Consider the following 109,136-nt stretch of genomic DNA (forward strand, 5'->3'; position numbering starts at 1 on the left):
ATGGTTATAAGCCACATTGTGAGTACTGAGAACTGAACCTATGTCCTCTGCAAGAATGCAAATGCCCTTAACCACTGAGCCATCTTTCCAGCACCTGAACTTCTCTTTCTAATATTTATTAATTTGTTTTATGTGTATAAGTGTTTTGCCTACATGTATGTATGTGCACCACATGCATGAGTAGTGCCTGTGGAAGTGAGAAGATATTGAATCCCCTGGAACTGGAGTTATGGATTGTTGTGAACTACCTACCATGGGGGTACTGGAAATGGAACCCAGAGATTCTCTGCAAAAGCAACAAGTGCTCTTAACCGCTGAGCCATCTCTGCAGCTGGACCTTGAGCAACTCCTTCTCCTCCTCTTCCTCTTCCTCTTCTTCTTCTTGGTCTCTTTGAGACAGGGTCTCTGTATGTAGCTCTGGCTGTCCATCCTGTAACTCACTATGTAAACCAGGCTGACCTTGAACCTACAGAGATCTGGTGTGCCTCTGCAGTACTGGGAATGAAGGGATATACCACACGCCTTTCTGAGATTTATTTATTTATTTTTTATGTCTGTGAGTGTTTTGCCTGTCTGTATATATTTGTACCAGGGTTGTGAGCTGCCATGTAGTGCTCTTAACTGCTCCCTCTTTTAAAGCTTTTTCTTTGTGAAAAAAAATTATGACTACAGAATTGGTGCCTGTTCAAGTCCAGTCAACAGAGAGAAAGAAAATCCAGCCTTTTTACTTAGAATCGATCATGTTACTATCTGCTGAGAGATCTTCATAGGTATCTCTTCAACTTATAAGTGGAAAACATCAAATCTAGAGAAGAGTCGAAAACAGAGCGACCATCACCTCTGCACCTTTCACCCAGAATCAAGATTGAGTCTGTTTGTTTTTGCAGCTGCCCCAGAACACTGGGCCTCAGTGATTCCAGGCAAATGCTTCCCACAGAACTCAACAGTCCACAGAAGAATTGTTAATGCTTGGTGGTTTGCTTTTAATAATTAATTAATTCTGCAAATATGTCCACAGGCATCTCCTGAGCCCTGTCCCTAGAGAACCCATTCAAAAATTTTTGGACAGAGGGTTGAAGAGATATCTCAACAGTTAAGAACACTGCTTGCTCTTACAGAAGACTGGGGTTTGATTCCTAGCATCCACATGGCTGCTCACAACTTTCTGTAATTCCAGTCCTAGGGATTCCAGTGTCCTCTTCTGGCCTCTGCTGACACTAGGCACGTACATGGTGCACAGACATAACTGAGGCAAAACACCCATACATATAAAATACGAAATAGATACATCTATTAAAAGCAAGCAACAAACATGGTTCAGCGGTGCTCAAGTTCCCCACTTAGTCTCAAGATACACCGTGTAGCCTTTTAAGCATGTCTGTCCAGATCTGATCAGGAATCAGGCATTGAGCATGACTACAATGACTCACTGTGCTTCACCCTAGAGTGGGACAAGCCCTTATTTTGTACCTTGTGACTAGTGTGCGGTATTCACCAGAGGAGACTGCTCAGACATGGGTTTAAGCCAGTAGAGAGTCTTTATTGGTTGGACAGCAACTATATAAGTATATGAGTGTTCAGGATCCCAGTGTAGCCCTGAGCCTTTCTCAGGGTGAGCTTTTTTTTTTTTTAAACATTTCATCTATTTTTATTTATTTATTTTAATTTATTTACTATGTATACAGTGTTCTGCCTGCATGTATGGCTGCAGGCCAGAAGAGGGCACCAGATCTCATTACAGATGGTTGTGAGCCACCATGTGGGTGCTGGGAACTGAACTCAGGACCTCTGGAAGAGCAGTTAGTACTATTAATCGCTGAGCCATCTCTCCAGCCCCTCTCAGGGTGAGCTTTTAAGCACAAAAACCATGCTCTGGGTTGACATACTTCAGTTAACAAGAAAAGTCAGCCAGAATCAGAGCTACGGAAGCTAAAAAGCAAGGTTAGTATATTTAGAGACTTTCCCAGAACTGTGGGCTTTGATGGATCAGGCCTTTGTTTTCATTTTCGGCAGGTGGTGCTGTCTGCGTGCCAGTCTTACAGGGAGAATGGCACTTCCTTTGTGAAGTCAGTTAGGCAAAGGTCTGGGGACAACTAAGGTCTGGGGCCGTTACAGGGACACTGATGTTTTCAAGAGTGCAGGCCAAGGGTTTGATGGACTGTCCTTCAGTGAGTGTGTGCCATAGGACTATTTCCCCATGATTCAATTCCAAACTAAAAGCGTCTAGCAGGAGCTGGGCGGTGGTGGCCCACACCTTTAATCCCAGTACTTGGAAGGCAGAAGCAGGTGGAATTCTGTGAGTTTGAGGCCAACCTAGCCTACAGAGCTAGTTCCAGGACAGTTAGGGCTGTTACACAGAGAAACCCTAAGGAGGGAAGATCATATGTGACTGAATATCTGAATCACAGAGAGGTCGACTGTAAATGGAGTTTCTCCATCCTGCCCCATTCTGCAGCCACCTCCTAATAATCACTCAAAATAAAAAGCCTAATAATTTATTATAAATGCTTGGCTGATGGCTCAGGCTTATTACTAGCTAGCTCTTACATTTAAATTAGCCTGTATTTCCTATCTATGCTTTGCCACATGGTTTGTAGCTTGTTACGTCATTTTCTACACATCCTGCTTCCTTGGTGGCTGGCTGGCTTGCATCTTCCCCAACTCTGCCCTTCCTCTTCCCAGAATTCTCCTAGTCTAGCTCTCACTACTCAATCTCTTACCGCTCAGCTATTGGCCAATCAGCTTTATTATTAACAGTGAGCAAAATCCACAGCAGTCAACCATAGGATGGATGGGGTATCCTATTTATGTATCCACCTATTGCTCAAACTCCCAGGATTCTTAGCATCATGGACACTTTCCATAGACAGTGTTCTCTGAGAATGGAGACACACTGATCACCAGATATAAGATACTTGTTCATGATATTTCTAAACACACCATGTGTTACTGAGAGTCAGTGTCACCTAAGTCTTCAGGCCTTTTAAAAAAATTATATATACGTATATGTATATATATATATATACACACACACATATGCATATATATGTATATGAAATTTATTAGAGAGGCTGACAGACTAGGGTCCAGCTAGCCCAACAATCACTGTCTACCAATGGAAAGTCTAAGAATCCAGGCTGGATGTCTCAGCTGGTCTTCAGTATATACCAGAATCCTGAAGAAATAATCTCTAAGCCAACTTGCCAGTGAAGAGGGAGGTAAACAGGCAAGGAGAGTGAGCTTCCTTCCTCTATGTCCTTCATATAGGCTGCCACCAGAAGATATATCCCAGATTAAAGGTGGCTCTTCCCACCTCAAAAGACCTGGATTAAAAGTGGATTTTCCCACTTACAATGATTTAATTAAGAAAAAATTCCCTCACAGGTGTACCTAGCCACTTGAATTTTAGTTAACTCCAGTTGTAGTCAATTTGGAAGCCAAATAGCCCTCATCATCATCATCATCATGTGTACGATATACGTGCAGGCACCTTGGAAGTGAGAGGGGGCATCAGATTTGGAACTGGAGTGACAGACAATTACGAGTAGCCAGCCGTGTGGGTGCAGGGAACCCAACACTGGTCCTCCTGAAAAGCAGCCAGTGTTAACTGCTGAGCCATCTCTCCAGCCTCTTGTGTGAGGTCTCACCAGGCATTTTCCAACTTCGTTTTTGTTTTGACACAGGATTTCTCTGTGTATCCCTGGTTGTCCTGGAACTTTCTCTGTAAACTAGACTAGCCTCAAACTCATGGAGATCTGCCTGCTTCTGTCTCCAAAGTGCTGGGATTAAAGGCATGTGCCACCACCACCTGGCTATGTATGTGTTTCTTTTTTTTTTAATTAATTTATTTTTATTTTATGTGCATTGGTGTTCTGCCTGTATGTGTGTCTGTGTGAGGGTGTCAGATCTTGTAGTTACAGACAGTTGTTAGCTGCCATGTGGGTGCTGGGAATTGAACTCTTGACCTCTGGAAGAGCAGTCAGTGCTCTTAACTGCTGAGCCATCTCTCTAGTCCCGTATGTGTTTCTTTATGTGAGTGTGTACATGTGGGTAAGGGTGCCTACAGAATTCAGAGGAAAGCATTGGATCCCCTGAACCTGAAGCTACAGGCATTTGCCAGCCATCTTAATGCAGGTCTTCTGAAAGAGCAGGGTACACTTCTAAGCACTGAGCCATCTCTCCAGCCCCCACCTTGGTTTCTGTGGGTTTTTTTTGTCTGTTGTTTGTTTGTTTTTGGTTTTTTGTCTGTTTGTTTTGGCTTTTTGTTTGTTTGTTTGTTTGAGATAGGGTCTCAATACATATCCTTGGCTGGTATGGAGCTCACTATGTAGACCAGGATAGCCATAAACTTATAGAGATCTGCCTGCCTCTGTCTCCTTAGTGCTGTGATTAAAGGGGTGCGCCACCGCTTGTTGTGGGGTTTGTTTGTTTTTTGAGATAGGAAATCTCTCTCACTGGGGCCTGGGGCTTTTGATTAGGTCAAGCTGGCTGGCCAACAAGCTAGAGGGTCCACTTGTCTTCACCTCCCCCAAGCTCAGATCACATATGTGTATCACCACATCCAGCTTCTCGTATGGGTGCCAGGGATCAAACTCTGGTCTTCGTGTTTGTATGGCAAGCGTTTTTACCAACTGAGCCATCCGCCCAGCACCCACCAGTTCCAGGGTGCCTAATGCCCTCTCTTCTGGCCTCGGTGAGCACCAAGCATGCGCGTGGTGAACATACATACATACAGGCAAAACACTCATACACATAAAATATTTAAAAAAGATAAACTTGGGAGCTGGAGAGATGACTCAGCGGTTAAGAGCACCGACTGCTCTTCCAGAGGACCTGAGTTCAATTCCCAGCAACCACATGGTGGCTCACAACCATTTGTAATGAGATCTGGCGCCCTCTTCTGTATACATAATAAATAAATCTTTAAAAAAAAAAAAAAAAAAAGGAAAAAAGAAAAACTTGTTTGGTGTGGTGGCACATGTTTTTAATCCCAACACTTGGAAGGCAGAGGCAGGATGGTCTCTGTGAATTCCAGGACAGCCAGAGCTACATAATAGAGAGCGAGGGGGAAAAAAAGAAAGAAAGAAAAGGAAAATCAAGATGAGTTGTAATCACCAACAATAGGAACTGAATGAATTCATTCTGCTGAGTGAATGAATGAATGAATGAATGGGGCCACCTTAGGAAGGGGGTTAAACAAGTAAAGTGGGGTCTACCGAACATCCAAGAAGGTGTCAGAGATTGGGGCTCCTCCAGTCCCTCTTCTGGTCTTATGCTGCCCTAGAAACACATTCAAATTGAGTAGAATGGCTCTTCAAATAAACATGTCTCAGGGTGACTTCTGTTATTTTTTTATTTAATTATTAAGAAAAATATGTTACAAAACAATATCATCCATCATATATTTCTTAATTTCCATTTTTTAAAAAATTAAAGCAATAAAAAAGTCACTTTATAAAATAATACAAAAGAGCATGATCATTTGTGGGGTAGGAGGGACTATCTGAGCTGATGGGCTCAGGAATCCAGTGCTTGCTTCGCCCTGGCTCCCTCCCCAAAGTGGGCTGGGGGCTAGGGAAATAGACGTGGGGTGGGAAGGGGCCCCACTCCTCTGGCCAGGCCTCCCGAAGGCAGTGGGAGAATACAGGCAGTCAGGCATCCACACCCAGGTGGGTCCTGGGCGTGGCAGAGGGCCTGGAAGTAGAGGTGAGTTACCCTGGGACAGCCCCTGTGCTCCTCCTCCTCCAGACAGTCTAGTTTCCACTACTCAGCATCCCCAGCAGCTTGCTGGGCTCCATGCCCTGCTGCTGGGCCACCGTCTGCACATCGAAGCCCATGTGCATAAGGAACTGGGCCACGCTCATCTCCTGCCCTGTAAACTGGTCCCTGAGGGTAGGGCATGAGGGGTTGCAGTGGGGCCAGGGGCAACTGTCCACCAGGTGGAAAGGGCAGCCCTTCACGGGGGCTCTGCTGGCCTTATGGCTGTCATGGAAGCTTCTGTCCCAGCAGTGCAGTGCCCGGGGCAATGACGTCCCCTTCACCTGGACATCCGTCCAATAGCTGTAGAAAGAACCAAGGTGGGGTCGTCCAGGCCATCACTGTCATTGTCTGGGGATGCATTTCAATCCAGCCACACAACTAGTGTAGTGGTTTGGAAGGCCCAGAAGGGGCTCATGGGAAGACACCTACTGGTTTGGGAGGGGTCTATGGGTGTATGGAATTAGTGCTACACATGCAAGCTACCTAGAACCCAGGCGGGACACTGACCTCCGAACGATGATCTCATGTGAGAGGCAGGCGGGGGCAAAGCTGGCCCTGGTAGGGAGATAATCAGCCTGAGTCCCACAGCCTATCCTTTGCCAGATGGCCAACTCTTCCTTTTGCTGTGTCTGGCCAGCCACTTATCTGTCTTGGCCTTGGCTCCAGTACCCACATGGTCCATGCCGACCCTTGCGCTTTGGGCCTCCAAAACCTGCTTCATGTACAGCTCACATAGCCAGAGTCTGCTAGGCAGTGGCAGGAGGCTATCTTGAACACATGAATCTTGGGCCTCTTTTTTTTTTTTTTTTTTTTTTTGAGGCTGGGTCTCATGCAGTCCAGGCTAGCCTCAAACTGGCTATGTAGTCAAGGATGACCTTGATTTCTTATCTTCTTCCTTCTATCTCTCAAGTGTTGGAGAGATGTCTGGTGACTGTGGTGCTGGGGTTGAACCCAGGGCTTTGTACATGCTCAGCAAGCACTGTGCCACGATGATCTGTGAGCCCTCTATTTTATCTATCTATCTATCTATCTATCTATCTATCTATCTATCTATCTATCTAGTCAAGGTCTCACTATGACTAAATGACTAGTGACTAGGCTGGACTTGAACTCACAGAAATTCACCTGCCTCTGCCTCCTAAGTGACACCACACCCATCCTCAAGACCTGTATTTTTAAGGCAAATAGCTTGGAGGACGGCATGAGACACCCAGCCCACACCCCTTGCACACACTCACTGTACATCCTTGAGTGTGCCACGCAGTTCTCGGCCCAGATTCTGGATGTATAGCCACTGGCCCTCCTGAACCGGCTGCCCAGTGAGATGCACATTATCCACGGTCAGCTGGGCCTCATCAAAAAGCCACTGCACCACGAACACTGGACCTGGGAGGAGGATATGGCTCAGCTTGGCCTGCCTGCCTCTGCTGTGGCCTCTGCTGTGGCCCTGCTGTGGCCCTGCTGTGGCCTCTGCTGTGGCCTGCTGTGGCCTCTGCTGTGGCCTCTGCTGTGGCCCTGCTGTGGCCTCTGCTGGCCTGCTGTGCCTCTGCTGTGGCCCTGCTGTGGCCTCTGCTGTGGCCTCTGCTGTGGCCCTGCTGTGGCCTCTGCTGTGGCCCTGCTGTGGCCCTGCTGTGGCCTCTGCTGTGGCCCTGCTGTGGCCTCTGCTGTGGCCCTGCTGTGGCCTCTGCTGTGGCCCTGCTGTGGCCCTGCTGTGGCCTCTGCTGTGGCCCTGCTGTGGCCCTGCTGTGGCCCTGCTGTGGCCTCTGCTGTGGCCTCTGCTGTGGCCCTGCTGTGGCCCTGCTGTGACCTCTGCTGTGGCCCTGCTGTGGCCCTGCTCCTAGCAGGCTCACAGATCAGCTGTGCTCCACACAGCCCAAGTTCCTGTGTCTTTCTTTGTTATGGAGAAGAACTCCAAGCACTGAGCATGCTGGGTAAGCATGCTACACCGAACTACACGGCAGTTCGGTTTCTCCGTTAAAGTCCACTCTCCCTCAAAGGACTCTTGAAAACCCACTGTTACTGTGGCCTGGCTCTCAGGGTCTCTCTGACTTAGATTTGGTGATGCTGTCCCCCCGCATGGGATCTCACTATTCCTGGGAAAGCAGGGCTGGGGGAACTGTTTGGTGGTCTCTAAATACAGAAAGAAAGCCTATGAATTTGGCTCTGATGCCATTGCTTGGGGCCAATAGTTTTGGTGATAAAACTGTGGCAGTCCCAGGTAAGTAGGAATGACTGTTCACCCCAGTATAGGCATGGCCACTTTTGTGGAACAGCGTAAGGTCTGTCTGTGGTCTAACCTCTTTAATTTCAGGACTGGTGTACAACTCAGGATATCCCACCACTTCCCAAATGCCTCAATGAGCCGCCACTCACAGCGCAGAGTCGGGTATACTTTGTAGCCGAAGAAGCAATTCCATTCCTCGCCTTCCTTGAACTGGCGCTGACAGCGCTCTGGTACCATCCCATTCCAGTACCTGCAGCCACAATCACAAGTTAGGCTGTGATATTAAGACACTACCTCGCCCCAGGCCCTTTGCACTAGACGGGGTGATGGCATGGGAGCTACCTGATGCCACGGCGGATGGCCTCTGTGGGCGCACAGTTGATAGTATCAATGCAATCCGATCGGCGATATTGTTTGTTGTCCAGGAACCAGCCTGAGTCAGCCAGGCCCCGCACCTGGATGGATGGGTAGCCCAACTCCTCCAGCAGCTCAGCCACGCGGTCTACATTCAACAGCACCCCGGTGCCCCCAGCGCTGAGGGAAGGCCAGACATGAGGCCAAGTGGCTGGAGAGAAGTGCTTACTGTCCACCCAAAGCCGGCTTCGCCCCAGCCCTCGTCCTGAGGAAGGACTGCCTCTGAACAGTGCATTCTGACTGTAGGCATGCTGCTTGTCCATGGGCAAGACACAAGGGCCTCTCTCCCTCAAGGTCTGGAGACAGAGGACTGGTAAGTTCTAAGCACTGGCCCACAGCTAAGATTGGCAGGACACAGAGCTGACTCTCCTTCCCCTCCTTTTTTCCTGTATCAGTTTCCTTATCTGAAGAAAAAGATAAACTCCGGTGTATCAGGCCCCATCATCCAGTCCAGGCGTGCATTCTCTGTTCCTATTGGAATACAGTCACTGACCAGTCGTCCCAGGCCACCCTGACACTGGGTCCTCAAGAAGAGACATGAGAACACAACTGACCACTAACCTACTATACAGGTGGCTGCAGCCCAACACCCTTGGGGTCCAGAAGCATTCTCTAAACAGTTTCCAGCTCAAACACTCTGAAGCCTGCCCTCTAAGGTGCTCCGAATGAGGCTGATCTCCCCGCTCCTGCCTGCGAAGGCTGGAGCCAGCAAGGCTCTGTGAGGATAGATTCCGGGTCTGCAGGCAGTTCCCTTCCAGCTTCTCCACACATACTCCACACTACCCATGCTCCAGAGCTGCCACAGCAGCCCCTGTCCCCTCCACAGAGGCCTCTTCCCTCGGGTGCACTCTGCTTACCTGCTCCCGGCCAACAGCAGCACTTTAGCCCCGCTCAGCCCTTTGCCTAGGAGCTCCCGCACCACCTCCTGGATGATGAGGGAACCCATGAAGGCATACTCATCTGCAAGGAAAAGGGGGAGCTTTAGGTGAAGTCGGACACGGGACAAGGTCTCCTACTCCGGGAGGCAAGAAAAGGGGTCTGGGCTCTTTTCAGGGATGGGGCAGACTGAGGAGGGAGGATTGAGGTCCTGCTAGGGGGTCCCTCAGGGGCCAGGTGAGCCACAGACAAGCAGGGACCCTAAGGCATGCTACAAAGAGGTTGAGAAAGTCTGTGTTTCCCCAGAAGTTTCACCACCCTGCCCTGTCTCAAGGGGCTGGGAAGCCAGGGACTCACTCTTCTCAGACTTGGGTGAAGCCCCACTCCAAACGTCACTGGAGCAGTAGGGGATGAAGCTGTAACAGGGATCAGGTGAGCCCGCCATGGCCCTCTGTTGCCCAAAGCTACCGTGAAAGACCCCCAAGAAAAATGCTGCCCAGGACAAGACCCTCCGGAAGGACCCCCTCCCCAGGAAGGTCCTCCTTAGAATGGAATTCCCAAAGAAAGGGACTCCCTAGAAGAACCATCATCCCAGGAAGGAACACTAGAAAGGACCCTTAGGAGAGACCTCCCCAAGAAGGACCCTCAAAAAAGGACCATCACCCCCAGGAAGAACCCAGATTTCCACCAAAAACTACCCCAAATATGACTCCCTGCAAAGACCGCCCCAAGAATGAACCCCCATGCTCTAAGAAGGATCCTACAGGACAGGACTCCATGGGAAGGACCACTCCAGGAAAGACTCCCAGGAAGGAACCCCCGCCAAGGGAAATTCATGCTCTCTTACACCATATTGGCATTCCACCAGTGAGGGTTCTCCTCTGGCTGGGAGGATAGAATCCCAGTACCTGGGAAAACAGAGGAAGGGGAAAGGCAGGGATGGGGACTTCCTTCCTGATGACCTCAACGAGGGAAGTGGGTGGGCCCTGGTCTGGTCTGAGGTGCTAGGATGGATAGGGAACGGTGAGCAGATGGACGGACTTAGTTACCCAAGAAGTCACCATACCAAAAAGCGAGGGTGAGCTCACCATAATTTTGGAAACTCGGGCCTGGGATGGGGTTCCCAGGGTGAATGGGTCCTTCCTAGAGTCTGACTATTCCGCCACTTCCCCAGACTGGCCAGCCTGTCGTGTGCTGCTGACCTGTGCGCGTGTGTGGCCAATCTCTGGAGCTCATGAGACGCCGCATGGTGCTGTATCTGGAGTCGCAGTTCTCTCGGTTGAAGCAATACCAGCCGCCTGCAGGCACAGGCACTGGGCTCGGTTCCGCGTCCTGAGGACCCCTCCTGCACCACACCGCAACCCCTAGAACCTACCTTCCAGAAAGAGTAACCACCGCCGACTGCCCTTGGACTCCTTCAAGTAGTAGCTGCAGGGAAGGCGCACAGAGTAGGCAGTCAGTTGGGGATACCTGAGTGCCCGCCCTTTGCTACCCTCCACCCCAAACCCCGAATCCTTAGCCTTTTCCAATTCCGGTACCGAAAGGGTCATTCCACCTGTTGCCTGGAGCTCACCGCAGCCGCACGGGGGCGCCCGCGGCCAATCGCAAGCTGAACTCAGGCTAGTGGAACCCAGCTGATTCCCCGGAGGTGGCGATAGTGAGGAGGGGGAAGGAGGGCCGTGAGGTCCGTGGAAAATTCCCACAGCCCGCCTCGCACGGGACCCGTGTTAACCCTGGCGCGGATGACAGTCGAGGAGAGGCGCTCCCGGGAACGCCGAGGCATTTGAATAATGAGAAATGCCAGGGCTAGTGGCCTGAAAACCGGTAGGGGTCGGGGAGCGCGGCAAGATGCGGGGAGCCACTGTGGCGGTGTCACAGCCTTCCTATCAAGGCCCAGACTAACATCGATCAGCCGAGCCCGTGGGCACCCACAGTCCCTTCCGAACTCTCAACTCCACCTGTGTCCTCTATCTACTTCAGAGTTGAGTGCGTGTGTGAATGCTGCACCTGGGGCCTTCGGTCCCTCTTGGCCCCCTCCTTGCTCAGATTCCTGACTGTCCCGAACCAATCTGGTATGCACAGGGGGAGCCCTGAGACAGGAACCTCCTGTCCCTCAGTGTTGCCTCTTTCTACTGGAGTCGGGGTCACACTGGGACTGCAGTCTCTTTCTGTCCGAGGACCTGAGCACAAAGGCGGGGTGCACGGTGGCCATGGGGTCAGCACATGAGCTGGCCTCGGACCAGGGCTTCAAGAGCTGCCCCCTCCCCCACTTGGGAGGCACCGAGCCAGGCCCTCCCCAGGGCCAGCAGCGCTGGACTCCCTGCTGGAACCCTTTCCTCTGGGGACCAGATCTGCCATTGAAAATGGAGGGTCCAGCGCAGTCTCCGGTTTGTGCGCGCGCAGGGAGGCAGAGGATGCGGGCACCAGGAGCGATGGGACGGCGGCGAGCTAGGCACAGAGCACCGGCGGGGCCAGCCAAGAAGGGCCAACGGCCTCCCGGGGTCCTGCCCAGCGCCGGCCTTACCCGGCGGGGCTGCCGTCATTGCAGGTCACCGACGTGTTCAGTAGGAGGTGAAGGCGCAGGTCCTCGTTGAGCTGCTGCGCAGAGCAGGGGTACAGGGACTGTGCCAGGCTCTTGACTTGCGCCATAAAGCTGTCCATGTTGCCCTCCACGGCCGTGAAGTCCAGCGGGAAGCTCTCCACCGGCTGCCCGGCGCCCGGCGCCACCTCAGCCCGCTGCGGGGGCGGCGGCGGGGGCGGCGGCTGGGGAGGCTGCTGGCCACGGCGCCGCCAGGTCTTTCTGCCCTCGCTGCCCCCAACCCAGTGCAGCAGGCCCAGCAGGAGCAGCACGCGCACCTCTCCGCCCATGGCAATGTCACTCCGTCCCGTGGCCACCTGCGGAGAGCGGGCGGCTGTGAGGCGTCGGTGGCTTGGGGCGCCGGGCCAGGGGGCGCGCGGGCCACTGCTGCTCCTCGGCCCCGGCTCCCGCGCGTTGTTCCTGCCCTGGGCGGCGGGGCAGGCTCTCGGCGTCGAAGCTCTGGAGTCAGGCGCCACCGGTCTCCGCAGCTCGGGCTACGCGCGTAGCCGGCCGAGGGCAACGCAGAGTCTGGGTGCGCTGGCTCGGGCCCGCGCCAATGAGCAGCGGGGGACGAGCTGGGCGTAGTTTGCGGGGGCCGCGGCGGCCCGGGTGCCCGCGCGTTAGAAGTGCCGCCGCCGCCCGGGCGCGGCAGGGGGGAGGGGGCTGCGCTCACTCTTTTCTTGGCGGAGGCTTAGCCTTTTCTTCCCAAACCACAAGCCTGACGGAGGGGCCTGGACTAACTCGTTGCGGCCGCCGGAGGCGCTCCCGGCCCGGCTCCGTGGGGGGCAGCGCGGCCGGGCTGGCCCCGGGCAGTTCCATTCTCCACGGCCAGCCGGCGCCGCTACCCCCGCCCCTCGGAGCGGCCCGGGAGCCGGGAGGAAGAGGCCTTTCCGCATCGGGGGCGCCCTGCCCGCTGCGCAGCTCCCGGGCCCGACGGGCCAATGCGCAGGGTGCGAGCGTTCACCTGGAGCCGCCGGGGCCTTCCCTCCCGCACCCAAACCCAGTGCATTCGTGGGAGACTCGCACTCGGGCTCCCTCCGCACACCTCGCACTGCCCGGAGTCCTGCGCTCACCGTAGGTCCTCGTAGTTGCTCGAGCTGCGCTATCCCGCTGGTGCGCCCAACTGCGCTGCGCTCCCTCTCTGGCGCTGGCGTAGAGCCGCCCGAGACTTTTATCCAGCGGGGCCCCCGGGATCAAAGCGGCGGCGGACACAGGGCTCCGCGCCGAGGGGCCGGTAGTAGCGGCTTAGGGGGGCCTCTGCGAGGAGCGGACAGGTGGGGCCCAAGGCCGGGCTTTCGGGGTCGACCTGCTGGAAAGATCGGGCATGTGAACTCAGCCAGCAGGAGAGACTCCCTCTCCGGTGCGGGTGCCGGAGCACGCAGATGTTAGGAGGCATGTAGGTCAGAGGCGGTGCTGCGACTTAACAGTGTTGGTAGGCCTTGGTAAAGTCCCTTGCTGCTGCACCCCATGAAGAAGACCCCTAAGAACCTCTCCCTGCCGCCACTGGAGGAGAAGAGGGCTGAGGGTCGGAGAAGTTGCCAGCTTGGAGACCTCCTCGCATCTGCCAAGTCATCTCACCTAATGTGACCACCTCCTCTACACATCCCAAGGCTGAGGTGACCAGCGGGAATGAAATTCCTGTCAGAAATCAAAACTGAGAGCCAGCTGTGGCGTGCACAGAAGGCACGGAGATTGCTGCACGTTTTAGGCCAGCCATGGCTACACAATGAACCTCTAAAGTTAAATGAATAAGTAGTCAAAGTTGGGGGAGCAGGGCGCATGATGCTGATGGCAGTAGTGGTCGAACTAGATGCACAAAACACACCCACCCTAGGTGCACCAGCGCCAGCCACTGGTTTTTCTTCACCTTTGCCTGCTGTCTGGTAGCTAGCCTTTTTCTAGAGACAGGAAACACACCTGCCTTTCAGGACACGGGTCCAAACCTTGGGCAGGGCTTCTGCCGCCCACATTTTTATTCATGACAGGAGGAGCCTGCTTCATCTGGTGGGTACCTGCTGCACCTCTTAGGCTTCAGTCCTAGGGAGGAGCCAGGAAGGATGCCGCTGGGGCTGCAGGGCTGTCCTGCCGCTGTTCTGGCTGAGTGATGAGCTGCAGAGAGCAAGTTCCCAGTACACCTTCATACACAGCAGGCCAGCTATCCCAAGAGAAGGGTAAACTGCAGAACCCAAAATGAGGCTGCCTGAAGGTCGTGTATGCTGGGTCCACTCACAGGCACCTGGCGTAGATGTGTGTTCTGTTTCCAGATGGGAACTGAGTTCAGAGGAACTGAGAGGCTCACCAAGCTCTGCTCATTCAGAAATTCACATTTGGGGTGGAAAGATGGCCCAGTGCATAAGAGCACTGGCTGCTCTTGCAAGAACCCAAGTTCAATTTCCAAAACCTACATGGTGGCTCACAACTGTCTGTAATTCTATTTCCAGGGAATACAAAGCCCCCCTCTGGTCTCCTTGGGCACCAGGCACACACATGGTACACAGACACATGTGCAGGCAAAGCACTCATACACATACAAATAATAAAATAAGTTTGTTTTTTTTTTTTTTTTTTTTTTAAAGAGGGCCAGGTGGTGGTGACACACACCATTAATCCCAGCACTTGGGAGTGGATCTCGGGAGTGGATCTCTGTGAGTTCAAGGCCAGCCTGATCTACAGAGCGAGATCCAGGACAGTCAAGGCTACACAAAGAAACTCCGCCAAAAACAAACCAAAAAAAGAAATCCACATTTGCTATCTCTCTGTTGTTGGATCACCTAGTCTGTGCTTGAGCCTGGCCTCAGACAGCAGCTCCACCGTGCTGAGATGCTTGTCTCAGCCCCATGCTGAGTGGCATGGCTGACAGCGTAGAGGTAAGCATTGAGCAAGACCTGCACTAGAAGACGTCGACTCTAGGAGCCCGTTATTCCATGTCTCGGCAGAGAAACGCTAACTTCCAGCTGAGTGCCACTGCTGCATACAGAGCTGCACACAGAGCTGCACACAGAGCAGGGCTGCACCGGGCATGGCCACACACAGGGCCGCACACAGAGCTGCACACAGAGCAGGGCTGCACACAGGGCTGCACACAGAGCTGCACACAGAGCAGGGCTGCACACTGTCCTGGCCTGGAGCCATTTCCTGGTGGGAAGATTTTGGGCAAGGCCCGTGACCTCTCTCTGTGCCTCCGTTTCCTATTCTTTAAAGCGAAGCAGTGACCGTACCTCCGTTGGAGGGTTGTTGTGGGATTGCAGGAGCCCATGCATGAAAGTGCTCAGCAGGGTGGTTATGATTGCCAAAGGAATTCCAGAACAAGCCAGGGACACGCACATTCTATTCTCTGGCCTTTGCTGTAGCGTGATTTAGCCTGCACATCGAACCATAGTGAGTTTGTGTTTGGTTTATTTAAGACTAGTAGCAGCAAAGTTCCAACCAAAACTCCCCTTCACAACTCTGCCCTCACTGTCTTCCCTCTTTCTCCTTCTAAAGTGTCCACTGTGGCCCCTGTTTACACCTCTGTCCTTTAGCTTACATAGGCCGATTTTGTCTTCACCCAAAGCCGTGAGTGTGAGGAAGTCTCCCCAGAATTCAGGCCCTTTCAGTCCACCTACACCAACACTAGAGGCCATTATCACCCTCACAATTGTATGGTAGACTCATCAGCATCGGATCAGACACTGCTTCATGCTAACTTAAGTGGATTTGAGCAATAATATGCAAAATAACAAGTGTTGGTGAGGACATGAAGAAACCGAAGCCCTGTGCCCTGCTGAGGGTGGTATAGAGTGGTTCAGCTGCTACAGAAGACAATCGAGTCCTCCAGAAGTCAAACACAGATCCACCATTGGAGCCAGCAATTCCACTCCTGGGTATAGTCTCCAAAGAATTAGAAACAGGTGTTCAAACAAAAGCTAGTACACAAGTGTTCAGAGCAGCGCAGTTCTCAGTGGCTAAAGGAGGAAGCCGCTCAAAAGGCCACCGGTGTGGTTTATCTCTACAACGGGATGTATTTCAGCTATAAAAAGAAAATTCTGACCTGTGCTACAGTCTTAAAAATGCTACGCTGTGTGAAATAACCCAGACACAAAGGACACATGCTGTATGGCTCCATCGACATGAAATACCCAGGATGGGTGAATCCACAAGGGCAAAAGCCCCACTGGAAGCTACCAGGAGACTGGGAAGACAAGGGAATTAAGGAGTGACTGTTCGCAGGCATGTGGTTTATCTTTGGGGTGATAAAAATGTTCTGAAACTGTGGTGATGTCTGCACACACCATCACCACATGCTTTGTAGGTAGATCTACAAAGGTCTACCAAATGTTGTGGAGTTGTGATACTTCAAAGGATTAGGTCTACATTACTTGAATTTTACCTTTAAAAAAATCCCAAGTTTGGAATGGTGGTATACACCGTTACTTGGACAGTAGATGAGAGAAGGGATCAGGGGTTCAAGACCAGCCCCAGTTACATAGAGAGTTTGATATCAGCCTAAGCTGTAGGAAACCTGTCTCAAAACAAACACAATCTACCACTTTTGATGACAGCAGCTAGACACAAGATAAGCTGGACCAAGCCTGAAGCCAGAGAGCAGGTTGGATAGCACAGGCTGGTGTTCTCCATAATTCCCTTCCTAGCTGGGAATGGAACAGGGTGATGGGAGTGGGAGCTTCTTTCTGTATCTGGAACCCGGCTCTACCATTGCTGGCCTATGGGTCTCTGAGCCCCAGTTCCTGATCTATAAAGTACTTGCTGCACTGTGAGGACCAAGCCAGGCAAGATGCTGGGGATTCTGACTGTCAGGCTCAGGAAACATGTGTTAAAGAACCGCCATCATGGTGGGTGTTGGTGGTACCTCAGGGGCCAGAGTGGTCTGAGATCCTAGGTATAGGAGGCTTGTGAACTGGGAGAGTGAGTCAGACTTGGGAACAATGTTACAAGTCACCTTGTTGTGGTGGCCCCTCAGAGTTAGCCCTGTGGATGTTCAACACATCAGATGCCAGGCAAGGACTGTGCCCCTCCGAGGCAAGGACTGTGCCCTCCCCAGCCTTGGCCACTCCACTGCCCTGTTGGGATGGCTACTGCGAGGCTCTTCCTGTTGTCCTTGCTTGGCTCCCATTAGAGCTGGTTGGTTGGGTGTGTCTGCCTAGCTCAGATCGAGAGTATGCCCAGTAGCAAGGGGGCCAGGGAAAATCACAGTCCCTGGAGCAGGGGCCTATGCATTTTCAGAGCAATAACTCAAGAACAGGACTGGAGTTCGTGGTTTGGTTCTGAGGTTCTGGAGAGAAGGATGGAGTGGGGCAAGGATGCACAGATGGACATAAAGTTAACTTGGGAGCTGCAGGCCTTACCTAGGAAAGTAGGAGCAGTTTCTGGGAAGAAGGAGTCAAGATGGAACTTGTCAGGAAAGAAGAGCTAGCTAGGGTCTGGGTTGAGCTGGTCTCTGGCACTGGGAACGAGGAGGGTACGGCAGAAGTCAGATAGACGCACATGGGTCCCATCTGAGACCCTCTGTGATATCCAGCCAATGAATGGCCTGGTCGGAGGGCTGGGCCAGCAGGCTTAGCAAGTCCAGCAACTCTGGACCCAATTCCCTTGCCCAGATGTGGGACTGGCCTCCCCCTGTATCGATCCGCAGTCCCCAGCCTGCACTCTTACCCAGCTCCATGGTCCAGCTGCTACCTCCCGCTGTCTGGGGTCCAGCTGTTATATGCTGGCCTCAGCCACCAGGCCATACGTGGACATCTGGGTAGCTCTGCACGCCAGCTGCTGGCCTTGGAGGCCTAAGTGAGCAAGAAAACCGGGCAGGCTAGCCCCTCTTCCTGTGGCCTGCACTGAGGGGAAGCTCTGTCGGATTAGCTAAGGTCCCACTTCTAGCTCTCAGTCTGGGCCAGGGCTCAAAGCCACAAGGCTCCTGAAACTAACCCTCTTTTAGTTCCCCCCAAAGCCTTCCCCTCTGTACCCCTATACGTTAGCGTACTCCTTCTTGCGCTGAGGAAAGCAACTCACCAGCAGCAGTGGGGTTGGGGGGTGGCTGAGAGTCAATGGCCATCTTAGCCTGAACTTGAGAGTGCGGAAGGGAACGGGGACATTGAGTCAGTCCCAGCCTCCTCAAGGATGGTAAGCTCTTCTGCTTGACACCGGGAACTTTTCTCTGAGACTTTCAGCTCTGGCTCTTAGAAAACAGGTGGCCATCTGTAGGCAGTGTGTGAGCAGTCTTGAAGTCACTAGGAGTCAGTTCCTTCACTGGGAGCATGAGAGTTCTTAAAGCCAAGAACTGAGGCCCTGTTGCCCCTCAGTGAACCTGTATAGGGATGCCCCAGTGTGAGCAGCTCAGACCACTGAGGTACCTTGGACCCTACTGATGTTTTTGGCAGTACCTGTTTCAACCAGGACCTCTGCAGCCAAGGGCTGCCCTGCCCCACTTCTCTGCTTGGCAGACAGTCCAGTGGGAGGACACTGTTGGATGCTGGCTTGCAGTGACATGGCTAACTGGAGAGGGTCATTAGGGTGTGGCCACATTTCCAAGCTGGGGAGGAAGGGTGTAGATCTGGGAGGGGCTCCTTGTTTATCTGCGGAACTTCTTGGGGTGCTTCTGGAGCACCCTGAGATGCCTAGTATAAGTCCTTGATCCTGATGCTAAGGGCAAAGTTGCTATCGGATGTCCTAAGAGGCGCAAGCTGGTACCAAAGCCTTAACTGTCCAGTTGCTGGCCCCCAGGTGCCTGAAGCAGTAGGCTCTACAGGCCAGAGAGGCTGGTTGCCATGTGACCTCCAGCTCCCTCCTTCCAATCCTGTGATCCTCCGGCAGGCTTGCACGTGGCCTCTGAGGAGGCAGAAACAAACCCTCAGATCTTGCCACTGGGAACCTTTCAGCGCTGGAGGCTGCGGATGCTTCTCTTAAAGGGCTATACCACTTTTAATTCAAAGCAGATCCTTAGAACAGCTGTCTAGCTGCTGGCAGGGGAAGGAGGAGGGCCGTGGCCTGGCAATAGAAGGAAGGTATCCTCAAAAAGGATGCTGAATTTGTTCTCAGAAGTAGTTAAAGCACAGAAGCAGAGGTAGATAGGGGCCGAGGAGCCGAATCTGCTCCCCTCAGCCACTTTCTTCTTTTAGTAAAGGACCCTAGAGCAGCTGGGCGGAGGCCTCTCCTTCTCTCGGAAGAGACAACTGAGTCTGAACAGGTCCCCAGGCAGTGCACTGATTATTCTGGCAGCCTGACCCATGGCAACTTAAAATATTAGGCATATTTAATGATCTCTTTTGCATATCAAACAGGACCTGAGATTATTACTTGACCAGGTGTCTGCCCTGACTGTAAGGCGCTCCCTGAGACCAGACACGGGCATCTCTGAGCACCAGATGGTTCAGATGGGCATTCTTTCACCTGATCCTGAGTTGGGTACAGGGACCTAGACAGGAGCGCTTCTCAGCTAGGTGTCAAATCTTGAGTTGGTGTCTTGGTTCAGTCATTCCACTGACTGAGGGACCCTGAGCCACGACTGTCCACCCTGCTGCAGAGAAAAGAACAAAGGAGGCTAAAGAGCTAATAGGAAGCTACTGGTGGGTCCTCCAAGCATCCCGACACACATATTTGCTTGTTTTGGCAAAGAGAAACAAAGGCTACAGAATAAAATTGGCTTTTTGTGAGGTGATCATGAGTGGGCGAAAAAATGGGTCAGTGTAAGTCTTGTTTTATACTTAAATCTCTACATCAAAAAAAAAAAAAACCACCTTTTTTTGGTTTTTCTTTTTCTTTTTTCTTTTTTTTTTTTTGAGACAGGGCTTCTCTGTGTAGCTTTGCGCCTTTCCTGGAACTCACTTTGTAGACCAGGCTGGCCTTGAACTCACAGAGATCTGCCTGGCTCTGCCTCCCAAGTGCTGAGATTAAAGACTTGCGCCACCACTGCCTGGCTCTTGGTTTTTCTAGGCAGGATTTCTCTGTGTAGCTTTGGAGCCTGTCCTGGAACTCACAGAGTTCCGCCTGCCTCTGCCTTCCAAGTGCTGGGATTAAAAGCATGTGCCACCTCCGCCCAGAAAAAAAAAAACTTTTTGAGATAAGGTCTCACTCTATAGCCCTGGCAGGCCTGAAACTATGTGTCTACCTCTGCCTCTGGAGTGCAGGGTCTTCCTATATAGATCTGACTGTCTAGAACTTGCTATGTAGCCCAGGCTGTCCTCAAATTTAATACTCCTGGTTTCGCCTTTCATGTGCTGGGATTATAGACAGGTGTGTGAGGGAGCCACAGTGTATATGCGAAGGTAGAAGATAATTTTGGAGTTTGGTTTTCTCCTTCCACAGTGGGTTTTGGAGATTGAATTCAGGGTGTTGGGCTTGTATGTATCATCGTACCAGCTCAGCTTTCCTTCCTTCCTTCCTTTTTTTTTTTTTTTTTTTTTTTTTTTTTTTTTTTTTTTTTTTTTTTTAGAAGGGTTTCTCTGTGTAGTCCTGGCTGTTCTGGATCTCACTCTGTAGACCAGAACGGCCTTGAACTCATAGAGATCTGCCTGCCTCTGCCACTCTGCCTGGCTGTGCTTTCCTTACTGTTGTTAGTGGTGGGGTTGTTACATCTTTGACATTATTATTATTATTATTTTTTTTTGGTTTTTCGAGACAGGGTTTCTCTGTGTAGCTTTGCACCTTTCCTGGAACTCACTTGGTAGCCCAGGCTGGCCTCGAACTCACAGAGATCCTCCTGGCTCTGCCTCCTGAGTGCTGGGATTAAAGGTGGTGTGCCACCACCGCCCAGCTATTTTTTTAAATTTTATTTATTTATATTTTTGGATTTCTAAGGCTCAAACTCCAGATCTTGCAAATGCTGGGCAAGTACTTTACCACCGAGCTACACCTCTATCTCTGCAGCATATCTTAAAACAGAAGATGAAGCCGGGTGGTGGTGGCGCACACCTTTAATCCCAGCACTCAAGAGGCAGAGGCAGGCGGATCTGTGTGAGTTCAAGGCCAGCCTGGTCTGAAGAGTGAGATCCAGGACAGGGCACCAAAGCTACACAGAGAAACCCTGTCTTGAAAAAACTAAAAAAAACAAAAACAAAAACAAACAAAACAAAACAGAGAAGATGAAAAAAGTACTATAACTGAACACAAGCATTCCTACTGCAGGGGAGAACTTGTGTTGAAAGACACAGAATTATTATTATTTTTTTTTTTGAGACAGTCTCACCACACAGACCAGGTTGAGAGACCTTGAACTCACAGAGTCCCTCCCGCCTCTACCTCCCAAGCGAACCACCAAGTCCAGCCCTATTTCATGTTTTGTCTATTAGAAAATGTCCTTGTCCCTAGGAAACAGGCATTCAAGAAGTATTCACAGTGACAGAGAGGTACAAGCCAACTTACTCTTTTTCACTTTTGTTTATGTGTATGTGTGTTTGTGTGTCTGTGTGAGTATATGCCATGTGCATGCAGCTGCCTTTAGAGGCAGGAGGAGGGTGTTGAATCACTTGGAACTTGAGTTACAGGGAGTTGTGAGCTGCCTGACATGGGTGCTAGGAATTAAACTCAGATCCTCTGGAAGAGCAGTATACAATCATAATTAGTTTATTAATCTGGCTAAAAGATTTTTTTGTACTATTTTACATTGTTCTTATAAATTTTTTGTTTTGTTTTGTTTTTCAGAGTTTTCTGTAGCCTTGGCTGTCCTGGATCTCGCTCTGTAGACCAGGCTGGCTTCAAACTCACAGAGATCCATCTGGCTCTGCCTCCCAGGTGCTGGGATTAAAGTTGTGCGCCACTGCTGCTGGCAGGCACATTGTTTCTTTCCTTTTTTTTTTTTTTTTTTAGATTTATTTATTTATTTATTATGTATACAGTGTTCTGCTTACATATATGCTTGCAGGTCAGAAGAGGGCACCAAATCTCATTATGGATGGTTGTGAGCCACTATGTGGTTGCTGGGAATTGAACTCAGGACCTCTGGAAGACCAGCCAGTGCTCTTAACCACTGAGCCATCTCTCCAGCCCCCAGGTACAGTGTTTCTTAATGGAAAAATGTTTAATGAAGGTAGAATGATAATTCAAAAAGTCATAATTTTGCAGCCATAAATGTTAAAATGAGCCTGTAATTCCAGTTACTTGGTAGGCTGAGGAGGAGGATCAAAAGTTTGAGGCCAGATTGGGCAACTTGGCAAAACTCTATCATAAAACAAAATGAATGGATTGGGGCTGTTGGTGAGTGGCAGAGCATTTGTGTAGCATGTGTGAAGTTCTGCAATGAAGCTCCAATACTGTTGTCTCAGTCAGGGTTTCTACTGCTGCGAGGAAACACCATGACCAAAAGCAAGTTGGGGAGGAAAGGGTTTATTTGGTTTACACTTCTACATCATAGTCCATCACTGAAGTCAGGATAGTGACTCAAACACAGCAGGAACTTGGAGGCAAGAGATGATGCAGAGGCCATGGAAGGGTGCTTCTTATTGGCTTGCTCCTTATGGCTTGCTCAGACTGCTTTCTTGCAGAACCCAGGACCACCGGCCCAGGAATAACACCACCACAATGGGCTGGGCCCTCCCACATCAATCACTAATTAAGAAAATGCCCTGCAGCCTGATCTTATGGAGATATTTTCTCAATTGGGATTCCCTCCTTTCAGATAACTCTAGCTTGTGTCAAGTGGACATAAAACTAGCCAGGATAACTGTCAAGGAAATAAAAAGAATTCATTCATCAATCGATGCTAAAACTGCTTCATAAATAGATTTTGGAAAAACATGACATTTGTAGTCTTAAAGAATTAGCCTAGAGCTGATTTACTCACTCTATCAGGAACAGACGACCTTGACCGTGGAGGACTCTGACCTTAACTTGACCAATTTCACATATTCACTTTGAGGACAAACTGATGCCCTGTATCTGCTGAGGGTCTGACATGCTTGTCACGTCAGCGCTCTAAATGTGCTGCCAGAGGAGTCTAACTGTGGAACAGTTGAACAAAAACAGGTTTGAGTTCCTTAAAAAAATTCTAGCCGGGCAGTGGTGGCGCATGCCTTTAATCCGAACACTCAGGAGGCAGAGCCAGGTGGATCTCTGTGAGTTCGAGGCCAGCCTGGGCTACCAAGTGAGTTCCAGGAAAGGTGCAAAGCTACACAGAGAAACCCTGTCTCGAAAAACCAAAAAAAAAAAAAAAAAAAAAAAAAAAAAAAAAAAAAAAAAAAAAAAAATCCAATTTGTCAAAAAATCAAAAGAAACTTGCCAAACAGACCAGGCAAAGGACAAAGCTCAGTGAATATCTGAGGTTGCATAGAACATAGACTTTTACATTCTTTTCCTCATGCATAAGGTGGTGTCCATATTTGTCAATATACAGTGTGATACAGATGTATCATTTATATGAAGGCATGACAGCGCCCATACATGGTGTCACAAGCTTAAGCAAGGACTAATGTTTGCACATGGTCCTCCAGACTTCTACTGTGCACCTGAACTCTCCCAGGACACTGTGGAGCAGGTGTAGATAATCAAGCTGATGAACATGTGGCATGGCCAGAGCTAGGCAGGTGAGCTGTGGTTCAGAATGGCACTTAAGAGTTAGCTAAGTCTAGTTTATCAGAGGTGGGGGGGAGACATGTACAAATGATGTCCATATGTTGGGGGCTGAGGCTGGTTCATGGCTGGAGAATCATGGAGATCTGCTTTTTCCACATCTGGTGTTTGCAGTCTGTAGCATGTGAGGCCAGCTACCATCCTGATCTGGCACCTCAGGGCTGCAGTGGGTTCCTTGGTAGCCCTTGCTCAGCATGGGACTGGGCCAGGAGAAGTCCACCAGGCACCTGAGCCCAAGTAAAATATGTGGCCCACTCAGTGTTTCTGGGTTGTGTGCCAATTTCTCCACTCTATCTTAGAGATCTTTACAATTCCAAGAACCACAAGCATTTCACTCCCCTTCCAAGCATGGTGGCAAGTCAAGAGAGGGCCTGAAATCATCAAGATGGCTCAGCAGGTAAAGGTGCCTGCCTCCAAGCCTGATTACCTGAATTCTATCCCTTAGCTCCACAAGGTGGATGGAGAAAACAGATTCTGGCAAGTTCTCTGACATGCACATAAGCACCATGGCATGCCTGTACCCCCTCTTTCACATAAACACAGTAAAAAACCAAATACATAAATATAACTAATTATTACTTTTTTTAATGTTTCAAGACAGGGTTTTTCCGTGTAGCCCTGACTGTGCTGGAACTTGCTCTGTAGACCAGGCTGACCTTGAACTCAGCCTGTCTCTGCCTCCCAAGTGCGTGTGTTACTACGCCCAGTCCAACAAAATAATTTTCAAAAAGGTCTAGAGCGTAAGTAGTTGGGAAGACCAGCACAGGGATGCTTGTCACCATGTGAAGATAATGATCCCTGGGACATTTGAGGAGGTGGGGCAGGTAGATCAGTGTTCATCGGAGTAGGTACAAAGAAGGCCAAATATGGTGTCAGGCAGGTGGCTGCAGGACCCGAGGCGGGCCGCAGGCAGCATCGCTTTCTTGCATGCACTCTCCAGAGCGTGAAGGATCCTGGGACCATGTGGCGCGGGGTGAAGGGACAGTGCCACTGAGCGAAGTGCGTTCCTTCCATGGAAGAGCCCCACAGGCCACGCGGCAGGACTAGCCCACCCGCCTGTTCCGCACCCAGGCGGAGCCAGGGACGTAACCAGGGTGCTGGGGGCGGAGCCGGGGGCGGGGCCCGGAAGCGAGCCGGCCCCGCCCCCGAGGCCGCGTGGCCGTGCGTCCCGGCTGTTGCGGATAAAGTTGTTTGAGGCGAGCCGGCCGCGGTCACGTGAGCGGAAGATGGCGGCCCCGGCGGGCGGCGGGGGCTCCGCGGTGTCGGTGCTGGCCCCAAACGGGCGGCGCCACACGGTGAAGGTGACACCGAGCACCGTACTGCTGCAGGTGCGGCCACCCGCTCGGGTGGGGGACGGGCGGAGGGGTGGACGGGGATGGCCCGAGGTCGCCGCGCCCGGGCCCAGCCCCTGCGGTTGCTCCCAGGGTTGCGGGGCGGGGCCGGTTCTTGGTAGGCGGCGCTTGAGGCAGCCAATGAGTGCCTTTCGCGCGGCCGCCCGCCCCATTCTGTGTCCCGGGGGCGGGGCGGGGCCCTGGGAGCTACCTTTACTGAGCACCGTGGTCTAGGGACCTCATTAACGGGGTCGTGCCACTGGAGACCCAGAATATGGCGCTTGTCCGAATCCAGTCTTCTCGATCACCAGGAAGAGTGGCGTCCTGCTTGCTCTGCTCAGGGGCGTCCTTCCGGACCCTAGCTAGGCCTTGTCTGTGTGCCCGGAAGTGAATTTTGCTAAGTCATTTCACAGCTTTGGACTGTTGCCGCTTGTGACCTCGTATGAATTACACCTGTTTATTGAACCTCTGTTGTTGGGTTGCAAAAGCGCACACTATTCGTATCTGTGTCAGAAGCCCACAGAGAGGGGAACACAGTTCAAAAATAAGGTTCTGCCATACTTAATACAGCCCCATAACCCTCTGGCAGGACCCATTTGGAGTTGGGCTCATGCAGAGGAAGGTTCGGGTCGTGCAGCAGTTGAATAGAGGCTGTCAGGCCACGGGATTGCTAGAGACACAAAGTAGTCCTTGTAAGGCAGGTTATATCTGTGGGTAGAGGCCGCCTAGAACCCAGAACATGGGACCAGGGATGGACAGGTTGTGCCACAGTTTGGAGAGTTAAGTCAGGAAGGAGTCCTCTGTAGGAAGAGGAAACCTGGACAGAATTTGCAGGAACGGTTTCCTTGGACCTGTTGAGTGGGATGTTTGGTGGGCTGGCTTGCGTGCCTGCCATATGAATTCTCTGGTCCACATAGGTTTTACTGTCCATTCATCCTCCCCTAGGTACTGGAGGACACATGCCGGCGGCAAGACTTCAACCCCAGTGAATACGATCTGAAGTGAGTTTTCTCAGGCTCGGCTGTGGGCTTCTCAATCCGTCTGGTCCTTTTCTCTACACACACACTGTCTCTGCTTTGGTAAAGCCCCTTGGGTAGTTTAAAAGAAGTTTATTCTTACCCAGTTTTGGACACAAAGTCCAAAATCTAGGTGTCAGTATGGCTGTACTCCGAATGTTTTAAGCGGGAGGTCTTCTTAATTGTTTTCAGCTTCTGGTTGCCAGGTGTTCTTTGGTTTGTGGTCGCATCACTACAGTTTCTGCCTTGGTCTTCAAATGGCCTTCTCTTGGTCTGCTATGAGGACACAAGTCACTGGATTTAGGGTCTTCTGGATAATCCAGGGTGACCTCATTTAATATTCTCTCTCTCTCTCTCTCTCTCTCTCTCTCTCTCTCTCTCTCTCTCTCTCTCTCTCTCTCTCTCGTTTCTCTGTGTAGCTCTGGCTGTCCTGGATCTCACTCTGTAGACCGGGCTGGCCTCAAACTCACAGAGATCTGCCTGCCTCTGCCTCCCGAGTGCTGGGATTAAAGGCGTGCGACGCCACTGCTTGCCTAATTTACTCTCTTAATACTCATAAATACCTGTACCAAATAGGTACAGTTCATGTTCACAGGTTTTAGGGGCAAGAACAGTGATGTATCTTTTGGGGAGCATTGTCTAACCCTACAGGATAGGATTTTAGCTTATTGGAGTATGTAAGTTCCTGGTGTTTGTTTATATATATATATGCATATATATATATATGGTTTATATAATTATTATGTATACAGTGTTCTGTTTGTATGTATGTCTGCACACCAGAAGAGGGCACCAGATCTCATTGTGAGCCACCACGTGGTTGCTGGGAATTGAACTCGGGACCTCTGGAAGAGCAGTCAGTGCTCTTAACCTCTGAGCCATCTCTCCAACCCCAAAGACCTGGTTGTGGAGAAATGGGTAGAAACCTGTAAACGGATTGTCACTCTCCTAGCCACTGTCGTTCTTCCATGTCTGTTCTCTGTGTGGGTGCATTGGTACAAAGAAAGGGGCAGAGCTTTCACCAGGTCCTCCGGTCTAAGGCCAGTTGAGGGATGCATCTTTTTTTTTTTTTTTAAATTTGGTGTTGGGTCCCCTGGAACTGTAGTTACAGACAATTATGAGTTGCCATGTGGGTGCTGGGAATTGAGCCTGGGTCCTCCTGAAGAGCAGTCAGTGCTCTTAACCACTGTGCCATCTCTCCAGCCTGGGATGCATCTCATATATAGCTTTTCACCGTAGAGACGTGTTCTCAGCATCATTGTCCTAATGCAAGAGCCCACTCTCCTGGCCTTTCCCACCTGTATCAGGCCATTCCAGGCTCCCATTCTGGTTATCTAAGAATCACAGAACATGTGCTCCGAGTGGCTAAGCTGTCCTTCAGTATCCTGCCACAAAGCTTTGTACTAGCTCTGTTTCGTTAACTTGCCCATGATCCGCATAATGGTTTCTGGTTGGAGCAATGACTATAATTTGAGTCGGTTTCTCTACAACACTGTATTAGCTTTGCCCTAGTCTCTCCTTTCCATCCACTGACTGTAATTTGTTTAAGAAGTGCTGCCACTGCCCTGGCTGGTGCCTGGCTGTGAACTGAGTAGCCTTTCCTCTCCACCCATTGCTGTCGGTTCTCGGGCCTGCTGTCCTGATTTGCACTAGCATGTCTATGGCAGCTTGCAATTTTTGAGCCTCTGTTGAGGATTGGGATTAACAATGTCTCATTCTTGGTTCTACTTTTATCTCTCTGTTTTCTTTTTCTTTTGCGATAGAGGTCTCACTATGTAGCCCAGGCTGGCTTTGAGCTCACAGAGATCCTCCTGCCTTTACCTCCTGAGTATTGGGATTAAAGGTGCATGCTACCACACCTGGCTCATTCTCAGGTTTTCCAAACACCCTTGGGCTTTATAAATAGGTCACAGTCCCGAAAACTGTTATTTCCAACAGTGTCTTGCATTTATAATGTTGGGCTAGTCACTTTCTATATTCAAAAGTTGTTGTCTTCCACCCACACAAATTTATCTATCTAGTTCTGTAGTTTCCTCCTAAATGTTTATTAAAATAGAGCTCAGGGCCCTGTTGTTCTCCAGCAGTCCTCAAGTGGCCTATGCATGTCCCCTAGGCAAGGTCGTAGCTTTGTGTTTTCAGAGTTGTGGGTTGGAACTTTTCTCAGACATGTGAGCTGTAGGGTGGATAGTTGTTCTTATTCCCAGAGAGTCTTGGGTGAAAGATAAATGGCGCTGGTTGGTGGCGCTGGTTAACAGCGGAAAAAGCCATGGTCACGACAGAACCCACTGTTAGTTTTAAGAGCTTTGTTAGGATGGAAAGGGGGGTGGGAATAGAGGAGAGCCAGGCCTGGTAGGGGAGGGAAGCAGGGAGCAGAGCAGAGAGAGCAGAGGACAGAGAGGGAGGGTGAGGGTCCGCATCCGGCCTTTTTTTTTTTTTTGGTTTTTCGAGACAGGGTTTCTCTGTGTAGCTTTGCGCCTTTCCTGGGACTCACTTGGTAGCCCAGGCTGGCCTGGAACTCACAGAGATGCGCCTGGCTCTGCCTCCCGAGTGCTGGGATTAAAGGCGTGCGCCACCACCGCCCGGCCGCATCCGGCCTTTTAAGGCGCAGATTGCGTGATGATGTAGTCGCCAGCACCCCCTGATGATGTAAGACGCAAGACCCCGAGCTGCGCATGTACAGGATCCTAACACTGGGACCTAACAGAGTCAGAATGAGAAGGGACAAGGTGAGGAAGGCTCCTGAGTGGAGGCTGTGGCCCTTCCCCCAGAGATGGCATTAAGCAAGCTTCTTTCCCCTCTTGCCTGCTCTTCTCTTCCAAGGGGCAGGTGTTAACTTCTTGTTGACCCATAATGGGATGCCAGGAGCCATGCATCAAGATCCAAATGTCACCTTTGTGTGGCCTGAACTGTATTGAACTCTCCAGTTTTGAGCTGAGCTGTCTTGGGAGGGCAAACATCTTGGAGGCTATTTCCAAGATAATGCCTGAGTCTTCACTGATACTTCCAGATCTCTTGGTCCTTTGGTGATTCTGAGAAACCATATGTTTGAAGCCCCTCCAAGGCCTTGGAGCCTCCCTGCTGAGGACCCCAAGGTTTTCGGTTTGCCTTGTCCTCCAAGGGGGTCCACATTGGCCGTTCTTTACTGATTGGGAGGCCCTGAGCTCTCTTCAGGCCTTCCCGCACATGGACCCTTCAGGATGTAGACAGAGAGGTCGTGGCTAATGTGACTTTGTATCTTGTCTGGTCTCACTCTGAATTCCTTTAAGGACCTTGGACTGGGCTGTTCCATCCGGAGGCGGTTCTTGTACGGTTCATGCTCCTTTGGGTAGCAGCAAGCCGGGGTGATGGGAATAGGGTTCTTGGGCTGGTCTATGTTGCCCAAGCCAGAGCAGCTTTGGCAGCTGGAATGACAGAGGGTAGTCTGGTGAGCTTTCCTTGGTCTTGCTTGAGACGACTTTCTTTTTTCTTTGTATTTTATACAGAATTGTGTATGGTGCTCGTGGAGGTCGAGGACAACTTGCTGGAGTCTGTCCTCTTCTTTCACCAACTTGTTGTCACCGTCATGTAGGGCTTTTTATGTGTCAAGGTTTTAAAAAATCCAAGCTGGCCTCCAATTCTCTACACAGTCAAGATGATCTTGAACTCCCAGTCCCTCTGTGTCTGCCTTCTACGTACTGGGATTACAGGCATGGGCTACCATAACCAGGGTTGTACAATGCTGGTGATTGAACCCAGGGTTTCATGCACGTTAGGCAAGCACTCCATCACCTGAGCCACATTCCCGCGAGACAGCTTTCTGAGAGTCGCTCTCAGGCCAGTCTCTGCTACAGTATCTCTTGGTGCCACCCTCACCTTTGCATAGGCTCGTCCTGTTGTGTTCTAGTTCATATCCCTGCCAGGCTTGTGCCTCTCTAAAGGGCCATGTAGTCTGGGACTTTGCCTTTTGTTTCTTCAGGTCCTAACTGTCTACTCTGGTGGCTGAGGGAATAGTAGGCCTGGGGCTGTGTTTTCAGGACTTGTGTGGCTGTGTCTGTTGTACAGGTTTCAGAGGACCGTGCTTGACCTCTCTCTCCAGTGGAGATTCGCCAACCTGCCTAACAATGCCAAACTGGAGATGGTGCCTGCGTCCCGGAGCCGTGAGGGGCCTGAGAACGTGGTAGGTGCCCAGTTGTGAAACACAGTGGTGCTGCGTCTCTCTCTCTGCTGGGACTGTGGAGCACGGGATGGTACTGCAGTGGACTGAATGGAAAATATGCTGAAGCTTTGCCCAGGGGCCTGAGAAAGGGTTGGAGAGGTTGAGACAAGTCCTGTGAGCAATTCTGCCTTCCTTAGTTAAGCCAAAGCTACATTTCCTACTTGAATAACTCAAGACTGGGAGTCAAAAATGTCCTCCATTATGCAGTTTTTTGTTTTTGTTTTTTTAATTGTGGTGTTTTGTGTTTTGGTTTTGTTGGTAGCATTTCCCTACCAGCTGGATGTTTCTGGTCAGGGTTCCTGCATTGCTGTATGGACATGGCTGACAGACACTTGCTTTTCTGTCAGCCTCCCTAGAGCTCTTGCTGTGGCTCAGCTGCAGTTTTGCCCACTTGCTGACATGATCTAGGGCAGTAATTCTCGACCTGTAAGTTGCAACCCCTTGGGGGTTCAGATGACTTTTTCACAGGGGTCGCATATCAGATATTTACATTATGATTCAATAACAGTAGCAAAATTACAGTTATGAAGTAGCAACGGAATAATTTTTTTTTTTTTTTTAAACTTTTTGAGACAGGGTTTCTCTGTGTAGCTTTGGAGCCTAAGCCTGTCCTGGAACTCACTCTGTAGCCCAGGCTGGCCTTGAACTCACAGAGATCCGATTGCCTCTGCCTCCCAACTTCTGGGATTAAAGGCATGCAACACCACCGCCCGGCCTAGCAATGGAATAATGTTATGGTTGGGGGTCAGCACAACACGAGGAACTGTATTAAAGGGTTGCAGCATTAGGAAGGTTGAGGACACTGCTGTGGGGACCAGGGGGACTTTCTTCACTTTGGGTTGTAGCTCATGTGTTCCTCGTTGAAGATGCGGTTGCTATGAGACATATAAAGTGGTATGCTCAGTAATAAACAGATTGAGAAAGCACCAGGTATTAGTCCTCTGTGCTATGTAACAAACTACCCTGAAGTTGGTGACATTAACTAAATGTTCACACCTCACAGGATGCTGGGAGCTGGGTCGGGAAGCAGCTCGTCTTTGGTCTTCCAGAGAGGCTGCACTGCTGCTGTCTGCAGCTGAGGTGGTGGTAGGGGCATTTCCACGATGGCTCACTCATGTGCAGCTTGCATAAAGGTGCTCGTGAACTGATACAGCCCTCCTGGGAAGTCCCCTCAGGTGTCACACCCCTCCTCAGTATGGGTGTCCAGGAGGGTCTGCTGGGATAGTGTATTTCTTCCTAATTAGGAGTTAACCTCTCACCTCTACAGATTCGAATTGCATTACAGCTGGATGATGGCTCCAGGTTGCAGGACACCTTTTGTTCTCGCCAGACCCTCTGGGAGCTTCTCAGCCATTTTGTACAGACCAGGTGAGCACTGGCAGGCAGATCCCAGACTCTTCCCCGCCCCCTCCGGGCAGAGGCCTGAAACCCACACTGTGCTTCTGCAGAGCCCTGGTTCTTTGGCTTTTGCAGTCCTGATTGACTGGAGATGTGCATTTGAAGGTATTGGCAGCTCAGCTTCCAGACCTGCTGGCCTTTTGTCCTCCAAAAAGAGCAAAGGCATTCCTGCATCTTTGTGGGGAACCCAAAAGACCCCAAGAACTGATGAACTGCAAAGGAAATGAGATGTGGGAATCTATCTTCCCATGCCTGTGTAAGATCTGTGTTTTAGGGATCCTTGATTAAAATGAGCAAAAGGCCACTAACTACTTGTTGCTGTGACATTGCTTTATTTATACAAAAGGGTCTTCCTGATATGGGTTTGTCAGTTCTTGTTGGCTAATAGATTAAATATTATTCTGAAGTATGTAAAATAGTATTTAAGTTTTCTTTGTGGGGTGGAAGTCTGTCTACTCTTTGGGGGTTTTGTTGTTTTTCTGTTTCGAGACAGGGTCTCTCTGTGTAGCCTGGACTGTACTGGAACTTGCTCTGTAGATCAGGTGGGCCTTGAACTCAGAGATCAGCCTGCCTCTGCCTCCTGAGTGGTGGGATTAAAGGCATCAACCCCCCCCCCCACTGCAAGTCTGTCTACTTTAAAGATCTCAACAAGCAGAATAGAAGGAATAGTATTTGCTGTACAGCTTTAGGTGAGTTGCTTGCCCTTTTTGGGTTTCTGTGGCCTCATCTGTACCATGGCAGTGTGTGGACAAAGTAAGCTAATGTGTCTGGTACAGTGAGATGTGACCTGGCACAGTGCTTTGTGTGTGTAGGAGAGTGACCGAATCTGGTTCTTAAGGTGGCCCCAAAGGTGAAGTATGCCTTGCTGTAGCAAAACCTGATTGCAGTGGACAGGAAATGCTGAGCCGTCCCTGTGGATGATGGTGCAAGGTCTGCAGGTTCTGTTCTCTAACACACTGGTGTCAACAGCCCTAGTGGCAGCGGGAATTGAAGCCAGGTCTGAAGTAGATTTAACACTGAGTTGAGGGAGTTGGGGAGATGGCTCAGTGGTTAAGAGCACTGGATGCTCTTCCAGAGGACCTGGGTTCAGTTCCCAATACCTACATGGTAGCTCATGACTGTCTATAACTCCAGTTCCAGGGGATCCAACACCCTCATACAGACAAATTTCACACATATGCATATTTGGGCAAACACCAATGTGCATAAGATAAAACTAAATAATTTTTTTGTTTGTTTGTTTTTCGAGATAGGGTTTCTCTGTGAAACAATCCTGCTATCCTGGAACTCATTCTGTAGGCCAGGCTGGCCTCGAACTCACAAGAGATCCTTGTCTCTGCCTCCCAAGTGCTGGGATTATTATTTAAATAAATTATTTTTTTAAATTTTTTTAAAATACAAATCAATTTTAAATATAAATAAATTTTTTTGATGCCTGGTAACATGTATGTGCATGAGGGCACACACACAAAAAGTGCATTCTTCTGCTAGGCATGGCCTATGCCCATAATTCAGGACACTGAGGCAGGAGGCTTGTGAGTTTGAGGCCAGCCTGGGTTACACAGGGAGTTACAGACCAGCTTGGGCTATATAGCATGACCTTGTCTCCAAAAACAAGGGAGGAAGAAGGCAGGCAGGCAGGCAGGCAGGTGTGAAGGAATTGTTGGAATGTAGGAACACAGCAGCAGTTGGGGCCACCGCAGCTTGTCCTTCAGCCACAATTGCAGGTCACTTGCCGGAGCATTGCTGCAGCTACATGGGCTCCTCCCCATGGTGGTTGTGGGTATTGACTGACAGAGCAGACCTGGGCCAATGCTTGGACCTGGCCTGGCATCTTACTGCTGGCTACTGTCGGGCTCTGCTTGAAGCTCTGTATTCATGGAGGGCAGAGAGCAGATCACTCAGGGTCGGTGCTCAGCCTTCTGTGTCAGGTCACTCAGTGCAGAGCAGGTCCAGAGAATGGAGGCTCCAGACAGCCTGGCTGCAACAGAGAACTTTCCAGAGCTGAAGACACAGTGGCCCTGACTGAGTGGCTTGTACAGACATAGCCAGCAGGCAGAAGACCCTTATCAAGGGATGTTGTGGAATGTAGGATCTGGGGACAGAAATGATTCTGTTGACTTGACAAGGGAGGACAGGCCTGGGACCCCTGTGGAGGACAGAGTAGTGCCTTGAAGATACTCTCGTGCTAGAATTCTTTCTCTTGCCAGGGTGTCGCAGAGGAGTGAGGCTAGAGCAGGCAACTCGAGCTGTGGAAGGTCCCAGGTTACTGTGCATATCTCTGTAAGAAGCTGCTGGTCTCCAAGGAAGGAGACTACAGACTTTGTGCTGGGGTGCTGGGGTGCTGGGGCAAGTTTCCTCAAGGAGCATTAGGGGTGGGGACAGACAAAACAAAATAGCTGTGTAAAGAAGTCAGGAAATATGCAAGGCCCAGAGAAAATGCCTGAGAGCCAAGGTGCTATTCTTGGGTGTCCCAAGGATCAAGTGGGCTGCTTCTCCTTTACTGTTGTGTCTTTTATCACAGGAGAATGAAGATGAAATGGCCTTGAATATCTTAGGGTGTCTCCTGGTAAGAAGCTGAGGGAACCGAAAGAAGTAGGAGAAAACACTGGTGTCCATGTCTTTCAGGGTGTGTTGACTCCTACTATGAGTGCAGTTGAAGACACAGATAATAGCATGATCCGGGAGACTATGCAGCACTGAGTGAGGTCAATGCCCCTGGGCCCATGACAGTTGGCATGTATGCCCATGGATGATATAGATACTTTTTAAACATGGGAGTATTCGGTACAGAGTGATTTATGCCTAGCTTTCTTTCATGATACTGGGGATTGAACCTAGGACTTTGTGCATGCTAGGCATGTGTTCTACCACTAATATATCTTTAGCTCACTCTTTTTTACTCTGTGTGTGTGTGTGTGTACCCCTTGAACTTGCCAGTTTAGGTAGATTGGCTGGCCAGTAAGGCCCAGGGACCCTCCTGTCTCTGTCTCCTGGCACTGGTATTACAGGTTTTGCCATGAGGCTCAGCTTTTTAATGTAATGTCTGGGGGATTGGACTCAGATCTTCATGTTTATGTGGCAAACATTTCCCTGCCTAAGCCATCTCACTGCCACTTCTTTAACTTTTTGAGACAGGGTCTCTCTCTCTCTCTCTCTCTCTCTCTCTCTCTCTCTCTCTCTCTCTCTCTCTTTCAAGACAGTGTTTCTCTGTGTAGTTTTGGTGCCTGTCTTAGATCTCGCTCTGTAGACCAGGCTGGCCGCGAACTCACAGAGATCCACCTGCCTCTGCCTCCCTAGTGCTGGGATAAAAGTGCCCCCCCCCCAGATTCTTTCTGCCTCAGTCTCCTGAATGCTGGCATGTTGTCATTCTGTGCTATCAAGTCTTTCTTTTTTGTTTGTGATTGTCATAAATGTTTTCCTGAAGATGCTTATAGTGTCCCTTCCTGCATGTTGCTTTTTACTGAGTGGATATAGCCTCCATTTGTACCTGATTTGTATACTGTGCTGACAGGCCTTGCTCCTCCTTGTGTGGCCTGCATAGGCAAGAGCTAGAGTGGAACACTCAGCTTCCTGCCATCCTGCTTCCTCCCTCAGGATAAATCAGAGATAGAATCACTGGACCAAGAGGTAAGACGTCCATGAATTCCAGCTCTGAGCTTTCAGACCTGAGCTGCTGCCCGCTCATGCTCCATGGTAGGTGCGTTTTCAGTCTCACGGTGAGGGGTAGGGATTGTGTAGCAGGAGCAACAGTCTCATCAGTGGAGAGTTGATGCGTAAGCAAGTTCCAAGCGGTGAGTCCAAGGCTTTAGGTATTCACCTCCTTGATGCTTCCTGGAAGGTGGAAGAGTCCAGGATCACTGGGAGTGCCGTGCCTGTGGGAGTGCAGAGACTGGGCACTGAGGTCCACAGCCCACGAGAGGCCCTGTTGAGGTTGTCATATTGTATATAAAGCATGCTTTGTGTATATGTGTCTGGGTGGCTTTCTGGACTAGAAGTAGTATAGCTTTTGAAAGTGGGTCTTTCTGGCCTGACCTACCCCCACCCAGACCCTGGGAATGCCTTGTGGTCTTTATAGAAACCATGTTAATGAAAAGTAAAAAGAATTATAATTAACTATTGCTAAGTTTAACTAAGTACACCTAAAATGTTATCCTTTGAAGCTGGGGGTAGGGGTAAGGGAGTGTGGCATATGCCTTTAATCCCAGCACTCAGAAGGCAGAGGCAGGCAGATCTCTGAATTCAAGGTCAGCCTGATCTACAGAGTGAGATCCAGGACAGCCAGGGCTACACAACACAGTGAAACCCTGTCTTGAAAAACAAAAACAAACAAAAAATATTGTCCTTTGAACATGTAATCAGTTGAAACTTAGGTTATTTATGGTATAAGACTTGTGAAGATTTGTTTATTTATTGGTTTTTTGAGACAAGATTTCTCCGTCCTTGACCAGGCTAGCCTTAAACTCAAGAATCTGCCTGTCTTCTCCTGCCTCTGCTTCCTAAGTGCTGGGTGGTACATGGGTACATATGTACCACCATGCCTGGCTTGAAGATTTATTTCTGTTTTTCATGTTTGTCTGCATATATGTATGTATACCAAGTATATACACCTAACTGGATGTTATAATGGTATACATCTGTACCTCCTCTGGAACTGGAGTTAACAGATGCTTGTGAGCCAGCATGTGGGTTATAGAGACCCAAGCCAGGTCCTCTGTTAAGAGCAGCAAGTGCTCTTAACTGCAGAGCCATCTTTCCAGACCTGGGAGTCTCACTAGGAGCGCTGGCCATCCCTAGTTGCTTGCCTCAGGGACTGGCCAGGCCTGCTATCTACTTCTCGGGCACCAGGAAAGTAGCTGGGGTCACTGACTCTGAGCTGCCCCATGCTCCCAAACTCTGATGTCTGGTGAACAGCTGCACTGATCACTGGCCCTGCAGATGGGCCTGTGCTTGTTTTATGGTCATATGATGGAGCACCCCTTCTGTGGTTAGACAAGACACAAATGGAAAAAACAGTGTCCAAAGGCTATAGAAGTGGAGATTAAGAATGTGTGGAGAGAGACAGGGACCCTGGGGCTTTGTAGTATTACCCAGGCATCCTGCTATGAGTCAGAATTCACCACATGTCCGGAGGTCCTGTGGCTGTCCACACAGCCCACATGGGAGTGTAGTCAGTAGGGCCAGTCCCAGGCAAGTGGCCACCAGGAAGTGTTGAGTAAGACAGAGGAGATGGAGTGTAAGGGGCTGGGAGGACATGAACTGAAGGGTGTGCTCTGGAACACCCCAGGATTCGGGCAGGTTCAGATTCTGCCTGTCTCTGCCCCCAGGCTACTCTCTGAAGTCTGTTTGGGAACAGTGGTGATTTTTGTATTTTTTGGTTCTTTTTGTTTGTTTGTTTTCTAAATGTCAAGTTCAAGAACTCATTGCAGAGGGGACTTGCCCTCAGAGATGCCAGCTGCATATTCTGGACACTCCCAGGGCCCCTGCTGACTCCATTTGCCCTGTCCTCAGATGTTCCCCTTTCTCAGCGGGGTCCTCTCCTCTGCACCTGTCCCTCTGTCCTGCCCTGGCCTTCCTGTGTGGCCCAAGCCCTTTCTTTGCCACTCTTAACTCTGAGTGGTCAGCTACAACTCTCAGAAGAGCGGGGTGATTTCTTGGGGTGCACAGGGTATGACAGGTTGTAGAGAAGACTGTGGGTGAGCATAGCACTCCTCTGGGGCTCTGAGGTCAAGCCTGTGGCCATATTCAGGGTAGGTTTGTATACCCAGTGGGTACCATCTCAGCTTCTGGCTGAAACTGTCTGGGTAGGACAAAAGGCTTCCTTCCTTAGACTTGTGTAGCTCAGTTGTCTGGGTCTCCTTGGTCCCTCTAGACAGAACATGAGCACATGGGACTCCACTGTCATATGGCAGTGGGCACTGTCATCTAGTGCTCTTAGGACATGGCTTCACCCTCAGAGGGCACCTACTACCTGTAGTCACAGATTGTGTTTTTCTGCTAGTCTTACCTGTATGTGCCATTCTCGTATTTGGAGACATGGTAGTGCCACGCTTCTCTTGATGGCATTGATGTTAACACCAGTCCTGTGTTAGTGAAGTCTGAACAGATGACATATACAAAGGGTGTGGACAATGCTTCTCCCCAGCATCCAGTGCCCTCACAAGGAGCTGAGCCCCAAATACCTAGACTCTTCACTCCTAAGGGGATGATGAGCTTTGTGGTGGGTGAAACATGCATCTGAAGCTAACAGCAATGGCATCTATGTCCTGCCAGCCACACTGACTCCTGCCAGGGGAGGCTTGCTGATCTTGGAGACCTTGCTAGATACCACTAGCACTTACCTTATGCCTGGGGCATCTCTCATGTGGGTGAGCGTGTTCCATAGAAGCCATTAGCCACCACCTGGTGGTGCATTTCTCATTCTGGAGCTTGATGTCCTGTGGCCCAGTCTAGCCTGGGGGGAAGGAGTAGGCCCTGTGAAGTCTGTGTGGGTGTGATGGTGTCCCTACTAGTGCATGAGGGGATGTCTTCCAGTCCCATTACCAGGACTGGCAGTTCTGCTTGCTAGGCAGGGGTGGCAGGTCTGGAAGCTATTTTGGCTGCCCCTTCCTGGGCCTGTGGCCACATGGCATGTTTACACACTGCTCCTCTCAGACTCTGCATGAGGAATTTGATCCGCTTGATGCTTCCTCTGGAGAAGCTACATATCCAAGCTGCCCACTGTCTGATAACTTGATGTTGAGCTCTGTCCCTATCTGTGGTTTGTTATCCTATAATGCCCCAGGTAAGGACTCCTAGAAGGGGTACTGCATTGGCCATGCCCTTGCTGCCAGTTTGGGTACCCATGGGTTAGGTGGCCAGGCAGTATGGCCTTCTTGCAGGAATATGGTATGTGTCTGGTATCTGGGAGGCAAAGCCTCTTAGTGTTCTTGTCTTCTTTCTCAGTTTATATCCTTGTTCGCTGGCCTGTCTTCTTGGCTAGTAAGGATAGTTCCAGTACACTTACACAGTGACGTGTATGAAAGGCCATCTACAGTTCTGCTTGGCACTGAATGGAGGGGATACCAGCTTGGACCGTCCATATCTCACTGAGCCAGAAGCCTGTCTTGCGGGATGGGCTTTGTGGTCTCCTTAAGCTGTTTCCTTGCTGTCCTGACAAGGCCTCTGGAGACAGGTGAAGCGCCAATGCTGGGCCTTGTCAGGAAGGGCAGTACTCCAGGAGTGGGGAACGTATAAGGGCAAAACGGGAGAAGAGTGCCAAAGGAAAACGTGTCCTGCACACAGGCTGCAGAGGGCCGCTGGTGGACTTGGGTTCAAGTGCTCATCTGCTTTTCTGCTGTCCTTGCTGTGGGACTTTGGTTCTGACACTCAGTCTTCATTTTCTTCCACCAGTGCCAGGTTCACTCTGGTGACCCTGACCCATTGGAGCTGTGTTGGACACACCACGTGTACCCCAAAGGTGCTTTTAGCACCGTGGGGGTTTTCAAGTACTCTTGAGGAGTCAGTTCTGTGCATGTGTTTTACATCTAGATGGTCCTCACATACTGACTTCTGCCTCTCCTTGCCCTGCCCTGTCCAAGCCCAACACTTTCCTAATCCTTTCGTCCTGACTCTGCCCGTCTGTCTGGGCCATAGTGACCATGAGGCATGGCTGGGTTGTGGTCTTGTCCTTTGCCTAGTCCTTGCCCACGGGCCCAACTCTTCTCTTTTTCTTTGGAGAACAACTGACCTGAGCATGTTTTCACTAAGGTCTGAGATGGGATCTCTAGATGCAGGAACTAACTCCCATTCAGTTGTCATGGGTATTGGCAGAGGAAATGCTCAGGGCCAGCCAGTCATCTGGCCCGACTAGTCACCTTGTGTCAGCAAAAGGTGGGCTACAGTGTGTGTGTGTGTTGGGGGGGGTGTTACTGTGTGACTTGCTGTGCTTGGGTCCAACCAGTGCCCCCTGGGTGCTTCTTGGGGCTTCCATGTGCAGAGTGGCAATATGTGGAGAAAAGAGAAAGGGCCCAAGTGCTTAGCCCCCAGGGACATTGAGGAGTAGTGAGAATGATGGAGAATGGGAGAGTGGGCACAGGTGTCTACTGTGTCTGTCATCCATCTGTGGCACTTTCCAGCCCTTTCCTGCTCTCTGCCTTTGCTCTCAGCTGATCATTGAAGCTGAGTGCTGTGTGTGTGACTGCCGTACAGGATGGGGCAGACCAGATCTCTCATTCTGTTTTGGGTAACTGTCACCTTGGGAGCTAACCCTGTGGACATCTGGTTGTTCTTCATGAGAGGGCACTGCTCCCACTCTATGTGTCCAGCACGAAAGGGACACCTGTGCTCTCCAGCACAAAAGAAGGGACATGGCTAGGGTGTGGTGTAATCCAGTACAACTTCGTGCAGTCCAGTCTTTGGGGCTCTGGGCCATTGTTGCAGCCATTGCTTCAAGCTGCCTGCAGGTCAAGAACTGATATTCTCTAGCCCTTCTGGGAGATTGCTAACCCCCTCAGTCCTATTGTTCCCTTTTGGGGTCTGGGCAAATGGAATAATAGCTCATGGCAGTGCTTATAGCCTTGAGAACCTAGACTGCTTAGAGTCTGCTGAATGGATCTGTGTCTTGAGCTGGTCTTGGGTGTCAGCTCTTAGAGGCAGTTCCAGATAAAGAAGCCTAGACCCAGAACTCTGCAGACTGCTTGGAGGTTTCGTGAGATGATGTTGGCAATGTGCAGCATGGGGGTAGGGCTGCTTATCCCCTTCAGGTCTCGTGCCATATGGTGGCCTTTTGGCTGGAGAGTTTAGGAGGAATCCTTGGCCATGTGATGATGGCTGAGGCCCTATTCGGGGCTCCATGCAGCCCTTGGTTGCCTCCTTCTGAAAGTTATGGGATAGAGGAGAGAATTAGGAAGGCTGGAAATGGCTAGCAGAGGGCTGAACCCCTGAGCCTGGATCCTGGGAATTCCCAGTGCTGGCCTAGGGCTCCTGAAGTCTCTGCTGTCCCTGTAGTGGGCTCCTGATGTTTTCTTTCTTCTCTTCATAGGGAGCGTCTGCAGCAGCTGGGTGAGAGGACCCCTGTCTGTGTGTACATGAGAGACGAGGTAGGTGTTGGCCGCCCGAATGCTCTCCTACACTGCAGCAGCCCAGCCCACTTTCCAACCTGGAAATTTCACTGACTTGAGTCTTCAAAGCAGTGGCAGGAGCAACAGCTCCTGAAAGCATGATGTGTTCTGTGGAAAAAAGCAGAACAGCCGGCTCCCCTGGAAGCCGACCACGGCCGCCTGGGCTGCTCCTGAAGCCTCCCTCAGTGCCCTGTTTGTTTTTTCAGCTTCTCTCAAAGCCGAGAGCCACAAAAGTGGTTTCATTTTAGTAAATATTTGCTTTGCTCCATGTTTTGATCTTTTTCAAAACTGAGTGCAGCGTGGCGCTGGCAAAGCTGGCAGAGAGTCTATGCTGCCCCGCCAGCCCCGCCAGCCCCGCCCGCCCGCCACCATGAGGACCCTCCTAGCTCTGGGTCCCCTGACCTCACAGGGGCTTTTTGTTTCTTCCCTGGCCTGGTGCCTTGTCCTGGCTTAGGCAGAGGTGTGCTGTTTCTGCGGGTCCTCAGGAAGGCCCTAGGGTGGGACAGGACTTTCTCTGTTACTCCCATTTGAGATTCCTCAACCCAAGGCTGTGTAGGGCATGAGGAACTCTGAGGATCCCCTGGAGGTTGAGGAGGCTGCTCTGACCACATTCTTCCTGTGAAGAGATGGACCACAGGACCCCAGGGACCCCAGCCTGATCATCCTGCTTGGCCACATACTCTGGGTCTCGTGCTATAAGTGACTGCCCTGTGGATAGCTCCTCAGAGGGCCAGCATTGGTTCAGTGGATGTGGCCAGTCTTGCCTCAGCTCTCCCTGCCCTGAGCTGAGTTGTCAGAAGTGACCTGGGAGAGGGGAGGACCTAGACAGACTGGGCAGTGTTTCTGGAGTAGCTGAGGCTGGCGCTAGGAGAGTAGTTGCCACAGTCAGATGGTATGCTGAAAGGGGTCTGTCACCCGGGCCAGGCCAGAAGAGCACGTGAGACCATGCATTCTGATCTGGGACTCCTACAGCTCAAAGAGCTTTGAAGAGTGGGCACCACCACCTTGCCTTCTGTCTACCAGACAGGGTGGACTCTCTCTGTGACCTGGTAGACACCTGTGTGGTACCGAGAAGAACTGATACAGGGACCTATCTGTCTGGAGCCCCCAGGCTCAAGTTGCCTGCTGCCTCTTGCCCATTGTTGTAGAGGGCCATGAAGCTGACTGTAGTGTGGTGGCCTGGAACTATGACAGGTCAAGAAAGATACTGGGGAGGCCCAGTGGAGATGTTGGCCAATGGTGGCTGTGGAGCCTGGAGCTCAGGGAGTTATTGGGAATATGGGGCCTGCAATCTGCCCTCATCCCAAGATGCTGGCCAAGGAGCCATCTGTGAGTCCCTAAGCATAACTGAAGGCACAGGGTTCTGGGTTGCTGGGCATCCTAACTCAGCTCAGTCTGCCCCTCTGGACATAGTAGGCTCTGCACAGCTGAGGAGGCCAGGCCAGGTCAGCAGACATGATTAGCGGGTCCTCACCAGCTGCAGACCAGTTGCATACTTGCTCTCACAGAACGTGGGGACTTTGAGGGGGACAGCTGAGGGGTGTGGAGAGAGGGCACCTGATCAACACTGGGCCTTGGCCTGGGGGGACTTTATCACCCAGAGCTCAGTGGGTAGAGGGGTTGTTCCAGGCTTGAGGATCCAGGCAGGGGCCTATGTGTCTTCTGTTTTTTTTGCAGGTGACTGGTAGAGCTGCCTTACAGAGCACGACGCTTCAGTCCCTGGGCCTAACAGGCGGAAGTGCCACCATCAGGTAGGGCATCAGAGTCTCTGGGCTTTGGGGTCTGTTTAGTTAAAAGAAAGGGAGCTAGGTGTGGCACATGCCTATAATCCCAGCACTTCGGAGTCTGAGGTGGAGAGCCTGGAGGGGGTTGGAGAATATGGAAAAACTGGGGAGAAAAATGTGCCTGGGATTAGGAATGTAGGTAGTGCAGCACTCTTGGTGATTAGTGAGCATGGCTGCCTTCAGGGACCACTCCTTCCAGCCGTTTTCTCTTTTCTCCTCTGGAGAGAGGAGAAGTGGGTTTCCGAAGAGACCTGAAGGAAGGAATGACCACTCGACGGTGTTACACTCACTTCTCTGCTTCCCCCAGGTTTGTCATAAAGCAATATGACACCACTGGCAGACAGGAGCCCATTGCAGTCAGGAGCAAGGCCCCAGGAAGTCCAACCTCCTCCATGTCAGCTGACCAGGCATCCAGCAGCCCCTTGCTTCCTTTGAACTCTGGGGAGTTCAGCAGAGGAGACCTGAACCATCAGGGTGATGCAAGCACCTCAGGGACCAGCCTTGGGAGTGTCCCAAAGCCAGCAGATGCTCAGGCAAAGCAAAGCACAAAGGAGTCTGCATCTGCCCCATTTGTTCCCTTCTCTGGTGGGGGGCAACGGCTGGGGGGCCCTTCTGGGTCCGTTAGACCTCTGACATCACCTTCAGCCAAGTCACCCAAGTCTTTCTCTGGCCCTGGGGGCCCTTCTAAGCCCAAGAAGTCAAAGCCTGGTGAGGAGACTCAGCAGGAGCCTGAACGGTAAGGGCTTTCTCCTGACTAAGACTGAATGCTGTCCATGCCGGCTATGGTGGCCACTGGTTTGCAGGCATCTCCTGGGAACAGGACTGTTCTGTCTGAGCTTCCCATTTAAGTATGTGGAAATATGAACTGCACATATCACCACCAGCATGCTTGTGCCACCCAGAATGATCTACATGGGGTTTTAAACCTGGTGTACCCCTATGGGGTGACTGAGAATAGCAGCTACCCACCTTCTGCCTGGTTGGGAGGTTTTGTTAAGGTGAATGTGGCTTTGAGCATTCCCATGCCAGGCATCTTGCCTGTCATCTTCTTATTGCTGGGCAGCAGGTTTGAGGCATAGATGGAGATTGTGTTAGGTAGGAGTTAATTGTGTAAGAAAGGCAGTGAAATTGTCTGTAGGTCAGGAATGTCTATAACTTCATTGAAAGTTTAAAAGGGCATCTGAGCCTGCTGGTAGGGATGACTTTGGCATGGAAAGTGCTGTTGGCTGCCACTCATCTTAGTTAGGAGGAGAGAGCAGCTCATTCTCCTGAGCCCTCGGGAAGTGGCCCACTCAGTGGTCCCTGGTCTAGAATGACCTGTGCTGTAGGGCGGGCTTTCTCGAGGTAGAGGTTATCACTGTGCAGTGCACCTGCTGCTGTGTGTTCCCATTGCAGCGCACAACCCTTTTAACTAGTTTTGCAAAACAGTTTTTTATCTTTTTTTCCAGGTTTTGTTTTTTTGAGACAGGGTCTTACTGTGTAGTCCAGGCTGGCCTTGAACAGAGGTCTGCGTGCTTCCTCCTCCTGAGCACTGGGATTAACGGGAGCATCACCACAGCTCTCCATCTTAATTCTGGGTCCGTCTTGGAGCTGCAGCTGTTATTGTTGCCTTCACCCCGTTTGTCTCTGACTCTCCTTATCACGCCACTCAAGAGATGGAGGAATACTTTGATTTTGAATCACTCTTTATGGGCAGTTGATGGGCCAGGATGTGGCCTTGTGAGCACCTTTTCCCAGCTGTGGAGGCACTCCTACCAGAGACCACCTTTGCACCAGGGGTGAGGGTGAAGGTCCATGCCATGTCAGCATCCAGTTCTGTCTTCCCTGCGTTGGCTGATGGCCCTGTCCAGCAGGAGGACATCGTGTGGGCCACTGTTGGTCTGTTACTGCCCTCAAAGCTGGTGTGGTTTTCTATTTGGCTCATCTTTGGAACTCTGTAGCTTAGATAGAAGTTTCCACTGGCTTCTTGGGAGGTGGTATGCTGTGGGTGTTTCCATTTTTTTGGTTCCAGGTGTGGCATTTGCTTGTCCTTAGGTCCTCTGGGCAACCCAAGAGTACCCTATATGAGTAAAACTTCCTTGAAGATTTCCTTAGAAAATACTTGGGAGTTCCAGGACTGTCAGCTCTGCTCCTTCACCAGCTTGGTCCTGGGAAGAGCCCCAGTCTTCCAGAGTCCAGCCAAGCAGGACTTCATTCAGCAAAACCTGTGGTTTCTTGCCCAAGGGCTGGAGAGGGTCTTTGGCCAGCACATTGCCTGAAGTTAGCTCTGGGCCAGGCTATGAGGTGGCCATGGCCTGGAGCCTTGTGGCTGGCATCTTAAAGGAAAGCAGCTGTTTGGAAAGATGATTATTTATCTATTTTCCTAAAAAATATTTGAATTACTATTATTATTATTTTGATTTTGATTTTTCATGACAGGGTTTCTCTGTGTAGTCCTGACTGTCCTGGAACTCACTCTATAGACCAGGTTGGCCTTGAACTCATAGAGATCCGCCTGCCTCTGATTCCCAAGTGCTAAGATTAAAGGCATGTGCCACCACACCCAGCTGGAATTATTATTATTATTATTTTGTTTTTTCGAGACAGGGTTTCTCTGTGTAGCTTTGCGCCTTTCCTGGAACTCACTTGGTAGCCCAGGCTGGCCTCGAACTCACAGAAATCCGCCTGGCTCTGCCTCCCGAGTGCTGGGATTAAAGGCATGCGCCACCACCGCCTGGCGGAATTACTATTTTTTAAAGACAAGGTCTCACTATGCAGCCCTGGCTAGTATGGCATTCGCTATGTAGATCAAGCTGGCTATTTCACTCATACAGAGATCTCCCTCTATATAGGGATTAATGGGATGTGCCACCACACCCAGCTATTTTAATGTTTTCATGTGTGTACATGTATGTATCTATGTTTTGTAAAAGTGTGCATGGTGTGGGGATGGGTATGAATATGTATGCACATGTGTACATAGGCATGTGGAAGCCTGAGGTTGATGTCTGGAATCATCCTTGATCAATTTTCCACCTTATTTATTGAGTCAGGGTTCCTCAGTCATACCCAGAGCTCACCCATGTGGCTTAATCTTGCTACCTAGACTGTTCTGGGGGTCCCTTGTCTCTGCCTTTGGAGACTGGAATTATAGGTGGACTGTCATGCACACCTGATGTCCCCATCCCCCCCCCCCCAGGGTTTCTCTGTGTAGCTCTGGATGTCCTTATCTCATTGGCATCCAGAGGATCCAATTCACTCTGTGGACCAGGCTGACCTTGAACTCAGAGATCTGCCTGCCTCTGCCTCCTGAGTGCTGGACTAAAGGTGTGCGCCACCACCGCCTGGCTCACACCTGGCATTTGTGTGGGTTCTGGGGACCCGATGGTGATGTGGCACTGGAAGGTTGCTGGTGCTGCTGTGATTAGTGTTTGGAGACAGGATGTCCCATGAAGTGGACAGGCTGACAGGGCACATCCCCACCATCCAGGCCCATGTCTTACATTCAGATTTGCTGTAGGTTTGGACACAGAGATAATGAAGAGCCCACATTAGAGAGTCTCTGGGTCATTCACTGCCTAGTGTACCTTTTGCCCTTTGCCTCTTTATCCTTTTCTCCCCTGTTGTTTGGCCTCCTCCAGCATCCTCTGTGTTTTTTTTTTTGGGGGGGTGTCCATCCTGTGTAGGGAGACCCCCCCTACACTCTGTGGTTTGACCCTCCTCATTGCCTATCTCCCTTCCGCCCAGCACACTTTTGGATCTCAGTACTGCTGTGTGCATGCTGACAATATCTTGACATGGTTCCTACCAGCCTGCAGCCTTATAGCTCCTCAGTGCCTTGGGCTGTTGGCTACATTTAACAGTTGCCAATGAGATGGGTGGATGGAGAGAGAGAGAGAGAGAGAGAGAGAGAGAGAGAGAGAGAGAGAGAGAGAGAGAGAGAGAGATGTGCATTTGAGTGTAAGTACCCACGAGGCCAGAAGAGGGCATTGGATCCTCTGGAGCTGTAGGCAATTGTAAGCTGCTAGATATAGGTGCTGAGATTCAAACTTAGGTCCTCTGCAAGAGCAGAAAGCACTCTTGAGTGCTGAGTACTTAGAGTTGTGTTTCCTGACACTGTGTCTTTGGTCAGTGTGGTTGAACACATTCCTCCCCGAGTTTCTTAGCTTGAGCTTTGCCTTCATGCTGCCGATGTCCTTCAGCCACTTTGGTTTTCCTTACTCCTGGCCTGTGGGGCTGTGTTAGTTGAGCCATTGTGACTGTGATGGTGGTGTCCCTTATTGCAGAGAAAGCCTAGAATCTAGCTGCTTGGACCTGTGGAACCTTTGTTCTTGATCTTTGTGCTTTCAGAGTTATCAGGTGATGTCTGATTTCCTTTGACTCCATGGATTAGTTTTTGTCCTATGTGCAGAGTATGAGATGGACTGGCTGGTTTCCACCGAGTGTTGTGTTCTAACCAGTTGCCTAGCACTGTCTTCAGCTACACAGCTTCCTGCTTGCTCTGTCCCGGTGACATCCAGGCTGTAGGGCTGCTCTCCCTCCAGGCTCCCTGCTGGTTCTAGCCTAGGCTCATCTTGGAATGGTTGCCAGAGCGAGTCTCCTCCTTGCCTCTCTTTGCCAAAAGTGACATGTCTCTTCAAGGACTTTATCCTTTCAAATAGTTTTCAGGATGTTAGCCAAGTTCCTGAGAAATTGCTGTTGGATACTGCATGGAGTTATATTGAGTTTCTGTTTACTTTGGGGAGAATTAGTCTTCACATTGTTGTGCCACCTCGGCTGTGGACTTCACATTTTCTTCTGTGCAGTTAGTTGTCTTGTTCTGGCCTTTAACATAGAACTTGGACATTTAAGATTACTTTTTGTGGTATGCCGAATAATATCAGAGTTCCTGCTACACTGTCACAGATGACCCCTTTATTAGTTCCAGGAAGTCTGTCTTCATTTCTTTTGGGGTCTCTGACCATCTTGGGCTTGTTTTTTTATGCCAGACCCGTCTTGTCTCTGTTCTTTGTCTTGTCTCTAGTGTTCTTTGAGTCGTGGTAATCCTAGTGGAAACCTTGCATGGCCTTAGGGGACCATTCTATGATGTCTCTGTTAACAACCTTTATCAAGCTAAGGGTGTTACTCCTGAGATTTCTAAGGTTTTTCTCTTCAGATATAGGTGCTGAGGTTTGTAGGCAGCTTTTTTCTTTTTCGGTTTTTTGAGACAGGGTTTCTCTGTGTAGCCTTGGCTGTCCTGGATCTCACTATATAGACCAGGCTGGCCTCGAACTCACAGAGACCCGCCTGCCTCTGCCTCCTGAGTGCTGGGATTAAAGGCGTGCGCCACTGTGCCTGGTTTGCAGGCAGCTTTTTCTGGTGGGTCTGTGAGCACTGTCTTCTTCAGCCCTCATTTTTGAGATTTGGAGTAAATTTGGGTCAAGCCATTCTTTCTTTCAGGGTCAGTTACCAGTGATGTGTTTCATTTTCAGCCACATGTAAGTTTTATTTCTAACCTTGGCATTTGTAATCACAGGGGAGACAGGCTGACAAGCTGTGCTTTTCCCCCACCTCATTCTTTGTCCAGCCTGGGAATCAAAAAAGTTTAATATTAACTGGGGCTGGTCCCTGTCTATGCCCTGATGTTGTGTGACTTTTCCTGGGGCAGTGTGTAGAGCAGTTTATTCACCCCTTATGTAACCGTGAACAGAGGAGTGAGTCCATCAGTGAAGGGTCACAAATGGAAGAGCAGCTGTGTCACGGAAAGGTTTTGCCCCAGCATGGCTGAGGACCTTACAGAAGCTGCCTCAGTGGAGTCCCACCTCCCTTATCATCCTACCTTCTATATACTCTAGCACCTCTCAAGACTTGAAGGCCATGTGCAGTTGGAGGGCAGGACGATTCCTAGGCGAGGGTCTCGAGACTCCTCTTCACTCAGACAACAGCCCCTACTGCTGTTGCCACAGACCTAGGCATCACTGCTCATTTTATGCCATGACTCCTGGGCTAAGTCTGCTCCAGGATGGCCTGTGGTTGTGATATACCAAGAGCAAATAGTTGTTCCCTAACTCTTGGAGGTAGTAGTAGTTACCAAAGAGGACATCAGTCTTGGAAGGTCAGTGCTGCCTGCTGCGGGCCCAGTCCACCTGCAGCCTGTGCTTCTCAAGGCTTGTACATTACCTGTGATGTGGGTAATCCTGAATGTACTTGCATGGCATCATGGCGTGGCTTCTTCAGGTCCTACCTCTGGAGGGCTCTCTGACCCTTCAGCTGACTTGTCCTGGCTGTCCCGGCCTGGGCTCTGTCTGCTTGCACCCTCCCACCATAGGTAGAGCCCCATTGCCTCAGCATCCTGTCCAGAATGAGATGGTCAAGGCACCTTTGGACTTTGGAGGAGGTAGATGAGGCCATGGGCAGCCCTAGGACAGGCTGGAGACCAAAAGAGTCCCGTGTCAGACATGGGGAGGAGGTGAAAACAGCCCAGCTGGGCCAGGGCCTAGCCAGCATGCACGCCCGCTCAGGAGGCCTAGCAGGCCTCCTCTCCTTCCCCAGATCTTCTGCTGGTGTTAGGATACTGACAGTCCCTTTGTAAACTGGGTGAGGGTGACCTTTTCAGTTGATGATTTTCCTGTCCATGGAGTTTTATTTTTATAACAAAACAAAACCAAATTTCCCACTTCTTGGAAGGCACTTCATCTGGATGGTGTGCCTTTTTCAGAGTTTTATCTTTATGGCTAATCCTTGCATCCCACCTTGTTTCCCAAGGTGGCCAGTGTGTGTTGAGGAAAGACCTCCCTGTGTGGTGCTTGGTCCAGACCTCACCTACTTAGCTCCTGTGCCCATTACTGTGGGAGCTGTGCTACCTTGGTTCTGGTCGCCATCGTGCAGAGGGAATCTCAGACCCTGTTGTGGCCCTTCACCCAGTGGCTCTGAGGACAGTTCGTGACTTTGGAACTGAGGGCATGATCGTGTGTATTAGAACAAAGGGCAAGGTGCTCTGAGTCCACTACTGTGGGGCTGTCACTGTTGCTCAGGGACATTACTTGGGTGGCCTGTGGCCAGGTCATAGTGTTGGTGCCAGTAGCCTGACTACCTCCTATCTAGACACTTCTGCTTGGGGCTTTCACTCTTGTCCTGTCTCCACATCTGAGAGGGTGGGGGCTGGTTACCTGTATCCATAGGGGTGCGGGGTCACTTTTGTCTACCTCTCTAGTGCCTTGCTTACCTGTTTGCTCATGGTGGCCCTGAACCCCAAAACTGTCCTTGTGGAGTAATTCATCCTGGAATGGAGAGGATGGTGGCACCACCTGACTTCTCCTTTAGGAACTGTGGTGACCATTAGGAACTTGTTGATCATTAGGAACCTTGCTGATCATTAGGAACCCTGTGAAGTTTGACTAGTATGAAGTTCCTGCGTCCAGAGGCAGATTGAAAGCAGACTCATGTGGTTAGGGATAGCTGGTTCCAGGGCTGTGGCCATCTCCGTTTAAGGGGCGGGCGGGGTAGTGTGTCTTTCTCCTACCCTAAAGGTGCCAGCCTTCAGCTTCTTGCTCCTTCCATGCCAACTGAACCCCATTTCCTGTACTGTGTAGTGGGTGCAGCAGTTCAAAGCAGCTGTCCTGGTCAGCGTGACAGACAGGCAGTCACTGTCCCTGTGTCAGGATCTCAGCACAGCCCCAAGCACTGAACCCAGGGCCTCCAGCCAGCAGGGCTTGTTCCATGGAGGGTGCCTGTGCTCTGCCTGTGCTCCTCCAGCCTTTGATCTGGGAGCCTGGGCAGCTGATTGATTGTGGAGCGTCCCCCCGCCCTCTGCCTTGCGCTTCTTGTCACCAACAGCCCCACACCCAGAGGGCTGGCTGGCCACATGCATCTGCTTTGTGTCCCTACTCAGTCTTGGGGGGAGGGGGACGGGAACAAAACAGAACTTTTTTGGGGAACTTCAAAGGTACACTTTAGTAATCAAAAAGAGTTTCCAAGTTTCCCATTAATGTTTTGCCTGTGTGTGGTTTTTGGATTTAAATAAAGACTCAGAAGAAAGAGACAGGATAAAATACAGGCAGGTCCTCGCTGAGGCCCAGGATGGTTCACAGAGCCTGGCGGTTCCTGCCTTTGATGTCAGACATTAATTATTAGAAGGTAGTTTTACTGGCGATCAGAACCGGGCTCTGGGAGAGGCTGGGGCTGCCCGGCGCCCCCTGGCCATGTCCTTTGAAGTCCCTCCGCAGCCCAGGAGGCCGCCCTGTAGCTCTAGCTCACTTGCAGGCCGATCACAGCACACACCCCCATGCTTGCAGCCTCCCCAGCAGCTGGCACAGGGGCCGACCCTGATCAAAGGCCCTGGGTCCTCCTGGGCAGGACTGGCTGCCCCTGGTGCCTGCCCCTCCCCTTCTGGGGATTTCCTTCGAGTCTGCCCCACATACCCTGCTCACACAGTCTGGCCTTCACCCTCTGCACCCTGGGCTGCTGGCTAGTTGGTACTAATGGGGATGGAAGGAGTCTGTAGGGGTGTCTGGGAAGTATGAAGTGGGTTGTTGTGCCAAACTTGGTGAGAATACCTACTTGGACCCGTGAATGTTGAACAGGGCCGGGCAGGGTGGCAGGTGTCTGTGGATGGCTAGAGTCTGGTGCCCATGGATAGGGACTCTGTGTTGCTATTATCTGCCCTAGGGGCTCCTGTTTCTGTCATCTTCATAGGCTGGCCCTGGGCCCTGCTGTGCTTGGGTATTTATGGATAACCTTCAGGCTATGAGGACTAAGCTCAGTTTTTTTGAGAGCTGCAGGCCAGGCCTTAATTGGAAAGTCCACTGAGGTTTGCCGGCAGATGGTTCAGAGACTTTGCAGTGGCCACCTGAGTGTCTGGGCTTTTGTTTGTTTGTTTTGTTTTAAAGATTTTTATTTGTATTTATTTATTTATTTTGGTTTTTCGAGACAGGGTTTCTCTGTGTAGCTTTGCGCCTTTCCTGGGACTCACTCGGTAGCCCAGGCTGGCCTCGAACTCACAGAGATCCGCCTGCCTCTGCCTCCCGAGTGCTGGGATTAAAGGCGTGTGCCACCACCGCCCGGCCTGTATTTATTTATTTAGGAACCAAGGTCTTACTATGTAGCCTTGGATGACCTGGAACTTACTATGTAGACCAAGCTGGTCTCAAATTCACAGATATCTGCTTGCCTCTACCTCCTTCCTAAGTGCTGGAATTAAGGGCATGAGCCACCACACTCAGCTTATTTTTATTTTCAATAATGTATACATGTGCATGTCTGTGTGTGAGTATGTGTAAATGTGTGTAGTGCTCACATATGGCAGAAGAGGATGTTGGATCCCTGGAGCTGGAATTCCAGGTGGTTATGAGCCATCCAGTGTGAGTTCTGGGGACTAAACGTTGGTTCTTTGTAAGAGCCGTACATGATCTCAACTGCTGAGCTGTCCCTCCGAGTTCCCCGTCTGGTTGCTTTTGCAGGTGCTTATGCTTTCCTGAGTGACTCCAGGGCTTACTGCTCACTGGGCAAGTGTGGTAGGGATGGTCCAGTACAGCATGGACCCCCACTTGTCTCACCTGGACTCCCAGTCTGTCGTGTGTGCACGTTCCAGCGTTCAATCCTATCTTGGATGTTTATCTTTTAGACAGGGTTTACTGTGGAGCCTTGGCTGGCCTAGGACTCACTATGTAGATCAGACTTGCCTTGAACTCATAGAAGTCCTTCTGCCTCTGCCTCCTGAGTACTGAGATTAAAGATGTGTGCCACCAGATCCAGCATGGAGTTTCATTTTTCCTGAACCCCCAGGAGCAGCTGCCAGCCTGGGCCAGGCTGAGCTCCAGCCTCACTGATCTAGCTAATTACTTTTGGGAGGTGATAGATGTCCGTGAGGCCTTGGCAGAATGCTCCAAATGCTCAGGTTCCACTGCTGTGGCTCAGGGTTTGCATCTGTGCTATCATTATTATTATCATTATTATTTTGTTTTTTTAGTACAGGGTGTCTCTGTGTATCTCTGGCTGTCCTGGGCTCTGTAGACCAGGCCGGCCTTGAACTGAAGAGATCTGCCTGCCTGTGTTTCCTGAGTGCTGGGATCAAAGGTGTGCGCCACCCTGCCCGGCTGTGCTCTCTTTTTTTAAAGAGGCTTGGTCATTTCTTTGAGGTGGAAGTAATTCAGATCCACAGTAGAGAAGCTGGACCCTTAAGAGAAGACTGTGGAAGTGGAGACCTGCCCTGGGATCCCTGTCAGTGTGTCGGGCTGAGCTTCTCTGTAGGTGTCTTGGCATCTTGGAGAAGAGCAGCATCGCTCTGTGTTATTCCCAAGCCTGAATCGGCCTGGCCTCGTACTCTGGCACAGCTGCCTCCTGCTGTGCCGTCCAGGGCCTTTGATGGTGTCCATGTGCTCAGGCGCCTCCCTCCCAAGGGTGGCTGAGCCCTGTGAGTAACTCAGAGGTTTGGCCTGCATCCCTCTTGTAGTGATTCATTTAAGCTCAAAGCCTCAAGGGGAAACGCTTCACATTCCCTCTCACCAAAGCCATTGTCAGCGCCGGCTGGGCTGAGGAAGAGCAGCAAAGCGGGCAGGCGGCCGCTGTTCATGGAGAAGCTGGAAAATCTGAGATTGAGGTCATTTCTAAATAGTGTTCATATTTTTTTTTTTTCATCTGTCATCATGTCCTGGAAAATCACTGTCCAAAAAGGAAACTTCAGCAGGGCCATTTCTGATATGAGTAAGGTGTCCATGACTGGCCAGGCCAGCTTATGTTGGCCCTTTCCCCAAAGGCTCTCTCCCACGCATGGTCCTTCACTCCCTGCTTCCCACTGGCCCTGGGGTGGCTCCAGCCTGGACACTGCTCACAGTAGTACTCAGCCTGCTTCTTAGGGGCTCTCTTCTATGTGCCTCCTGTATCCTAGCTCCTAGCTGCTTGGGGTCAGGTGTGGTGGAGTCTAGGGCTATGGGCAATGGGAGGCTGTTGCTTTCTGCCCTGCTCAGCTCTTTGGGCTATCTCCTGCTCACCTTGTCTCTTTTCTGGTCAGTGTACAAGACCCTCACTGCTAGCTAAGCCTCAGAATCCGTTGTGTTGCTGGGTTCCCAGGAATCAAAGCCTCCTCTGTCCAGGCTTTAGTAAGGGGTCTTTCATCCTGATGGCCATCCATCACAGCCTCACAGACAACAGGGAGGCCCTCCGCCCTTGCCCTCGGTGTCTGTACTCCAAAGCCAGCTAGCTGTTCCTCAGGCACTCTGTGCCTCAATTTCTTTACCAGTCACATAGCAACCATAATATGCCCTGACCCTGTAGGCTTATTCTGAGGACTTGGGCCCAACATGCACAGGCCCCCTGGGGAAAGGCTCTTTGGGAGGCCCTTCACATTGAGCTCCCTGTTCCTGCAGTAGGCTATGGGAGTGGCTTGTCTTTGGGAGCCTCCTGCCCAAGCTTCTCATTGTGACTACCAGGAGGCCTTGAGCTTCCCTCCAGCCCTCTCCCAGCCCCAGCCCAATGGAGCACAGCCTGTGTGTCCTCCTCACAACATACTGTGGTTCTAAGACATTATTTTGGATTTTAGCACCCTTTTAGCTGGAAGAATGGCAGGAGAGTCCCTTTCTCTCCTTCAGGCTCAGTGATGCTCTGTCTCACTTGTCACGCGTGACTGTCCTCGATGGCTGTCACTGTGAGCTTTCTTTTCCTCTATGTCTCATCTCCAGATTCGAGTTCTCTACCTACAAACATCTCTACAAGTGCACCTAGGGTGGGACTCGAATGTAATGTCAGTGTTGGCAGGACGGCAGCTGGGAACCAGGCACTGGGAGAGTATCCCAAGTAAATAGGGTCCGGCATGGCTGGGGGGGCGGGGTAACCGTGTGGCCTCCATGATGGTGACTGCCTTGCTGCAACCTCCCTGCCTAGCAGCTCTGGGATGAGCTTGTCTTGAGAGGACTGTAGGACTGATGGAGTTTCTCCATTCTATTCTGTGTTCCCTGGCTACCACTGGTGACAATGTGATGCTTCCTACCAGCCCAGCTACAGACCCTGTGAGGTATCATGGAAAATTCTAGAGGCTTGGACCCTTCTGTAGCTGCTCACTTAGCTTGATCCTTGCCAGCAGGTGCAGTGGGCCCTTTGCCCTAGTGCCCGTAAGATGGTACAGAGCTGTCCTGAGTGGGCTCTCTGTTCTGTCCTTCCGGTCACTGGACTCCTAGTGCTTTGTGGTGGACAGTTCTCCTGAGTAGATAGGAATCAGAAGGAGGGTCCAAAGCAATGAAAGAGGCCAGTTTTATTTTTCTGATGAAAAGTCAACAGCCCCTGAGCAATGTGGTGCTGATGTCCCTTGTGTCCCCTGTCCTGGATGCAGCTAGCAATCCATTGTCCTCCCTGCTGCCCCCAGGCTGTACCGAGGGAGGGTCCAGAACTGGCAGGAAGAAAGCCTGTCTCTAAGCTCCCTCCAGTCTTTGAGCCTGAGTGCCTGAGGCTACATTTGTCTTTGGATCCCAGGTTGCCACCACCCAGCCTAGACTGGCTGTCCATGGACACTGTTGCTTGTAGCTCAGGATGTGTCTACATTCTGCCCTGGAGCCTGGGCAAGCTTGTGGCCCTGTTGGAATGCAGGCACTGTAGCCATGGGGGCAGCCTGGCGCCTAGAATCATGTTAGAAAGACCTCTGGAGCAGACTGCCCTCAGTGGCTACTTCGTGGCTGTGGCTTTGAAGGAGCAGCCCCTAGGACCCTGGCTAGGACCTGTGGACCCCTGTGCAGGCCTCAGCCAACCTTTCTTAGCTCTGTAGCCCAAGGTCAGATGGGCTCTATGGCTAGAGCAATATGGTAAAACTTCGTAGATTATAGAGATCTGGTGTCCATGGACAGTAGTTATTGGGAGGACTTCCCAGGAGACATTTGGGACAGATATACATCAAAATACACTCATTGTGGATGTATTGAGGGTGAGTTCCTTGGTCCTGGGCAGGGTCAACCTCCCTGGGCCTGAAGCCATCTTTAGAATGATGCCTTGTGGCTTGGCCCTGCCTTGTGAAAGGCTGCTGGAGGGCAAGAGGGTGGTGGGGAGCTTGTTCTTAGAGTCAGACAACCTGTCCCCAGGTTGTCAGCATTTCAGGGTCTAGCTTGTGGCATTACAGCTGTTTTGTCTGCAGGACAGGACCCAACATGGGCTCTGCCAGCCTGACTGGGCACCTTGGTCAGGCCTGGCTCCATGGGGTGGCCCTAGCACAGAGGAGGTATCCCACCCTCCTGGGCACCACAGATGGACTGGGCCTGCCTTGTAATTTTCATTGCCATTGATGCCAATTAGGAGTGACGCTGTCCCTTCCTCTGTCCCTGGGTGGGCAGAGGGAGGGCCAGCTTGCTCCCCAGGGGAAAGGTGGAGTCAGCCTGGCTTTGGGGTTGCGGCCGAGAGAGGGCATTAGGGGCAGCTGGCTGGAGTTTTTGCCAACACTCTAATTTGGTGGCTTCTACTGTTCCTCCTTTCTGGAACCCCTGACGTGGCCTCCAACTGGGGTGCACCTCCCCAAGTTGGCATCCTGATCTTGAGGTTCTTCCATTGAGGCAGGAAGTCTGTTAGGACATTTCCTGGGCTGCCCTGTAGTTCAGTTCCCATGGGCAGCACCGATGCCCACCGAGGGCTGACATCAGGGCTTCTAAATACTACTTCTCCCAAGCCCTACTCTGGCCCTATGTTACATATAGGCTGTGAAACGGTGAGCTGGGATGGAGAGTCTGCATGCTATTCCAACTGTGGGGGCTGACACACACACACACACACACACACACACACACACACACACACACACACACACAGCTGAAACCTTATCAACTGAGTTTCTCTGTTCATAGCCCGTTGACCGAGATCCTGTAGTGTGCCACCCTGATCTGGAGGACTTGCTACAGCCCTGGCCAGCAGAGGTACCTGACGAGTTCTTTGAAGTGACTGTGGATGATGTGAGGAGACGCCTAGCCCAGCTCAAGAGTGAGCGGTGGGTGCCCCTGGCCTTGTAGTCATCTCTCATGGCTTTCATCCATGCTGACCTTCACTCTGGTCTCTTCCTACCCTCTTGGGGGAGAATAGCCCTTAAAACCTTGGAGAGCAAGGGGGAGCCAGTTGTTTTTGAGGCTCAGGGTGAGGAGCTTTTCTGTTGAGAGACTGGGACCTGGCCTTCTTCACCACAGGAAGCGCCTAGAAGAAGCCCCCTTAGTGACCAAGGCCTTCAGGGAGGCTCAGATGAAAGAAAAGCTGGAACGCTACCCAAAGGTAAGCAAGGAGGTCCTTAAGTTCCCTGGGAGGACACGCCCCAGCAAGTGACTGTAACATGCCCACAGGTGGTCCACAGCTTAGGCAGCCCCAGACTTGCATAGCCCACACCACCATATGGGACATGTGTTCCCTGGTTGAGTAGGTGTCATGACAGGTTTGTGTACTTGAGGCTCAGGATGGCCAGCTAATTCCTCAGCATTTTAGGATGAAAAGCTTTTTTTTTTCTTTGTAGTGCTGAAAATTGAACTTGGCCTTGTACATGCTGGGCAAGTGCTCCACCACTGCCTGTCCCCTAACCCTGTGATGAAAAATCTTCATTTTTTTGTTATTGGTGTTTGGTGGGCTCAGAACTTAGTGTTCTGCCTCTACCTCCTGAGCATTGAGATTCCAAGTATACATCACCGCACCCAGCCAACAGAGCAGATTTGAAAGTATACACAGGTTGTACTATATGAATTTGTTCATTTGTCCATCCATCCATCCATCCAGACAGGGGCTCATGTAGTCCAGGCTGGCTTCATATTTACTTTATAGGCAGCAATGACCTTGAATTCATGAGTGTGCCACCATGCTGAGCTTGGTGAGCTTTTGGAGTGCATATGTCCTCGGGCACTTGGCTCCTTTTCCTTGTAGAACAGATGTGTTGAGGATGGTGGGGAAATCCTGGCTGGGGTACCTGACAGTTGCTGTGGTGGGAACGGAGGAGTGAGCCCCTCCCTGTGCGGGGTGTACCTCTGACTGTCCCTTCCTCCTGCTGCACAGGTAGCACTGAGGGTACTGTTCCCTGACCGGTACATCCTGCAGGGCTTCTTCCGCCCCAGTGAGACTGGTGAGTGCCTGGAGTAGCCTGGGGAGGGCGGGCCACTGTGCCCCTGTTGGGTGGTTCTAAGTCACAAGACTACAGTTTCTACCTTTGGAACTCTAGGGAGGTTGGGTAGTTGCAGGCCGCCATTCTCTCTCTCCATGACACTCAAATGGCTCTGAAGTGGCAGCATTTGTGGATCCAGACCCAGTTGAGGACTTGGGCTGGTTCTTCTCACAATCCTCTGTCCTATCCCCAGAACTCATGATCCTGAGTGTTTTGGACATGAGCAGGTAGGCAGCCTCTCAGAAGAAGGCATCAAAGCCATCAGAGCTGATGTCTGTGTTACGACAGGGAGGATGAAGTAGGCCTGAGCCCTGGAAGAGCTCAAGTTGAGGAGTTGGGTCCTCAAGAGGTGCTGGGAATGCTTTAGGCTTAGCTTGGCATGGCTCTCGGTAGGCAGGATGACACTCTTGCCTCAGGATACAGATCCTGGAAGCAGTGTGTACTGTGGTCCATCCAGGATGGCTGACTATCTAGGAAGGTGGGGAATACACTGTTGAATCCCCACATCTAGGGCTTAGCATCTACCAACAAGGTGGATGCTGAGTCTGCATTGCCAGGAGAGCCCTGGGGCTGATGTCTCTAGGTTCCCAGCAGGACTTTGAGCTATGAGTGTTAGAAGAGTCAACTCTGCTGATGCTCCCCTTTCTCCACAGTGGGGGACCTGCGAGACTTCGTTAGGAGCCACCTGGGGAATCCTGAGCTCTCCTTTTACCTGTGTGAGTCTCTGCCCCTCATCCTGCCTCCGCTTCATCTGGCACCGACCCTCTTCCCTCTTTTTTAGTCTGGAAGGTGTGACCTCCTCTCTGGGCTGGGATTTGTCTGGCTACCCAACCCTGTGGTCCCTTGGAGGGAGTGTCAGTGCCCAGCTCCCCAGCTCGGCCTCTTTCCCAGTCCCACCCTGTGGCTCAGGCTGTAAGGGAGGCCGCGGATCCAGGAGGTAGCTGTCCCCAGGGTGGTGAGGACCCCTTTGAGCAGCAGAGGTGGGAGGACAGCCTGTGACCTGAGAAACTTCTCACAAGTGCCTACTGAGTCCTGCCTGCCCTGAGGTATGGGGACTACCAGTGTCCTGAAAGACAGCCCCCTCTCTCCACAGTCATCGCTCCTCCCAAAATGGTCCTGGATGACCACACGCTGACTCTCTTTCAGGTACCAATTGGCTCACAGGGGTGCTGCTGGGGCTGGCTGTGTTGGGAGGGCAGGGCGCCATGCTGCGGTTGGGTTGGGAAGGAGCGCCCTGGCAGGCCCTGCGGGTGGGTAATAAAGCCTTTTAGAGCCGGTAAATTCAGAGGGAGCAGTGTGCCTCTGAAGTTGTTTCTGACAGGGCTTTCCAACCTCCTCCGCTTCCTGCCTGGCCCCGGGGTGGGGATGGGCCTGCCCAACTAGCTGGCCTGCTGTCCTCATCTGGGGCCGCCTGGAGGTCCTGGACCCTGGGCTGCTGAGTGACACCAGCCTCCTAGTATCTGGGTAAGGAAGGGGCTTGGCAGCTTGGTCCAGGAGTAGTACAGAGCCCCGAGAGGGCTGGGGTCCTTGGCTGCTGTCGGCCCTTATCTCTGCCCCCTTCTCCTGGGCTCATCCTTCCCCTGGACCCCTGCTGGTCTCTGGTAGGAATACCCTGGCTGGCCCCAGGCTTTCCCGTGGGGCCTCTAGAGGTCCAGAGAGCTCCAAGGCAGAGGCTACTTGACCCTGTGCCCTGCAGAGCCAGGAGGAATGAGTGCCTTGTCCTTCGCCCCTGGGAGAGCAGCTGGGGCCTCCCCAGCCCCTCTGGCCTAATGGTTTCCTTTTCAAAGTCTTCAGATATTTTAATTAACAACAGAGGCGCCTGAAGGCCTCTACAAAGGTCTGGGTTGGGGGTGACAGGCTCCACTGGCTGCCGAGAGCTGCCACCATTGGGAGCTGGGACGGGGCTGGGAGCAAGCAGGCAGGCCCTGCAAGCTGGAAGCTCACCAGGGGCTGTTGAGGGAAGAAGTGGAGCCACATGGCTTTGGAGTAACGGAAAGTAGGGAGGTACCCAGAGTGGGCCTGTGACCCTGCGATTCCCTTCTTGGCTTATGAACCTCCAGGCGCCGGCCCTCTTCCTTCATCTCTGCCCCTCCCTACCTCTCTGGCCCAGCCTGTTGATAAACATTGAATCTGGAAGACGCTTTTGGAATTGAGGGCCAGTGCCCAGTCCCCTCCCCCAGTCGGGATTCACATGCACACACACACCCCCCCCAAAGCCCCAGGGTGCCTCTCATCCGCCTTTGCCTGATTCCTGGTGACACTCTGCCCCTGCTACCAGCAGCCGTCTCCTTTCATCCGTCAGCTCTGTCTGGAGCCACAGGGCCTCCCAAGGGGTGGCATCCCTGCCTGCTGCTGAGGGAAAGAAGCCTGCCCCCCTCCGGTAGGTGAGCAGGCAGCATCCCTGGAAGCTGCAGCTTTCTGTCTCTGCAGGGCTGGGCTCTCCTGCCCAGGGGTGTCCACAGTAGACCATAAGGGGTGCATGTAGGGGATGCCACTGGCCCAGGAAAACAAGGGCTTTCTAAGGGCAGTGGGGGCAAGGAGGACTAAAACCACAAAAAGGTGGCCACAGAGCCCTGTTTGCACTGTAAGCTTCCTGGGCCTCTGAGCCCGAGTCTCCCTTTTTTGCCCAGCCCACCTCCTTGCTCCAGGCTTTAGAGATCAGCAGTTGTTTTGTTGGTACCAAGGGAGGGAAGTCAGTCAAAGTGGGGGAATCCTAGAGACCCTGTACCCAGTCCCACCTGGCCTTCTGTACTGTCTGAAGCTTGGAGAGGTCTGGTCTTTCTTGCCTTCTGGTGTATGCTGGGAACTGCTGGTCATTTGCTACCCTCATCCCTTTCCCGAAGCTCTCTGTAGTCCTGGGAGTCTATGGGGAGGGTTGTAGCTTGAAACTTGTGGTCAGGTGATCAAGTCTGTCCCACTGCTTCTCACTGTGTGTGTGTGTTTGTGCTGGGGATAGAGAGAATGGATTAGAGCTTGGTTGGAGTCCTGGTCAGTGTTAAGTTCCAGTGTGGGGCAGAGTGGCCCATGGGGGACTGTGGAGTGAGCAGAGGGTGGAATCCCATTTGTTGGTTGGGATGGTCTTCTGTCCACTTGCCCCTTGTTCCATTGAGACCCCAGAAACCCAAGCAAATGGGCAAGGGTTTCAGTTTTGGGCAGGCACTGATGGGTAACAAAGAGGATGAGTTCACCTAGGAGCTGGTCCTAGGGTCCTAGAGAGCCCCCTTGTGGGAGAGGACTCCCTCCCCATGCTCTCCTGAATTCCTGCCCCAGGCTGGAGGGTATCCCATCTGCAAGTTCAGAAAGAGAAAGACGAAGAGGCGAGCAGTGAGGCAGGCCCTAGACTCGGCTGCTGACAGAACTGAGCAAGGCCCAGAGGACTCCTTGTACCTCCAGCTGAGTCAGCTGAGACCCAGCCTGTGAGGGAACCAGTGAGTCCCCCAACCAGGGATTTCCCTGTCCCTATCATTGGAGTTCAGGCCACTCTCCTGCTGCTTCCTCCCTTGAACAGGCTTGATCCTGGCAATGGCTGGTGTGTGGTCGGGCAAAATCCCCAAGGGTTTTTGGTCCTGGAGAGAAAGAGGAAGGTGGCAGGCAGCCTTGCTTTTGGTTATGAACCAAAGTGGTGGCTGTTCCTGTCTGTGGTCCTGGAGAGGACAGAAGCTCACACTGTCACAGGGGACCAAGCTGCAGGGAGAGGTCCACTAGGGTTTATGTGAAGGCCCAGCCTCCTCTGAAAACTGATTAGCCTTGATGTCAACAAGTCCACTGCCCTCACCTTTCCCTCGTCTAGGGCTGGGTGTGGGCAGTGTGGGGACAGAGCCCACAGCTAGCCTTTCCTCTCTTGGTGTTCTGGGTTCTCCCTGGCCCTCGTTGAGCTTCCCAAGCACTGTCGGGTCAGGGTCCAGCCTTGGCGCTGCCACGTGGCAGCTGCCTCCTCAGTCATGTCCAAGGGAGCCCCCTTGACTGTGGTGGCAGAAAACAGATAAGGTCCTGTGGGTGTGCTGGCCATAGTGTGCCTGGGAACTCCACTCAGTTGCAGCAGTGAGTCTAGAAGGTGGCCCTGGCCACTGCAGAGCTACCTTGGTGGGAGATAGAGCCAGCCATTCTGGGCTGAGGAAGGTTCTAACACTGTCCTCCCCATGCCCCCTGCTTGGATCCCTGGCTTCCTTCTGGCCCCTTCCCAGGGGCACTAGGGCAGCCCCCCGCCCACCCCACAGGCCTCCTCTCATGGTGCTTTGATCGCAGACCTCACAGTTGCGTTTCAAAGCGTTCACCGCCCTTGTTTGTGTCCCTCTGCGGCCGGCTGCAGGCTGAGGTTTCAGCGTTCCTAGGCCTGGCCTTTGAAGCTTGCTCTTATTAATCTTTTAACATCCCCCCAACCCCACCCACCCCGCCCACCCCTCCAGCCTGTGGCACTCACAGGAGCCTGGAGCCGCATGGAAAGAATGCCCTCAGCCTGCAGCTGCAGCCCCTTCTCAGCTCCTGCCAGGCTCCTGGCTGCCCTGAGTCTTTGGCCACGTCAGCCAGCCCCAGCCCTACAGCGCGGGGGCCCCCCCCCCCCCCCCCGTTGGGCACAGAGACTGAAAAAGAGGAAAACATTCTCATGTGTGATACTAGGGCCTCTCAGGGCTAGTATTGTCACATACCCTGTTAAGGAGGCCTCAGAGCCTTGCGTCCAAGGATGTCAATGGAAGCAACCCTGTCTACTTCTTGCTCCCACCCCACACCTGTGCCTGAGAAAGTAGGGCCAGTCTCCTGGATAGAAACCTCATACCTTCCACCCCCTTAGGATAGATGTGGTTAAGGAGGCTTTGATCCCAGGCACTCAATTGGGTTTTCAAAGCACTAGCTCTCCTTGTTTGGGTGGGATAGGAGGAGCTTAGGCTGGTCCTGGCTCCAGTTTCCTACTTAGTGCAGTGGTGACAATCCTGCCTGGGCCAGTGTGTCTTACAAGGAAGCATCTTTCAGCTTCTCACTTCTCTAAAGCAGCTTGATTTTGGGAGCCAGCCCTTGCCTCGTGCCTGGGCCTGTTCTGCTAGGGCACTCCTGTCTCCCAGTGGCTCTGGGTACATTCCTAACTGTGGAGATGCCCCAGCCCATACATAGTTCATAATCGGGGAAGGGGGTGGCATGATTTGTATGTCAATGGGCCAGCGACACAGGTCTCCCCTCCTACTTGTGTTCCTAGACAGTGTCAGGCTGGCAGACCCCGAGTCCCACTCAACAGCCTGTGTCTCCTCTGACCCCTCAGCAAGGTGTACCTGAGTCATAAACTCAGTGCACTGTGAGGTTCCAGACTGACGGAAAATTCACTGGTACTGCAGCTGGGCAGTGGATCATGAAGGAGGACACCATAGTTCACACAAATGAAAAGTGGGGCTCCTAACTGGTGCTTTGCTATCCTGTGGTCCATGAGGGTAGAGCACCAGAGGGAGGGATGGAATCATCTTTGGGAGCCTGCTGAGCACTGCCTGTCTGGCCCTCTGAAAACACCCCCCCCTTCCTTTCAGGCAAACCTCTTCCCTGCGGCCCTTGTGCACTTTGGAGCTGAAGAACCAACAGGTGAGTGAGGCCTCACTTCTGACCCCTGCCAATAGGGCTCTCCCTGAATCCCAGTTCCCTGATGCCCAAAGCAAGATTCCTTAGAAGGTGTTTACTCAGAGGTCCTGTGGGCTTGGAGGATCTGCAGCCCAGTGCCCACCTCCCTGGGCACTGGGCTCGCTGTCCCCACTTGCAGTGTGTGGGTGGAGTGCCGGTCTCTTCTGTGGCTGAGGGTGGGCTCTGGCTTCTGAAGGTCTCTACCTGGAACCTGGACTTCTAGAACACACCGTCTCCCCATCGACGGCTGACGTGCTGGTGGCCAGGTAAGTTCCTGAGGGGTTGGGAGCTCCTCCAAGACTGTGCCCACCACCTGGCCTTGGCCTCTCACCCCTAGGTGTATGTCCCGGGCCACCGGGTCCCCACCTCTGCTGCCAGCCCCTGACCCTGTGTCCCTGGAGTCTGAGCCAATCACTGAGGAGGGGGCACTGGGGCCCCCAGAGCCCGTTCAAGGGACAATCCAGCCTGTGAGGAGAAGCCTGGGCAAAGTGCCCAAGTGGCTGAAGCTGCCAGGTGCCTGCCTGTCATGAACTAACTGGGTAGGGCAGGGTGGCTGGGCAGCAACCCAGGAGCATGTGGTCATTCTGGTGTTTGTGTCACAGCCAGCAAGAGGTGAGAGCTACCAGCCTGGAGATGCCCGTCATCAGCCACAGGATCCCACCCCCACCCACCCCGAGCAGGAATAAAGACTCGCGCTTCTCTCAAGGCCTCCGCTTCTCTTTTCTGCAGAAAGGGCCCTTAGGCCTCCATCCAGCTTAGTCTTATCCACTGCTACCCAGTGGACCCCTGGGAGTTTGGCTGTACCACAGGGTGTTCCTATTAAAAAAAAAAAAAAAAAAAAGCTGAGGTATCTGTGAAGGTCTTGAGAAGGCCAGGACCCTGGGTAGGCCAGCTTCCTCTTCATTTATATCTGACCTCATTAGCCTCTTTACTGAATGAACAGAAGTGTAGGAGGAAGCCTCCTTGGCAAATTACCTACAACCTGGGGCCATTCCAAGCTTCTGGCATACAACCAGGGAGGAGGAAGCAGGCACTTAACCACAAAGCTACCTTTGGCTGTGCCTGGCCTAGGGTATTCTGATAGCCTTTTCTATATGCCTTCAGTGGGAATGTGGTCCAGTTCCAGCACTAGAGCTGGTTGGGGCTCTGTGTCCCACCAACCAGCTCCTTCCTGAATGTCTCCCATCTCCCACTGACTCCCCAGTGCTTGGGACCTAGAAACCTACTATGTGTGTATTTGGGGGTTGCAGGCACTTAGAGCAACTCTGTCCATCCAGCTACATCCAGTCTAACCATTGCCTTCAGAGGTTGCCCTCAAGTCTATTCTGGGCCCTGTGAGAATAGCTGTTGTCCCTCCATATTCCATGCTTTTCCTACTTGACCTCCCGCTCCCACCTCTACCACTGATGTGGCTCTCAATTCTGGGCTGTGGTCCTGGGTAACTGTGTCTCCTAACTCTTGGGTGCTCCATGGTGTCCCCCACATTGGACTGACATCAGAAGACCTTTTTAAGTACCTCCCCAAGACCTAAGGGGGCACTGTGTATAGGGGTTAGCAAGATACCCTGCATGTCTCCTGAGAACTGGCCTGCCAGTTCCTGATCATCAGAGGGCTCAAGCCTGGACTGGGCTTCCAGGGTGGCCTCTCAGCTCCACCTCTCTGAGGGTACAGCCTGTCCCTTACCTATACCCGGACTGCAGTTGGGCAGGTCAGGGCTAAAGGAGAGCCTTTCTGCAGTTCGGCATGGTCACATGGTCACAGCCTATGGGCCCTTTCTGCTGAAAAGAGATCTCCAGTCTTCTCACCTTGTGTATCCTGGTTCTGCCTCCACCAGTGAACCGTTACTGGTTCACAGAAACATTCCTGGACCCCACTGCCTACTGGTGGCAGTTGCTGTGGCCTGTGGCAGGAGTAACACTTTCCAAGTGAGCCAGCCACGTGTGTGAAGGCTCCAGTTTTACTGCAGCATGTGCACACATGCTGTTTGTTGTCCTGTCCTTTCTGAGAGTTCTGCTGAGAGTCCCACTGAGATGGACGGAAGGGAGCATGGGGCTCAGGCTTTGAAGCAACTAGACTTCAGGTGATTAATGGAGACACAAAGGCCAAGCCTCAGAGAGATGGTGTTGATTTATTGATGTTGCTTTGTAAGAACAAATTTACAGCTCAGGGAGGCATCCTGGGGGTGGGGGTCAGGTGGTTACAAAGCTGCACAGAAGCTTTGATGTAGGTGGCAAGAAGGCGGCACTGCCAGCGGCTGGTTTGTTTACAGTGAAAGGCTGGGGGTGGTGGTGGCTGTGGCTGTGGGCAGGCTGGTCCACCTTTCCCTGCACCTGTCTCACAAGGACCCCAGAGGCAATAGCTAGGGAGGGTAACAGCTGCCGGGATCTTCCCACCCTCTGGAAGCTGGAGAACTTGGTTCTCGATGTCAGTGCTGATGTGAATTCATCCGAGACTTGGCAGGACACAGGTGCGATCTCTAGAAGTCCAGCAGCTACGGAAGAGAGGTGTGCTCCAAATGATCACACAGGCACCACTCTGGAGTCGAGGGCTGCCCCACCTGCACCCCACGTACCAGCTGAGGAAGCACCTTCTCCAGCTGATCCACGTTGACAATATCTAGGTCCTCTGCCTGGGCCTGCCACACCCCACGGACAGCAGCTTCTGGAGAAACACTGAAGTGAGCTGGGGGAAGCGGGGCAGCTTTAGCCCTGCCCTTATTAGGCCTCCTCTGCACCTACTGTGAGCCCTCAGAGGGGGCCTAGGTGGCTCTTGGGTAAGTTTTTCAGGGACAGGACCTAGGGTTGGCAGTAGCTGAGAAAAACCTCCTAGTTTGTCCACTGGTGCTGTGAGGGTCCTTGGCTCACCTATTACGAAGATCCTCAGGAGCTCCGCCATGAGCTGCAGTGCATCCCCACTGACTGGAGGGAAAGGGTGGGTTATGGGACAGCCTCCCTTCCTCCCTGGGCCCACATTCTTCCCCACTCCACTAGTGCCCCAAACCTTTAGTCTTGCAATCCCTGAAGTGCAGATGCAGCAGTCTGCTCACCAGCTCCTGGAGGAAGGGCAAGGAGTCAGTACCATTCCCAACAGGTCCCCCAAGTCTCAGTTCTGGATGGAGCATGGCTGTAACTTCCAGCTAGAAACAGTGCCATCCTAGCGCCTCTTCCCAGGTTGAGGGGATGAGGCCAGCTGTGCTTTGAGGGAGAATGTCATAGGGGCTGTTGAGAAGGGCTTGAGAGACTTGCCTGTAGGGACAAGGGAGCACAAGAGATGGAGACAAGTCCAGGAACATCATTCCTGGTATAGATGATACTCTATCAGATCCAGGGGGATGGAGGCACATGCTCCTAAAATCGGCCGTGGCAGCTTTGAGGAAATCTGACCCCTTTGGCAGCCTTGACTGTCAACACTACCTAGGTTGGATTACTGCTGCGCAGACAGACACAGTAGCTGTGGCTGGAGGGATGGGTAGCTGGACAGATACCCGAGAACCCTTGAGCTTCCTTTGGCAAGTAGTTGGAAGTCATTTCTAGCTGTAAATGAAGACACCTGTTGACTAGGTCTAGAGAGACCTAGCTGTAATGATGCAATATGAGTACTGGTGGTGGTGGCAGCGGATTGGCCAAGTTTCAGGGGGTTTGAAACCTTGAAAGGTTGGTGGCAATGTGAGATGGGGATGAGGGTGAGAATCCACAGACTTAAGAATTCAGTGGCGACACCCAAAGTGAGACACGAAGAACCCCTGAGAATCTGCAATTTGTGAAGCCAGCAGACCACTCAAGTTTACCAAGTGCAGAACAGAATGGGGAATGGCTGGGAAAAGGCAATAGGTTGGCAGCAACACCCAGAACCCTAGAAGTGGGTGGCCTGCAGAGGAAGGTGAATTTGGATTCACGAGCATCAATCACATGGAGGCCATGATACCCATTCGTCGCAGACGGACACAGGTGCGAATGGACATAATGAGTCTAAGGCGCAGGTGAACTTGTCTGGAGGGACCATGTATAAATTCGCGAGAACAGCGCCATCTGCTGGTCTTTTCCCCGGCACACTACCAGAGGTAACAGAAAGGGCTCCACAGGTCCCAGCTGCGGAGAGCAAGCTACCGTACAGGACGGCACTACAGCTCCACAGGCCAGTCAGTGAACGAGTGGATGTGACTGCTGGAGGGGAGGATTAGGGAAAAGCCTGTGATACATCAAGCTCCTGTTCCTCGTCCACAGTCTGGGATACAGGTCCCTCCTTTCCTATCACTCTCTCCTGGGACAGCTCGGTCACTGTAGTCCAATGAATGATCGCAACCCCGATTTTGTCCAAAGTCCCCAAAACAATTCAAGTCCTGAGCGGAGTGTGGAAGCCAGCCCGAACTCCGCACAGGGCGCGCATCGGCCTGATACAAAAAGCCGACTCCTAACCTCACGCACCACTCATGGAACGGAACACCTCCGCTTTAGTTTCCCCCAGCAGATGGGCGAGTCCTTGCATATCTGCTTGTCACTGAGAAATGACGCTGGCCCAAACAGTGGAGGCTCGCATCGGTGTGCCCTACGCACTCTCATCGGCCGGGTGGGAAAGGCCCTGTGGTCCCTCCTGGGAAGACTCCTGGTCACCAGCCTGGATCTGCGGGCGGCGCTGTCCAGCCGCAGAGCGCTCGGGCTGCTCTGCCCAGGTCCACCCGGCTGCCGGACCCCCACCAAAGACACGGGAACACAGCGATAAGGCTGACGTCGAGTCTGCACAAGTGTCACGCGGGGATCAGCAATGCCCAAAGCTAAACTGGTACCACTCCCAAGGGCCTCACCTTCCGGAAGCCGCTGGTTTCCTCCTCCATGGCCACAGTCTCAGTGTGCGCTCTCCGGAACCCTCCCACATCCCAACCAATGAACGTGGAGCGCGCCCATGAAGTCCCGCCTTCAAGACCAGTAGCCAATCATTTGTCCCCCCCTCTTCCCCAAGCATCTTCCCTGAGTTGCCAACCAATGAGTCGGAGCGCCCTGCTTCAGTTCCTGTGGCTTGAGAACCAGCGCAAGCCCGCCCTTCGCTCTCATTGGTCTACCGAGAGCACCTCTTCCGCAATGCCTCATGGGAGTTGTAGTTCCTATCTTCCATCCCGGAGCTCCACGCTCTTCCTGGATACTGAGGCGCGCGGCACGGCGTCCAGAGCAGAGCATCAGCGACCCGAGGCCACGTCGCGAGGGTGGGCTAGGGGCCGTAGGGCCAGACCAGGGTATGTGCAACGCGCCTACCTGCTCTCCTCGGCCAGTGCTCTGCGCTCCAGCTGTCCCTATCACCAACCCCCTTCCTCGAGCGGTTCTGACCTCCTTTCTATTTCCAATTTCTAGGCCTCCCCTTACAGGGCCAGCTCAGCTCAACGCCCCCGTGTACACTCTCTAGGAAAAGGGGCTCCCAGCCATCGGCCTAGCAAGCTTACATGCAGCCTGTTTTTAGGGGCATGCTTGCAAGGCCCTGTCAGCATTCGGAGATATGGAGGAGTTCCGGCGCTCCTACAGCCGCCTGTGCAAGGAGAGCGGGGCTGAGCCCCAGGAGGCTGTCCTGCAGCAACTGCACCAGCTTCCGCGGGGCCGACTGGACCTGGCTACTCAGAGCCTGACGGTGGACACCTGCAGGGCCCTTGGCAAGCTGCTGCATGATGAGACGATGTTGAAGGAGCTTGTCCTCAGCGACTGCATGCTCAGTGAGGAAGGTGAGGCCACTGGCCTCCGAACAGCACCTGAAACTTCTGAGTGGGGCTCAAGCCCTTTGCCTCCTGGCTGGCCTAAGGGCGGGGGTCCTGATTATGTTTGGCCTGGGTAGCTGTAAGCAGGGAAGTCAGTGCATTCCCTGCTCCCCCACCCACCGCCCCTCTGTTTTCTCCTCTCTTTGTGTTCTTTAGCATTCTTTTCCAAAACCTGGGAGTAGAGGTCAATGTCACTATAATAGAGAAACCTTAATGTCTCTGGCTTTCACAGTTCCCCATGCTGACTCAAGGAAGGTTAGGCCTGGCAGACTCACATGCTTCTAACATGACCTCACAGCAATGGGGACACTCATTCCTACAGTGAAGCCAAAACAATGGCCTCAGTAGGACAGACGCCCCTCTTCTCCAACTACCTTTACACAGGGTCCACGCTGCTGTTCCAAGGGCTGTGTGCCAACACCACTGTGCAGCGTCTGGATCTAAAGGTGAGCAGGCCTCTACCCTCGGCAGTGGAAAGAGACAGACCCGGGGACCTGGGGTCTTGATAGTGGCTAGAGACTGTCTGTAAGAGTTCCCAATACCCAAGGCCTTGCTCTCTGAGGATCCCACGGGTATCGGGAGTGTGGTTTTGAGCATGCTCTACATGCCCGACTCAACAGTGTTCACATAAACTCCAAGGGACTGAGCACTGTGGTGCTGCTACTGTCAGGAAAACTAGGATCTGGCAGCCTTCGCCCAGAGCCACCTCCTAGCCTTTTGCACTGCCTGAGTCTGTGGGGCAGAGATGTGGTATTTGGAGCCAAGGTAACAAGAATGACTGGCCAGGGTGTTCCTTTTCTAGGGCAACAACCTCCGAGCTACAGGAGCCGAGGCTCTGGGAAAGCTCCTTCGGCAGAACAAGTCCATTCAGAGGTAGGACTCCATCCAGGCCTCACCTGTTACTCTCTGCATCTTAGGGTTGGCCCAGAGGATACAGTCCTGCAACCAGCTCACTTCCCACCACTTCTCCCTGTTCCTCACCCACTGGTGCGGAGCCCTGGACCCAAGTGTTCTGTTGAGCCAAGAACCTGTGTCCATTCTTCCTGTAGTCTCACGCTGGAGTGGAACAACCTGGGCATGTGGGAAGACGCCTTTGCCACCTTCTGTGGGGGTGTAGCAGCCAATAGCACCCTGCGGCAGCTGGATCTCCGAAACAACCAGATCAGTCACAAGGGAGCCGAGGAACTGGCCCTGGCCCTCAAGGGCAACACCACCCTCCAGCAGCTGGGTGAGGTCTCCTGAATTCTGCTGTGCCCCCATGAGACCTGGGTACATTGGGCTGTATTAAATTGCACCCTTTCTCTCTGCTGCTAAAGAGGTTGGCCTGGGCTCCTGGCTATATTGGCAGCCACAGGCAGTAAAGCATCAAAAGAAGCATCCTGGGCTGGGCCAGTACCTCCCATTCAACCCAGTGACAATAGGTTTCCTTCCAGATCTGCGCTGGAATAACATTGGCCTCCTGGGGGGCCGGGCCCTGGTGAACTGTCTCCCCAGCAACAGAACCCTGTGGAGGCTGGACTTGGCTGGGAACAACATCCCTGGTGATGTCCTGAGAGCTGTGGGTATGGGCGCTCAGGGCTGCTACCTTCTTAGAAGTTGGAGTAAGGCATGAAGCCCTTTAACAGAAGCCCATCCACCATAGAAGGGTGTGGCTCAGGGCTCAAGACATGCCCCCCCCCATATGAGTAGCTAGCCTCGGTCAAGGGGGAAGCAGCTTACACCAGGCTTCTCTCAGATGCTCACACATCTTAGCACCTGTGTAGTCAGGGGGTGCTGGTTTCACAGGCAAGAAGCTAAAGCCTGTGACTTAAAGCCTTTGCTCTGACAGCCATTGGATGGCCTGCACCTCAGCTAGGGAGGCTTCCTGATATCTTCCCCCGCAGCTACCCCTGAGTCTGTGTCTGCTGTTGAATGTGAGTGGGGGTGCCAGGCTTGTGCTGACTTCTGTCAGAACTCACCTTCATCTGAGTCCTTATAGATGATAGCTCAGGCTCAGTAGTTTGTCACATAGTATCACCCACCAAAGTCTGAACTATCCGCACTGGAGTCCTAGATCCCAGACTCCGTATTCCCTGCCGTAACATCATCACTGGCTGCTGGCTGTGCCTGACTCTTCTGCCATCTCCGGTGCCTTCTTGTTCCCAGCCCTGCATCTGTGTGGGCATAGGCCTTATAATTGCTTTATGTTTGATCTTTGTGTGTGTGAAAGGCAGTCTTGCTATGTGACCCAGGCTGGCTTTGACCTCTCATAATCCCCCTGCCTCAGGTGCCTAAGTTCAGGGATCACTGGCATGCAGTACCATATCTGGCCTATATGCTGTCAGTCTTTTGAGAAGATAGCACCCATCTCTTAAAGTCATATACCCCTTGACCTTTGTTGGGGAAGCCAGAAAGCACTCCAGGAAGCACCCACCTTTGGGGGTAGTACAGCAGCTTCCCTATATGTACAAGAGAGTTCCTGTCTCAAGGTCCTGCATCACCCAGTCCGGTCCTCCACTGAAGTGCTTCACCCGGGTGCACTGGATGGGGATGTGTGATTTGTTGTGGAGATATTGCCTTGCGTAGGGTGGGCTCTCAGATGACCAACTTCCAGACACAGACAGCACAGGACTGGGTTAGCCATTGCCCTAATGTTGAGCCCAGGACAACATGGCTCTTTCTGACAGAACAAGCCATGAACCACAACCAGGACCGGCTCACTGCTTTTCGGGAGAACCAAGCCCGCACCAACATCCTTAACAAGGAGGTTCAGCACCTCCAGGAAGAGAAGTCCAAGCAGGTGAGCATAGTGCCCTCACTGGCCCTGGACTGCTCCCAGCTCAGCCGATCTGCCTCCTTCCTTGTCCTTTCAATCCTCCTTCCCTCCAGGCCTCCCCTATCAGTCCACCTCCTTTTGAATGAGACAGTGGGGTCAAGATGCCCTTTGCAGCCTGACACTCCTGTCCCTGACCAGGGTAGGCTCTGCTTCTAATGGTGTTTTGACTGACTTTGTCTCCAGTTTCTGGATTTGATGGAGACAATTGATAAGCAACGAGAAGAGATGGCCAGAAACAGCAGGTGAGTGAGCCCTGCGGCTGCAGGAAGGACCATAGCTTAACTGCGGTACCTGTGTCTCCGTGCCTGGCTTCTGGTTTGAGTATGACCTAACCTGAGCCCTGTCTGCTAAAAACAAAGTCATTGCTTCCAAGCAAGTGGGCTGGCAGTTAGTGGCATCTGTGGACTGCTCGGCTCTGTGCCCAGTGCACTGGGCACGTTATAGACATGAATGTGCAGAGTTCAACAGCTGCTGCCAGGCTGAGAGACGCCAGGGGCTGTGGGGTTTGGACTTCCCGGAACCACCTCTCTCTCCACAGGGCATCAGCAGTACGAGTTGGGCAGCTTCAGGAAGCCCTCAACGAGAGACAGTCCATCATCAATGCCCTCAAAGCCAAGTAAGGCAGAGGAGAGCAGCCTTCACACACCTTAGAGACTTACAGCCATGCCCACCAGGCAGAGGAGGGGACAGATGCTTCCTGGGGTTTGAGTAGAGGCTTGGTAGGAGTGAGAACAGAAGACCTTTGCCAAGCAGGTGACATTCTTGCTGCAGCTGGCCTGGGGCTGGTCTTCCTCTTTGTAGGCTGCAGATGACAGAGGCTGCTCTGGCTCTGTCAGAGCAGAAGGCCCAGGACCTGGGGGAACTGCTGACCACAGCGGAACAGGAACGGCAGAGCCTGTCACAGAGACAGGAGAAGGAGCGCAAGCTGGAGCAGCAGGTAGGAGCTGGGCTGTGTGGACTAGGAGGCCGATGGAGTACATGGTAACAGCCCAATGGGAAGCATCTGTCACCCTGCCCTTCTCACCCAGGAAGCTGTGGATCGGGAGTCTAAGCTCCTCAGGGACCTGTCTGCCGCCAATGAAAAGAACTTGCTGCTTAGAAGCCAGGTATGAGGGGTGTGGCCAAAGGGGGACAGAGCCAGCCACCCCAAGAGCCCAGGGTAGTTTAACAGGGCTGGGTGAAGCTCCCTTTAGTGTTGCCTGCTTCCCAGGTGGATGAGTTGGAGCGGAAGGTAAAGTCTCAGCAGGAGCAGCTGTTTCTTACCAGGCAGGAGCTGACTAACTCATCAGCTGAGTTGAAGATCCGTGCTATTCAGGCTGAGGGTAGGCATGGACGGGCTTGGCACTAAGGGCACATGGAGCTCCGGGGACACACCCCCAGAAAAGACTCACCATACTCTTCCCTGTTGGGCCTCCAGAGCGCTTGGATGTGGAGAAGAGGAGGGCCAAACAGAATATGGAAGACTTGGAAAAGCTGCACTCGAAGGAGGTGCTGTCTTACGGATGGACACCCCTGGCTCTCCTGTCTCCACTCCGGGCCTGCAGATCAGCCCTGTGTGGTGCAGTGGACACCCCTGGCTCTCCTGTCTCCACTCCGGGCCTGCAGATCAGCCCTGTGTGGTGCAGTGACACCCCTGCTCTCCTGTCTCCACTTGGGCCTGCGATCAGCCCTGTGTGGTGCAGTGGACACCCCTGGCTCTCCTGTCTCCACTCCGGGCTTGCAGATCAGCCCTGTGTGGTGCAGTGGATACCCCTGGTTCTCCTGTCTCCACTCGGGGCCTGCAGATCAGCCCTGTGTGGTGCAATATTCCCAGGGCATGCCCCTGGTCAGTGAACCTTGAGTTGATAATGCCAGAGTTGCAGGCAACAGTATCCATAGTTCAGGCAGCTGTGGACTTCCTTGCTGTATGTTCTCCTGATCACAGCCTCTGTCCTTGGTGGCTACCAGGACACTCCAGTCAGGCCTTTGCCAAATGATACCTGTTTTCCAGGGTAGGGATTCCCTGGGGTGAGGGCTAGGGAAGCCCGTGTTTGCTGGCCCTGACACCCCTCATTTGGACAGGTGGATCACATGACCCGTCACCTGGAGGAGAGTGAGAGGGCCATGCAGGAGAGGATACAGAGACTAGAGGCTCTGCGGCTGTCCCTGGAAGAGGTGAGACCATATGGGCCCTGGGTTGAGTGTAGGGTGACATTTGACCTCAGGACCCTGGAGCACCCCTAAGTTTCAGCCTCATTAGGTCTCACCAGGACCCACCCATCCCTGAAAGGTCAGAGACGAGAAATGACGTTTAGGCCTCTTGGGCAGTAAAAGCCCTGTTCAGTGAGCAAGGAACAGCTGTGTGGTTCTGAGGATAGTTCAGGAAAAGTTTTCCCAGCCTGGCTGCTCAGTGGCCTGGAAGGAGCCCTGGGGCCAAGGGGGCAGCGTGTTCTCAAGATGGACTGGTAGTGGCTATCTGCCCTGCAGGAGCTGAGCCGCATGAAGGCAGCGGTGCTCAGTGAGCGTGGCCAAGCTGAGGAGGAGCTCATCAAAGCCAGGAACCAGGCTCGCCTGGAGGAGGTGAGCTTTGGCCACAAGTATGGAGGGGCCAATTGTAGCACCTTGCAAAGGAGTCTGGCTGAAGTGGGCAAGACCAGGGCCGTGGGCCTCAGGACTGGAGCTCAGAGATCCCAGTGGCCAGCAGGGCTGTGGTGCTTCTTGTACTGCATGGGTAAGAGGAAGGCTAGAAATGATAGAGTTGGCTTGAGATGCAGGAGGAGAGCCCAGCGAGAGATGCTTCTGGATTCAGGACAAGTTTAGTGCCTGATAACTTGTGTGACACCATGAAGTCCTCTCCTTGGTCCTTGCAGAGGGGTGGAGGTTAGTCCACTTGCAGACTGTCTGTCCCTCCAGTTTTGAGCTCAGACTGGGAGCCCTTCGTGTGCAGCCATTTCCCTGCCCACAGCAACACCGCCTTGCTCATCTGGAGGAGAAGATTCGGCTGTTGGCACAGGCAAGGGATGAGGCTCAGGCTACTTGCCTGCAGCAGAAGCAGATGGTGGCTGAGTCCCAGACACGGGCCAGCCAGCTGAACTTGCAAATGGAGGGGCAGCAGCGGCGCCTGGAAGAACTGCAACAGGTAGCATGGCTTCAAGGAGCACACGCTCTGGGGGCTCATTTCCAGGCGCGGTCTCACCTTCCTCACCCCCATCCCAGGAGCTGAGCAACAAGGACCAGGAAAAAGTGGCTGAGGTGGCCAGGGTGAGAGTGGAGATGCAGGAACAGATGGGCCGTATGCAGGCTGACCTGGTGGCCCAGGAGGTGCTCAGGGAGAAGGTGGCAGCCCTGGAGCGTCAGCTGAAAGGTTACCACATGTCACCTGGGCAGCTGAGCTTGGCCCCAGGATGGGGTCGGGATCTCCCCTAGAGATGCACCCCTTCCTTCCCTCACCCCCAGACAGGGTTTCTCTGTATCCCTGGCTGTCCTGGAACTCACTCTGTAGACCAGACTGGCCTTAAAACTCAGAGATCCGCCTGCCTGCTGTGACACCAGGCAAGGCACCCACCCCTCCTTACTGTGCCTCTCTCACTTGCAGTGGTCGGGAGTGAACACCGGGAGGCGCTGCTGGACAGAGAGAGTGAGAACGCGTCTCTCCGAGAAAAGCTGAGGCTCAAAGACGCAGAGATCTCACGCATCCGCGATGAAGAGGCCCAGAGGGCAAGCTTCCTGCAAAATGCTGTCCTGGCTTACGTGCAGGGGTCTCCTCTGAGAGCCTTGAGTCCCCCTAAATGAAGGGAAGCAGGGAGACCTGGAGCACCCTGCAAGTGCAGAAATGCTGCATCCCATTCTCAAAAACAGGCCCGGGGTTCAAAAGCATTAGCTACAGTGTCAGGGTGGGGTTCTGCCACCCTTGGTGCTCACCGGCATACCTGACCATCCAAGCTAGTTCACCCGCAGCTCACCACTAGCATAGGCAAGACACAGCGCACAGGAATGCTCTCAGATGACCCAGTCCCAGAAACACAAACCCCCGAACAGTAAGTACTGCGGTAGGAGGAAACAGATGCCCCAATGGCAGAATGGAAATACAAGACTTTTGTACTTGGTGATACATGCTTGTCCAGTTTCCTTTCTCCTGCACCCGCTGCCCCAGCCGCGTTAATGAAACTTCCTGGGTGGTACTGGGTTGCTCCGATTGCTACCAGGCAGCTAGGAAGGCCACCTCGGTACTGGGTCTGTAGACTCGAGGGTCTCTCAGCTTCAGGGTGGGCTGGTGTCCCTGGGAAGCATCGGGCTTGGCCGCCCTGCGCATCCATTTCGCTGGCATCACCAATCTGAGATGCGTTGCACCACATCCTTGTTCCTGGGTGTGGACCCTCAGTGTAAGCCTTCGGGGTTCAAGGACTGGCTAGGACTCCGCCCCCACCGCAGCTCGCCCCTTGCCCCGCCCCGCCTGCGCACACTCGGCAGTCTTCGCACCCGGCACTCGGCGGCGCTCGGCTGTCTCCGGCCGCTCGCTCGGCGTTCGGGTCCGCGGCCGCTGCGGCGCCGGGCATTTCTCCGCAGCTCGGCTCGCGGCCGCGCCCGCCGCCGCCCGGCCCCGCGCCCATGCAGGCCATCAAGTGTGTGGTGGTCGGCGATGGGTGAGTGCGCTGTCCCGAGCCGCAGGGGCGGAGGGGCTGGTAGGCGGCTACCGGGTGAGGTGGGGCGGGGCGGGGCAGACAGACTCGAGGTCCTGGCGAGGTGGCTCCGCCGCGCCCCCACCATAGCCTGGCCGCGTGCGTCCAGGGGCCGATGGGGTGGGGTCAAGCTCAAGCTGTCCACCTTCCTCTAGCCCGGGCACACCTGATGCTGCCCGGCCTGCGCCCCGGTGCTCACAGTGGGTGGGGCCGGGCTTCACCTGCGCTGATTCCTGGGTGGCTCCACCCTCGCGCCAGCTACCCAAGGTGCTGGGAGCTCTGACGCCCCTGTGCGTTGCGGCGCGCCCTATCCAGGATTGTGAGCCCTTGCAGCCGCGCCCACTACTGTGCTCTCTCTGAGGCCAGCCTGCTCTGGTCAGTTTCTGTCAGCCTCAGGTGGCTGCAGATCTGCTAGGCTACGACCTACCCACCCCACCCCAGTCACCCAAACTAACCTCCTGTTCTGCGGGAGCTGTCTGCCCTTGCTGGGGAGGAAAGGGGCGGAGGCTCGGCCCTGGAGCCACGTGGGCTGAACCTCTTTCCACAGTGCCGTGGGGAAGACGTGCTTGCTGATCAGCTACACGACCAACGCCTTCCCGGGAGAGTATATCCCTACAGTGTGAGTGCATGGGGGTGGGAGGTAGCTGGAGCTGGCCACTAGAGGCCAGTCACACATGTATGGGACCTCCTCTAGGCTCCAGGTCTTAATTCAAGTGACCCTGGCTCTGGGTTTCCATGGTGAGGCTGAGGCACTGGCCAGAGTTTGGGTTGTGTGGGCTTCAGAACTCATGCCTGCTGGCCGGGCTCCGGTAACCTGGCACCACTGCCCAGCCTAGCCTTTCCACTTTGCAGTTTCGACAACTACTCAGCCAACGTGATGGTGGATGGGAAGCCAGTCAACCTGGGGCTGTGGGACACTGCTGGCCAGGAAGACTACGACAGGCTTCGGCCCCTCTCCTACCCTCAAACCGTAGGTGGCAGGAGAGCCAGCTCTGGGGTTGGGTGGTTCCTGTGTGGGGAGGAGGCACAGACTGCTTGGACACCCTTCGGTCAGTTCTGTCTGTCCCTCCCCCTGAAGGATGTCTTTCTGATCTGCTTCTCCCTGGTGAGCCCGGCCTCCTTTGAGAACGTCCGAGCCAAGGTAGGGTGGGCCTGGGGGTCCTAGCAGAAGGCACACCCCTCCAGGGGTCTCTGCTAGTGATCTTTTCTGCTGAGGGAGGTACTGAAGGTGTTAGTGGGTACAGCTTACAACTGGCCACGGGCCCTGACTGAGAAGCTGTGGGCAGTCTCAGGCCTCCCTGGATGGGATCTCTGTTCACTGCCAAGCCCAACAAAAAAGCCTCAGGAGCTGGGGCCGACTTTGGGCAGATTAGGAGCCCTGCCCCCAGGCATAAGGGTCTCTGAAGCCTGTAGGGTCAGGACCTCTGTTCCCACAGTGGTACCCAGAGGTGCGGCACCACTGCCCCCACACACCCATCCTTCTGGTGGGCACCAAGCTGGACCTCCGTGATGACAAGGACACCATTGAACGGCTGCGGGACAAGAAGCTGGCACCCATCACCTACCCACAAGGCCTGGCCATGGCCCGCGAGATCGGTGAGTAAGCATGGGACACAGGTTGGGGTGTGCTTTGAGGAGGTTACCCTGCCTCTGCTGCTCCCCCATCGACAGCTACCCCCTCTGCTGCTCCCTTTCTTGCTATCTGTCTTCTTCCAATGTTCCTAGGTTCTGTCAAGTACCTGGAGTGCTCAGCCCTGACCCAGAGAGGTCTGAAGACAGTGTTTGATGAGGCCATCAGGGCAGTGCTCTGCCCACCTCCAGTGAAAAAGCCAGGCAAGAAGTGCACTGTCTTCTAGAGCCGTCTGACCAGCCCGGCTGAGGAGCCCTGGCTCCAGTGTGCCCTCGTGTTGAGCTGTCTGGTGCCCCAAGCCTGCTGTGGGAAGTGGTGTGGGTGGGGAGGGAAGCATGGGGACGAGGCTGGGGTGATGGGGCCCTGTCCCCTATACCGCCTTTTTCTGGCATAGAGCTCCAGCCTTCCCTGGTCCCTATGGGAGGCCAGCAGGGAGCAGGGTCTCCCTCAGGGCTGCGGGGGTGGGTTCAGGGAAGCCCCAGGATGGGCTTCCCTGGAGGGAAGGGTGGGGGTGGGTTTTGTTCATCGTGTCCCAGGAAAGGGTGGCCCCTTCTTATTTTATACAATAAACATCCACCACCTCCTCTGTCTCACTGTTCCCTGCCTTCCACCCTTGGCGTCCCTAGCAGCTCTACATTTCCAAAGGGAGCTCCGAGCTTAACACACCCTAGTGAGGGAGAGGACAGTGCTCAGAGCAGAGCAGAGGTATGAACACTTAGCTGTATACAGGATGAGCTCTGTATGCAAACTGGGCCCTGGGGGACATGCTTCAGCGGCTCTCACTGAGCTAAGGGGAATAGTCTGTAAAGAGGATGAAGCCTGAGCTCTGGAAGCCTCGCTGACACATGTCTGGCTGGTATGAGATGCTAACAGGTTGCCGAAGTGGAGAGGTGCAGCCCAGGAGGCCCAAAGTTATGGTCCTGAGCTCAGACATCATCCCAGAGGCTGAAGGCATTTCCCTGGAGCAGACATGAGACCAGAGGATGCCCTGCAGGGACACATTCTCCTCCCAGTGATGCATGCAAGCAGTTCATGCTGACTCAGAGACCTGGTTGTTACTTCTTTTTTTTTTTTTTCAGGAAGTTTGCCAGCCAGTTGTTAAGCAGCTCTCATTAATAATTAAGTCACATAAACTTACAATTAGTTGTGCCGAGAACAAGATTAACAAATTCATTTCATAATTACTTAATATATGTTGCTATCCTTTGCACCTCATGTTACTGTATGTAATGGGTTGCTGCCATGCACCTCCTCACCTCCATGTCCCCCCAACTCCACATCAAATGATATCAAGTGGACAGCTTGAAGTCAGCTGTAATGCAAGTTCCACACCACGGAATGTGGCAAACTACAGACTAGGACTTGATGTATCAGTAGTCTGGGCCTTTGGAAGTGAGATATTGCAAATTAAATACACCAGGACTCTCATTATGTTGTAAATAGCACAGAAAGTTGAGGAATGTTCACATTTTAGAAATCCAGTTGTTTAGCTCATTGGCAGATTGGTGATGTCTGCCGCCTGTCTTTTGGTGTTACATTCACTGACTTGTAATCAAGGTCAGTTGGCATTCACGTCAGAATCATAGGGAGCTGTTTGTTCAGTGCTTACCGACAATCCACAGCTCCACTCCAGAAACCTCTGGACAGGCTATCTTTAGGCAAACTGACCAAACTCTTGAGGATCCAGCCTTCTGGAAGGTCCAACCTTCCACCCCATGCCAGGGAGCTGGCCAGGCCTGAAAAGTCTGTGTGGGAACCAGGCTATATGTGCTTTGGATCACAGGTGGCACAAAGATCTCTGCCTGTCTGAGAGTCAGCACACAGGCTGGACAAAGACGTTTATTGGAGGGATGGAGAGCACAATGTTCGGAGCATGGGGCTGGGCACAGTGACGGTGGCGAGGCTCAGGTGGCCAGGAAGCCCCCGTCCACCGGCAGAGTGGAGCCAGTGGTCATGCTACTGCGGTTGCTCAGCAGGAAGAGGATGGTGTCCACCACATTCTCCACCTCTGCAGGCAGGTGGACGTCAAGAGCAAAGATTAAGGAGGCTTGATCCCCAGGCCCAGGCAGGAACTAGACCTGCTGGTACTATTTCAGTCTGGACTCCCGCTTGACTTACCAGCAAACTTGCCGAGTGGGATGCGATCCAGCATAACCTTGGCCTTGTGGGGGTCGCTCCAGTTGGTCCGGCCCATGGGTGTCATCACTACTGTGGGGTTGACTGCGTTCACACGGATCTGCAAAGAAGCCGGCAAGGTCAACAACGTGGGAGGGTGCCCTGGCCACGAGGACTGATTGGAGGAGTTGCCCCAGCCCAACACACCTTGTGGGGCCCAAGCTCCAGGGCCATCATCTTGGTCAGCATGTCCAGAGCACCCTTGGTGGAACCTGTGAAGAAGGTTGCTGTAGAGGCCAAGAGCAGGCCGGGGAGGGTGGTGGGGTGGGGACCGGACACAGCTGGCATTACTCACAGTAGACACTGTGGTTGGTCAGTGCACGCTGGGAGGCCTGGCTGGAGACATTGACGATGGCCCCTGGGACTCCCCGAGCTATCATGCCCCTGGCCACAATCTGAAATTTTGAGGGATGTGAAGCAGAACCAGCATTCGCCTCCAGAGTTCCTACTCCAGCTGAGTAGGGCAACTCACCTGAGACACCTGGATGACAGCCCGAAGATTCACATTGAAGGACCTAGTGATGAATGGACAGCCCGGTCAGGGGCAGGAACTGCAGCTGCTGCACGGGATGGTTCTCCAACCCCTGCGGGCTTACGTGTCACAGGCCTCCTTGGTGACCTCAAGGAAGGGCTGCAACAGAGCCACAGCTGCATTGTTCACCAGCAGGTCCACCGGTCCCACACTGCTGAGGGCCTGTTCTGTGGCCTCCCAGTCGGCCAGGTCCACACACACAGGCTCCACGCCAGGACACTGTGTATCGGGGCAAAGCAAAGCTGTTAATAAGCAACTGTATTCCAAGAATGTGGTGCTGCTGGCCTCGTCTTCCTGAGGAAAGGTAGCTAGTCTGGGAGAGTTGGACCTGGAAGGGGACTTTCAACTGGAAGGGTCAGGGGTTCCTGGCGCAGCAGCAAATAGTGAGGTGGAACCAGGAGCTGAGAGACACAGTCCCGCCTCCGGGCACTCCGCTTCCTCTCCGCCCAGCATTCTTGGACCTGGGATTGCTCCCTCAGCGGACATTTCAGTTTCTTCCAAGCTCAGGGAGCCAGGATGGCTTGATGGACCCCCGACCATATGTGCAAGCCTCGGAGCTAGGAAGGAGTGCAGAGGCTTCCCACCCCAACACCCAACGCCAGAGGCGGGGCGGGCCTACAGTGAGAAGCTTGCTGTGGGTGAAGGGCGTCAAGGGGTGCAGCGTCTCACTTAGAGACCGTCTCCTCGCCTCTGGACACAGTGCCTACCTCGCTAACCAGGCTGTCAAGGTCCGCTCGTGTCCGGCTCACGGCCACAACATGTGCACCAGCCGCCTGCAGAGCCAGCACAGTGCTGCGTCCGATGCCTGAGGCGAGCGAGGATTAGTGCGGGTACCCCCTTTCAAACCAGCCCGACTCCGCCAGCGCCCCTCTCCTGCCGCCTCACCTTTGCCCGCGCCGGTCACCAGCGCCCGCCGACCTGCAAGGCCCAGGTCCATGGTGGCCCGGCCAGATCCTGCGGGAGGCAAGAGGGACTTGGAGTTCCGGAATCGTGGGCGGGGCGAGGAGAGCCAATCGCGTGGGCTGCGTCTTGAAAAGGGCGAGGATATTAAAATAATAGTTCCTTCTGTCGTGTTGATTGGCTGAACTGCAGTGGGCGTGACCGAGGGACGCAGCTGCTCAAACTGCACCAGACTGATCCAACTACAGAGCTTGGAATCGGCTTAGCGAGCTCTGGTCTGCATGGTTTTCACTGCCAAGAAAATTTCCATGAGAACCAGATACAGCAACTTTGCCAGGCGTTTTACGGATATTCGTGATCCTGAGAGCCAAGTCCAAAAACGTTTTGTGTGTTCTTTCCCCAGGCTTGGGAGTGGGTCACAGTAGCTCATATGTAATACTCACAGAAAACAAAACAAAACAAAAACTGTTACCAATAAAGTCCCAAGTTAGCAGCAATGGGAGCTGAAGCCCAAGATCACCTCACCCAGCTTGCATCAGGTCACTAGCCCTTCATAGAAAGTGGACAGGAACAGAGGATTGGGTTCAGGGATGTACATGAGAACTGGCCAGACAAATATTACTTTCCAAGTCAGTCATAGATTAATGAATGTCCAAGTGTGCACTGCGTCTCCTATGAAAGCATTTTGTTGTTCGGGTCATGGTACAGAAGACTAAAGCTGCTGCTCTCAGGACCTACTGGCCAGGAGCCCAAAGAGGTGCATGCATGGGCGGACTCAGATTTGAAAATCAGTGGTTAAGACTCCTGCACTCCAGTTTGACTACCAGCACCCACGTGACCGCTCACAAACATCTGTTTTAGAGGAACCCACGCCCTCTTCTGGCCTCTGTGGGCACGCATGTGGTGCACAGACACACATGCAGGCAAAACCCATGCACATAAAATAATAACTTTTTTTTAATTTAAAGGAAAGAAAAGCAGCTGAAAGGTACATAGTCAAGTGCCCACCTCCCCAATCTTTGACCTGCTCACCACCACTGTAAGACTGTCTGTGAATACTGCCATCTGCTCCTAACCTTGAATTCTGCCATCTGCCTGACAGAAACCAAGAGGGAGACAGCATCGAGCCTGCCCAACTCCTAGACACAGCTGCTTAGAGTTCATTAGTGGTTTCAGTTTTCCAGGACGTGCACAAATCTCATTCACTGTTCTGTGGTCCTGGGTGGACATGGCTGCAGCTCAGGCCTTGCTCTCTGGAGAGAGGCACTCTCAGAACCTGTGTCCTGTGCTCTTTAGAAGGTCTTACCTGGGCCGGGCGGTGGTGACGCACGCCTTTAATCCCAGCACTCGGGAGGCAGAGCCAGGCGGATCTCTGTGAGTTCGAGGCCAGCCTGGACTGCCAAGTGAGTTCCAGGAAAGGTGCAAAGCTACACAGAGAAACCCTGTCTCGGAAAAAAAAAAAAAAAAAAAAAAAAAAAAAAAAAAAAGGTCTTACCTGAGCCATCCTCCTCTGCCCTGCTGCTTGCCCGAATGGGACCCTGTATCAGTTCAAAAGGTTGGCCCCTTCAAGCCCAACAGTCTACCAGATCCAAGGGCCAATGCAAACAAACACGAGAGGACCTGCCAGGGCCCTTGAGACACCCTGAGGAGCCCTGAGTTGCAGGGCTCCTGTGCTAGTTCTGGCTAGGGTGATAGACCAGCCGGCTGACTGTGAGAGCTTCCGTTCGGGCAGCCTTGTCAGCTCTTAAGTATGGAGCAGGCCCGGGAAGTGGGTTTCAGAGAAGACAGAGATTCCAGTTCCTGCCCAATGGCTCCTCTCCTTCTGGACAAAGAGTAGACAGGTTTAGGAGTGACCTGGTCCAGGACATCTCCCCTTTCTTGCTTCCCCTCCCTTCCCCTGATTGCTGAGTTGGGGTCAGAACACAAGAGGCACCAGACTCAGTAGTGGGAAGGAGAGGAACCTAAGAGAAGGCACATGACAGCACAGAGCCCTTTTCTTCAGAACCATCCTTTGGTCACATTGGTCACAAGGCACAGTAGGTTCTGGAAGATACCATGCTTTGAGGTGAAATGCCTGCAGCAGGACCTGGGCCAGCATCCAGCCGTGCAGTGCGCCACCCCCAAGGAGTCTTGCGCAATGGTTCGGGAACACTGCGGCCCATTTATTTAGGAAAATGAGACCAGCAAAGCAGATAAGGAGAACAAGGACCCCAAGGTCCAGAGCATGGAGCGGTTGTGGGATCAGACAATAACATTGGGAGCTGGGAGCTGTGTTGAGGGCAGGGCTGTGGCATAAGGGACCAGGTTGTGAGATCGGTAGAAGCTTCGTCTCGAGGGTGGAGCCAGGGAAGCCACTCTGAGGTGCACCACATCGGGGCAGTCTAGGAGGCCAGGTAACCAGCGTCCACCAGGATGCCAGAGCCACTGGTAGAGGCACTGCTGTCGCTGAGCAGGAAGAGGATACTGTTGACAACGTCCTCCACCTCTGCAGGAGAGCAGAGCAGTCAGGCCTTCTGCTTGCCCAGCTGCTGGGAGCCAACACTGATTCCCTCACCCACATCCCCAGCTGACCTGCGAACTTCCTCAGTGGGTGGCGCTCCTTGAGCTTCCTGGCAAACTCAGCGTCTTCAGTGACTTTCTTGCCCATATCAGTCAGCACCACAGTAGGGTTTACAGAGTTTACCCGATCTGGGGCCAGAAGCCACAGCTGGTGGCACAGCCAGTGAACTAGCCCTAGCCACACAGCTCAGGACTTGCCCCAGGTCAAGCCTGATGAGCTTGCTTGCTCTGTCCAGCTGAACCCTGGCCCCACTGCTCAGAGCATCCCCAAGCCTCACCCCATCCTCACCCCCAACCACCAGCCCTGCCCCAGGTGCCCATCATCTGTCCCTCAGGTGTGGACCCATGCCCCTGTGCCTACCTTGTGTGGCCCCAGTTCCATGGCCATGGCTTTGGTCAGCATAGTCATTGCGCCCTTGGTGGAGCCTGTGGATGTGTGTGTGTGCTGAGGACAATTTAATTATCCAGTCCTCCTCCTGAGAGACCCACCCAGAACCTACTCCTGGTCCCACCACAATGGAGGGTGTACTCACAGTAGTTGGCCAGGCCAGGGAAGGTGACATAGGCCACCATGCTGGAGACATTGACAATGGATCCTGCCACTCCACGGTCAATCATGCCCTTGGCTACCATCTGGAAGCCAAGAGTTAGGGATAGCTCACTGTGCCCTGTGCCATTCCACCCTCCCCAGGGGTTCATCTCTGGGCCACAGCCCTCCTACCATCTCACCTGGGATACTTGCAACACAGAGCGAAGATTTACATGGAAGGACCTGGCAGGAGAGGAACAATGGTGTCCTGCACCACCCATCTTCAGTAACCCTCCCCCCCAGCCTGCCCGCTCTCCCCAAGTGCCCACCTGTCAAAGGCCTCCTTGGTGGCCTCCAAGAAAGGCTGTGATATAACTATTGCTGCATTGTTCACCAGCAGGTCCACGGGGCCAATACCGCCCAGTGCCTTCTCTGTGGCCTCCCAGTCACCCAGGTCCACGCACACAGGCTCTATCCCCGGACACTGTGGGAGACATCGGTTGGTGGCCTGAGGCATTGTCCCAGCCAGCTTCTGATGGATCCCTGAGGGTGGGGAGCAGGCCCAGGCGAGGCAGGACTATGCACCTCACCTCTTTGGCGAGGCTGACCAGGTCTGCGTTGGTACGTGTCACGGCCACCACTTTGGCTCCTGAGGCATGCAGGGCTTTAACAGTGTCACGCCCAATCCCTACAAAGAGAGAATATGGAGGGATTAGGGCCCTATAGGCCTGGTCACAGAAAGGGTTAGGATCATAGAATAAAGTAAAGACCCCAGAGGGCAGCTGGCTCCTAATAAGCTCCAGCGAAGGCTGACCCTGGTGCTTTCTGCCCAGTTTGGATCTAGTAGCTATCCTGAAGCCAAACTAAGTTCACCCATCATGGGTATTGTGATGGCCAGGATGGGGTTGTCTTTCTGTCTTGGTATGTCTCCAGCCAGGTAACATAAATGGGTCAGAGTCCTAGTCAGTGCAGGTCAGATCTGGAGGGCTGAGTTGTGACAAGGGCCCCTATTCCATGTTGCGATGGGCCCCCTTCCTCTCCCCAACCTGCACACACTCACCTTTCCCTGCCCCTGTGACCAGGGCCCTCAGGCCACTGAAATTCAGCTTCATGCTGCCGACACCAGTGTATTCCTGCAGCAAGAGACGGGCTCAGATTTTTATGGCTGGGCTGGCAGGCGGGGCAGAGGTGGAGCTAGGAGCCGACTGGCCTGGCCAGGGTGGCATGACCCACTTCCTCCACGGATAGACCTCTCACCCCCCAAATATGACAGGAAGCTGCTTGTTAGGGTTTGAAGAAGAAATGAGAAACTGTGTACACACATATGCCTGTTAGAGGAGCTCACATAGCTATGTACCAGGAAAGTCAGAAGCCTGGCAATGAAATTTGTGTTTTCTTTGGTCTAGTTTAGTCTTGACCCTGATCGCATGCTAGGCAATCCTTTTACCACTGGGCCACACTCCTGATCTAGGAGAATAGAAATTTCGGTTTTCTGATTGCGTTTCTTGGACAGAATCCTTGGCCGGTAACAGTGTTAATGGAAGAGAAGCTGGACTTCCAGTCAGTTGTGGGTACTTCAGCCTGACTGAAGGGCCAGGACAGCTGTGCCCATGGACATGTAGTGGCTAACCTCTCAGCATTGACAGTTCTCAGGAGATAATCCAGCATCTTAATCCACATATCGGCTCTGTGTCCATAGGGGATGGGGGCAGGCATCCAATGAACAAGAGCAGCAAGCTGACCCCTGGACTAGGTCAGATGGCAAGTCTATTCCCACCTAACCCTACCCAGCATTCCTGAAGTCTATCATCTTTACTTGCTTCTCCCAGGTGACCTCCACCTGTCCCCAGACATTCTGCCCTTGGTGACCACACTGAGGCACCCTCCACCCTTTGAGGTGGGACTCCTCATCTCAGAGCATATGGGTGGATCCCTGGGAGAAGTTTTGAGAAACTATCAGAAGATCCAATGCCCATCTTAGCCAAGGGCAATGGTGGTGCACGCTTTTAATCCCAGCACTCTGGAGGCAGAGGCAGGTGGAACTCTCTGAGTTTGAGGCCAGCCTGGACTACAGAGTGAGTTCCAGGACAGCTGGCCTACACAAAGAAACCCTGTCTCAAAAAACAAAAACAATCCCCTCCAAAAAAAAAAAAAAAAAAAATGTGCATCCTAATTCTTCATCTAGGAAATTGTCAAAGGCCGTGCTAAGCCCTTCCTGAGCTTGTGTGACAGGGTTCATGAAATGAACACTTCTCTCCAGGGGAGTCATGGCAGGACACAAGGGCCGCTGAGCCAAGCAGGAGATTCGAAAGCATAGCTCATCCCAGTGACAGCCCCAAGCAGCAGGCACGTTCAGGCTTCTCACCTGCTGCCTTTTCGAGACAGGGTCTCTCTGTGTAGTTTTGGTGCCTGTCCTGGATCTCGTTCTGTAGACCAGGCTGGCCTCGAACTCACAGAGATCCACCTGACTCTGTCTCCTGAGTGCTGGGATTAAAGGTGTGTGCCACCCCTGCCCGGCTGCCTTTCCCTTCTTGTAACCAGGCTCCACACTGAGACTGAGTGACCCTCAGAAAGACGGCAGATATATTGTAGGTGATGTTCATCACTGGCTAGGCCAGGCCAGATGCCCCCGGGCTTCCAAGAATGTATCTGCTCTGCTTTCCATTGCCTCACAGGAAAGCTGGGTTTACAGATGGGTGTGGATTCTTGCACAGCAAGTACTCTGCCCAGAATCAGTTCCTCAGCCTTGCCTTTTCTTTTTGTTTCAGCTAAAATTCTGGAGAAATTTAGGAGAAACCAGCAAGGTCACCAAGCCTTTTGACTTATTCTTTCGTTTTGTTTTTTTTCTGAGATAGTGTAGCTTTGGCTGTCCTGGAATTTCCTTTGCTAGACCAGACTGGCCTTGAACTCAGAGATCTGCCCAGTGCTGGGATTAAAGGTGTGCACCACCACACCGAGCTGCTGCTGCTGCTACCTCCTTCTCATCTTCTTTTTCCTTTATTTCTTTCAAAATATTTTATTACAAAAGTAAACTGGTAGTACCTACTTTTCAGGAGTGACTCTGTGCAACATTTATTATGTCCTGAAATTCATCTAGCCCCCTTTGAAGATACCTCAAAATTTGTGAGCCTGAATGTAGCCATTATGAGACCATTAGTTCTGCTCCTTGTGAGCTGCCTGCTTTTCCTTTATGGTTCTTAGTTGTTCTTTTGCAGAGATGCCAGCTTAAGTCGTGCTGGGATCAAGAAAAATGGGCCTTGGTGGTTCGTGTTCCTGGAGTTGTGTCCATGCCATGATATCCTCCCTATGCTAATTCCCTGCCGGGTTCCACCCTCCTGAAAGCTTAAGGGAAGTTCCTTGTCTGTGTATCCTGCATAATGGGTGTTAACAGCTTAGATGCAAGATTGTACAACATTGGTAGTGAACTTCTGCCCTCTGGGGTTCTCCCCTTGTGCTGTAAGCCTGTATTTAAGACCTCTGGCCTTAAAAAAAAAAAAAGTATGCTGACTCCTGCCCTGAAATTTTAGTTCTTAATTTGGGCTATGTTGCAAAACTCTGTCCTTGGTGCCAAGCCACTGCTGTCTTCCAAGTAGTTGTTCCTAGGCTAGAGGAAGGGGCTTCATTGAGAAGGCTGTGGGAAAGCCATTGTCTATGGTAGGTGAAAACGTTCCAGCGTGGCTGCTTTCCAGTGTGGTCACCCACACTTCTGTCAGTAACCCCTCACCCATATTCTGTATGTAAGTCCAATATACTTGTTGGTTCCTCAAGGTGAACTGTGGTGGAATTTTTCTTTGGTCTGTCATTGGGACCTAAAGAAGAGGGGGTAGATGTTATTTACACATCTCCCAGGAGAATGCCATTTGGAATATATTTGTGTATTGTTTTTGATACTTTGGACAATATACTGGGGATATTATAATAAGGAACAGAAGTGATTGTTTAAAATGAGCTCATCGTGGCAGTAAGTATGGTGGGCAGAGGCAGCACACAAGCTCCATCTGTGTGGACACATCCTTGACAAATAGCCATGGCCTGCATATAGCCATCATTAACCATCTCTGATAAGAAAGTTCCAGGGCAACTATTCTGTATCCTCAAGCAATATAGATTCTTCTATTTGGGAAAATTGTATTCTTAAAGAAGACGTATGGATTGGGACCAGTGGGCAACCCTGAGGATTTCTGAGACCAAAGGCCTACTTGTTCTAGTTAGCGTTCAATATGCTGTGATGAACACTGACCAGAAGTAACTTGGGGAGGAAAGGGTTATTTTATCAGCTGCAGTCCATCATAAAGGGCAGTCAGGGCAGGGACTGAAGGCAGAAATCAAAGCAGAAGCCATGGAGGAACATTGCTCAACCTGCTTGCTTTTGTTTATTGTTTGTTTTTGTTTGCTTGTTTGAGACAGAGTCCTGTAGCAGGAATCTTAGAAGGTCTTATTAATAAAATCAAACCTGAGGCCAGTTATTGGGGTGAACTCTGGAAGATCAGAGAGACAGAACAAGCCACAGCTAACCTCACCTGGCCAACTTCTCAGCTGATCTTGTTTCCTCAGACTGGAAGCCTCTGTGTCCTCATATCCATCCGAATGGCTCTCAGTTGAACTGTGCTGCTCAAAACCTAAAAGCTTAACCAGCCAAATGCTTCTAGTTTCTGGTCCTCACGCCTTATATACCTTTCTGCTTTCTACCACCACTCCCTGGGATTAAAGACTTGCTTTCTGGGATTAAAGGCATGAGTCACCATGCTTGGCTGTATCCTTAAACAGATGGATTTCTGCCTCTGGAATGCTAGGGTTAAAGGCATGTGCTACCACTGCCTATCCTCATGTTTAATATTGTGACTGTTCTGTTTCTGAGACAAAATAAGTTTATCAGGGTGCACAATATTTTGGGGAACACAATACCACCACAGGGTCCCTCCATGTAGCTTAAGCTGTCCTGGAATTCACTGTATAGACCAGGATGGCCTAGAACTCACAGAGATCCACCTGCCTCTGTCTCACAACTGCTGAGATTAAAGGTGTGTGCCACCACAACCTGCTTGTGTATACAACTCAGGACCACCTGCCCAGCGACAACACTGCTTGCGATGGATTAGGCCCTCCTACATCAATCATTAAGCGAGACAACACCCTACAGATTTGCCTAGAGGCCAGTCTGATGAAGGCATTCTCTCAATTAAGATTTCTTCTTTAGGTGCCAAAGAGATGGCTCAGCAGAGGACCTGGGTTTAGTTCCCAGCACCCACATGGGTCACAACTGTTTGTGACTCCAGTTCCAGGGGATCTGACATCCTCTTCTGCCTTTCACTGGCACCAGGCACCCATGTAGTGCACAGAAATACATGCAGGCAAATATACATTAAAAAGTCTTTTTTTTAAATTCCATCTTCCAAGATATATCTAGGTTTGTGACAAGTTGACAAAAGCCATTCAGCATACAATTCTTTCATAAATGACAGACAGCTTCCATCTTCTAGGAGAAATATTCTGAGGATCTGGTAACACAAATCCATTAGTGTGTTTCTAACAGACTATCATACATCCTGCCTCCACGGCCCAAGGAAAAGATGGGACAAACCCAGCAGTCACAGCACCATCTCACCAACCTTGGAAAACATGTCTTTTTGTTGTTGTTGTTTTTGTTTTGCTTTTTGTTTGTTTGTTTGAGACAGGGTTTCTCTGTGTAACAACCCTAGCTGTCCTGGAACTCACTCTGTGGGCCAGGCTGCCCTCAAACTCACAGAGATCTGCTTCCCTCTGCTTCCCAAGTGCTGGGATTAAAGGCTTGTGCTACCATCGCCTACCTCTTTTTATTTGGGGGGGGGGCTGTCTTAATAGTAGAGTGAGGAGAGCTATTATGTCTACTGAATATTATTAAGGACCAACCTTAATAATATTCTTCCCAGGGACCCAGAAAAGAAGCTACTAACGGTGAGAATTATTTTAGGGAAAAGGATCTAAGTACACTGAGCTCTTAGTCTGCCTACTTTATTCCTCTGAGATAAAATCCTATCTATGCAGCTTCAGTTCTGTTCTCATGTCCAGCTTCTTTCTTGCCTGATTTCTCTCTACCTTTATCTGTTGTCCCCTCTAAGTTCTATCTTAATTCTCTCATCTTAGTTCTGCCCCATCTTGGTCTTTCTCATCTCGTTCTTCCCCATCTGGCTCTTCCTCATCTTCCATCTCATTCTTCTAGTTCTCCATCTAGTTCCCCAGTCAAAATCCTCCCTAAGTCATGAGGTTTACAGTTATATACCCATGCAATAGTAGTGCTCTAGCTAAAGCAAGGTCACCAGGCTTGAATTCTTACAGAGTCATAAAGGCAGATGAGAGTTTTCCTCAGGCAGTGACCGTCAGACTTTCTTTTACAACCAAAAAAGGGAGTGGTAAAGGAGGAGATCAACTGAGAGCTAAGATCGGTCAATATATCAAAAAGCGAATTTATGTGCTCAAACTACATTCCTAGGGGTGGCTAGGTAAATGTTAGGAGTCTATAATGTTAGTATAAATAGCACCAAGGCTGTATAAAACAGGAGAGTCTGAGCTAATATACCTTAATTCAGGAGATCGTTTGGCCTTAGATGCTTGATAGGTATTTCAGATAAAATACACTGTTATGAATTCTTGGAAGCATACACAGCATACAAGAAATTCATTTTAGGTATCAGCTAATACATATACAATAGCTAAAATATTACCAAGACTTCTTAAGCCATGGCTTGACCTTAGGAAAAGCCCCTGACCTTTCCAAGTGGTACCTTTTGTGATAGTAGCTGAATTCCACTACATTTTCCTGCGGCTCGTAGCATGTGTCACACCTGCGGGTCCAGTGAGCATGACCTCATCATGGCAACAAACCTGCATGGGTTCCTATATAACGATGGGCGTTAAGGTTCCTAAGCACAGGACTCGATGGTCAGCACAGCTGCCGAGGAAGTAAGTGTGGGCAGCTGGCTCTGTCACTGAGAACAACTTCCACTGGTAATCCTTCCTACCAGGCTCAGAGGGAAGAGTTTTCAAGGACTACAATTAATAGCAGGTGGTTTTTACCGCGATGACTTAGGAGGTTTTCTCAAGAAATGGTGTTCACCATGGCAGCTTCAACTGTGGTCACTATGTCATTATTTTGTGATAATCCTATCATCTGTGAAGATCCATCTCCCCATCTTCTGAATATCTAAAGAGGGAAGTCATGTGTTATGGTGATATTTTTGTTTGTTTGTTTGTTTTTTTTGTTTTTTGAGACAGGGTTTCTCTGCGTAGCTTTGCGCCTTTCCTGGAGCTCACTTGGTAGCCCAGGCTGGCCTCGAACTCACAGAGATCCACCTGGCTCTGCCTCCCGAGTGCTGGGATTAAAGGCGTGCGCCACCACCGCCCGGCTAATGGTGATATTTTAATTGTACTGAAATGTGATTTTATTTGTATGTTAATAAATAAAGTTGCCTGGGGGTCAGAGCTAATAGTAAGCCATAGAGGAGCTGGGCGTTCATGGTGCACACCTTTAATCCCAGTTCTTGGGAGGCAGAGCTAGGCAGATCTCTGTGTGTTCAAGGATACAGCCAGCATGGAGACACACGCCTTTAATCTCAATACCAACCATAGAAGACCTGGAGGTCTGTACAGATAGGCAGTGACGAGGAGGTCATGTGTTTGGGTTTACAACCAATGAGAAAGCAGAATAGAAAGTCTATAAGAAGACAGACAGGAAGTAGGTCTCTTGCTGAGGAAGACAAACGGCAGTGAAGGGTAAGGTTTTAGCTCTTAGCTATTGCTCTGACCTCTTGGGCTTTCATCTTTGCATTGGTTCTGTGTTTCTTATTTAATAAGATGGTTACATCTACAATGTGTCTGTGCTGGAGCCACCAATCTGGGCATGTTGGTGGCAGATAGATGATCAGAAGCATGTGGTAGGACCTTACAGGCTAGTCACAGCACAGTCCTCTTGCTTTGGGTCTTTGGGTTGGGGGTTAAGACAAAGTCTTGGGCTGGGTGGTGGTGGCTCACACCTTTAATTCCAGCACTCAGGACACAGAGCCAGGCAGATAGATCTCTGTGAGTTCAAGGCTAGCCTGGGCTACAGAGTGAGTTCCAGGACAGGCACCAAAACTACACAAAGAAGCCCTGTCTCAAAACAAACAAACAAACAAAAAACAAAACAAAACAAAAAAACAAAACCAAAAACAAAAAAACAAAACAAAAAGACAAGAGTCCTGCTATGTAGCCCCAGTGGATCTGGACTGCATATAGTCTTTGACAGTTTACTGATTGTGCTCTTCACTGACTTTGTGGTCTTGCATCTTATTGTCCTTCCATCCAGAGTGCTAGCCGTTGGGTGACTGGATGTGCCCCTGTAAGGGGAGCGGGTCTGGGCGGTTCTTTGCTGGTCAGTGCAGAACTGGCTCAGACTGGCTGTAGGCTGTGTAACTCCCACAAGTCCATTCACCACTGAGCTAACAGCAGTGTCCTATCTTGGCTCCCACAGATGAGGCTTCTGTGGAGGGTGGGATGTGCCCTGACAAGCCTGCAGCCACTCTGGAGAAAGGCCCTTCACTGGGCCCCGCTGTGTGCACATGTAAACAGAGGAAGAGCTATCAGAAGGGCAGAGCAGTGGGGTAGTGTTCCTCAGGTAGCCCAGCAGGTAGGCAAACAAGCAGGCAGACTGTGTCTCAGGAGACGCCCCCAGGGTCAGTGGAACTTCTGGGTGTGATATGTGTGTACAGGTATGACCCCTTCTGAACACATAAATGAGCTGGAGCTGGACTAAAGCCTTCGAGAAGCTTCTGAGCCTCCTCAAATTCCTTCTTTGGATCAAAAAAAGAAAAGCAAAACCCTTCTTTGGGGCTCTGTAGGGGAAGTTTTATTTGATTTTCCTGTTCTCAAGACTTAGAGCCCTTGACAAAACAACTTGAAACTGGAGTCTGGTTTCACAAGGAATTGCATCAGCCAAGTTTAGGCCAAGCTGGATTGGACCTGCCCTTCAGAATTAGGGACAAGAGGACTTGAGAAAGGGAGGGAGCCTCCAGGCACCTGCTGGGACAAGCTAAGGTTCCCGCAGCTGAGCTCAGGGTCTTGAAAAGGACAATGTGGGATGGGATAGGGGTCCCAGTCAGTATCCAGACTTGTCCTAGATGTGATATACCAACCCACACAGGGAGCAGAATCTTGGGTTTCCTTTACTCACCAAGCTGAATCATGATGTGTGCGTATGCGCGTGCGTGCGTGCGTGTTGGAAATATAAAATCAGAGCTGAGTATGGTACTCAGAAGATCTCTGAGTTTGAAGCCCAGTCTTTAAGGTGAGTTCCAGGCCATCCAGGGTTGCATAGTGAGAACCTGTCTCAAAGCAACAATAATCCCTTAAAAACAACAACAACAACGAAACAAAAAACAGAGAAAGAAAATACAAATTCCAGGATGGGCCTTCAGTCAGCTTCTGATTCCTGGTCACCTGTGGTCCCCTCACCTGGGCCAGGCAGAAGCAGGACGAAGGCCCCTGCCCTGGGATGGGACCGAGTGTTGGGAACATAGCAGGAAGGTTCTTGTGCTCACAGAGAAACCAGGGATGTTATGCACACAGGATTGATTGTCTTTCCAATGGGAAAGATGAAAAACCTGTTCTTTGATCCAGAGAGCTGAGAGTTGAAAGTGGTTGACTGCCTGGTGATCTGTGCCATCTGTTGGGTCAGGCCATATCAAGGCCCCACAACCAGAATCAGAGGTGGCTAATAGCCCAAATGACCTCTACGATATCTGTATGATTGAGACCAGCCCAGATTCTTCCCTAGAGCCTTGAGCTAACACAGGTACCTATCTCCAGAACACATCTTGGAAGAAATGACATATACCCTGAGTTGAGTTTCAATGTATTACACTTCCTTGTGCAATGGGAATTGTATTACACCAGGAAACTTTTACAAATTATGCTGGCCTTAAATACACTGGGACTAAACTACCTGTTACTAGACTTCTGGAAGTCGTATCCAGGTTGACAACATCAATCTGTACTGGGTTTTCATTCTTACCTCTTCGTAGGGTTCTCTTCCCTAAATGACACCTGCAGGGTCCCCCTCAACCAAGGATCACCCAAGCTTGTATCTTATTTTGCCTGGACATTAATGGTCCTGCTGGCTTTTGTACCCTTCCCTCTTATTACATAATTAGATTATAAAAGGACTCATGAACAAGAACAAAGAACTTCCTAAACTTGAACCTTGCCAAAATCTAAGCTCTTTTGGGTTGGGCAGTGCAGGATCTGGCAGAGAGGCTTATGTAAGGAGATACAGCTGGGAAAACCTGCCTAGACAGTCTCTAGATTAAGCAGATGGCTATGAAATGTAGATGTAGATGAAGAAAAAGACAGAGATACAGGATAGCTTCAGGAGGGCTGTGGGTCAATACCTCAGACACTGAATTTATTATTCACAGCCTTTTATATACCCAAAGCAAGGGGGGCAAAAAGACCTCCCCCTTTCAAGGACATCACAGTTCAAGGTACAAAGTACAGTCAAATGTAAACACCTCCTTTGTACTCAAGACATCTGATAACCACAACTATGGCAAAGCGTCCTGTAAATAGGCCTTGAAGTATGAGACACCTGGTAACCATGCCTTTGGTCAAACACATCCTATTATGCAGTCTTTCAGGGGAAAACAAGCTCGGACTCTCTGACCTTAAGTCAAGATGGAAACAAGCCACAAGCTGGAGTCTCTGTGGGCCCCACAGGCCTGCACTTTTGGGATCTGGCCAAGCTGTGTTCTGGTTGACTGTATATGAATTCTGGTTCTGTGAGGCAATTGGAAGCATTAACTCTCATTGAATGACTTCAGACTCTGAGGTGCAGGCTCACCCTCAGGTAATTGCTCTCTCTTGGGGTAGTCTGTCAGCTCACCAATATTTAGGGGTATTTCTGCCCCTTGTTTTAGATGTTTATCAGTCCTGTTGCTCCTGGAACCCAGGGTGACCGCAGGTCTAGGTGCATCTGGATAATCTGGCATACAACATGATCACAGTGGACAGTAAGGTATTTAAAGGAGAAAGATGCAAAATGAACAGAAAAATGTCTGACTTCCATTCTGTATATAATCACCTGGAGAGGACTCTCAGCTTTAGTAAAATTAGTGTACAGTGCAAGTTATGTCTTTCACTGAAAATTGGGTTTAATTCACCAATAAAACCTTATCAAGGAGATTTCTTTGTAGACACTTGTTAATAGTAAAATTTTAGCAGCTTGGGTATTGTTTAGTGGTAAGTATATCATTTATCTAAATTGTGTTAGTATTAATAAAAACTCAGGAGTCAGAAATCTCAATTAAAAACCTGATAAATCCAAGAAGCAGCAGAGGGATGATCATCTGACCCTACTCTCCACATTTTCCCAGTCCCAAAGCCCCAGAAGTCCCCTTCAGCCTCATCTTCTCTCTTCCTGTCCCTCTCTCTCTCTGACTTCCTCTGTTATCCAACAACTCTATGGCTAATCCTGGTCAACCAATCGCTGACTCCATCCTTGATTCAAGGTCTTTATTGGCACCATGGAGTGGCAGTATAAACAATTCTCCCACAACATTTCCCCCTTTTTGTCTAAATAAAAAGGAAGGATTTTAAAACTCCAATATAGTAAAACTATATACAGTAAGAACAATTATCAGGCTGGAGAGATGGCTCAGTGGTTAAGAGCACTGACTGCTCTGCCAGAGGACCTGGGTTCAATTCCCAGCAACCACATGACAGCTCACAACTGTCTATTACTCCAGTTCCTAGAGATCTGACAGTGTTATACCAATGTACATATAATAAAGTTAAATAAATTATTTTTTTAAAGAAAATATTTTAAAAAGAACAATTATCAAGTAAGAAATATATTCACAATTGTAGCTAGAGTTTTCCTGCCTTGCCCACAGTCAGGACAAATCTTTGTCACCCGCCAGTCCCACAGCCACTCAGACCCAACCAAGTAAATACAGAGACTTATATTGCTTACAAACTGTATGGCCGTGGCAGGCTTCTTGCTAACTGTTCTTATAGCTTAAATTAATCCATTTCCATAAATCTATACCTTGCCACGTGGCTGGTGGCTTACCGGTGTCTTCACATGCTGCTGGTCATAGTGGCAGCTGGCAGTGTCTCCCTGCCTCAGCCTTCTGCTTCCCAGAATTCTCCTCTCTCCTTGTCCCACCTACTTCCTGCCTGGCCATTGGCCAATCAGTGTTTTATTTATTGACCGATCAGAGCAATTTGACATACAGACCATCCCACAGCACACAATGTCTAGTCCATTAGCATTGGTAAATTTAAAGAAAACACTCCATTATCTATCCTACCTTGGTGAGTCCAAAGTTTTATACTTAACTTACTTTCTGTCAGAACTAAGGAAAACTAACTACAACTATCTAGTCTTCAGCCCCATCAGAGACCTGAGAAGCATAAAATATTACATAAGTAATCAGAAAGTCCAGAGCAAGAAATTTCCAAAATTAAGAAGCAACAGAGACATTTGTGCTGTGGGATGTTCTGTATGTTAAATGTGTTGCTCTGATTGGTTAATAAATAAAACACTGATTGGCCAGTAGCCAGGCAAGAAGTATAAGTGGGATAAGCAGAGCGGAGAATGCTGGGAAGTGGAAGGCTGAGGCAGAGAGATGCTGCCAGCCACCACATGAGAAACAGATGTTAAGATACTGGTAAGCCACGAGCCACGTGGCAACTTTTAGGTTAATAGAAATGGGTTAATTTAAGATAGAAGAACTAGATAACAAGAAGCCTGCTATGGCCATACAGTTTATAAGAAATATAAGTCTCTATGTATTTACTTGGTTGAGTCTGAGCAGATGTGGGACTGGTGGGTAAGAGAGATTAGTCCTGGGGTTGGGGATTTAGCTCAGTGGTAGAGTGCTTGCCTAGCAAGCTCAAGGCCCTGGGTTCGATTCTCAGCTCAAAAAAAAAAAAAAGAGAGAGAGAGATTAGTCCTGACTATAGGCCAGGCAGAACTAGGAAAACTCTAGCTACTAAATGGCGCCCAATGGGTTAGCAAGAGTTTCCACCTAAAACCTGAGAAAAAAGATTCTAAAATGGAGCTAAAAACAGCTTCCTAGTTGTCTCTCTCAAGTTAGCGACAGCATGCGGGTTTGAGCTATTGTGGCAGGTTCCTGGTGTGTGCATTTGACCAGCAGTATGGTGGGAATGAGGCGTCTACAAGTGGCACATTACACTGCGTGGTAGATTTAGACTTTGCTAGTACAAAAAAAAAAAGAGGTTTCTGGGCTACACGCTGCTTTGATAGAAGCATAGAACCACTGTTTCTAAGAGTTGATGGATCCCAGAACTGGCATTGGCCCAGAGCTGGTGGTAAATGGACCACCGCCATGTTGGGGAGCTGAGGTGGGCGGAGTCACCAGCCAAGGCTGCTATTTTAGCCTTAGCAATGCTGCAGTTTAAATCAATATATTCACGCTAAGACAGATTCAGATGGAACAAGGCTTTAAATGCTTTACAATGTTGTGTAAAAATGTACGTTGGCTTAGAAGTGAGAAAGAAAAGAAATATATACAGTTATATAAAGAAATAGATAGTTTTTAAAAATAAAGTCTTTAAAGAGACAGTAAAGGTAGTATAAAAAATAAGCCACATAAAGATGGATATTACACAGAGAATCTGGATTGTGTTGTCTTTGGGATTTTTAACTGCAGAAAAACATTTGATCATAAAAGCTGTTGAGTTAAACAAATATATATATTTTAAAGATACCTTGACTTCAAAATTTGGATCTAAGGAGGCTCTGCTTTTGTTTCCACAGAGAGCCAGAGGCTATGGATTTGTTCCAGATTAAGATACATCAGGTTTGACCAGCCAAGACCCCCTGAAAGGTCTCCAATGACACCAGATAATCCAACATCCAGAATGGATTCAAGGCAACTGGCTCAAACAATACACCCTCATGAACTACTCCATAATCCTAAAATTTTCTTTGGGTCCCCATAAGATACAGCGGCCCCCTCCAGCAGGAAGTAGTAAGAGAAGCTACGCCCAAATTCCCAAATATGGCAAGCTGGCTTTGGAAAGGAAATTGGCTTACTCCTTCTCTAAACCCAAACATATTGCTTAAAAAAAAAAAAAAAAAGTTGAGAGATTCTTTTGTCCTCTAGGACTGGACCTGCCTGGACTGAGTCTATCAGGTCGATCTCAGTCCTTGGGGGAGGCCTTGCTCTGGAGGAGGTGGGAATTGGGGGTGGGCTGGGGGGCAGGAAGGGAGAGAACAAGGGAATCTGTGGCTGTTATGTAGAACTGAATAGTAATGTAAAATAAAATAAAATTAAATTAAATTTTAAAAAAAGAAGAGTCCTCTAGTGTGGGACAGAGAAAAGCCAGTATTTTTATTTAAATCAGGTTAATTATAAATGTGATCTCTTTTTAAAAAAGAAAAGGAGATATGATATAGATATGATAGGATGAAAGGGTAGATTATTGAATCTACTTTTAAAGAGCAACTTGTTTAAAATGTTTTACATTGGTATATGTCTATTCTCGTTTGAGGTATTATGTTTATGTAACTAATTTAGATTGGAATAATTAAGAAATACAGATTAATAATTAGTCTTCTATGATAGTCAAACTTGTAGCATGTTAGTTAAGTTTTCTAGGTATACATAGATATATTTCAGATAGACAGGTAATCTTCAAACACTTCAAAGACCTACAGAATATGACATTTAAAATATTTTAAAAATTTAAACTTTCTGGACAGTGACACTTGTCTGCTCCTGGCAGCACCAATTTACTTCAGAGAGGAGGATGGGCATCGAAGACACTCCACATGGAGTTTATCTTCTTCTTAGCAAAAATAGCCATTTGGGCAAGAAACTGTTATTGCCTGGACTGCTTGATCGACTGGACCTGCAGGACCCATGGAAAGGTGACCACTGAACTTTGCTCGGCAAAATGGTCCTTCAGGTTCCTGCTTCACAGAGGAAACTTCCAGACATTCTACAGGACAGAGAGAGAAGTGACTGAGAGACTCTAGGCCTGTGGGCTGAAGACAGATGCCCCAACTCTACAAAGGAACATTAGGTGACTGTCCAGGCTGTCAGCTGTCTCTGTCTACTCTTGTAAGACTCCCAAAAGTTGCTAGCGTCCTTCTCCAATTTCTCAGGTAATATTAAATCCTTCTGAGGTCTTTGATGTAGTTGAAGACTAAATAGTTATAATTTTCCTTAGTGATGATAAAAGATAAGTTAGATATGAAACCTTAGACTCACAAATATAAGATAGATAGGATATCTTCTTTAATTTTACCAAATACAAATAGACTACTTATTATAAATAGACTAGATATTGTAACTATAATTCTTGCTTGATAATTGTTTTGTTATCTATAATTTTACTGTGTGAAAGTTAAAACCTCCCTTTTTGAAAAAAAAAGAAAAGGGGAAGTGCTGTGGGATGTTCTGTATGTTAAATGTGTTGCTCTGATTGGTTAATAAATAAAACACTGATTGGCCAGTAGCCAGGCAGGAAGTATAAGTGGGATAAGCAGAGAGGAGAATGCTGGGAAGTGGAAGGCTGAGGCAGGGAGACGCTGCCAGCTACCACATGAGAAGCAGATGTTAAGATACTGGTAAGCCACGAGCCATGTGGCAACTTTTAGGTTAATAGAAATGGGTTAATTTAAGATAGAAGAACTAGATAACAAGAAGCCTGCTATGGCCATACAGTTTATAAGAAATAGAGTCTATGTGTGTTTACTTGGTTGGGTCTGAGCAGCTGTGGGACTGGTGGGTAAGAGAGATTAGTCCTGACTGTAGGTCAGGCAGGACCAGGAAAACTCTACACATCTGGCTGCCTATGTGGTGATATTTTGTTTGTGCTCTAACAAATAAAGCTTTCCTGGAGATCAGAGTGTGATGCTAGCTATTAATTAATTAACCATAGAGGCCAGGCGATGGTGGCACATACCTTTAATCCCAGCACTTGGGATCTCATACCTTTGATCCAAGTATTTGGGAGGCACACACACCTTGAATCCCAGAATTTGCAAAGAGGAAGCAGGAAGTGATATGCCTGAGTGGAGAGAGGATGTGATAGGGCAAGGTGGAGACTGGAGCTTGACCATTTTGGTCAGGATTCCTAGAGTTAAGAAGTCTCTCAGTGGCTGCTGCTCTGTTTCTCTGATCTTTCAGCTTTTACCCTGATATCTGACTCTGAGTTTTTATTATTAAGACCAATTAGGATTCAAGCTACAGCCTGGATAGTCACTCCAAGGTTCCTCTGCAACACTGGGGCATCCATCTTCAGCCTACAGGCCTAGAATACCTGACAGACTTCTCTGTGTAGCAGGGATTTTGAAGGACTATCCTACCTACCTTATCTTGGCAGTTTGGCAGTTACCTTCTTTCATACCCTGCTTGTCCAATTTGGACAGCATTCTATCAGCAGTTGAATTAAGGGCAGTTTCTTTGACCAGTGGTTAACTTTGCCACAAATGAAAGCAAACTCCATATGGAGGTTCTTTTGAAGTAAGTTGGTACTGCCAGGAGCAGATATGTCTCACTGTCATGAAAAGCCTATGTCAGTTTATTTATTTATTTATTTATTTATTTATTTATTTATTTATGTGCATTGGTGTTTTGCCATGAGTGTCCAGTCCCCTGGAACTGGAGTTACAGACAGTTGTGAGCTGCCATGTGGGTGTTGGGAATTGAACTCCAGGTCCTTTGAAAAAGCAGTCGGTACTCTTAACCACTAAACCATCTCTCCAGTCCCAGAAAAGCCTTATGTTTTAAAAACATTTTAAATGACAGAGTCTGTAGGTCTCTGAATTGTTTGAAGACCACCTATCTATTTAAAATATGTCTGTTTGACCTTGGAAACATATCTAACATGATTATAAGTTTGCTATAGATGACTAACTACTAACTTGTATTTCTTTATTATTCTAAATAGATTTTAAGGACTAGAACTTTGCATTACATTTTTAAATGAGCTGCATAGGTACAATACCTTAAATAAGAAATTGAAACATATAATACAATATAACAAAAATAACCTTAAATTTGTATCAATATACAAAAATATCTTAAGAGTACAAACATATATACAGCATAACAAAAATAACCTTAAATTTGTATCAATATACAAAAATAACTTAAACAAGAGTAGAAACATATATAGTATAACAACAATAAATTTAAATTTGTATCAACATACAAAAATCCATACCAATGTAAAATATTTGAGATTAGTAGTTGCTTTTTTAGCTTGAACGTAGATTCAATAATCAACGCTCTTATTCTATCAATCCTATATGCCCCCTTTTTCTTTTCAGAACAAGATCCTAGAATCTAATCTCCTTTGTGTAATTTCTTTTCTAACCATGACCAATAACAACATGTAAGCAACTACCCTAAACAATGACAAACATCCATCAAATGACCAAAACCCACCCACCCACCTCTTGGGAATGTGGGCATTGTGGTCTTAAAATTACTTCCTGTTGTATAGGAGTGACATATCTTTAGAAGACCCTGAAAAAACTGAGATAAAGAGAAAGTCTTGGGAGAGATGGTTGTGTCATTTGTTGCCCCGTTTCTGTGTGATGGGGAAGTGCAAGGCTTATCTGAAGTCCTGGCTGAAGTAGTCTATGAGGCTCGACCATCTTAGTTAACTGCCTTGAAAATGTACTGAGCACCTTGCAGTTCAACACTGATCTTTGAGTGGTATTTGTCAGCTTAGTGGTGTTACCACAATTCAGGTAGATTCATCATTGTGGGGCCCCAACATACTTTTGGAGACTTCAAAGGTTGCTTAGGGATGGTCATGGCTCGCTGCAGATAACTTAGCATTTTAAATGTCACATACAGCAGATATTGGAAAGGTTTTAGGATCATAATTTCTTAAATACATCTGGGCTACACAAGCTTAATTTCTTATCTTTCTTCCTTCTTTTTTTGGTTTGTTTGTTTGTTTTTTGAGACAGGGTTTCTCTGTAGCTTTGGCTGTCCTGGAACTTGCTCTATAGACCAGGCTGGCCTTGAACTCATAGAGATCCGCCTGCTTCTGCCTTCCAACTGCTGGGATCAAAGTCATGAACCACTACCGCCTGGCCTCACAAGCTTAATTTCTAATTACCTGCTTCAGACTCAAGACCAAAATCACATACAGGAAGCTAGATGAAGCCTAATTTTAGAATTAGTTAGTATTCTTTATGACCACTAACATCACAACAGAAATATATATGTATATAAATATATCTTTTGTTCCATATCAGGTGGCTTTTCTGACATGAGACAGAGATTTTGGATTTTCCTCTAACAAGCATGCTTGGGTTTAGAGAAGGAGAGAGCCATGCTCCAACTCTGAAGCCAACTTTAAGTTTTAATTGAGTTCAGATTACATAATAAATGAATAGATGATAGATAGATAGATAGATAGATAGATAGATAGATAGATAAACATTTGAGAAGACTTATAAAATATTATCCTGTTGGAAGATCGCTATACCATTAGGCCAATTTACTCTTTTCTTTGGGATGTTGTCTCTGGATGATTTGTCCTTCTTCAAAGGTCTTATTTGTCCAGTGGTCTTTAGATTCTTTAGTTGAATCCTTTTATTCTCCTGGAAAGACAAAAGCAAAACCCTTTCCTAACCCTGACTTTGGGGAGTTTCCCTTTTTTGGCAGATTATGTCTAATCAAATGAAAGACATTTGTTCATCTTTTTTTTTTTTTTTTTTTTTTTTTTTTTTTTTTTTTTTTTGGTTTTTCGAGACAGGGTTTCTCTGTGTAGCTTTGCGCCTTTCCTGGAGCTCACTTGGTAGCCCAGGCTGGCCTCGAACTCACAGAGATCCGCCTGGCTCTGCCTCCCGAGTGCTGGGATTAAAGGCGTGCGCCACCAACGCCCGGCGACATTTGTTCATCTTATAGATTAATTTAGATGGAATGGCTATCCAGTTGATTAACTATTACCTCTCCTAATAAAGAGGTCTCTCCTGTTTGAATCTAATCTTTATCAATCTTGATGGTATCCATAGCTTTTCTTCTCCTATGGAAACAAATGCAAAACTTCTTCCCTAACATAACACATTTTGGTTTCCATTTTGAGATCAGCACATCTTTAAAGTACACAGGTTGATTTAATTCAGCAGGTTTTTTTTTCTACTGTCCAATGTTTCTCTGCAGCTGTTGTTCCTTTCTCATTAGCATTTTAAAAATTAAAGTTAATAAGGTATCATGCAATATATCTCTGGGGATCTTTACTACCCCTTTCTGTTTAATGTAGTGATATATTGTGTACCCTAATAAAATTTGCCTGAAGATCAGAGGGCAAAGTCAGCCAAAGTTAGCCATAGAGGTCAGGCAGTGCTGGCACACACCTTTAAAGTAAACCCTTGGGATCTCATGACTTTGATCCCAGTACTTGGGAGGCACATACACCTTTAATCCCAGCACTAGGGAGGTTGAGACAGGAAATGATATGGCTGGGTGGAGACAGGTATATAAGGCATGAGGAGACAGGAACTGGGGCTTTTTCCGCTGGAGCCTTTCGGGTGAAGATTCAGAGGATTTCAGTCAGAGGATTCATGGAGTTGGTGAGGTGAGACATGGCAGTGGCTTGTTCCTTTGTCTATCTGATCTTTCAGCACTTAGCCCAATATCTGGATCTGGGTTTTTTATTAGAAGACCATTTAGCAATTCATGTTACATCTAGCATCCAATTTTTGGGAGATGAATTCACAAGAAAGCCACAGGGTCAGGCCAGAGCTACACATGGCTGGAATCTGCACCCTGCCTGGGCCAGGATTCCTACCCTGCTGGTAAGGTTCTGTTGCAGCCTCTCTGCCGCAAACTCCCCAGGCTCAGGCTCCAAACACGCTGGAATTACCTGCTTTCCCATGTTCCCACATGAAGACTGCTGGCTCTTTGGTTTCTCCCCTCCCCTGGTGGGTTTCGGCTTTCTTTGAACCCCCTCCTCAGGCTGCTGCCAAACCATCATCTGAATCGCTGTTGTCAGCAGATTTGGTGAGTCAATTGGGATTTCTTAAAGGAAGGAATTAGTTAAAAGAAGGCTTGTTTCCCACATTAAAAAATGGGAAACATTTTTACAATGGAGGGAGTTTGGTCTCTGATAATACAATTGATGGTCTGAAAATAAAGCAATTAAATAGAAGATAATGTTGATGGGACAGATGTAAAGATGTAAAACAATTATAAATATTATTTGTTTGATCATTTCTGTTTTATTATTTAAAAAGTTGCTTAATATGAGTGCCAAGATAAAAGTTTTAGAAAAACTTATTAAAACAGATCACAGAGATATTCAGACCCAGACAAAGGAATTTAAAGGAGAACCAATCTCAGCATTGCATTATAAGGTTACAGAGAAACAGCCTAAGGCTTTCAAACAGCCAACCTTAATTTATTGAGTAACCTTACAGGAACTGCCAAATGACAGGCATCCCCATGACTGGGCATGAGCTGGTGAGACTCCTGTGCAAATGTTAGATCTGAGGAGATTCAAAGAAGCAGTAGTGTCGTGGGTAGTTGTTCCAGTTTTGACCTGGAAGTACTGCCCCTAGAGAGGCTTCTGGTAACTTCTGCACCTACCTATAACCTGCCCCTGGGGCAAGGCCAAGACAGGAGCCCTTAAGACCTGAGATCCGGATTTTCCAGGTCTCTTGGTTCCTGGTGGTCCTGGATGCTAGATGGTAGACTGAGCAGAGTTCTCTGGAGAACACCACTGAACTGCACCTCACCTCTCCTGGATCCTGTAACCAACCACTTTACTGGTTGTAAGTTACCCCAGAATAAACCTCCTTTTTAACTACATGGAGTTGCCCTAATAAATCCCCAATATCTGGCACCCAACATGGGGCAACCCCCAAATGCCTGGGTGGCCTCCGCACTCAGCCTCCTCTGTGGCTTCTGTGGCAACACTTTCCACACTTCCCATGCTTCCCTGTCTCTTCTTCCCTGTCTCTTTTAAATTTCCCGCCCCTCCTGGGGCCAAGCACTTACCTGATTGGCCCATAGCCACCCAGTACTGCTCCTTCCCTTCCTTTCCTTCCTCCTCTCCAGCTCGGTTCTTGTCAAGTTCTTTATAGCCAGGGTGTAGATGTAACCATCTTACTAAATAAGAAACACAGAGCCAATGCAAAGATGAAAGCCCAAGAGGTCAGAGAGATAGCTAAGAGCTAAAAACCTTACCCTTCACTGCCGCTGCTATCTTCCTCAGCAAGAGACCTACTTCCTGTCTGTTTGTCTTTTTTTATAGACTTTCTATTCTGCCTTTTCATTGGTTGTAAACCCAGCCATATGACCTCCTTGTCACTGCCTGTCTGTACAGACCTCCAGGTCTTCTATGGTTGGTATTGAGATTAAAGTCGTGTGTCTCCATGCTGGCTGTATCCTTGAACACACAGAGAGTGTGCCTAGCTCTGCCTCCCAAGAGCTGGGATTAAAGGTGTGCACCACCACTGCCCAGTTTCTGCTATAGCTTGCTATTAGCTCTGACCCCCAGGCAACTTTATTTATTAACATACAAATAAAATCACATTTCAGTACAATTAAAATATCACATTTCCCCTTTTCTATTTTAAAAAAAGAAAAAAGGAAAAAGGTTATAACTAACATAAGAAAAAGTATATACAAACGTACAATAACTATATACCATATATACAAGTAATAAATACCTAAACAATGTCTAGTCCATTTGTATTTGACAAATTCAGAGAAAATAATTCCATTATCTATCCTATTTTGGTAAGTCCAAAATGTACCAAATTCACTTTCTATCCTAACTAATCTTCAACTATAACTAACTAATCTTCAACTATAACTAAGTAATCTTCAACTCCCCAGAGACCCAAGAAGGAAATAATATTACCTAATAAAAAATAAAAACAGGAAGTGCATGCAAGCAGCTTGCAAAAAAAATATGAGTTGACAGAAACAGCCAGCTGCCTGGACAGTCACCTGAGGTTTCTCCACAGTGTTGGGGCATCATTTTCAGCCTATAGGCTTAGCATATCTGACAGACTCATTTGTGAAGTAAGATGTGTACAAGGTCCATTCTTCTTGGCTATGTGTGTGTGTGGCTTCATCTCAGCATCCCGTTCTTCTCCATATCCTTCTATTAAATGCCAGTCTGCTATTGAAATGTGTGAGTTTAGTTACTCTTCAAGAATAACTGTTTCAGCTACCATTCCACTGCACATCAGAAGCCATCGGCCCACTGCCTGTTCAGCTGCCTTCGAAGAAAAGGGCACTGTACCTTTTCCAGATTGTGAAGGCCACTTCAGGGATGGTGCCATATTGTCCTGGCCTCAGAAGATGCCTTTTGATAAAGTCATAACCACACTTGTTTTAGCAAGAATCAGTAGTTTTTTGTTTCGTGTCCTGTCTGTCCATTTTGTCCTGTTGTCAGCAGTTGATTCGAGGATACTTTGTTGTCCAGTGGCTAACTTTTGCCACAATGAAAGTTAACTCCATATGCAGTTTCTTCAATGCCCATATTCTCTCTGAAGTAAATTGGTACTGCCAGGAGCCAATATGTCTCATAGTCATAACAAAAAGAAAAAATTTCTAAGTTATTAAAACATTTTAAATGCCATATTTTGTAGATCTCTGAAGGGTTTGAAGATGACCTGTCTATCTAAAATATATCTGCTCAATCTTGAAAACATACCTAATATGACTACAAGTTCTATTATAATGTCTAACTACTAACTTTCATTTCTTTATATCCTAATAGTTGGTAATAATAACATTCAAGGATCAGAAAATTGCATTACATTGTTAAATGAACAGTATAAGTACAATTAGAAATACACATATAGCATTTTCTAACGATATCAATTTCTTTTTTTTAAAGTTTATTTAAATTTAATTTTTAAAAGCTCTGTTATACTTTTACAGTTTTTTTTTAAAAATACTATTCAGTTCTACATAACAGCCACAGATTCCCTTGTTCTCCCCCTTCCTGGCCCCTCCCCTTCCCCCCAACCCACCCCCCATTCCCACCTTCTCCAGATCAAGGTCTCCCCCGAGGACTGGGATCGACCTGATAGACTCAGTCCAGGCAGGTCCAGTCCCCTCCTCCCAGATTGAGCCAAGCGTCCCTGCATAAGTCCCAGGTTTCAAACAGCTAACTCATGCAATGAGCCCAGGGCCTGGTACCACTGCCTAGATGCCTCCCAAACAGATCAAGCCAATCGACTGTCTCACCTATTCAGAGGGCCTGATCCAGTTGGGGGCTCCTCAGTCTTTGGTTCATAGTTCATGCGTTTCCATTCGTTTGGTTATTTGTCACTGTGCTTTATCCAACCTTGGTTTCAACAATTCTTGCTCATATAAACCCTCCTCTTTCTCACTAATTAGATTCCCAGTGCTCCACCCGGGGCCTAGCATCCAGATTCCTCTGTCCTTGGATGGGGTTTCTGGCACAACTATTAGGGTCCAGTCATCCTTGTTCCATGTCTAGCATCCTCCTATGAGTGAGTACATACCATATTTGTCTTTCTGAGTCTGGGTTACCTCACTCAGGATGATTTTTTCTAGATCCATCCATTTGCCTGCAAACCTCATGATGTCATTGTTTTTCTCTGCTGAGTAGTATTCCATTGTGTATATGTGCCACAATTTATTTATCCATTCTTCAGTTGAAGGACATCTAGGTTGTTTCCAGGTTTTGGCTATTACAAACAATGCTGATATGCACATAGCTGAGCAAGTGCTCTTGTGGTATGATTGAGCATTTCTTGGGTATATGCCCAAGAGTGGTATAGCTGGATCTTGGGGGAGATTGATTCCTAATTTTCTAAGAAAGCGCCATATTGATTTCCAAAGTGGTTGTACAAGCTTGCATTCCCACCAGCAGTGGAGGAGAGTTTCCCTAGTTCCACATCCTCTCCAGCATAAAGTGTCTTCAGTGTTTTTGATCTTAGCCATTCTGACAGGCGTAAGGTGGTATCTCAGAGTTGTTTTGATTTGCATTTCCCTGATGATTAGGGATGTTGAGCAATTCCTTAAATATCTTTCAGCCATTTGAGTTTCCTCTGTTGAGAATTCTGTTTAGTTCTAAAGCCCATTTCTCAATTGGACTATTGGTCGTTTTGATGTCTAATTTCTTGAGTTCCTTATATATTCTGGATATCAGTCCTCTGTCAGATGTGAGGTTGGTGAAGATCTTTTTCCCATTCTGTAGGCTGTCGCTTTGCCTTGTTGACAGTATCCTTTGCTCTACAAAAGCTTCTCAGTTTCAAGAGGTCCCATTGATTGATTGTTTCTCTCAGTGTCTGTGCTACTGGTGTTATATTTAGGAAGTGATCTCCTATGCCAATGTGTTCAAGACTACTTCCTACTTTCTCTTCTAGCAGGTTCAGAGTAGCTGGATTTATGTTGAGGTCCTTGATCCACCTGGACTTAAGTTTTGTGCACGGTGACAGATATGGATCTATTTGCAGCCTTCTACACGTTGATATCCAGTTATGCCAGCACCATTTGTTGAAGATGCTTTCTTTTTTCCATTTTACCCTTTCGGCTTCTGTGTCAAAAATGATATGTTCATAGGTGTGCAGATTAATGTCAGGGTCTTCAATTTGATTCCATTGGTCCATATGTCGGTTTTTATGCCAATACCAAGCTGTTTTTATTACTGTAGCTCTATAGTAGAGCTTGAAGTCAGGGATTGTGATGCCTCCAGAGGTTGTTTTATTGTACAGAGATTT

General features: G+C 50.5%; 7 protein-coding genes across 11 annotated transcripts; 3 read left to right on the forward strand and 4 right to left on the reverse strand.

Annotated features, from left to right (window-relative positions):
* Nucleotides 1-5,333: 5,333 nt before the first annotated feature.
* On the reverse strand, nt 5,334-13,357 carry Notum (notum, palmitoleoyl-protein carboxylesterase). 2 transcript variants are annotated; one of them, XM_028853646.2, is made up of 12 exons: nt 12,926-13,357; nt 11,799-12,169; nt 10,650-10,702; nt 10,477-10,572; nt 10,122-10,182; nt 9,632-9,690; nt 9,256-9,358; nt 8,327-8,518; nt 8,134-8,234; nt 6,999-7,146; nt 6,268-6,315; nt 5,334-6,060 (listed from the first exon to the last, which is right to left on the reverse strand). In XM_028853646.2, the coding sequence occupies exons 2-12, from the start codon at nt 12,140-12,142 to the stop codon at nt 5,754-5,756; spliced, it is 1,512 nt and encodes a 503-aa protein (XP_028709479.1). In that variant the 5' UTR covers nt 12,143-12,169; nt 12,926-13,357; the 3' UTR covers nt 5,334-5,753. The 2 variants fall into 2 exon arrangements, with proteins under 2 accessions (XP_028709479.1, XP_028709478.1); XM_028853645.2 differs by lacking the exon at nt 12,926-13,357 and having other exon boundaries at nt 11,799-12,437.
* Nucleotides 13,358-24,561: 11,204 nt separating this feature from the next.
* On the forward strand, nt 24,562-63,592 carry Aspscr1 (ASPSCR1 tether for SLC2A4, UBX domain containing). The gene is made up of 17 exons (XM_028853663.2): nt 24,562-24,733; nt 25,682-25,737; nt 29,794-29,908; nt 31,215-31,315; nt 40,368-40,425; nt 42,124-42,197; nt 42,538-42,966; nt 46,100-46,157; nt 56,003-56,142; nt 56,336-56,417; nt 57,183-57,249; nt 57,942-58,004; nt 58,382-58,434; nt 62,799-62,850; nt 63,083-63,152; nt 63,224-63,399; nt 63,489-63,592. The coding sequence occupies exons 1-17, from the start codon at nt 24,632-24,634 to the stop codon at nt 63,500-63,502; spliced, it is 1,710 nt and encodes a 569-aa protein (XP_028709496.1). The 5' UTR covers nt 24,562-24,631; the 3' UTR covers nt 63,503-63,592.
* Nucleotides 63,593-64,994: 1,402 nt separating this feature from the next.
* Nucleotides 64,995-67,791, reverse strand: Cenpx (centromere protein X). The gene is made up of 5 exons (XM_028853662.2): nt 67,688-67,791; nt 65,887-65,938; nt 65,751-65,804; nt 65,459-65,547; nt 64,995-65,377 (listed from the first exon to the last, which is right to left on the reverse strand). The coding sequence occupies exons 1-5, from the start codon at nt 67,715-67,717 to the stop codon at nt 65,363-65,365; spliced, it is 240 nt and encodes a 79-aa protein (XP_028709495.1). The 5' UTR covers nt 67,718-67,791; the 3' UTR covers nt 64,995-65,362.
* A 182-nt stretch (nt 67,792-67,973) lies between these two features.
* Nucleotides 67,974-75,528, forward strand: Lrrc45 (leucine rich repeat containing 45). 2 transcript variants are annotated; one of them, XM_028853655.2, is made up of 18 exons: nt 67,974-68,113; nt 68,229-68,590; nt 69,008-69,069; nt 69,426-69,496; nt 69,673-69,851; nt 70,057-70,185; nt 71,290-71,402; nt 71,622-71,680; nt 71,977-72,054; nt 72,240-72,375; nt 72,467-72,544; nt 72,649-72,760; nt 72,856-72,926; nt 73,500-73,592; nt 73,905-73,997; nt 74,383-74,556; nt 74,634-74,781; nt 75,013-75,528. In XM_028853655.2, the coding sequence occupies exons 2-18, from the start codon at nt 68,371-68,373 to the stop codon at nt 75,207-75,209; spliced, it is 2,013 nt and encodes a 670-aa protein (XP_028709488.1). In that variant the 5' UTR covers nt 67,974-68,113; nt 68,229-68,370; the 3' UTR covers nt 75,210-75,528. The 2 variants fall into 2 exon arrangements, with proteins under 2 accessions (XP_028709488.1, XP_028709490.1); XM_028853657.1 differs by lacking the exon at nt 70,057-70,185.
* Nucleotides 75,529-75,632: 104 nt separating this feature from the next.
* Rac3 (Rac family small GTPase 3) lies at nt 75,633-78,304 on the forward strand. Of its 3 annotated transcripts, none has more exons than XM_028853660.2 (6): nt 75,892-76,060; nt 76,644-76,715; nt 76,949-77,066; nt 77,175-77,237; nt 77,533-77,692; nt 77,822-78,304. In XM_028853660.2, the coding sequence occupies exons 1-6, from the start codon at nt 76,026-76,028 to the stop codon at nt 77,950-77,952; spliced, it is 579 nt and encodes a 192-aa protein (XP_028709493.1). In that variant the 5' UTR covers nt 75,892-76,025; the 3' UTR covers nt 77,953-78,304. The 3 variants fall into 3 exon arrangements, with proteins under 3 accessions (XP_028709492.1, XP_028709493.1, XP_028709494.1); XM_028853661.2 differs by having other exon boundaries at nt 75,929-76,060; nt 77,533-77,696; nt 77,822-78,219; XM_028853659.2 differs by having other exon boundaries at nt 75,633-76,060; nt 76,949-77,237; nt 77,822-78,212.
* Nucleotides 78,305-79,547: 1,243 nt separating this feature from the next.
* Nucleotides 79,548-82,715, reverse strand: Dcxr (dicarbonyl and L-xylulose reductase). Its single transcript, XM_028853658.2, has 8 exons — nt 81,319-82,715; nt 81,141-81,238; nt 80,498-80,652; nt 80,374-80,416; nt 80,197-80,296; nt 80,049-80,113; nt 79,845-79,962; nt 79,548-79,734 (listed from the first exon to the last, which is right to left on the reverse strand). The coding sequence occupies exons 1-8, from the start codon at nt 81,368-81,370 to the stop codon at nt 79,631-79,633; spliced, it is 735 nt and encodes a 244-aa protein (XP_028709491.1). The 5' UTR covers nt 81,371-82,715; the 3' UTR covers nt 79,548-79,630.
* A 759-nt stretch (nt 82,716-83,474) lies between these two features.
* On the reverse strand, nt 83,475-85,592 carry LOC114680634 (carbonyl reductase [NADPH] 2). The gene is made up of 8 exons (XM_028853644.2): nt 85,482-85,592; nt 85,012-85,109; nt 84,751-84,905; nt 84,622-84,664; nt 84,426-84,525; nt 84,250-84,318; nt 83,905-84,021; nt 83,475-83,818 (listed from the first exon to the last, which is right to left on the reverse strand). Exons 1-8 carry the CDS (start codon nt 85,531-85,533, stop codon nt 83,715-83,717), a joined length of 738 nt encoding a protein of 245 aa, XP_028709477.1. The 5' UTR covers nt 85,534-85,592; the 3' UTR covers nt 83,475-83,714.
* Between the last annotated feature and the right edge of the window lie 23,544 nt (nt 85,593-109,136).

The sequence above is a fragment of the Peromyscus leucopus genome, chromosome 8b (assembly GCF_004664715.2).
Source record: "Peromyscus leucopus breed LL Stock chromosome 8b, UCI_PerLeu_2.1, whole genome shotgun sequence".
NCBI lineage: Eukaryota > Metazoa > Chordata > Mammalia > Rodentia > Cricetidae > Peromyscus > Peromyscus leucopus.

Bases quoted from the DNA above. Each gene is read 5' to 3' on its own strand.
- Notum (XM_028853646.2), bottom strand. From the start codon at position 12,142: ATGGGCGGAGAGGTGCGCGTGCTGCTCCTGCTGGGCCTGCTGCACTGG. The intron at 8,519-9,255 runs GTAAGCAGAGTG...GCCTTCCCTCAG, and splicing joins CTGCTGTTGGCCGGGAGCAG to CGCTGGGGGCACCGGGGTGC. The intron at 6,316-6,998 runs GTGAGTGTGTGC...TCTCCCTACCAG, and splicing joins GGCACACTCAAGGATGTACA to GGCCAGCTTTGCCCCCGCCT.
- Aspscr1 (XM_028853663.2), top strand. From the start codon at position 24,632: ATGGCGGCCCCGGCGGGCGGCGGGGGCTCCGCGGTGTCGGTGCTGGCC. The intron at 42,198-42,537 runs GTAGGGCATCAG...TGCTTCCCCCAG, and splicing joins GGCGGAAGTGCCACCATCAG to GTTTGTCATAAAGCAATATG. The intron at 58,435-62,798 runs GTACCAATTGGC...CCTTCCTTTCAG, and splicing joins ACACGCTGACTCTCTTTCAG to GCAAACCTCTTCCCTGCGGC.
- Cenpx (XM_028853662.2), bottom strand. From the start codon at position 67,717: ATGGAGGAGGAAACCAGCGGCTTCCGGAAG. The intron at 65,805-65,886 runs GTTTGGGGCACT...CTTTCCCTCCAG, and splicing joins CAGGGATTGCAAGACTAAAG to TCAGTGGGGATGCACTGCAG. The intron at 65,548-65,750 runs GTGAGCCAAGGA...GTGTTTCTCCAG, and splicing joins CCTGAGGATCTTCGTAATAG to AAGCTGCTGTCCGTGGGGTG.
- Lrrc45 (XM_028853655.2), top strand. From the start codon at position 68,371: ATGGAGGAGTTCCGGCGCTCCTACAGCCGCCTGTGCAAGGAGAGCGGG. The intron at 69,497-69,672 runs GTAGGACTCCAT...TTCTTCCTGTAG, and splicing joins CAGAACAAGTCCATTCAGAG to TCTCACGCTGGAGTGGAACA. The intron at 72,761-72,855 runs GTAGGCATGGAC...TTGGGCCTCCAG, and splicing joins CCGTGCTATTCAGGCTGAGG to AGCGCTTGGATGTGGAGAAG.
- Rac3 (XM_028853659.2), top strand. From the start codon at position 76,026: ATGCAGGCCATCAAGTGTGTGGTGGTCGGCGATGG. The intron at 76,061-76,643 runs GTGAGTGCGCTG...CTCTTTCCACAG, and splicing joins TGTGTGGTGGTCGGCGATGG to TGCCGTGGGGAAGACGTGCT. The intron at 77,238-77,532 runs GTAGGGTGGGCC...CTGTTCCCACAG, and splicing joins TTGAGAACGTCCGAGCCAAG to TGGTACCCAGAGGTGCGGCA.
- Dcxr (XM_028853658.2), bottom strand. From the start codon at position 81,370: ATGGACCTGGGCCTTGCAGGTCGGCGGGCGCTGGTGACCGGCGCGGGC. The intron at 80,417-80,497 runs GTAAGCCCGCAG...ATTCATCACTAG, and splicing joins ACCAAGGAGGCCTGTGACAC to GTCCTTCAATGTGAATCTTC. The intron at 80,114-80,196 runs GTGAGTAATGCC...CCTTCTTCACAG, and splicing joins GACCAACCACAGTGTCTACT to GTTCCACCAAGGGTGCTCTG.
- LOC114680634 (XM_028853644.2), bottom strand. From the start codon at position 85,533: ATGAAGCTGAATTTCAGTGGCCTGAGGGCCCTGGTCACAGGGGCAGGG. The intron at 84,665-84,750 runs GTGGGCACTTGG...CTCTCCTGCCAG, and splicing joins ACCAAGGAGGCCTTTGACAG to GTCCTTCCATGTAAATCTTC. The intron at 84,319-84,425 runs GTGAGTACACCC...ACACATCCACAG, and splicing joins CCCTGGCCTGGCCAACTACT to GCTCCACCAAGGGCGCAATG.